The sequence below is a fragment of the Eumetopias jubatus genome, unplaced genomic scaffold (assembly GCF_037043125.1).
Source record: "Eumetopias jubatus isolate StellerSeaLion01/CBP00866 unplaced genomic scaffold, mEumJub1_p1.0 scaffold_9, whole genome shotgun sequence".
NCBI classification, from domain to species: domain Eukaryota; kingdom Metazoa; phylum Chordata; class Mammalia; order Carnivora; family Otariidae; genus Eumetopias; species Eumetopias jubatus.
This window is the reverse complement of record NW_028274815.1, coordinates 52228910-52373088: the sequence shown is the minus strand read 5'-3', so window position 1 is coordinate 52373088 and position 144179 is coordinate 52228910. Positions and strand designations below refer to the sequence as shown.

At 45.0% G+C, this 144179-nt stretch overlaps 1 protein-coding gene across 2 annotated transcripts; it reads right to left on the bottom strand.

Moving 5' to 3' along the window:
* Positions 1-31779: 31779 nt before the first annotated feature.
* Positions 31780-135739, bottom strand: ADD2 (adducin 2). Of its 2 annotated transcripts, XM_028116369.1 has the most exons (17): positions 82735-82790; positions 81511-81620; positions 78283-78400; positions 72079-72295; positions 70178-70316; positions 62657-62808; positions 62155-62235; positions 59269-59418; positions 57764-57907; positions 55552-55650; positions 51009-51185; positions 45875-46132; positions 44648-44767; positions 43646-43735; positions 41553-41700; positions 40091-40216; positions 31780-34863 (listed from the first exon to the last, which is right to left on the bottom strand). In XM_028116369.1, exons 4-17 carry the CDS (start codon positions 72259-72261, stop codon positions 34556-34558), a joined length of 2175 nt encoding a protein of 724 aa, XP_027972170.1. In that variant the 5' UTR covers positions 72262-72295; positions 78283-78400; positions 81511-81620; positions 82735-82790; the 3' UTR covers positions 31780-34555. The 2 variants fall into 2 exon arrangements, with proteins under 2 accessions (XP_027972170.1, XP_027972171.1); XM_028116370.2 differs by lacking the exons at positions 81511-81620; positions 82735-82790 and adding an exon at positions 135510-135739.
* Between the last annotated feature and the right edge of the window lie 8440 nt (positions 135740-144179).

Here is a 144179-nt window from a genome sequence, read left to right as displayed (position 1 = left end):
TTTTATTTATTTATTTGACAGAGACAGACACAGCGAGAGCGGGAACACAAGCAGGGGGAGTGGGAGAGGGAGAAGCAGGCTTCCCGCCGAGCAGGGAGCCGGACGCAGGGCTCGATCCCAGGACCCTGGCTCAATCATGACCTGAGCCGGAGGTAGACGCTTAACGACTGAGCCACCCAGGCGCCCTGCTTATTTACCTTTTGTACATCCTCTTCAATGAAATGTTTCTCCATGTCTTTTGACCATTTTCTAACTGAATTTTTGCTTTTTTTTACTGTTGGGTTTTGAGAGTTCTTTATTTTAGATACTTGTCTTTTGTCAGATATGTGGTTTAAAAATATTTTCTCCCACCCTGTAGCTTGTCTTTTCATCCATTTGACAGGGTCTTTCATAGAGCAAGCATTTTTAATTTTGGTAAAGTCAAATTTATCAACTTTTCCTTTTATGGGTTGTGTTTTTGGGGTCAAATCTAAGAATTTGCCTTGGCCTAGATCTCAAAGATTTTCTCCTGTGTTTTTTTTTCCTAAAAGCTTTACGGTTTTAGATTTTAGATTTAAGTTCATGATCCAGTTTTGAGTTAATTTTTATGTAAGAGGTGAGATTTAGATAAAGGTTCTTTTTGTTTTTCTTATATCCAATTGTTCCAGCACCATTTGTTAAAAAGGCAATTCTTGAATTGCTTTTTTTTCTTTGTCAGAAATGAACTGGGCAAATTCATGTGGATCTATTTCTGTGTCCTCTGTTCTGTTTCATTGATCTATGTGTCTAGCCCTTCATCAGTACCAATACTGTCTTGGTTACTGTAACTACGGAAGTCTCAAAATTGGGTAGACTAATTCCTCCCACTTTCTCTTTTTTTTCTTCCCAAAATTGCTTGCGCTATTCTAGTTCCTTTGCCTTTCCATACAAATTTTAGAGTAATCTTGTCTATATTTTTAAAACTCCTGCTGAGATTTTGATAGGAATCATGTTAAGCTAGTATATCAATTTGGAAAGAATCGACATCTTTACTATGTTGAGTGTTTTAATCCATAAACACATTATGTCCCTCCTACTATTTTAGGTCTTCTTTGATTTCTTTCATCAGTATAGTGCACTGTTCAGCACAGAAGTCTTGTGCATGTTTTGTTTGATTTATATCTAAGTATTTCTTTTCTTTTTAGTGATTCTCAATGGTGGTGCATTTTTAATTTCAGTGTCCGTGTGTTCATTGCTGGTATATAGAAATACAATCCTTATATGTTTTTCTTATACCCTATGATCTTGCTGGATTCACTTATTAGTTCTAGGAAGATTTAACAAAAAAAATTTTTTTTTTTTATATTCCTTGGGATTTTCTATGTGGACAGTCATGTCATCTGCAAACAGGGTCACATTTATTTTCTCTTTTCCAATTTGTATGCTTTTATTTCCTTTTTTAATTCTGTGCACCAGCTGGAACTTTGAGAACATGTTAACCAATAGTGGAACAGACAGACATCCTTGCCCGTTCCCAGTGTTTGTGGGAAGACATTCGGTCTTTAGTTAGGATGTGTCTTGGTCTGGATTTCTTTGGGCTTATCCTGTTCGGGATTCACTTAGTTTCTCGAATCTATAGGTTTATGTGTCACCAAATTTGGGGACTTTTCAGCCTTTATTTCTTCAACTGCTTTTTCAGTCATGCCATCTTCCTTCTCTGCTTCCAAGATTCTAATTCTATGGATGTTACACCTTTCGTTATAGTTCCACAGCTCCCTGAGGTTCTGCTTATTTTTTTTTTTCAATTCATTTTCTTTTATTCACATTTGCCGATTTCTATTGTTTTATGTTCCAGATCACTGATTCTTTCCTTTATCCTTCCATTCTGCTATTAGGACCATCCACTGGGGATTTTATTTCAGTTATTGTATTTTCAGTTCTACAATTTCCACCTGACTCTTTGTATCTTCTATTTCTTTGCTATGTCTTTGTCTTTTTTCATATGTTTGAAGCATATACATCATTGCTTATTGGGACATTTTTTTTTCTTATCACGGGGGCTTTAAAATCTTTGTCAAATAATCCCACCATCTCTGAAGTCTTGATGTTGACATAGATTGTTTTTTTTTTTAAATCAGTTTGAGATCTTCTTCCTGGTTCTTAAAAAAATCAGATGAGTGATTCTCAATTAAAACCTTTTTTATACTGTGTTTTTTATATTTTTATATATTTTATATATATTTTATATTTTTATATTGTGTTTTTTTATATTGTGTTTTGAAACTCTGGGTCTTTTTTAGATCTTCTGTTTTAGCTGATCTTCTCTGACATCACGGTGGAGGTTCCTTGGGTTCAAGGTCCCCAGCTTGTCTACCTTCTTCTCTATACCTTTCAGAGTCTTTTTTACATTGGTTTTCCATATAATATTCAGGGTTTCTAGTTGTACTTAGCAGGAGGAATATGGGAAAATGCATCTACTCTATCTTCCCAGAAGCAGAAGTCAGGCAGGAATTTTAAAACTTTAAATGTAATTTATTTGTTCCTGTCATACATGGAAGCAAAACAATAAGATATTTCTTTTATGCAAACTGTTCTAGAGGCTATGTGGCAGGGGGATTTGAACATGACCCCAGATGGAATCTAATAAATTGAAAAGTTATTGAAAAGAGATAATAGTTGGATGGGTGGAGAGAAAGAACAAATTCTAGGAATATTTAGGAGTTAGCGTTGACATAGGTGATTATTGGAAAGTGGGGAATGAAAGAAAGGAAGGAGTTTAGACTGTTGGGTTTAGAGCTTAGGTTTTGTTTTGTTTTGTTTTGTTTTTGAGAGAGAGAGCGAGAGACAGCACATGCACAAGGTGGGGAAAGGCAGAGAGAGATGGAAAGAGAGAATCTTAAGCAGACCCCATTCCCAACAGGGAGCCTGAAATGGGGCTGGATGCAGGGCTCCATCTCATGACCCTGAGATCATGACCTAGGCCAAAATCAAGAGTCAGATGCTTAACAGACTGAGTCACCCAGGCATCCTTATAGCTTGGGATGTTAAAAAGTGAATATATTATAAGCTTGGGAACATAGGCGGAGGGGCAGGTCTGGGGAAGGGGAGAAGGAAGATGGATTGTAGATGTATTGGGTTTGAGAGGCTTACAGATCCTCCAAGTGGAGATACCTATCAAGCAGTTATACCCACCAGTGTGAGGAAGTCCACAGAGAAGCCAAGGCTGGTGCTATTTGTTTGAGGGGCCTCAGCACAACACGGTAGTGAAATGATGGGAGAGGGAGATCACGTGGTGAGAACAGAGAGGAAAGTGCAACATGCCATGAAGGGAACACTGAGGAGGAGTCGTTAGAGGCAGGAGGAGAGAGGAGCCTTGTCTTGGAAACAACAAGAAGGAAACTTTGAAGACAGAAGTGATCAGTGCATCAAATTCTGCAGAAAAGGGCACAATGACAGAAGGACAGAGCTCCTTGATTTAGCCTTCTAGAAGGCTACTCACCTTTTCCAGAGCAACTGCAGCAAGGTGCATGGCAAGAGCTTGAATGCAGAGAAGTAAATGGAGAGAGCGAGGGAGGAGGGACAGCGAGTGTAGACTCGCTTCTCAAACGGAAGGAGAAGCTAAGAAAGGAGCTAGCTGGTGGTGTCTTGTACTCATTTTCTAAGGTAGTAAAGACTTCAGTATTTCTATAGGATGAAGAGAAAGAGCCAGTAGAGAGGAGGGCCTGAAGATGTGGGAAAGGGAGGAGCAAGCTAGTGGACCAAGGTCCCAAAGGCAAGTGGCAAACAACGAATCAGGAATGTAGGGGAAAGGTTGGTTTTGGGCCCAAGTCCAGACACCTGGTGCTCTGAGTCTGGAGGGATGGAGGTAGAGGTGGTGGGTGGGTTGGGGGTTGGTGGTGGTATTTGAATAAGTTTGTAGGTAGGAAAAAATAAAAGGAAGTTCTTTACTGGTCCCCCCCGCAATTATCCTGGTAAAGTGGGTGGTAGGTCTTCTGCCGGCATAATAGTGAGGGGGTGGATGGAACAGGGAGCTGGGAGACAGTTCTGAGGACTTGGAAAGAGAGAAGATGCTGACCGTGGACATGATGAAGGGTCATCAGCTAGGTCTGAAGACTCAGCTCAGGTTGGACACATGGAAAAAGAAAGAAATGAATAAGACATTTTAGTGATGGTCTCTCAATGCAGAAAAAAAAATGTGAATGTGAAATTTGGTCTGTAGGACATCTATTTGCAAATACCACTGGTGGCAGGCTTGTATAGCTTGTGCTGTGTAATTATTGCAAAAGAAAGAAAGGAATTCCATGAATTGCATGTATTTCACTGTTTGGGCATAGAACCAACTGAGGTCAGGTAATAATAAGCAGTCCTGCTACCAGCCTTATTCATCTCACCATCTCTTCTGCCACCCAGACAATGCTCCTCTTTATGCCACGTGAAGACCCAGCCGCTGTGACTGTAGGAACCCCCGCCAACTCAGCACTTGGCTCGGTGACCCGAGGGTTCGCAGGCCACAGCATCAGAGACCGCTGGTGCCACGGACACATCCGCTGTCTTGCTCCCCACACGATGGCCATTGAAAACCCCAGGGTGGGGACACAGTGCGGAACCCCTATTCAGTCTGTGCAGAGCCCCCAGGAGAACGGGACTGACGTCAGCCCGGGAGGAGAAAGGCCCAGGCCCAGAGAAGGCAGGCTGTGTTCTGGGACATGACCACTTCAGGCAGAGAAGTTGTATGACTCTCTTTCTGCTGTAGCATGGCTAAGGCTGGTGGGGCCATGAAGATAAGCTTTCTGAGGAGGTCATGCATTATTCAGGAGGTTCCCAGGAAAGCCGGAGATGACAGAGGGAGAGGGAAACAAATGGTATATTTTCAAGCTGGAGGCTCCGCTGTGTGACCAAATCCTATTTAGATGAAGTCCTGAGACTGGTCATCCAAATAAACCCAGGAATGAAAGGAGCCCAGGGTGGTCTGCCTTTCCCCAGGCAGCGCGCAGTGTCCTCTATCGATCCTAAACTGGCTTGTCTCATCGCTTCCTTCCACTAACGAAGGAACAAGAACAGGCATTTATTTAACACCTGCTGCGGACGCATTCTTGAACAGGCCTTCCTTAATCTGCACGACACCTGTGAAGCAGATCCGAGCTTCCCTTCCACCGAGGGGCGAGTGGGGAGTCTGATGGGTTAGGGAGACTACCTGTAGCCACACACATCTGAGGGGTGAGGCTGTGATTCCAACAGGCTTTGTGACACGGAATCCCGGGAACACTCTTCCCATTATACACAAAGAAATCCACAAAGTAATGTGTTTGGTGTTTCCTTCTGCTCCGAGTGCCTATTTAGACATCATAAAGATTTGCAGCTCAAGACTGAATGACCTCAGAGAATAAGCGAGTATTTGCCCAGTGGCCTGGGGAGTGGGAGAGATGTTTTCCATTTTGGCAGGTTTGGGACTGGGCACAGCTCAACATCTTTGAACTTATTGTGGTGCTCACCGCCTATAGCACCCCTTTTTACACTTGTTCCTGCCTTGAGTCCAGTCGGACCTAGCAGAAGAGGCCTCAGTCACTACTCAGTCATGTATACAGCCGGGAGGGAAAGGGGTGGTCTTTCCTGAATCAGAAGTCAGCGCGCATGGACTGACCGGGCCTGTTTCTAACTTACACATATGCACAAATCAAAGGAATAATGACTAAGGACAACCCGCTCATGTGCACATTTAATCGATGACTTTTATGGAAGGATTCACAATTCCGGGACATCTGACTGGACACACAGCGCTGAGAATAAGGGTGCACTCGAGACATGTGGGCCGGGAGGAAGCGGTTTTCTTTGAGCTGTGCAATGAAAACCCCGGCACATGGGGAGGCCCCCGCCGGGTTTTCAGATGGACTTCCTGCGCCTGCCGCAGTTGGGAGATGGAAGTCTAAAATCACTTTGTATTAATGACCATGAGTGGGTGGCACGTTGGAAGTTTCTCTTCAGAAATGGTGCTCGTTTTCTCAAAGAGTGAGTCTCTGTGAAGCCACTGGATCTCCTTCCCTCACTTCCAGGGCCACGTGCTGGTCCCTGGGGCACCTGGTCTCCAGCGGCCACTGTGGGGCCCCGGAGTCACCGTGCCCTGCAGCCTGTGTGTGACCCCCACCAAGGCTCCGGGCTGCTGACTGCTGCTTGGGACACCCCACGGCCTGCAAGTTCCTCAACCAGCCTCCTCCCCACCAGGGAAGACTTTCACACCTGCACCTGTCATGGTACTCTGCTTTCTTCCCTGCTTCTTTCCCCTTTGGGTAAAGTCCTTCCCAACTCTTTCCAGTGATGGGAATAATCCCTTAGCATAGTCATCCATTGTAAATCGATGCTCTGAATGCCCATGTCTTCAGGCTCTGCACAGAGCCTTCTTTCCACTTCCTGCCTTGAATAGCTCGCTCTCTGGGAAAGCTGGGGCTTGGTGTCCCCCCCCACACACACCCCCGCCGTGTAGCCTGGGAGGTTGAAAATCCCATCTCCAACATGACACCGGAGAAGTGCTAGGTTCATGGCTCATGAGGCATCTTGGTAGGTGGACCTGAGAACAGTTTCCCAGGGTCATGTGCCCCCAGTGTGGTCCAGGGAGGCAGGCAGGAGGGTCCGCTGACCCAAAGAGGCCCAGGCCTTGGGACAAGGAGGGTACAGGTCAGAGCAGGAGCATGTCAAGACCTCATGGACAAGCTGCCCCGCAGCAAAAGCCAGTGAGGCTAGAGGACGGCCAAGGACCATTCCCACACTTCCTCTTCAAGGGTCACAACCATGTCATCTGCAAATAGAGTCCTACTTCCCATCCAAGATGGATGCATTTTATTGATTTTTTTTCTCATCTTATTGCCCTTACTAGAGCTTCCAGGACACTCTCAAATAGAAATGGGGAGAACAGACATCCTTGCCTTCTTCCTGATCTCAGTGGGAAAACTTTCAGTCTTTCCTCATTAAATATGTTGTTAGCTGTGGAATTTTCGAAGATGCTCTTTACCAGATTGAGGAAGTTCCTGTCTGTTCCTAGATTGTTGAATGTTTTTATCATGAACAGTGTTGGATTTTGTCAAATGCTTTGTCTGCATCTATTGAGACAATCATGTGGGTTCCCCCCTTTATTCTATTAATCTGGTGTATTACATTGATTGGTTTGTTGAACTTACCTTTCATTCCTGGAAAAAATCCACTTTATACACTGCCTGGCTCCCGTGCAGGTGAAATCCCTTATCCCAGTTAGGCCGCCCTTGCTGAGCATCAGCTGGAGGTCAAGATGCCCATGAAACTCCCCCTTCCTTAGTTAACTAAAAGGAGAGGATCCTCCTGCGGGAGGAGCCAGGTATGAGCTATACACGGCTGGCCACATTCTGAGTTCATCCTACTCATCTGGTATGAAACTTCTTTGGGGAATATTCTAGTAACTTGCAGAGTGGCGTAATTAGCTTGCTCTTAGATGCCTGTCCCAGCTGGACACGTCAGGCTGACATCACTTCTGGAAGCCAGGCAGTAAAGCTCGGGCTGTGTTGCAGCCTCCAGGTTTGCAACTACAGCATGTGTCTGGGGAGACAGAACAGAAGTGCTGAGCCCGATACCCTGCAGGGCTCACTCCCAACAGCCAGGCTGGCCTCTGGGCATGGGACGGGGTTCCACTGTTTTCTCTGTGAAACTGGCCCAGCCTGCCTGTGAGCCACTGCCCCCCTCCAGGCAGGGCAGAGCATAAACAGTTTGCCTTGGGCTCACCAACATGGAATGCGTGGCGGCGGGGGGGGGGGGTCCTTGCTTTGGGCCCCCCTGTGCTACTTGTTCTCAGAGAATAGAAGGTCCAGGGAAGGAGCCCTTCCCTCCTCACAGAGCTTGAGCGTTTCCCAGGTTTGTGTCTACCAAATTCTGTGGCCCCGAACCTGTGTCCCGAACCATCATGATAAAAAGACAAGCCCCCCCCCCCCCTTTTCAGACATTGACTGTGGGGAATGGACTTACAGCTCAGGAGTTACCATGAAACGTCCATTTTGTCCGTCCATCAAATGGTGTGAACCACTCCGTTGAATATCACATTTTCTAGAAGAGAAGTTAGAAGACACGGAGGAGGGGCGCCTGGATGGCTCAGTCGTTAAGCGTCTGCCTTCGGCTCAGGTCGTGATCCTGGGGTCCTGGGATCGAGCGCTGCATCGGGCTCCCTGCTCGGCAGGAAGCCTGGTTCTCCTTCTCCCATCTCCCTGCTTGTGTTCCCTCTCTTACTGTGTCTCTCTCTCTCAAATAAATAAATAAAATCTTAAAAAAAAAAAAAAAAAAGACAGGGAGGAGACAGGTTTGTCTGCTGAGAAGTGATGACTTGCCAGAGAGTTCCGGGGAAATGGGTACAGAGCGTCCTGGAACCATTTACAGAATTCTAAATCCAGCTCCAGTGTGGTGCTTACCTTAGGTAAGTCATAGATTGGCTTAGGGCATCTGTTTTTTACATTTTGGAAAAGGGCTTGATGATACCTACTCCTTGGATGTGCACCGAAGTATTTAATTAATGTTTGCAAATCACTTTGAGATGCAGTTGTAGGGCCCAGAGCCAAAGACAAAGCTGGCTTGTTTAGATTGGCAATAAAAAAGTTAAGCACTCTTTACTAATTAACACCCTATTAGTATAACAGCAATATGCATGTAGAGTTACTCAAGATTATGTTTATTTTCATCACTTGGCTTAGGTTGGTTTCCAAGCTAAGTAAACTGGAACTTACCTGATGGTGTGAAGTAATGAATTTACTGAAACCTCCCTTCAAGCCAAGCTCAGCCGACCAAGAAATATGCTAAGATGTGTCGATGCCAGGAAATGCCAGTCAAACAGGTGCCTGTTGGGGAACTGTGATAACCAGAAACCCTGGGCAAATGTTTCCCAAAACAAAGCTCCCCTGGACTCCGGGGTACACTTCCTGGAAAGTGTGGGTACCATGAGACTGCCCTCTGCTGGCATCAAGGAATATTTTCAGCAATTTGCATGCCAACTTGCAGGAGTCTCCGGGAGGAGGATTGGAGAAACTCTGAAGTTCAAGGAACCTTATTAGGCCCGCCTCCATTTTTATAATGGCAATAAAGTCCCACATAACCATTTTGAGAAAGTAAAACACACAAATGCAGGCCCTGTTATAGAGTATACCTGGAGAAGTTTAGAAGGGCTGTTGGAGGCAGAGGGGAAGTTGATGAGGAGGGAGGGGGCCGTGCAGGGGTGACACCTGCAGCAGATGAGAGAGGATGGGACCTGGTCCACAGGTGGTTCTCTGCTGGGATCATGGGCTGTTCACCCTGTAACAGGAGGGAAGGTAGAGTGTAGAGCTGGGTAGGTGGTAGATGTCACAGTGGGAGTTGGTGGAAGGTTTCTTTTGAATTTATCAATGAAATGGGAAGTAAATTCATCAGCTGAGAGTGAGTTTTCAGGAGGAAGAGGGAAAAGTTTGAAATAGTCATCTAGGAGAAGGACAAAATGATTACACCAGGGGTGGGGGACCACAGTAGGACTGTCCAGCTGCAGTAAAGGAAATGCAATCATGAATTTCAAGTGCAATCCATGGAGAGGACACTTCTGCTTAGGATGTAGAAAGTGACAGTTGTCACCCATCCTAACCTATTGCACAATCACAGTTTTTCTAGAAATCATCAGAGAGCTGAGATCACAAGGCAGCAAACTTTTCGGCCCTTTTGCCAAGAGGTCAATTGTAGGAAGCCTAGCATTTTTCTTCAGGTGCCAAACTATAGGCCTCTTCTCTAAATATATTGAACTTACTTCTAGGGGCCAAATAGGACTCCAGGCGGGGTCCCAGTGCCAGTGAGTAAAGCCCTCCATGAGGGCATCTGGGAAGCCCCAGTTTAGGTCTGGCGATCTACATGCTAATCCAAAAGAGCAACACGCCCACAGCTGAGCCTGGTCAGCACTGCCTAGTGCCCAGCCAGCATAGCCACTCTTAGCAGAGACCTAGGGAGAGAAACAGCCACACCCCTACGTGAGCAAGGAAGCCCACAGCGACTTGGCGCAAAAAGCAACACCGTTTCCCATTATTACATGGGAATCGACAATCACCAGATAGAAGACAGACGCCTGAATACGAACAACAAAGATACACAAACAAAATCACTCCAAAAGAAACAGGTTAACTCAGAGAAGAGAAGAAAACACAAAAGCAACCCTCTAATTAATGTCCTCAGTTTTTGAGATGTTGTGTGGATATGAATAAAAACAAGGGCAGGGTGCTATTAAAAAGACACAATCAGAAAATTATTTAGAAAAAAATTAATAGAACAGTTGGAAGATAAAGTCCAACAATTTCCCAGAACAGAAAGTAAAGAGCTGGAAACCTGAGAGAAAAGCTAAAAGGCCTGAAAGTGTTAATCCAGAAAATCAATTACCTGACTCATAGACCTTCCAGAGGAAAAACAGAGAAAGTGGATCAAAAAAATAATATACTTACTTCCCCAAGGCTCAAAAGAAACATAATTTTCAGATTTTAAAAGTTCAAATAGTATTGACTGCCACACACAACTTTAACAAATTTCTACATTCTGAGGATATGGTCTATCATAAAGCAGAGAGAGGGAGTGGGGCAGGGATTGGGGTTGGGGAGAGAGAGGGAGGGACGGAGAGGGGGGGAGGTAAAGAGGGGGAGGCAAAGAGACATTCTTTAAAAATCAGAAATCAAGGGCTCCTGGGTGGCTCAGTTGGTTGAGCGGCTGACTCTTGATTTCAGCTCAGGTCATGATCTTGGGGTCCTGAGATCAAGCCCTGTGTGGGGAATCTACACTCAGCGGGGAGTCTGCTTGAGGATTCTCCCTCTGCCCCTCCTCCTGTTCATGCTCTCTCTCTCTCTCTCAAATAAATAAACAAATCTTTAAAAAAAATCAGAAATCAGATTGTCATCAGGCTTCTCATCAAGAACTGAATTTTAGAAGACAATGAACCCAATTCCTTCAAAGTTCTAAGGAAAAATTATTTTGAATCTAGAATTCTAATCAAATGTGAGGCTGAGGGGCACCTGGGTGGCTCAGTCGGTTAAGTGACAGACTCTTGGTTTCCGCTCAGGTCATGATCTCAGGGTTGTGAGATCAAGCCCCACATTGGGCTCTGTGCTCAGTGTGGAGTCTGCTTCAGATTCTCTCTCCCTTCCCTTCACCTTGCTCTTTCTTTCTCTCTCAAATAAACAAATAAAATCTTTAAAAAAATGTGAGGCTGAAATAAAATGTTTTCAGAAATGCAAAGCAAATGAGGTATGGCTGCCAGGAAAACGCACCCTGTAGATCTCCGATCGAGGGGACTATAATTGAGGTGGGCCCACTTTTGTGCCTCAAATCTGTAACACATTTGTCAGCCAGTGACTGACTGTAGCAGAGACACTGAGGCAAACCTGCTTCTGGGAGACAGGGGACTCTTCAGGGTCTCTGCCAAACCTTTCCTTTGACTCAGTGTCAGTCTAGGACACTTCTACCCCACCTTCTTGTCCTCTGTCCATCACTCAGCATCCCACCTGCATCATGGTCTGATGGCCGTCCAGGCCTTGCCCAGCCCCTTCCCTGTCCCCTCATGCAAGTACATTTAATCCCATCTTGGAACCTACTAACATTTAAAATGTTAACAAGGATTACAGAGAAAATTGGAGATCTGAGATACAGACAAAAGAGATCCAACATGTATGTAATTGAAGAAGAAAACTAAAATAATGAACCGTAAGTATTTTGTTAAATATTTGGACATGTGGAAAGGGAGTGATGGCATATGCTCTGGCCTCTGGTATTGACAAATACGTTCCAAAATTCTGAGCACGACCCAAAGCCTACTTAGGCACTGTAGCCATGTGATCTTGAATTTGAATCTTGTCTCAAATTTCCTTTCAGCAGGTTGCTTAACATCTCTCTGCCCTGGCATTCTATATGGATAGCATGCCCATGAATACCTACCACATAAGAATGCAGGGAAATTTACACGAGAATGGTACACAGGGCCTGATACATAACAGGCAGAGTGAACAAAGATATAATTTAACTAGAAACAAGTTGTTGAATAGAATCAGAGCAGTTCCCTCTTTGTCTTTTGGTAACTAGGTCTTAGAGTAATATAGTAACATTTCTCAAGCAAGACTGTGTACAGATACAGGACCAAATGTAGGGCCTTGAATCCCAGCTTCATCACTTAACTGATTGGGAGGCCTTACATAACAGCTCTGTGCCTCAGTTTCCCCATTTGATAATGATAGTACTTATCTCTTAGGGCTGGTATGAAAATTAAATGAGTTACTACATGTGAGTATTTAGAAGACTGCCAGGATCACAATAAATCATAAATGTCGGCTGTCATTGGGTTTGGATAATTAGCTTTGAGATCCCCTGGGTCCAGGTCCTGATTGAATAGAATATATGTCTAACATTTCTCCCTAGTAAAGAAACTTTAAAACAAAACAAAACATAAACTCAAGATGACAGGGAGAACAAGAGGAGACAAGGGCTACAAAAGTTGTGAAGCTGGAAAGCGGGTAGTGTGCGGGAGCTGAATTAGCAGAGCCGATGAAGCTGAATGCTAAGCCGTCCGCGGAGAACCTGAGCATCCAGCCTGACTCCTCCACAGAACCCTCGAAGGGCTCAGAAATGGGCCGCCTTGGGCACCTTCAGAACAGGAGGTAAGGGAAGGGGCTCAAATTAGAAGCTGGGTGGGGGGGGTGAGGGGGTGGAGAGCGGTCAAGGAGTAATTAGATTTCTTCCATACTCCACACTCCCCGTGACTGCCCTTTCCCCAACCCGGCACAAGACTGAAGGCTTTTCTGCAGAAAGGGAAGCAAAGGCCTGTGTGCTCCACAGAAAACACGCTTCTGGGGCGGGGGACGGGACATATAGGCTCTTCCTTGGGGAATCTGGCCAGCCTGAGAAGAAAGAGACTGAGTTGGAGGTGCCCAGTACACACCCCTTTAGACCACCCAGGACAAGCTCCAATCTGCCAAGGCCTTCACACATTCAGGACTTCCAGTGGCTTTTTTAGAGCCCAATCTTAGTCAAGAGTAGACAACCAAGGCTTGTGAGACATTGAGAAAGTTCTCTGGTGTGGAATAAAGAGGCCCAACAAATAAATAATGAAAGTGAATCTAGGGGCGCCTGGGTGGCTCAGTCGCTTGAGCATCTGACTCTTGATTTTGGCTCAGGTCGTGATCTCAGGGTTGTGAGATCAGGCCCTATGTCGGGCTCCGTGCTGAGTGTGAGGCCTGCTTAAGATTCTCTCTCACCTCTCTCTCTGCCCTGCCCCACCCTCTCCCTCTCTCTAAAACAAATAAAATAAAATAAAATAAAATAAAATAAAATAAAATAAAATAAAATAAAAAAGGAATCTAGAGGAAATGGAATGAATGCAAGTTAGAAGAAAACTTCTTTTGTAAAGCTATCATTAATACTCCTGGAGAACAGGGGAGATGACATCAATGAAGCAAGAATTATGTGTCAAAAACCCCTGAATAATAGCAACCAAAAAAGCTCTTGAAAATTAAAATAAGAGGGCAGAAATGATACACTCAGTAGAAGAACCAGAAGTTAAGTGGGAAGAAATTTCCTGGAAAATGGAGCAAAAGGAACAAAGAAATAGAAATTAAGAGAAGTGACATAAGAAATTAGAGGGTAAGTATAAAAGATCCAAAATCTGACCAAGAAGAATTTCAAAAGAGAACAGAGGAGGCTAAGGGGACTATATCATCAAAAATAGTTTAAGAAAATTCCCCAGAACTGAAGAACATGACTTTCCAGATTCCAAAGGCCCAGTGAGAGCCTGCAAATGGACTAAAAATATATCTACGTGAAGGGGCATCATTGTGAAATTTCAGAACAAAGACAAGATCCTATATGCTTCCAGACAGAAAAACTAGATCACATATAAAATAATTCAAATGGCTTTGTACTTCTCAGTAGCAACACTTGCAATGAGAGGCCAGTGGAGAAATGTGCCCCGACTTATAAAAAAAATTCCAGCCTAAAAAATCATTTCCGACTTAGAATTCTAGAGTCAGTTAACTATTATGGAACTGGGATTGGATCACCCGACGGAAGAACCAAGTGGCACTCGGAGATCTTGGAGGATGGGAGGTTTATCTAACACTGGCGGGCTCAGAGGAGTATGATCTCCAAAGGTCTGAGCCCCAGGCACAAGTAAAGGGGGGTAATTTATACACTTCTACTTCCATATACTTGGCACTTCCGGCACGCGCAGGAAACATTTTGGCACTCGCAGGAAGCGGAGCAGGGAGAAGAATCTGGAAGAGCCCCGGGGGCAGGAACTAGGACTCCCTTGCTGGCTCGGTCGGCCCTCTTAGGACACAGATTTTTCCTCTTCAAACAATCAAGGAAATGTGGGGACAGACATAATAAAGACATCTTTGGGTTCGAAAACTCTACCTCCTGTGCACCCCCTTCTCAGGAGGCCATTGGAAGTAAAGCAAGAAAGAGAAGAACATGGGATAAAGAGGATTAATTTCAACCCAGAGAAGAAATCACTAGAAATAGGTGAGGGGATATCCCAGTGACAGCTGTAGATCAGGTGATAGGGCAGGTTTATTGTCCAGACTGGAGCAGGCTCACTCAAAAAATGGCAGGCGTGATGAGCATGGCCATACCCTTGACCATCTTTTTAACCTGATCAGGCTTCTGGAGCATGTATTCCATTCCAACAAGTTATTAAACTAAAAAGAGGAAGACATGAAGGAAACAGAAAATCCAACCCAAAAAGAAAGGCAAAAATAAGTTCAGGGATGACAGCAAAAAGTAGTCCCAGGAAGACAGCTATGCAGCAGCCTACAGACCAAAAACTGGCCCTGATGGGAGAAAACAGGTCTTCATGAGGGGTGGTTCCAACAGCAAAAGAAAAAGAAAAAAAAAGAAGAAAGAAAGAAAGAATTAAATTGCTTGATGTTTGTTGACCTTGTAGAAAAATGTTCTGAGAGACTTTTGGGAGTTGTAGGGTGAATTGACAATTAAGTACGAAAAATTCAGTAAATTAAAAAGCAAGGCAATTGTGAACTACAGATAAAACAAGAATTAAGAAAGGAAATGTAATCGGAGTGCACTACAATGCTCTGAGGTGAATAATATTTGTCCTAGGCAGACAATGTAAACAGTGACTATTGATCTAAAAACTGTAATCTACACGGGGAGGAGGAGGGACAGGAAACAGAGGGATGCAGATGGGCGTGTCAGAGAACGAGATCCTCATCTACCATAAGAGGAAGTCAGTGGACTGCATCTAGAATTGATAAAGTAAAAGACAACACTGTATACTTGTTATTTAGAAACATGGGGATGAGTAAACCCGGGGAAGCAGCAGTTGATAGCAGTGACCTCCAGGGAGGGGACCGTGTGCGGAGTGTGGAGAGCTGGAATGGGGAATCATATTTTGTTCTAAATATGTTAGTTCAGGAGCGCCTGGGTGGCTCAGTCAGTTAAATGTCTGCCTTCAGCTTAGGTTATGATTTCAGGGTCCTGGGATGGAGCCCCGCATCGGGGTTCCTGCTCAGCAGGGAGTCTGTTTCTCCCTCTACTTCTGTGCTTACACACACACTCTCTCTCTAATAAATAGAATCTTGAAAAAAAATGTTAGTACAGTTTGACATTTGAAACTGTGTGCACTGCTAAATAGTTTTTAAATGGATTAATTTCTCCAAGCACCTTTGCTTGCCAGTCTCTGAACAGTTCTTTCTAACAGGCTCACCTTCCCTTTGAAAGACAAGGACACCCCCTCCCTTAGAGCAGTGTCCTGCTCCCCACCCTGAGCCTGGCATGGAATCTTCTCAGAGATAATTAACGGAATGAATGAACTGCTCTCCTAACCTCAGAACAATCCTTAAAGCGCTGTGGGAGCTGAAGGGGTCCTCGTGTATCTGGTCCCACCACCTCCTGTTGCAGAATCTCTGACAGGAGCCGGCATTTGCTCTCTGGTCACGTAGTCAGTTCAATACTCAAGGAGGTGTGTATAGTCATTTCCCAGGGCTGCCGTCACAAAGGACCACAAGCTGGATGGCATTTAACAACAGAAATGTATTCTCTCACGGTTCTGGAGGCTAGAAGTATGACATCGAGGTGTGGGCACGGCCATGCTCCTTCCAAAGGCTTGAGGGGAGGATCCTTCCCTAGCTCTTCCGGCTTCCGGTAGCCCCAGGAGTTCCTTGGCTTGTGAAAGCCTGGCTCCCATCTCTGCCTCTGTCTTCACGTGGCCAGCTTCCCTCTGGGCTGGGGGTCTTCATGTGGCGTTCTCCCCTCATAGCTTCACATCTGTTTTATAAAAACACAATTATATTGGATAAAAGGCCCAACCCTACTCCAATATGACTTCATCTTAACTAACTGCATCTGCAACAACCCTATTTCCAAATGAGGTCAGACTCTGAGGCGGTTAAGACTTGAACATATCTTTGGGGAAGGGACACGGCACAACTCATAACAGCGTGGAAAACAGAATTTCTGCTTTCTAAAGCTGGCCGGGCATGTTTATCGCTAGGCTGCCTGGTTGCCCCTCTGCCAGAGCTGACGGCCCAGCTCCACCCAGCTGCCACCCCAGAAGGACAGTTCTTCCAGCTTGCTGAGGGGAAATCTTTTAATATTACTTCAGTGTGAGTTTGCATTTTAAGAGAGGCTCTTAAAAACCAAAGATTCCTTTGAGAGCTAAATAAATGGAATAACTGATTAAATGAGAGACAGACTTTCAAACTCGGTGAAAGGCAGTGGGACAGATATTTGAGAAAGTGTCCTTCCTGGAACCCCACCATCACACTTTGTGAGTTTCTACCCTCCACTCATGAGCTCAGACGTGAGGGCAGGCATTTGGGGACGGAAAGACTCGCCCTCATCTGAGAGGGTAGAACTTTCCTTCTGCTTCCCCACACCCTGGGGCTCCAATAGTGCCTGGGTGGGGGGGGGGTGGGGGGTCGGGGAGAGCAGGTGGCAACAGAACGCTCCCCTGAGGCTCACCTTTTCCTGTCATTTGTGGCCTGTTCCTCTCCAGCTGCTGCATTGACCCAACCAGGCCCCTAACAACATGAAGACGAAGACAGGAGCCCAGGGTCACGGGTCTCTTTCTCGCCATGGAAGAGCAAGAGTGATGGTCACACCCTTCAGGATGACACAATCTTTTGGGCTGGAACGTGCTGTCTCTTCTTTTTTAAATTGAGACCAAAGGCCTCTCTGTGGGGATGGACAGGCTGTCAGGTCATGCTAGCCCTGTGGTGTTTATTTTAAAAGCCACAAGAATAAATCTGATTCACGTCTTTAATGATTCAGCCTTCCTCGTAATTGTGAGGGAGGAGAAGTTTTTCTCCACTTCCCCCTCCTCGGTCGCCTTCTCCCCTTAGCTGTCCTAAGTCGCGCCAGTCTTTCTAAAAGCAATAGCCCACGCCTGTGTGTTAACCGGTGTGACCCCAGTTTGCACAATTAGAGAGCAAAGCAGAAAGAGGGACACAGAAGCACCAAGCCTTTTGTACAAAGAAGGCGAGTCTGGAGGGTGGGAGGGCTTCCAGTTAGCCCACCACTCACTCTGCTCAGAACTGATGTGGACAGTGGGCTTTCGTGTCAGGAGCCCCATCTGCTAGACGGGAGGAGGATCTAGAGGCGGAGGCCCGGGAACCGTGGTGAGCCCAGGGCCTGGGGGCTGGCCACATGGACCAGATGGAGGGAAACCATTATGTTCTTCCACCAAAACAAATTTCAAAGGCAGTGATAAGACAAAAATGCTGGGTAATGACATGCCTGAGCGTTCTTTCATCTAAGCATCTGGAATCTCTTGAAAGCATTAATTACATCTTCCTCCCTTCGGATAGAGGAGGAACCATGGGGTTGTCACCGTGGTAGGACATCTCAGCTCACTGGGAAAGCTGAGAGCCCTCGATGGAAGCCTCCAGGAGATGAGGTTCCAGCCTCGGCCCTGTCTACATGCGGTTCTCAGGCAAATTCCTTGACTGGAGTCTTGGTTTCATTATGTGACAAATGGGAGAAACAGTAATGATCATAATAATCGTAATAACCTCTGGTGTGAAACACTTTTGTGAAGCACTTGCTGGTGCCCGGTATTGCATGAGAGCTACACCTGCTTATCTCAGAAGGCTGGTACCACCATGGAGCCCATTTTGTGGATGAGAACATCAAGGCCTGAAGAGAATGACTGGCTTTGGAAGTAAGTAGAGATGTGGGTGCGGGAATACAGGTCAGCTGACTGCAAAGCCAGGGCTGATAGGAGAATAAGAAAGTCTAATGAGACAGTATGTGGCAGAGTGTTCAGGCAAGTTCCACTCTGCACAGAAGTGAAAGGAGTCTCGGGCCTGCCATCCCGCCTCCCATCTCAGGCCACGGGCTATTGTATCACTGGGTTCTTTCTCAGGGTTGGTACTTGTGCAAGACTTAGTCAGATCTCCAGTGGCTTGATTATGTAGGAGGAACAGCATAGAATGTCCTAGATTAAAATGTTACTTTGTTCCTTTCAAAACCCCACAGGGCTTCTGAATCCTTTGGTCCAGAAAAGCCAAAGTGTTCTAGCCTTAATTAGTTCTGCAAAAGTAATCGTCAAAGAGAAGACAATTGAAAATAGCATTTTGGGTGTTGCTTTGTACCCCTTCCCAAAGCTTGAGAAACATTGTTGGATGGAGGGGGAAAAAATTGGGGTGGGATGTGAAGTGTCTCTTCTCCTTTCCGTAATGAAAAGATGGGCTGATTTTGTAATTAATGACGGTGCACTCCAGATCAGTGACATCAGATTCCACAGCACCAGGGCTCCGATTCTCGCCTGAGTGCCTGTCAATAACCAGGCAGGAGAAAACTCCCCAGGACCTGCCACGCCCCCCAAGGGTCTGTTCTGGATTGTTCCTCCCCCGACACAAACTCGCTGGGCACGGTGCCGGGCGCTGCAGTTCCGCGGGGGGCAGGATGGGGAGACCCCCGCGCAGGCAGCGAGCCCCGGAGGTCCGCACTTGGCTCCAGTGCCCGCAGACAGCCCGGGTGAAGAGTAGGCGAGGCAGGCAGAGGAACGAATGCGGGACGGCTGGGACACAGGATGGTGTCCTAGAGGCCAGCAGGTGAGGCTGGCGGCGCGCTTAGGGCCAGATCCGAAAGGTCTCCTACTAAGTCGCGTTAAGTGGTGTGGCCCACGGGGACCGGGCGGCCCTTGAAGATCCGAAGCAAGGATGTGAACAAGGTATGGCCTCGTGTGTGGGCGGGCGCCCCCTGGAGGCCGCGAGGCAGTGCAGCGAGCCGGAGGAGAGGGGGGCCGCTCCCCCGGAACGCCAGCGGGGAACAGACCGCAACCAACTCACTGGAGACAAGACACATGTGTTATTTTTAACCTTTGTCCAACTTTCTGCAAAAGAAACTGCTGCCTGTTGAATCAAGTGTGTCGTTACTGAGAATTTAAGGCACGAAGCAAGATTTCCTCAAAAGCAAGCCGTTTCATGATTGCTGTAAGGGTCCCAGCACAAACTTGAATAGATGAAATCAAACATTCATCAAGGGATTGTTCAATACTTTAAACAAATATTGTTGCTGCTGCCGTACTTCACTTAGGGGTTCACTTGGTGACAGTCATGACCACAGCAAACACTTCCAGAACATTTACTCCATGTCTTGCTGTGCTCGTGTTTACAAGGACCCAGTATCTCCAGATTACTGGTGAGGAGGCTCAGTAACCACACAGCTAGTAGGTGGCGGAGCTGAGACCTGAACCGCAGCAGCCTGGCTCCGGAGCCTTCTCTCCGCCACTGATCTGTCATCTCATCACTCGACATGCCCAACAGAGGCCAGCATTCAGTGGCACGGTCCACGGAGCTGCAGGGGCTCTTCCAGCTGGGGGATACATGCAAGGTTTTGTGTTTGTGTGTACTTTTCTGGAGAGAGGGTCTTTGCTTTTGGCACTTCCTGGGTCTCAGTCACAGAGCAGCAGTGTGACTTGGGGCAAGCCGCATCACCTCTGTCTCCGTTCCCTCATCTGTAGGATGACGAGACGGCAGGAAACCCTGGGACTTCCATGACTTCCTCCAGCTCTGATATCTGCTGCTCTGAGTTAGTTGAGAAATATCTGAGCCCCTACCATAATGCGTGATCCGGCTGCTTTGCTGGGCCTGGGGCTCCGGGGAAAAGTAAGACCAGCCTATGCCTCCAAGAAGCTTGTGTCCCCCCATGGGCAAACAGCCATTAGGTCCAGTCTCCCACGCTGACAGCTGGGGGCCAGGAGAGGAAAATCGGAGGGGCTAGCACCCTGGTCGAACATAAAGGCAGAGCCCCCTCTTGGAACACTGGCGGCCACGGAGCCCGAGAGTGCTGGAGACCTCTGCCCCAGGCTGCTGTGAGTGGAGTCCCGCGTGTGAGGCCAGTGGGCTCCCGACTGGGCCCTCGGGACAAAGATCCCTGCCATCCGTGCCTGACTCCCAGTGGTGATCTGCCACTGAGCACTGGCTCGCTTCCTCCTGTCAGCTTTTCAGTCTTAGTTCTTTCTCCAAAATCTCCTTCTGGGATCCTCTCATCCATCAGCCTGAGCCATCCGCCCCTCAGGGTCACACCCGGGCTCCTCAGGACCCCAGGTCCAGACTCTGCCCTTTGGTGCTCATCCATCAGCCTCCACCAGCCCTTCCTCACCCTCGCAGAGGCCCTCCGCTTCCCTCCCTGTCCTGTCCCTCTGCCCTTCACCTCCCTGGGCTCTCTTGACAACAAACGAGATGCCTCTGACCCCCTGGTCAATTTAGTTCCCTGCCGGGCCAACCACCACGGCAGCTCCCCTGACCATATGGGCCCCAGCAGCTGCGAGCAAGCAGCAAGGGCGCTGCCCAGGACGGGTCTGCAGGGCGGTCACTCAATGCCCACAGCCTCCTGCCAGGTGGGGGTGGGGTTTGCCTAGGGAGCACGCTCCCCCACTTACCCCTCAATGGTCTCTGCTCTCCGCACACCTCTAGCCTCCTCTCCGGCTCCCCCGACTCCCAGCAGATCACTTTGCCTCCTGCTTCAGAAGGAATGAGTAACTGTCATCCCAAAGAAACTCACCCATCTGCACTCACCCTGCATATGTCCCTCCGCAGCAGGGGCTCCCGTGGTTGTTTTTCTTAATACATTTATTTTACATATCTATAACTTGATTAAAAAGATGGCATGCTGTAGGTGTTCTTCTGGAACTTATTTTTTTCACTTAATAGGCATTGCTAGGTCGCATCCGTGTTGTTGCATGGACCTGCAGTTCATTCGTTTTAACTGCTCTGCAATGTTTCATTTGTGAAAATACCACAAAGGCATGATAAAACAGGAATCAGGATGGTGCTTACTTTCAGTGGGGTGAGGCCAAGGGCAGGATGGGGAAGGACTACGTTGTAAGTTATTGTCAATAGGCTAGTTCTTACGTTGGGTGATAGTTTCACAACTGTTTCTTATAATATTAATTTTAATAAATAAATATCTCCAATATATATGTACCTAAAATGAGAATGTGCTATGAACTAAGACATACAATTAATAATATTACATTATTACTGTGACATAATCTTTTATAAGTATATTAATCATAATCCTTATATATGCTATTATGTATATGTACATATACATAATAGTAATATATAATACATAACATGTATGCTATATGCTTATAAATAAAACATGTTCTATATACCATTGTTATGTATTATACAATAAATAACATACTATATTATTTTATAGGACATATTTAATCTTTAGTAACATAAAAACTATATTATCATAAATAATGACAATAAATTAAAACACCCCCCGCCCCTGTCATGTCGCCCCAGCTGTCACCATCTTCCTTTCCTTTTCAGAATCAAAGGTCTGCACAGCGTTGCCATCCTCCCTGTCTGCATTTCCCTGTCTTGAACCTTCCTCCTCATTCCATCCCATTCTGGCTTCTGATCATCCCTCTGAAGCAGGTCTTGCCAAGGTCACCAATGGCCTCCATGTCCCTGAATTCAATGGCACATTCAGGCCTGCCTGTCACCAGCTTCTGTCACTGCTGACGACTCCCACTTTCTCGGCACGTTCTTCCCCTGGAGCCCACGGGCCACGCTCTTTTGCTTCCCTCCTACCACACCAGCTGCTCCTTCTCAGCCTCCTTTACCAGGTCACCCTTCTCCACCATGGCTTGAGGGCTCCTCAAAACCTCATCTAAGGCTCTTTTCTTACTCTGTCTCTTCATCCATTTCCTTGTCCTCGTCTGTCCCCCAAGCTGGGTCCTTGGTCATTGGCGACATCTCCAGCCAGATGTCTCCTTTGAGCTCTAGATTCAAACATCTGGCAACTCTACTTGGATATCTTAGCACTCTGCAACACAGCATGCCAACACGAAGCTCATGCCCTCCTCCAGCCTGATCCTTCTCCAGTTCTCCCTCTCTCAGCACGGGCAAATGACCCAGCCGGGCCAGGGATGGCCACCCCCAGCTCTAGAAAGTGGCCTCAGAATGGGCAGGGGGCCTCAGCCAGGCCAATCAGAGCCCTTCCCCAGGATTTTTCTGTGCATCTCAAGGAGCATACTCCCTTGCCTCTTGGATTATGAAACTGATGGGATATGAGATGGTGGGTCCTGGCGAAAACCTGTCTGCAGCAGAGATAATGATGAGTCTAGGCAAAAGTTGAGTCCCAGGGCTTTAAGGGCTGGTTCCAGTCCCCATGGCTCCTGCCCCTATTCCTGCACTACTTCCTTTGGTTTGTTGAGCACCTCTATATCTATCCAGTAAACCAAACTTTTTGTTTATGCTAGTTTCTGTTAAGATCGAGGGGGCACTTACAGAGGCCAAGACCTTATAAGTTCTCCCTGCGTCTTGATCATTAGGGTAGACTAACCCTTATAACCTAGGTCTATTGGCTGACAAGAATGAGCAGGCTTCTAAGGGAGTGTGGCTCATGTCCCGAGCCCAGCAAAGCCCTAGGAGCTGGGGGGGGCTGAGGTTGGATGCTCCACTGGACCCAGTTCCCCCAGCCTCTGTTCCCTTTTGGGAACAAGTGGCTGCCTCAAAGCTTGATCCCTGCGGGGATTGGGCCAGTGTTGGAGAACCACTCAGCTATAGACAAGCATCCCTCAGACCATGTGGGATCCATTTCCATAGCCATGCAAGCCTTGGTGACAGTCACAATGGCAGAAGTGGGTTCATGTTATTCTCTGGTTATCTTCCTAGTATTTGAATGCCACACTTCAGACCCAATCCCCCCAGCCTGGGTGTTAGGACAATTCCAGAGGCCCTGGGGGAGGCCTCAAGAGAGGAATGCTGGTCTTTCTGCCAAAATGTCCCCATGTAGACTGAACGATGAATGGGAAGAAATTAGGAGACATGATGACATCTGTGCCCAAGGCTGAGCTGTGGGTCATGGGTGATATTTATAGACAGCACAGGGAGGCTGCAGGCCCAAGCCGGTGGCCAGGTCAGCAGATGCCGCTGCAGGGTAGTGGCACCAATAAGCATGGAGATGCAGAGGCTGGGATTAGAGGCCTACAGTGTTCTCCCAGAAGGAGCCTGTGTTTGGGAGATGCCTGAAGGATAAGATGAAGGTGCCTCCCTACGTGTCACCAGGAAGTAATCACCCAAAAATGCAATCTATGGAAAATAAGCTATAATCCTGAGCCGGATCACCCCTGGGTGATCTGATAAAGTCAGGTTTCTGGCCCTACAAAGGGGAGAAGCAGATGGGTAGCGAACTAACCAACAATCCAGCGCTGTTTCCTGTCTGTATTCTCCATGTTTCAGTAGCCGAGAGCAAGAGGGAGAGAAGGGGAGTGCTTTCAACGCCGGGAGAGGGTTCCTGTCTCACTGCATGTGGGAGTCACCGGAGGAACCTCATGCAGTGTTTAGATCCAGGCAAGGCTAAAGACAGCTTGGTTTCTTTCAGCCCTCATTAGCCTGGTAAATCAGGCAGCCACCTTTGGCCAGATCTTGTCAAGTATTTTTTGTCTTCCCTTGTTAAAACAAAACACTTCTCACCCAAGCCCATGGTGAGTATTCATTTTACGGTTAATGGGAATATGGATATTGTATTGCCGTCCTGGCCCTTCACTAGGACTCTGAGCAGTGATACTGGCCTTAGATCTGAACAAGAGGGGCCTGTGCCCCGAGTCCTGCACTACAGAGGGTCCTGCCCTGACACTTTGTCTAGCCGCACCCTCTGTGGGGGTGGAGCCAGCAGGGCCAAGGCGACGAGCCCACCTGGTGCTACCCCATGCTCTGGCTATCCAGGACCCCAGAATGCCCTGCCCTCGTGTCTGCACAGGTTCTTTACAGAGTTCATACCCCCCAAGGACTCACAGTGTGGCCAGAGGGCATCTGTTTGCTTGGGGGGTTATGGACAGAGCCTGGACATGAGGTCCAAGTGTCCACACGTGTGCCCATAAGGCCACCTGTGGCAAGGGATGGGCCCAGCGTTTGGAAGAGAAGGGTAACAGGCCTCAGGCTAATAGTTAGAGACTTGGGGAGTAGCTCTTCCCACACTACTGTTTTCCTCTGAAGAATTCCAATTCTGAGAATTCTAAATTTGAACCTGGCCTTCAACCTCATTATGAATGTACATTTGTAAAGGTAGGAGAATAGAACATATTTAACTTAAAATGTTTAGCTTGATTTAAAACTTTTCAGTGTTTATAGTAGGAGAGTTTCCAAGTATACTCTGGGTCTGCACTTCCCAAGGGTCAGAGTGGTTATGTTGGTCAAGAGTGACCTTTGTTACATGCTGAGGCAGTAGAGGCAAAGATCCACCTCGAGAGAGGAGAGACTCCTGCTTGCTAAGGCAGGATCTTTTGAGCAGATAAAACAATGGAAGCTGAGATAATCAATTTTAAATTTATTTAGAATGAAGCCAAGGGTGAGTAAGAGAGAGAGGGAGAGTCTGTGCATGTGTTTGTGTGTATGTGCAAGCATTAATTATAAGAATAGTAGAAGCTGACCTTTGGAATCCCAAAGGAGTGAAAATTTTATGGTGTCCTTCACTGTACAATTGAAAATTAAAATAATCTTAAATCACCAAAAATCAGTCCCCCAGTTCTGATTTTCCATACTGATTATTTCCTCATTTTGCAGATGAGGGAACAGTAGCTTAGAGATGTTAAGGGACTTATCCAAGGGCACAGGATCAGGATTCAGCCCAAGCACTATCGTTCATGGCCTCTAGGCCACGAGAACAGATCTCAGTGAGCTGGGGCCAGTGGGCAGGCTCCCCCTTAAAAGATGAGCACCCTGGGAACCAGGCAGAGTACTGGATATTAGGTAAGTGTTAAGGGCTGCTCAGAAATCAGGTTCTTAAGTCTTAGATAAGTCGGGAGGCTCACTGCTCATCCTTGACCCTTTTGCTGGTGACAAAGAGGCTGAGCTCTATGACAGAACTGCTAGGGTCTATCTGCCGGAAAATGGGAGTACTGCTCGGCAGGTTGCTGCAAAGTGGAAGCAGAGAAAGGAAATGTCGCCTCCTGGTGATCGTCTTTAGTAGCGGCAGTAAGAGGTGTAGCTGTCTTAGCTTTGGGGTGGGTGGTGAGACAAGGAAGTTTTCTTGTGCCCTCCTGGATGATCATTTTCAGGTGTCTTAAACGTCATTCTTTCATGTATTTTATCCATTTTGGGGGTGCTTTAGGCAGGATGGTAAATATGGTCTCTGTTACTCCATCTTAGCTGGATTCCTATTGATTTTTTTATTGTTATTTTTCTGTTCAGTGATTTGGAAGCTATGTCTTAATGAAAATTATCTTTCCCTTTTTATAAATCATCTCTATGTTTACAACTTTATATGTAAGTGAACCATTATTCCTATAGTAACAATGTGAAAAATGAACTGATCTATTATATTCCTCTCATCAGTAATGGTAAGTGTAGCATCGTCTACCTCTCTGCTGACCCAAATGTGTGTGTGTATACCAGTAACTACTTCTTAAACAATTGCCTTAGGTTTGTTGAATTGATAATGAAAAACTAGACCTAGCTGTAAATTTATGTGCTTTAGTTGCTCACTACCATTTTTTAATTCTCCATTCTTCAGTTATTTACTTATATTGATTTCCCAATCAACCAGATACATGATTGGCTAATTTTTTTCAAGTGGTGGGCTTGGGATTCTTACATATCTAAACATATCTTTATGTTCTCCCCATTCATCAACAATACGGAACCTGCCATTGACAGTCTATGCCTCATTTTAAAATACGGCATTGTTTTTCATCACCAAAAAATGTTTTCTTGATTTGAAGTACTCCCTTTTCATGAGTGGCTGGTGTTTTCTGATAAATGGATATTAACAGAGATTTTCTTAACCTCCCTGTTGCTTCTTGCAGTAACTCTGCTCCATTGAGGAGCAGGTCTTCCAACCTCTCAGATGGGTCTCCTGCTTTTTTTTTCTTTTAAATATTTTATTTACTTATTTGACAGAGAGAGACATACAGCGGGAGACGATGCGGGGCTCGATCCCAGGACCCTGGGATCATGACCTGAGCCGAAGGCAGACGCTTAACCGACTGAGCCACCCAGGCGCCCCATGGATATTAACAGAGATTTTCTTAACCTCCCTGCTGCTTCTTGCAGTAACTCTGCTCCATTGAGGAGCAGGTCTTCCAATCTCTCAGATGGGTCTCCTGCTTTTGAACTATTAAATCAGTACCACAGTATTTTTCTCCGTGCTTATTCTTGACAGAGTGAGCTCTCTCTCAGATTAAATGTGGTTCCTGTCAGAGATGTGTGGATCCATGTCCAAAGACCCAAAGGAAGAGAAAAGGAAAGATTTCTAATGGTTACATTTTGTTAGATTAGAGAACAGTTGTGTGGTAGCAGTGGCATCCACAATAACTTGGCTGAAAGGGCCCTTTGGCATATTTATTAGGGTAGCCAACACGAAGCATCCCCCTCCCTGCCTCCTGACTTAGAGCTTGCGAGCCGGGTTCCACAGCGTGAACTCTGGCACCTCGCTGCCGCTCTCAGCTCAGCCCCAGAGCCCACCGCCTTCCGCCGCTGCCCCGGCCTTTCTGCTTCCTGGCCAGGCGGTGCTCCTTCCACGCGCAGGGAATTGCGGGTCGCGGGGCCCCAGGCCTTCTCTCCCACGAAGCATACTCTGAAGAAAGCCCTCAGCAGTTCTGGAATGTAGAGGGCGTTCTGCTCCCATGTTTGTATGCCTCGGTTGTGCAGCCGACCTTTAGGAGGTGTGGAGGGAGAGCTCCCCTTGAGGGTTTGCAACACCACCTTCAACGGCAGCCAGCTCTGTAAGATGGTGTCAGCATGATGACTGTGCTCCTTGGCCTGAGCCGAGCTCACCGCTGAGAGGTTAGAGCTGTCGTGGTGTGTGTGTGTGTTGGGGGGGGGGGTCTCCGTGGTGATCTCAGGAGAGAAGACACTGATGGCCTTGGGGCAGGGCTGGCCTAGGTCCGCAGAAGCTCGTGGGAGCTTCTGGGTACCTTGGTGTAGAGGCAGCACTGGGGACACAGGCCCACCAGGAAGCAGCGGGCCCAGAGGTAGTGATGGAGACTGTTTTGGGGGGATTTGCTCAGGACAAAAGCAAATTGGGAAGAGCAAGGGCTTACTTAGCTAGAAGACCTCGGTTTGAATTTGGGCTTCAGCACATACTAACTTGTCCCCATGAAAACCTCCTCATTTCAAAGCCAGTTTCCTCATCTATAAAGTGGGTAATAATAGGACCTCCCTTTGGGTTTTATGGGGTTCAAACGAGGTGCTATGTGTGAGACACAATGCCTGACCTATGTGTACAGATGCTCAACAACTCCTGGGCTCCTTATTTGAGTAAAGAGGCGCAGGATATGGTGGAATGGGCTCTTTCCTCTTCTTTCTCTTCCCTACTATCTTCATTCCCCTTTCACACTCTGGGGGGACCTCAGCTCTCCCCAGCCCGCTGACTCTTGCCTGACACCTCCTTCCATTCCAGCCGGTGAATCTGCTTCCCCATGGGGACCATCCACATTTGTTTTTACAATCCCCTCCCCTCTCCCAACCCATCTAAACTGCTCTCCCTCCATGAGCTGTTTGCAAATCCACAGGGCTTTTCCCTTCTCAGAGGTCTACAGTATTGTCACCTCCCTCCCCATCAGAACTCAATTAGTCATATGTTCAGCTTTCCATGTATGAGGAACGGTTTCAAAGGTAAGAGTTTCCTGTGTGGTTGGAGGATTCCATACAAGGACCCCCCCCCCCTCTGGATTCTGCTCCCCTGGGAGCAGGGAGAGCTGGGTGGCCGACAGAGATGGGTCACACACCAGGAAGCCAAGCACGGTAGATTTACTAGGGTAATATCCGCAGGGGAGATAACAGCACATACATACAGAAATCCATGGGCAGAGATACCACCCGGCACCACAAACACCAAAGCAGCAGGGGAGTGGGGGGCCTCAGGAAGTGGCTTTGGAAAGTTCTCTTGAAAATCCAAGGGCAGCTTTGGTGCTCAGAGATTCAAACAGAAAACTATACAAAACCAACCCATAAATATATATATATATATTATATATGTGTGTGTATATATATATATATAAAATTGCAAAATAAAAGCCCAAGAAACTAATCATCAATCTGCACATCAGTGGCTCAAAAAGTGTTAGCGTAGAGAAAGGCAAAACCGTTTGTGGGGATGATGCATGACCCAGGGGGCTGGCATTTCCATAGCAGAAAGAGTATTTACATGGAACCCCTATTTGAGACTTCACAATACTAGGAAAAGCTATACACAGACAATGCATGTACAAGGGAAGACGATTGTCAGACACAGACATTTCACTGAAACCATCCACGGTTTTAGAGGATACGGCACTCTCTATCTAGACCCCTGCATACCCAGCCAGGCGAGCCCAGGCCTTGGACCCTCTCCCCACGCGAGTCTTCCTGGGAGAGGGAGGAACACAGCGCCAGACTCAGCGGCTGGAGCATGGATGGCAGGAATTTAAAGGTGGACTAGACCACAGAGATCAAGCTGTCACCCAGAAGGCAGGCCCAATAGGCACGAGGTGGGGCTGAAGTGTGGGGGCAGGGATCCCCAAAATATAGTCTCATTTTATAAGAGCTTTGATGTATTTAAATTGGCCCCTCTGTCCTTGGCCAAGGGTCGTCCTCCTTCTGATTCATTTAAAAAGGGAAGATCTAAAAGTTATATGAGATGATCTGTTGGAAGGGAGAAGAGTTTGGGGGTTTTCTACAGTTCTTCTCCCACCACCCCAAAACCCCACGTTTTCTCTAAGCTACTTAGAAGTTGGGGACTTGCCACATTGCAAATGGCCTCATCCTGCTCCTCAGGAACCAGTGGGTTGGAAGAGATCTGAGGAGCCACCACACCAGGAAAGCTACTGAGGCTCGGCCTCTGGCCACACCTGCGTCCCCTGTGTCAGTGACTATGACCATTTCTCCTCCATCTTCAGGCCCAATTCCTCATAGCAATGACCCAACTTTTGGGGTCATCTTGAAGGCAAATGGCACCAAACACCGATTTGGCAAAACCCAAGTAGGAACCAATACAAACCATCGCTTCTGTATTTTTAAGAAAACCCTCAACTGGAAATTCTAATTGTTCCTCAAAAGAGAAGCCTATCTACATAAAATGAGGAAAGAAGATTTCTCCACTAAAGAAGGACACCCCACCTGAAATGCCCACATTGATTCCTGGGTGAGGGTGGCTTCTCACAGCAAGAGGCTCAAGAGGGTTGAATGTGCCCTGGTCAGGGGGCTCCACGTGTGCTCTTTTGTTTCTGGCAAAAAGTAAGCCACATCCAAGTGGGTAGGTTGGCTAGACAGGGCATGGGGAAGTCATCACTCTACCGTGTCTGCGTTCTCATACTGAGACACAAGTGAAACTGCAACAAATGAGTAACCGATGAGCATATTTCTTCAGAGTCCGTTCAGGCCTCTGGCTTTTCATATTCAATTGTCCCTTTTGGAAAAGATGGGGAACAATTGTGGGGTGGCTTGTCTTTTCTGTGGGAATGGAGAGCATGGGTTTACCTCCTCCCTAATTTCTTCTCAGATGCTCTCAACGTTATTGTCTTTGAGAGTTTGCTTAGACTCAAGTGGTAAGAGAAGATACAAGACCTCTTTCCTCTATGCTCAGAGAGTCAACAGCAGCTCTAGCAACCACTTCAAGGGCTTCTGCTGACCTGAGTAAGGAAAATGAGTAAGGACTTGTACAAAAGATGGCCTCCACAGGCCAATGGTAGGCTATGTGTCTATCTACCCCTATGCATATGTCCCTCGAAAAATCAAACTTCTTTTTGATCTTTTCGGCTTTCGGAAGGGAATCATGCTGTTGGGGGAATGGTTCTTTCAAATCCATGGTAATCAGAGAAGTGGCCTGTTAGGACAGCAGTAGCCCTGTTATGACGGTGCTGAATGATATCTGAATGTCTGCCTTGCCACATTCAGTGCATCAAACACTGGGAGAAGATTCATGGCTCAGTATACATAAATCCATAGTATGAGAGCAATGCTTTCCAGTGGGGTTCTTACAGACCAGGGTCCTCATCCAAATCCCTGCAAGTCCCTTAAAAAGAACTTTTCTATCTGCAGAGGAAGAACCCCATTTTCATTACAGGACTGTTGAGGGAGACTATTTTTTAAAAGATTTATTTATTTGAGAGAGAGAGAGCATGAGTGGGAGGGGCAGAGGGAGAGGAAGAGAGAATCTCAAGCAGACTCTGCGCTGAGCATGGAACCCAATCCAGAACCCTGAGATCATGACGTGAGCCGAAACCAAGAGTCAGAAGCTTACCCAACTGCACCATCCAGGCGCCCCTTGGGGGAGGTTATTTTTATCTGTGTGTAACCTGGCCGAAGTTGGACAGTTACTTGGGTCACTACAGGCCAGGAAGCTCTAATGGAGCACAGATCTGTGCTAGAGGCTTGCCTCTTGGCAAAGCTTTTTGCAAAGTTTGAGAAAGGTCACATGGTGTGGACGGTTCTCCCACATCACTTCTGGGTGCCAGCCACTAGTGCACGGAAAGTCACTGGAACCAAGTTGTCCCTCTGTAACCGTCTCTCCTTCTGCCTCCCCACCCTGCCCCATGGAAACAGCCTCAAAACGGCCCCCCTGCCCAGCTCAGCCATCCATCACACTGCAGACTGGCTCACATGTTCTCATCCCTTTCTGCGGCATATCCAAGTACAGTGCCTTCACTAGAAATGACCCTCCTACCTACCACTCTGAGCTCTCCATAGAGACATTTTCTCCAGACAGACACTGGTCGAAATTCTCAGCCAACTTTTATCCAGATCCAAAGAAAACGCCCCATCCTCTCCCTAAAAGCCTATGGTTTTGTTTGGACTGCACGTCTCCTGCTACAGCATCCAGTGCACCACCTTGAGCCTGGCGCTAAGCATGCCACTGCTGACACGTGAGGGAGAGCAAGAAATGGGCAGAGGGCCTCAACAGCTCCCGTGGCAGTTCTGCAGCGAGATGAAACAAACCCGGAAACCGCACCAAGCATTAGCTCTTCGAATGTTTCCCTCTCCTTGTTGAAAATCTTTCCTAAGATGCCTTATCCAAAGACCGTTAGGGAAGCAAAATTCTGTGCCAGAAGCATGCTATTTGCTATAAAGGAAAACGTAGTGTAAGGCAGGCCACCAGGCATGTTTCAGTGCTGACGTTTCAGAAGGTCCTCATTAGGAGATCTCCTGGGCTTTCACCGCACTCCTCTCCAAGTCATTCTCCAGCCACCAAATGGATTTTTGTAAAATTCAAGCTTGATCATGACACCCTGATGTAAGCCATCAGCAGCTCCAAACCCCCTTCAGGATAAAATCTAGTTGCACACTTCTGTAGGTTTCTCTCTGACCCAGCCCTGCTCACCTATGAAACAAAGCCCCCGCCCCCCCCCCTTATACCTTACATTCTGGCATTACTGCATGACTCAGTGGGCCTGTCGTGGAGTTTTGTGCTTCCGTGCCTTTGCACATGCTCTTCCCTCGGCACGAATATCCCACCGACACTTTTGTCTTCCTGGAGAATTCTTCTTTGAAAACCTAACTCAATCATCACATCTTTCAGGAAAGTTTCTCTGGTCCAGAAGACAATAAATCATTACTTCCTTATGTCCCCTCTGCCCCCTTGCCCTTTCCGTAACTTGTCTATAAGCCTCCTATACTTAAAAACTTCTGTGGGCAGGGACTATGTTCTGCCTTCAGACTTAACCCATGACCCAAGCTCATGGGGTTTTTTGTTGTTGGTTGTTTTGTTCGAATGCATGAGGATGAACAAATGGATAAATATAAGGTGGACCCATGGCATAAATCCCAAGGATGATCCTCCAGCAAGACTCTGGCATTTTCACCTAAATGAGGCCTCATTGTTGTAAAGGGAATAAAGAGAGTTTGTTGAATGCGAAGAGTCAATCAACATCATCTCTGAGCTACAACCACTCAAGCACGAAAAGCTGCGTCAATGGTAATCCACTCCACTCTTCTCTTAACATTGCTGGCTGCTGATGATCCTAGGCACAATGAGTGGTTTCTCTTAATGATGGCATAATGCCTGGTGCTCTGTGGGTGCTTAACAAATATTGTGAGGGATGAAGGAATGAATGTGAAATCTATTTTTTCAAAGAAGGCATCAAAGGATTGGCTCTTAAAGGCATTTCCCACAACATGGACTTTGTGTGAGGCACTGGATGCCCCTGACCATTGGGTTGCCCATCACAAGGCCCATCAGAAAGTAGAGCAGTGTGGGGGCTGGGGTAGCAGTTAGGACTCTGCTCTAGAGAGATGCAGTACTGGGTTCTCTTTAGCCATGTGTCAACTTCCTTTCTTCTCAAGAAATAGCCCCACCCCCCAAATACTGTGGCCCAACCAGAAGGCTCCTGCCTCTCCTTCATCAGAGGTCCACATTGGCCTCGCCACAATCCACATTTATCAGGAGCTTAACGTGCACTCATGAGGGAGAACACAGGTAGTTTCCTGCCTTCATTTCAAATGCTGACATTACACAGTGGAAACAAATCACAGAAATGGGTCCTGAACTAAATTAGCCCCCGGCCTTGGGGATTTCAAGTTTTCTAATCATCGTAACTGTTAAGAACAAAGGCTCTGGACTCAGACTGACCCAGGGGTCAAATCCAGGCTCTGGATCTTTCTAGCCAAGTCACCTGGAGTAAGTCAATTGTCCTTTTGGGGCTCAGTTTTCTTACTGGTAAAATGGGAATATCTTACCCACATCACAGGATTATCGTGACAGTCAAAGGGTGTAACGCATGGAAAAGCCTGCACAGTGTCTATATATAGAAAGTAAGTGCTCAAAAGTGGAAAACTGTGATTAAGAACTTTCAAAAGTACTTTCACAATAATCAGGACAAAAAGGAAAAATACTCTTTGAAGACACTGTGCTATAAAGAGAATGGATTGTCTATTTTTTAGGAGCTAACAATGCTCATTATTCGATGTCCCGTGGAAGAATATGAAAAGATAGTGCTGGCATTTACAACAGCAGCTGTAGCTCTCACTAGGCCCCAGGATGGACAGATAGTGACAGGGCAAGGACACTCAAGCTGATTTTTCTGATAGCTGATCCAAGGAATGAATCCTCAAGGGCTCATCTCATTCTCCTCTGCTGGACCCAGAGTGACTGAGTCGGAAACCAAAGGAGCCAAGGTCAAGGTGCCAAGAATAAGATGCCAGTTCCAGTCTGTGAGCCAGTGCTTCCAGGTTTGAAGGAAGGTCAGGGGACACCTGACTGCCGGATAGGAGAGAAACGGGTACAGCCACATTGCTCCATGTATCATGCAAAGCTAGAAAGGCATAGCATTTCCTGTGTTGTTTTGATCCTCCTTGTACAACCCAAAGCCAACAGAGGATCTAAATTTCCCCAAATTTCTGCCCTGAGCATGAGACAACTTTTCTCTAAGTTAAATTTGGTTTTAGTTTTGAAGCGCCTGAGATGCACAATTCAAATGGGCCAAGTTCCTGGCTTCTTATATTGATTAAATAATTCCCAATCCTGTGGCTGACTCAGCTTGCCCTTCTGTCTGCCCACTCTTACAATTCTTCATCCATCCATCATTCAGGAGGTTCCATGAAGAAAGCTCAGGGTTAGTGGTTGGGGAAGCACAAGCTAAGCCATCAGACCTTGGGAACAAAGATAAACTTCTGGTGTAGGGGACAGGGCAACTTGTCTGGTTACTGAGAGCAGCAGGGCAGGGACCCTATGGAAAAGAGAGATTTCTAAACTGTGACAGCTCCATTAACAGGAGACTGGATTCCTGCAAGGAAAAGGACCTTGCTCAGGGGAAGTCTCAACCTGTCTGATTTGATCTGAGATTGTGAGGGCTTGCAGCCCACTTGGGCCTTCTGCCCTGGGCTCAGATTGGTGGACAGCATCTTCACAGAGGTGGCCCACAACTAGGCAGTGTTATGTAGTGGAAAGAGCACTGGACTAGGGGCCAGGAGACCCCAATTCTAGTGCAGGCTCTGCCACTAACTAGCTGTGTGACCTTGGGAAAGTCACCTGATTTCTCTGGGGCAATTGTAAAACGAGGGGTTGGTTGGGTAATCTCTAAGTTCCTCCTCAGAGTGTGATCCAGGGTCCTATTCTATCCCTCTTTGGCCCTGTGCTTCCAGGGACAGAGATGGGAGAAGGGAAGGGGTGGAGGGAGAGGGTGCAGATGGGAGCCCAAGGGTGCTACCAATCAGGACTCCACTTTCTCCTTCTTTTTGCTCTTTTTCAGGAAGGATGGGGTTCGGAATTTCTTCTTCTTTTTGGAGGGAGACTTGGAAGGTGAGCCCTCTGGGGACATGGGGCCGCTGGTGACCGACTCGGTTTTGTCCTTAGAGGTATCAACATCCGTGTCGGCATTGGTGGTCATCTGGCTCAAGCCTTTGCTGAGAATTTCCTCTGCGGTCTGCTCGTCCTCCCTCCCGTTGACCACCACTCCTTCTGGCTGTGTTGTTTCAGGCTCTGTGGTGGCTTTGCTTGTTTCTGTCTTCTTAGCACCTTCTAGAAAAAGATCAAGAGATATGACCCATAAGATTTCCATCTGGTGAAAGTTTCCATATGGGGTTAACAGAACCATTTCTAGGCAATTCTATAAAAGAAGTCTAGAGCAACAGGAGGGACAGGCTGACATTGTAGGGGGAAAGGGTTAGGCAGGGTTCTCACCCAAACCCTGTACCCCCTTCCACACAGCCTGCTCTGGGAACAGGCCCTTGGCAAGTCTGTTACTCTGGGGTCTTGTCCACAAATGTAAACAGGGAATGGTGTCCAAACGTGGCAGGGGGCCCAGCTAGGGCCCAGTTGAGAGCTTTTGTAGGACTAAATGAGGGGACAGACCCAGGTGAGGAGAGAGGCTGTAGGAAGGAGGAGACCAGTAACACATACAACTCAGTGGAAGAATCTAAGAACTGTTGTAACCCATTCAGTTTCACCAGTAAAAATACAGAAATTAAAGTTTTTTAAAGCTATTACTTAAATTCCAGTTAGTTAACTTGGAAATTACATGTTTTTATACCCATTTCATTTCCTATACCAGAGAGGAACTTTTGGAAAAATGGGGAATATCTCCCCAGTAGGCAGAGAGGGGAAGGCAGAGGGAGAATGGAATTCCTTGAGTGATATGGACCCCATGTTTCCAAGATAAAAGGATTAACCAAAGGGGAAGATGCCTGGTTGGCCCATTCTAGTGGTCACCTGGAGGGAACCTGTTTGGATTGCTGCCATGTTCAAAGCCACAGCTGCTCAGACCCCCAGAAACTAAGCCCCCCTACTGCCTTTTTTCCTCCTTCCTACTCTCTCCCCACCTTGCTTCCACTCAAGCTTTGAAATGCCTGGATGGGGAGGTAGGAGGGGAAATTATAAAACCACAGACTCTTAAAAGTAGAAAGAAATTTACAGATCATCTAGCTCAACTCCTCCCCATTTTACAGAAATGAAAACTAAGTAGTAAGAGTGAGCAGATCTCAATCTCCTGACATTCAGTTTTTTGTTCTTTTCACTATGTGAAACTGAGAGGAGTGTGTGAATGTATGAGAACATGTTTGTATGTGTGAATTTGTAAGTGTATGAATGTAGAGTGAGCTGTGTGAATAAGCATGGGAGTGTGGTGTATGAGTGTGTGGGTGGAGTGTATGAGTTGTGTTGAGTTTGTGTGTGGCCATATGAGTTTGTGAATGAGTGTGTAGGTGTGCTGTGTGAGTGTTGGTGTGTGTAAGTGAGTTGTGTGTGTGAGTTGTGTGAGATCTCACACCACAAGAAGGTACTGGGCATGCTCCCCTCTATAGGAATGTGAGTAATGGGTGAAGTATGACTGGTCTGACTTACAGATGGAATGGGCAGGAAAGAAGTTTTAGGAAAAAACTAAGGTTCTTGACAGGGGTAAAGACTGGAGAAATTTATGGTTACAGGGAACATGGGACAGAGGGGTGTAAATTTGGGGACAGTTAGAATGGGCTAGTTTGACTATGGGAAAACTCTGGTCTTTCCTAACTTCTGAAATTCTCTGGGCAAGTCAATGTCCTCTTCCAGATGACTCTTGAGGACTGTCTCTCTTTTAGTACCCAACACCTTGACCCCAGCTCCCATCCTCCTACTGTTCGGCCCATGTCCTATCATCACCCAGCTACTAAGTTCTCTAAGGCCCTTTACTCCAATGACCCACATTCCCCTCCTCTCTCAACCTGTGTCCCCATGGTCATCACCTGGCAATAGTCTTGAAATCAATACACTCGTCTAACCACAACCTTCTTTCTGTCCATTCTCCTCTCCTCACATCACCTGCTAGTTGGCCTCATCAACTCTCTGGTATGGCTCAAGCCTCTCCTGACATTTGACAATGATATTGCCCTTCTTTAAATCTATTGCCAATATATCCATTTTACACTTTCATGTGTCATTTAGGAGGACATAGTTGGGTGTGGTCCCCTCCCACAATGAATCTGGTCTGGCTCCTTGGTGCACAGTAACCAACAGAATGATGAGAAAGTGCCACCGAGCCAGCCTTAGGCTGAAGACTTAAGAAGGCCTAGAAGTTCCTGCTTTCAGAATTTGGGGAGCTCTGAGCCACTATGTAATGAAGTCTGATTACCTTGATGGAAACATACGTGGAGAGGCCTACAACCCCATGGACAGAGACAGAGAGACAGAGACCCAGCCATCCCAGTGTCCCAGCTGACCCTAGCCTTCCAGCTGTCCCTGCCAAGGCACCTGACATGAGAACACCATCTTGGAAGTTCCAGTTTAGTCAAGCTCACAGATGACTGCAGCTGCAGCTGACTTGAATGGAACAGAACCATCCAGCTGAGCCTAGTCAACCCACAGGAAAACTAATTTCCATAAAACCAGCTCTTATTATGCACCATGATTTAATAATTATCTACTGCTGCATAACAACCTCCACCCCCAAGTTCAGTGGCTTAAAACAGCAAGCCTATATTCTCTCTCACAATCCCAAAAACATAGTACATAACGAGAACTAATAGATGGAAGCACATTACAAGGCCCTTTTGTGTTCATTTGCTCATTTTATCCCAATAACAATGCAATGACTTAGGATAGGGCAAGGATTCGTGTTAGGCAGCCCCCCATTCTGCAGGGTTTTTAAGTGACTTATTTGAGATGGCGAAATCAGTAAGTGACAGCGATGATCTTCTGATGCTGAATGCAGGGCTATCTCTTGGCAGGCAGAGCTAGTGCTCCTGAGAGGTTACTGGGGGATGGAGTCAGCAGGGGCAGGGATCAGGAGCTGGTCAAAGAGAAGGCGATGACAGAGATGACCAGATGTGAAGAAAGAGGGTTTGAAAGAGTCTTCTTCAGGGAGGCTGATGGGGTAAGAGACAGATGAGGAGGGACACGGAGGTGACCCCACACCAGAGCATTTGAGAGCATGTTGACACAGAGTGAAAAGCCAGCCCTGATTCAGTGGGTGAGCTACATGTGAAAATGTACACGTTGATAGGTGTGCGAGGGTCAGCTCTGCCTGCCCTGAGGAGCTGGGCAAGCCATTGGTAGCATGGCCATGGCCACCCTGCCCTGCTCCACATTGGTCACCCAAGGCAGCTACAACTCTGGCCTCATCATGTAGGCTCAGCTCTGTCTATACTATGAGAAGAGTCTTCAGGGAGGATCTTGATTTTTCTAACAATTCAACCAGGGTGCACCCCTCCATGAGGGCACAGATTTGGACCAGATTGGGCAGAAACCATGCTACCACTGGCAATGATGTCAGGGGTGGGTAAGCAGTTATCCTACCTGTCATACACCCCTCCTTCCACTCTCTGTCCCTCTGAACAGCAGAGGTTGCTCCAAGGGGCTCCCAGGAGCTGAAATGCAATTACTACCCCTTGTCCCACTGCTGCCATAAGCTGCCTCTCCAGCTTGGATTTCCCTCCTGTGGCTGGTGTGCATGCCCTGAGGGATGCTGAAGACATGGTCAGGTCAGGTGCTCTAGGCATCTCTATAAGACAGTTGATCCTAGGGCCATTCAGGCTCTGGGCCTCAGCCCTAGAAGAGGTTATGGGCTCCTTGGAGGGGCCATTAGGAACAGATGTGCAGATGTGTTAGTGAGGGCCATAAGCATTCCCCCACAGGGACTGCCCAGGAGCTGGCCCCACTGTCCTTTCACTGTGCAGACTTGTTGCTTCTGGATGGTATGCCCCATGTGAGGATGAGTGTGTGTGTGTGTGCATGAGTCCATCCTATGTGTGTATATCCTAGAGGGAAGCTTAGCCCATGCATAGAACATGTGGAGTTGGTCATGAACTTTATAGCCAGGAATCCTCCCCAAGTCAGGGTTGCCAAAGAAAAAGCTGGGGAGAAACACATTTCTTTTTGAAGAAGTCCTCCCTTCCCCATTGCAAGTATTGGAGGGAGTTAGTAAACAGCCTCTCTATACTTACTACAGAGACAAGTATTCAGAATCGGAGGAAACTCCTTTGATGAAGGCACAAATGGGAAGAGAAAGGAAGACATTGTGGAGACAGGTTGATAACACCAGGATGAGACACAATGAACACAAACAGTGAGGGGACATCCACTTGCAGCTCTGGCCACAAGCAGATGGGGTTCCTCTGGCAACACTGGGACTGCACGCAAGGCAGCAATTTGCCTACGGAGGGAGCTCAGAGGTTGGGGGATTCTAGCAGCATCCACACATGTGGTCATTCTATCCAGAACAGGGAAAATCTCAGGGCCCCAGGGGAGGAGGGTTCATGCCCTAGGGTGATTCCAGGAGCTCAATAAAGACACTTTTATGATGTAGGTGGTACAGACCATAATAGCAGTATTATCTACCGTATGTATATTATTAATTATAATCACAAACAGATCTTACATTTAAATGTTTTTATTCTTTCTTTTATTTCTTTTATGTTTTGTATTTCATTCTTTATGTTCCCATCTACAGCTTCCCTTCTATGTGTAAGAACCTTAAAAGGGGAAAATATTGGTAGTCCCATTTGACAGACAAGGAAACTGAGGCACAAAGATGATCTGATTTTCTAAAATTAGCAGTTGAGTTATTAATTAGTGGTTGAATTGGGCCTAGACCTTAGTTCTCTAAACTAGTATCTAATGAAGTGGTTCTTAGCCTGGGCTACACATTAGATTTACCTGGAGAGATCTTAAAACTCCAGTGTACTCTTCTCTACCCCATCCCAGACCATTTAACTGAGAACCACTGGGGGTGCTGTGGTGGGACCCAGGCCAGTGTTAGGATTTTTCAAGCTCCCCAGGTAATTCCAATGTACTGAGATTCCAAAGGTTGAGAATAACGTCATCAGCCTTACCTGAGAGTTTGTTGGAAATATACAGTCTCAGGTCCCACCCCAGACCTACTGCATCAGAATCTTCATTTTCACAAGATCCCAGCGATCCCTACACACATTAAAGTCTGAGCACTGGGCTGGTGCACCTAGAAAGACCCATCAGCCAACCTAGTCTGAATGAGAGGTGAGAAGGCTGTGTGTCAATCATTAACTTACTCATTATTGCTTAGACAGGGACTTAAATTGTAAGATGTGTTGTCACAGCTTGTGAATGAAACAAGCTTAAATTTGGAAACCCCTATTTCAGATTCCCTAGAAATGGCAGAACAGAAAGCTTTTTGGGTAGCAGGCAAGACCTGCTGAAAGGCAGGGTCCCTGGAGTGTGCACATCTGCCCTGCCTTCCATGCAGACCCCTTTCTAAGCTGTGGAGGCACCTCCTCCCTTCCAGCTGCTCAGTTCCACTCACCGTCTAAAGACTTGGAGGGAGAGACCGCAGGGCTCTTTGTCTCTGACTTCGCTGGACTCTGCGCTGGAGAAGCTGGTGCAGACCTTACAGGTGAGCCAGGCTCCTCTGCAGTGGTTTCTTTCTCTCCTGAAAATACAGAAAACCACCTCAGGATAGGCGTCAAACAGAGGAAAGGTGGGCAGAGAGAGAACATTAAAAAAAAAAAAAAAAAAGCTTTCTTCCAGCTGGCCCTCGTTTCTCCTAGCTGAAGTTAGCTGCTCCCCCCAAACTTTTTTAAATTTCTGCTACATTCAGGGGGAGGCAAATGGGAGGAGTCAGAGTCATATTCTGTTTCCTCCATCCAGGCACATCTGCCAGTGGAATGTTAGCCCTGATGTGGAGCCCAAGACTGCAGGCGTCCCACCCATGATTTGTTTTCATGTAGCTAATTTATTGTTTATCTAATTTTCATGTTCAGCCCAAATACCTCTAGGGATATAAAGCACCACATTTTCTATCTACTTTTTCAACTGTCCCATTAGAACTCCAAGCAAGCTAGCAAGGGTTTTTCTAGGGCCTGCTTGTGCCCAGGAAGATGGCTGACTCTGGGTGGGGGGAAGGGGGATCGTGGACGACAACCCTGCCCTGAGGGAATGAAAGCCTAGCCTGGTGGACAAAACCAGGAGCTGAATTCTTCAGTGTCTCAGACCCCAAGTGCTTTTGAAACAAAGAGAAGGGCCAGCTCAAAGTGGGGAGGGGGGGTGGAGAGGGACAGAGAGGGCTTTTTTAGCTGAAGGGGGCTTGAGATGGAAGTTCTCGGATCAGCCTAGCCTAGAAGGGAAACCGTGCCAGGAAGGGACAAAGGCATGAATGAGAGCATACAAGCTATCATGAATATGCATATTTGGGAGTCAACATGGAGAGATGGGCTTGACTGAAGATTTCGAAATAAAAAAGGAATAAGGAAAAGACCAGAGGTAGCTGGTGGGAGTTTTCATTGCCAGGCTAAAAGGTTTATACTGGACCTGATAGATTAATAGTAATTATCACTATTATAATTCTCTTATCATAGCTAATGTTTATCTGACCTAAGCCACACTTACAGGCCCTGTTCTAAGTGCTCTACAAGGATTAACTCCTTTAAACCCAGGTGAGAGGCTCAGACAAGGTCATGGCAGCATGGCATCACCGTTAGGCACTGAGCCATGAGGACCATTACATAAGTAACAGCATTATGCTGGTAAGAATGTGACTTGGTTGATGGGGCAGGAAGGGCAAACTGAGAATATGACAGAGGAGAGAGAGAAGTGAAGGCTGACCATGAAGGTGAGGCAAGGCTAGACACAGCCCTGAGGGCCCTGCCAGGCGGGGGCGGGGGGGGTGTCCCAGGGCCACTGGCAGGAGTGAGTCTTGCTGGTTGCTCTGCTGCCCCTCTGGGTGCCCCCAGCTCTCCCTTCACTCTGGGCGACCCGGCGTTATTTACCGTCAAGTTCTAGTTTCTTCCTCTCCACCTCCTTCTTGTATTCCTCCAGCTCCTGGTCAGTGAGTTGGCTGAAGGGGTTGGGCATGGTCTCCTCTGAGTCGTCTTTGGTATCTGCATCGCCCTTGGACATCAGCTGGCTCTCTGTAGACTGAAAGTTAACCACAGAGTGTGTGTTGCTCTCTGAATGCCGCAGCTGGGGCCCAGGCCCGAGTTTCCTTTCAGACTCATGTGGCTGCCAGTGGTCTTGCTAGGGACAGCGTGGCATGCAGCTCCTTGGAAACAGCTCAGGGCCTTGGGGTAGGGGTTGTTCATTCCTTCCCATGGCTACCTCACCCCCAGACCTGGGTTCTTTGCAACTGCCTGGATGAATGCAGGGAGTCCACCCTCTGCCCCAGAAATAAAATCGAAGGATGCTCCCAAGCAGAAGGAAGACACACGTTTATTGCAATCCCTCCTGTGGATGCTTGCAAGCCACCACTAGGCAAATACAGTCGACAGCCCAAAGTCAGTTAGCCAAAAGCCAGCAAGCAAAGCATTGGCTCAAGCCCGCTTCATGCCAGCCATTCCCCACCATGCCCTCCTCCCACCCTCAACAGTTTGCACAAGCCACAGCACACAGCAGGAAGTCAAATGCAAAACACACAATGGCTTCAGCGTTCTTAGTCCAAACTGTTAGTCCTGTTTTGCACAAAGTCATAAATTACAAGGGGCCAAGGTCCTGAATCTCGGATCTTCAACCTGCCTGTACTGCAGGTCCCTGGGGGACATTGGCAAAAATCCCTGGGAGACTTTGTGGAGCCCTTGGCTCTGGGGAGCTCACCAGCTGGACCTTATGTGAGCTTCAGAAATCCTTTGACCCCTCTAGCCCATGACAGGGTCTAAAATTCAGACCCCATAGCCCTTTCTCCTAATGTCGCATCCTCATCTTGACCTTTGAGAATGCACTGCTCTGAAGCTGAGGAGGAGCCAAAGAGCATGAAACTCAGCGGAGGTGAGCCCAGAGCAGTTGGCCCACACCACACACTCTAGGCTGCCTTTCCTGGCCCCCCAGGCCCTCTGATGATGGGCCCATGGGCATCTTCCAAAAGAGAAGCAGCATTGGCCTATCTTAAGGAATCGCAGCATTCAAAAGAGAATCCAAGACCAGGATCCCAAGAAGAGGGACTCCAAGGAGAACACTTGGTATAAATGGCAGAGTTTTTAACATTTTTGCTCACTGTACTGAACTTTCGCCACCCCCACCCCAGTAGCAGGGGGTATTTCTATTCTTGGCCCTGTGGCACTTTTGGCGTTCCTCATCCTGGCTACTGGCGGGTGGGTGACAATGGTGGTACAATGACATAACCTTCATATTTCCCTGCATGGGCACCCACCTTGTGGGCTGCAGCCTGATCTAAATGATCTCAGTTCACTCTGCAGAGAGGAACAGTTCCTGTATCTCTCCCCTTCTTACCGCTAAGGAATATGCCATGCCCATTGCTATTTGCCACGAGTAGCAGTGATTTTCAACACAAGCCAGAATTCTGATTTTCACCCCTTTTGCTAAGCACTAGACAAACACTGTCCTATCTCAGGCATGGAAACAACTTTATACTTTGTAATCTATGTGGGTTTGTGTGGGCAACTAACGGCCCCAAATGGAGCACCAGTCCTTATATACATGCCTCCCCTCTGCGAGCCCATGAGCATCTTCCCAGAGCTACGGCCTGATGATGCCATATCCACACACAGAGGCCATAAACGCTCAGAGCAGGCAGGCCTGGAGCAGCTGGGAGCTGCCTGCTGCACTCCTGTGATGCCCACTTTGCAGGATAGCAATAGAGGGCAGAGTGGAGTTCCATGGGTGAAGCATGGAAGTCAGCATCACTCCTGGGGCAGGCTGGGCTGCTGCACCCCCGCCCGGTACCCACAGGGGGCAATTACACACTGTCCCTGGTCCTCACAGCATCCGTCCTGCAGCAAGAGCACCAGTGCCCAAGATCATAGGGGACGGTGGGCACGAGGACTCAGGGGTCCTCCTGCCTAGCCCCAGGCACTGAAGACCCAGAAGGCAAACACGTTTCCCCTCCAGACAGGGGCAGCTTCTGCTGTACCGGGCTTCGACTCTTCTCAGCGATGACACTCGCCAGGAGCTGGGACTGAGGCCCTGCCGACTTCACGTCTTGTCGGTTTTGTTCTCGAATCTGTGTGGCAAGGGAAGGGGAGAGTGAGCTAGCTGTTGAGCGTCAGGGTGTGGAGTTTTGGAGGGGGCACTTGGAGGGCATCCTGGTGTCTCGTGTGCTCTTGACTAGGGTCTACAAAGGTCCTCCAGTGAGGCGGGGGCCTGTCTCCCCTATTTCTAACATAGTGTGTCCTCTAAGAGACAGTCTCCATGTGTGCTTCAGAGTGAATGAGCAGTTTATGTAAAATACCGGATTCTCATGAACTCTGAGGAGGTAACTGTAAGAGGTGAAGAGTGAAACAACGCATAGTAGATCCTGGAGGGAGGGCCTCACGTTTTACTGAAGCCCCTGAGAAACTTCTTGACTACCACAGATTTCTGGAGCCACCCCACAACCACTGAATCGGAGTCTCTCCTTGGGGAGGAACAAGGGATTTGACCTGGGCATCTGCATTTTAAATCAGCACTGCAGAAGGTCCTTGAACCATACATTAAATCACTGTTCTGTGAGTACATTTGACCTTTTGGAGGTGGTCTACTACAACCTAAGTTTTTAAAGTAACGTGAGAAATGTGAGTGAACTGTAAAGCAAAGGTTGAGAGAGAAATATAAAGGATTTCGAAATTTTGAAAATGAGCTGGAAGGAAAAAAGCATAAAATTCATAAAAACTCAATTTATGGGCAGGTTTCTTAGACATATCTAATGTCATAAGCAAGAACTTCTTTACGTACGAGGGTTATTTAGGACCACATAAGTATAGAGTTAGCACAGTGCTAGAGAATGGCCCGTATATGGTAGTTTCTTTCCCCTAAGAGGAATCAGGGGTTTTGATAAGACAGGTACATCCTGGGAACTCAGCTTATATTTGTGGGACCTGAGACTGCTTCCCGCTTGAGGGAGAAGAGATGGCAAGAGAAGCAGCTCCCACCTTACCTTATTCCGAATGTCCAGCACTTCTTGGGGATCAGTATAGAGAGGCACAAATTGGTTTGGGTTTTCAATCCGTATTGGCATGCCACTGCTGGATTTCTCCACCTCATCAGCCTTCATCCACTGAACAAACACAAGGCCAGGTGGGTAAGGTAAAGGAATAAAGTCACCATGTCCTCCCCTATGGCCCATCCCTGAGATCTGGGCCAAGCGGTCCATGTGCAAGGTCAGCAAGCCTATAGAGAGATGTTCTCTCTTCTTGGGCCTCCTTGAGGTCGGTCTCCCAGAACAGAGACGGGGAACAAATGACCTGCTTGCCAAAGAAGGCCCCCAGGTCAATAGCCATAAAGAGCGCTGGAGAGTAGGGCTCAGAACCTTGACAACCAATTTGACAAACAGGCAGCCACTTGACCTTTAGCATCAGATGACTTACTGATTTTCAATTTTATTTATTTATTTAGAGGGAGAGAGAAAGAGAGAGCAGGGGGAGGGGGAGAGAGATACTCTCAAGCCAACTCCACACCGAGCATGCATAGCCCAACATGGAGCTCAATCTCACAACCCTGAGATCATGACCTGAGCCGAAATCAAGAGTCTGATGTTTAACCAACTGAGCCACCCAGGTGCCCTGACTTATTGATTTTAAATTGCAGGGCTTCATCTTTTTTGTTTGTTTGTTTGTTTAATGAAGAGCTATTCTACTTGCCTTCAGCTACTTTAATGTTAATGAAAAATCAAATTAAGAGTCGTGTGTGTATGCGTACTGCTGTGTGTGTGAGAGAGAGAGAGAGAGAGAGAGAACGAGAAGAGGTGTGGAGAAGGAGAAGACAACTTAATAGAAACTCATATCCCACCCATCTCCTGGGTTTGCATCATACGGACAATCCAAATGTTGGATGCCCATGAACTTCCCAGAAGCCTCCTGTATATGGGGGAGCAAGAAGCAAAAACCAATTGTTCCTGGATTTTGTGCTGCTGGGAGTGAGGTCCAGCCACCCTCTGGAGAAATCTCTTCTTTGGGCCCCAAACCTCAGTGTAGAGGTGCAAGAAACAGGTGATCAGAGGTTCTGCGGGCATGAGCAGCTGCCCCTAGATGCCCAATAGGAAGCTCTAAAGGGAAACTATAATAACCCAGTCCATGGGATATTTGTTCTGTTCCCCTTTTAAATTAAGCTGCTTAACCCACAGATACAGCCATGCATCCTCCCTCCACCCTGATCTCCTCCTTACTGTGGTCTTGGGCCGGGGGCTGCCCATGCTCCTCTGAACTTCATCAGCCACATTGACCCGCAGGTAGGTGTTGGGCGTGTTGAGCCAACGGGTCTTCTCCTTCTGCTGCTTCTGGGCATGCTGCCGCAGGGCGGGCACCGGGGCGCCATCCTCCTCAAACACGAAGGCTGTGACGGTGGCTGGGATTTCCACCTCACTTTTGTGTTTGGTTTTCTCTTGAACAAAGGGGTAGCGGTACGTGTAGCCTGTTCTGTAACCCTAAAAAGGACAGAAACAGAACCACTTACTGTGGGAAACATGGCCTCCACGCACATATCTCACATACCCTTTGCCCCCTTCTTTGTGAAGGACTCAGTTTAACCCAAACTCTCCATAACACAACGCTGCTCCTTTGATGTGTTTCAGAATTGTTCCCTTCTCCTGGTCCCCCAACGCCCTCTTTCCTTCACCCCAACAAGCCCTCTGATCAGAGCTGAGAAAATCCCTAGAACCTTGTGGACCAGACAGGTCTCCTTACCCTAACAGTGTTCCAGTTTTCCATCTGCTCCAGGGGTTCTCAGCCCTGGCTGCATGCTGGGATCCCTTGGGGGCTTTAAAAATGCTGGTACTTGCACCCACCTCAGAGCTGATTTCATTGGACAATGTCTGCGCTGCAGGATTTTTAAAAGCTTGCCAGCTGATTCTAATAGTCAACCCTCATTTTCTTGACTCCAAGGCTTCTAAGCCATTTCTTTCTCAGAACCCTGAAATCTGACTCAGGAACATCCCTGTCTCCTAAGCAAGACCATGTCCCACAGAGGTAGAAACGACTCCTGCTTGGTGAGAACATTCAGTCATCCTGAGAGCTCCCCATGGGATTCTTTTTTGGCTTGGCCTATCTTCTTATTTTTTTTAAATTAAAGAGGCATTAAAATATTTTCCTGATTATAAAGAAAATACAGACCTATCTAGAAAAATCAGGCAATATGGAAAAACATAAGAAAGAAGTGGGTTTTATTAAAAATTCTCATCCCCAGAGATAACCACTAAAAATCTTTCTGGTCAGGGCGCCTGGGTGGCTCAGTTGGTTAAGCGACTGCCTTCGGCTCAGGTCATGATCCTGGAGTCCCGGGATCGAGTCCCACATTGGGCTCCCTGCTCAGCAGGGAGTCTGCTTCTCCCTCTGCCCCTCTTCCCTCTCATGCTCTCTATCTCTCATTCTCTCTCTCTCAAATAAATAAAAAAAATCTTTAAAAAAAAATCTTTCTGGTCATCTCCGTAAGCATATATATATATGTGCATATAAGTATATACATAATATATAACTACAGAATATATGTTAATTATATATGTGTTCTAAATTACATATATAAAACAGTACATAAATGGGACCATACTGCATAAGCAACTTTACAAGCTGCTTTTCTAGTTTATTGATGTGATTTAGAGATTTTTTTCACATTATTGAACCTATAAACACACAGAAACCTTTATTTTTTTATGATTTAGTAAAAAGTAATTGATAGCACTGACACTTTGTCATTTTTAAAATATTATAAACAACCGTGAAATAAGTATATTTATACAGTTCTCTTTAGGCAATTAAAGATTCTCTCCTAAAATAAAAATTACTGGGTCAAGGGGTATACATTAAAAGTTTTCATGTATTTATTATCTTCCCAAAATGTTGAGCCAATTTATACTTCTACCAATTGTACTGGAGTTCTCAGTTCTCACCTCCCTCCCATCTGCTGAATATTGCTGAGGTTTAAAAAAAAAAAAAACAAAACTTTGGCAATCAGAAGGGTTAAAAGTAAAATCCTCCAACTTTTTAAATTCTTTTTTTTTATTACTAGTAAAACTAGATATTTTTATTGGCCGCTTGAATCTCTCCCTTTGTAAACTGCTTGTGTTCTTGGTTTGTTTTTCTATTGAGATGTTTACTGTTTTCACATTGATTCATAATACCGCTTTCTACATTAAGGATATTACTTTTTTGAATGTCACAGATGTTGCAATATTTTCCTCCATAGTTTGCCTTTCAGCTTTATGATGGGAGAGATAGTTTATAAAAATATACACTTTCAATTTTAATATAATCATATCTGTCAATATTTGTTAGACTTTCCCACCATACTTGACAAGTTCTTTCCCAACACAAGAGCATCAAAAATATAAATCTGTTTTTTAATATCTATATGAATTTACTTTTTATGTTCAAATTTTTGATAAATCAGGAATTCATTTTGTTGTTGTTTTTTTAAGATTTATTTATTTGAGATAGAGAGTGAGAGAGCACAAGCAGGGGGAAGGGAGGAGGGAGAGGGAGAACGAGGCTCCCTGCTGAGCACGGAGCCCGATGCGGGGCTCGATCCCAGGCCCCTGAGATCATGACCTGAGCTGAAGGCAGACGCTTAGCTGACTGAGCCACCCAGGAGCCCTGTGGAATTCATCTTGTTGAAAGGAATGATCCACCTTATTTATTTCCCAAAGGGCTAGCACTCAATCTTTCTCCCACTGTTTTATAAGATGCCTAGCTGCCCTGTGTTAAGTTCTCATACATTTAGGGTCTATTTCTGGATTCTCTAAGCTGTCCTACTGATTCACCTGTTCATTCTGCACTGGTGCTCCTCTGTTTAGTTGCTGAAGATTTTTCATGCTTTACCATGTGATGGGAGAAGAATCCCTAATTACTCTTCTTTTTATAGGATTTTCCTAGCCATTCTGAATTTCACTTGGAAAAACATTTTTGCTAAGTCCTTCTGTGCTCCCCTATTATTGAAGGAATTACCCTGAATTTATTAATTTGGAAAAGCAACCTCTTAACCCTATGGGATTTTCTAACCAAGAGGAAATTGTGGCTCTTTATTAAGTTCAGGTTTTCTCTGACGTCTATTGGTAAACAATTATGGTTTTCTTTAAATCAGTTCTGCTTAATGTTTTATGTTCTTTCTGCATTTGCAAATAGGGCTATTTTCTCCCATTACTATATTTTCAAATATATTATTATATGTTAAGATGCAAAAAAAGCTACTAATTTTTAAATATATTTTCATAACTGACTACTTTAAAATGCACTCATTGTTTCTAATATTTTTTCTTAGTTGGCTCTTTGGGATTTTATAGGCATATAACCATACTGTCTATACAGAATAGTAATTTTGTTTCCTTTTCAATATTTATTTTTATGCCTTACCACTTTAGATTGAGTTCCAGTATTATTCCAGAACAATATTAAAAGTGCTGACAGAAAGAATCATTGTTTTGTTTCAAAATTTAATGGAAATACTTCCAGTGTTACTAGTATATTGGCTCTTGTTTTAAGAAAAAAATTACTTTAATCATGTTAAATAAGTGTCCTCCTGTCTTAACAGCTATTATTTTTATAAACTGATACTATATTTTTATCAAATGACTTTGGTATTTATTAAAATGACCAAAAGGTTTTTAATCCTTTGACTCACTAATATCATGAAATATATTTAAAAGATTTATAATAGGGGTGCCTGGGTGGCTCAGTTGTTAAGCATCTGCCTTTGGCTCGGGTCATGATCCCAGGGTCCTGGGATCGAGCCCCGCATTGGGTTCCCTGCTCACTGGGGAGACTGTTTCTCCCTCTCCCTCTGTCTGCCACTTCCCCTGCTTGTGCTAATAAATAAAATCTTTAAAAAAAAGATTTATAATATTAAACCATCCTTGAATACTAGGAGTGAGGTTTTGCTTTGTTATTATGTATTATTATTCTAATGTTATGCTGGATACTACCTGCCAGTTTTCATGCAGCATTTTTTCATCAACTCAAAGCAAGATTGGTCTGAATGTGTTATAACTGTTACAGTTTCATGTTCCACTTTCACTCTCTGAAACAGTTTAAATGGCAGAAGAATTGTCTGTTTCTTGGGGTGCCTGGGTGGCTCAGTCAGTTAAGCATCTGCCTTCAGCTCAGGTCATGATCCCAGGGTCCTGGGATATTGGGGTCCTGGGATCAAGCCCCACATCAGGCTCCTTGCTCAGCGGGGAGTCTGCTTCTCCCTCTCCCTCTGCCTGCCTCTCACCCTGCTTGTGCCCTCTCTCTCTCTCAAATAAATAAACAAAATTAAAAAAAAAAGAATTGTGTGTTTCTTAAAGATTTGAAAGAATTCCTGTATGAAACTGTCTGGCTCTGGTGCTTTATTTAGGCATGGATTACTCGGCATGTGAATGTTAACAGGAACTGTATTTTCAAGGTGGATTGTGTTTTTCATCATTATAAAGTGACCCTCACCGTCAGCCTGGTAATAAGGTTAAGGATGGTTTGGAGGGACTGGAGGCAAGGAGTAAAAGATTAATTATTGCAGTGACCTGGACACAATGGGTGCCTGGGTGGCTCAGTTGGTTGGGCGACTGCCTTCGGCTCAGGTCATGTTCCTGGAGTTCCGGGATCGAGTCCCGCATCGGGCTCCCTGCTCGGTGGGGAGTCTGCTTCTCCCTCTGACCCTCCTCCCTCTCATGCTCTCTGTCTCTCATTCTTTCTCGCAAATAAATAAAAATCTTTAAAAAAAAAATTTTTAAAAAAAAGAGGGTCCAAGGTAGTAGCAGTCAGGAGGGGAACATGAATCAGATATAGAAACCGTCCAAGGATAGGTTTCATCTTTCACTTCTCCGAGCAATCGAAGAAGTTATGTCCTCTTCCTGCAACTAGCTCATCATGCATGCTTTGCTCTTGTTCTCCAACTGTCTCCTATTTATATGTCCTATCATCAACTAGATTGTTAGATTTTGTATCCTTTAAAGCCCACCCCTAGACACATACCAGTTAACTCCTTACATGATTGATTCATTCAATCATTACAACAGGATATTGTTAGAATGCTGCTCACCAGAATAAGGAAATTAGAGTATTACATGGTTTCTACATTAAAGTCATGAGATACCAAGGCAGAACTAACTATAAAAGAGTGAACTGAACCACAATATAAGATGGCATCGACAGCCTTTAGAACTGGGTGGTAAAGGCCATCATTTAAGAAAACTCAACTACGATTAGAATGACCATAAATTCTGAGTCAGTTGCCAATCAATGAGGCTTTAACAGCTTCATGATGCTTCAATTCTCATGTCCACCTACTGCATCCCCCCTGACTGGTTACAGGGGACTGAGTCTCAACCAACTCACCAAGTTGTCCAGCATCCTCATGAGGGCCTCAAACTCGTGCTCCCCCAGCCGGCTCTTCTGCATAGGCCCAAAGGTGCTCCCTGCCCACTGCACGGAGCCCACTTCATGGGGTCGGTGCTTCTCCTGCTCCAGGAGGATGAGGTTCTCCGCTCCCCCAGCACCGGACAGGGCAGAGACCTGCAGGAAAGAGCAGAAAGACCTCAGTGTGCGTGCATGTATGTGTGTGTGTACACATGTCTAGAAATGTGAGCTGTATTTGGCTTTTTACCCCCCAGAAGAAAAGCTACTCCAGTTACTGGGCACGTACCCACTTCCAGGGAAAGAGGTCTTAGCAGTTTCTTTCTTAATGCTAGTTCTTAGAGACTACAGAAGAGGAGGAAGCAGCAAGTGTTAAACCTCAAGAATAAAGCAATACAGAGGACTGAAAAGTTACCTGGGATACAAACCAACCTCAATTTGTGACTATTTCTGGGGAAGGTGGGGGTTAAGGTCAGGAAGGGCTCCAAAGGGGACTTCAGTTCTTGTCTATAATATTTTATTTCTTCAAGAGGAAAAGATCTGAAGTAAAAAGGCTTTTACTTTTTAAATCTGAGTGGTGGGTAGTGGGTGTATATTATTCTTCTGCATCTTTCTGTGTGTTTGAGATATCTCCCCCTGCCTTTTTTTCTTTTTTAAGCGAAAAATCACTTGAAAGAAATAGGCTGGATCCTCGGCCAATAAAACAGGAGAGTAGCCTGATGGTCTGAATGAACAGGTCTAAAGGGAGAACCCATCTTCTACAGTGGTATTAGTCAGTTGAGGAAACACAGAAGAAGGAGACACCTGAAGGGCTGGTAATACACAGCCGGGCCCCGTGGAGGGAGACGTGGCTTCCCCAGTGCACTTGGAGTATTTGCCCCACTGTCCAGGCTCCATGGCAAGGGGACAGAACAAGTGGCTACAGGCAATGGGCTTTGAGTATTAGGGTAAGAGGTGTGTATATACAGCAAGCGATTTTAGAATGATCCTAGAAGACATTTATTAATCTAACCAATCTCATTTTCTAATTCCATATCCATCTAATAGTACCTTCTGTCTACTCCCTGAATCCCGCACTCAGATATAATTGGTTATGATTTGGCTTCCAGGGTGAGGCCAGCAACATTGAGAGAGGGTGGTTTCCCAGTCGTTTCAGTGGGAAGCCAGGTGTTCTGTGCTGCAATCTGATTAATATTTGATATCTCCTGTAAGCCTACTTATTACAGGAGAATGATCCGATTACATAAACTTCCAGTGTTCCAGTTTTTACTGAAAAGGTAAGGATGCAATTTAGCTTGCTGTCCAACATGAGTCTGTGAACCTGTGAGGACCCAGCACACACCCTGGAGTGTGTTGGATTCACCAGTGTAACAAATGGCTCCGATGGGACTTCGTGGAAGTCAGCCAGGCCACCTTTGCAAGGGTGAAGAGGAGGAAGCAAGAACACTCATTTTCCATACCCTCTTCATCCAAGGCATGCATCCAGTTGGAGGCTCCATTTTTATCTGGCAAAGATAAAGACTTTAACTTTCCACCAAAGCTAAGGGTCCTTGTCCAATATCCCTGGAGATAGTCAGCTCTACTATACTGTTGTCCAAATGTTAGAAGGGTTACAGTGAGTTGGTGTAGATTACACAGAATGCAAATCCACCTTTTTGCTATGCTCATTCACCAGTTCCGGTTCTGGCCTCTGTTGCCGTATTTTCTAAGGCTGAAGTCCCTCACACGCACACAGGCTGAGCACGTGGGCATGCACTCTCAAAGGCAGTGAATCCCAGCCGGTAGGTCAATTACCTGGTTCATCCCAGACGCCCATCTGGCCAAGGCAGGGCTCCAGCCCTTGGGACCTTGGAACCCTGACTTGGAGTGCTCTCAGCTGATCTTTCCAACCGACCCTCATTTCCCCCGGAGGCAGTGAAACGTAGTGTTTAAGGACATGGATGCGGACACAGGCTGCCTGGTTTGAATCCTGGCTCTGCCACTTATTCGCTGTGTAATTTGGGGCAGCTATTTACCCTCTCTGTGCCTATTTTCTCATCTGTAAAATGAAAAAAATAGTAGTATCTACCTCGTGAGCATTATTGAAGGTAATATTTGTAAAGCATCTAGAATAGCACCTGGGGCATAGAGTGCCACATCAATGTTTATGATCAAAAAATTCCGAGGTTTTACTATGAAAGAAACAATGTGCCTAGTCATTCATGGAGGAAAGAACTGCCCACATCCTTACAAGAACTGTGCCTCCTCCCACCTCCCCCTTCCCCCATTAGTTTCCATGGCGATGGGTAGCAGATGGAGAAGAATTGCCTGAGCTTCTTCCCATCTGCCTGTAAGCAGAGCAGGGAGCTGCCTCTCTCAGCTGGGGATGACCCAGTTTCCTAGAACCCCAAACCGATAGAGAGCACTGAGAACACTGTCCCCAGGAGAATGGACTAGGCTTTTAGCCTCGAACCACTAAAATGACCACAGCCACGTTCATTTGTTTGCCAAGGTCACTGAGGGAGAAAAGTAGGCCCATGATGAAAACAGAACCTCAGTGCTGGCTGTTCAAGCAGAAATGAGCTGCCCAGGGCCTACCATCACAACAGCATCTGTAGACTGCTGGCCCATGGGGTCGCCCATGCCCTAAACCACCCACACCTCTGGTCTAATCTGGCCTGTTCTGCTTCCACACCCTCCAGCTTCCTTTCTCTCTAGAAGCCTCCCTGCTCCACGAGCTAAAAAAAAAAAAAAAAAAAAAAAGCCACTGGAGCTTTTCTGGAGGTTATTTGCTTCTATCGCCTGATGCACTTTAACAAGGTCACATGGCAGTCCTGACTGAAAAGAAAGTGACAGCAGACAGGGCCGGAAGAAGCCGCTGGGGCTGTCAGGGCCAGTGGCTGGCAGCTCTGTGCTTTCATCTCCCCAGCTGCTAGGCAGCCGTCCTGCCTTTGGTTAAACTGTACAGAGGCCATTTTTCAGTGTGGAGCCTGGGACAGGCCTTCACCAACGTGGTGGGGGACACATGGGCATCTCTCTCCATTCATTTCTAGGCCATGCTGTCTTTGCAAAGTGGTAAGAACTATTTTCTCATGGAAACCTCTTCTTCAGAAGGAAGATGGGGAACTCGTTAGAGCACAGTTATGGGGAAAGAAAGTGGGCGTATCAGAGGCTCTGCCAGGTTCTAACATCAGTTGGGGTCAGAGCTCAGGGCCAGCGTCCCTGGGGTTGCATCAGGAAGGAACTGCCTTGATCCCGGGTCTACCTTCGGGGTCAGAGCTCAGGGCCAGCATCCCTGGTTGGGGCTGCATCAGGAAGGAAGTGCCTTGATCCCGGGTCTACCTTCTCCACCTTCTGTTATGACCACCACCGTCTGGGGGGGTGGGGCAGTCTCATACCACTTCTAACACCTCTTCATCATTGTCTTAACAACTGTCCTCTCAACATATTCATTTAAAAACCCTTGAGAAAGGTGCCGCTTGCAGAACCTCCACTAGCTATGCCTCTGGGATTATCCCATTCTTTCCCCTGTCCCCCAATGCCCAAGACAAAGGCAGGCATTCCACCTGGGGCGCTGCTCTGCCCAGACCAGCCAGAAGAGGGCAGACAGGACACCAAAGAACCTTGCAAAGAGCTGACTCATCCTGGAGCAGTTAGCCTTCCCTTCTGTCAACTGAGTCCTAAAAATACCATCAGCAACACCTCTCCTTATCTGAAAGGACCCATCCTCACAAGGACCCCATAGGCCCCCCTTGTCCAGCTGAGGAAAGCAAGTCCCTGACCCAAAGACACATATCCCAGAGCTGGGAAGGATGGAGTCCATTCAGTTTGCAAGGCCCCCTTACTCACCCCTGACAGCTTGCCACACTGAAAGGAGCATGTGTTTTGCTTATGTAACACCACCTTGTTATCTGGCAAAACTATAGGATTTGTGTTTTCCTATTGCTTTTCCACCAATTCCTTTAGGGGTCCCATGATCACTGACAATCCCCACCTACCCTCCACGCCATCCCCTACTAGTTAGGAGAATCTCACAATGGACTCCCTGGACATTACATTGGGGATTCCCTGGTGTTCAGACTTGCCATGTCTAACTTCACCCCTTTCTGGGCTGGATGGACCATGTTCATGGTCTTTGCAAACTACACCCTCCAGACAAAAAGAGAAAAGACCCACCTACGATGTGGTGTCTATTTGGCATTAGCTAGATGTAACAGTTATACCCCAGGTAATACGTGAGCATGGTAAGAACTTTTACATCCCCTTTTACGGTTTCTCCCACTTTCCATTTGATGGGCCTTGGCAGCTCCCTGTCCTGGGCACTGACCCCCAAGAGGTAGATACCGGTTGTTAGGCAACAATGATAAATATTTTAAAGCTACAAAACTGATTCTAAGTGCGAAACTTTAGAAGGATAAGGTGGTGCCACGGCAGAGAAATAGGGCAAGGCTTTTAGATGGCTGGCTCCCAGGAGTCCTTAAATCACGGCCAGTGGGGCCTCCGTCAGAGCCACGCCAGGGCCCACTCCCCAGAGGAACTTGCTCACCTGTATCTCACACGCAGCCTGCAGGTGGAAGACCTTATAAAACGCCTCCTCCACGGTGTCACCTAGAGCAACCACTCCATGATTTCTTAGCACCAGGATCTGCATAGGAGCAAATGGCCAATTAAAACTTCAAGCCTTTTAAACTTTAGTGAGAAGGAGAGATTTTTCATTTACTCCAGATCAGTTTCCATATCCAATCCCAAAGCATGCCCCCAACTCCTTGTTCATTCTCCCTGTGCAAACACCCCAATGCTACCCCGCATGTGATTTTAACCCTAAGCATCCTCCCTAAAAAATAGAAGATGCTTTTTAAAACGGAGACCAGAGAGCTTGGTGGATTTCTTTGGGCAATACCTGGATTTTTAGGTCTTGGAGGGGTTTGAAGTCTGAAAAACTGGTGTCTGTGTTAAAGTGAATGAAATTACTTTGTGTCCAATAGGAGGGTCTAACCTCAAAAGCAATCTCTTGCTCCTGTGACTTAGTTGACCTGGAAATCAAAACCCAAGGGGGTGGCTCTCTGAGGGGTGGCTCTGCAGAAACAGGTGCATCATGTTACCTCTCTGGACTCAAGTCTCTTCTCCATGAACTCAGTGAGGCCCTGGTAGCTCTAAGACCCTCCACTTCTGTGAAGGAGGCCATAGTGACCTTCTACTCTTAACTCTCTGGTTTTGCAGAAGAGGAAACAGAAGCCTAAAGAAAGTGAAAGCCTCCCAGCTAATCAGGGGCAGAATTGGAACTAGAACCCAGGTGTTCTCACCATTGGTGCAACATTTGTCACTCAGCCAGGGGCAGACAGACAAAAGGAGGGGGTGGGGGAAAGAAACAGAAATGAACTTATACAAAGCCTGATTCCCTAGAGTTCAGATGCAGAAACTGTTTCTTGGTTGGTTTTATCCTCATGAACCAGACGACGCCCACCTAACAGCAGGGACACAGATCCATGTGTTGGATGTGTCCTTGCAGAAGTGGGCTGAGGCCTAGTGGTCTAATCATCACATCCTCTCTTGCTGAAAACAGCTGGAGGTTTTTCTTCTCAAGTGCCAGAGAAATAGAAAGAGATGATGACTCTGGCCTAAAAGATTTTGTAGATAGCAAATCTCTGAAATTCTTGTATTATTTCGTAGATGTGAACATCTCCTCCCTCTCCGCGCACCGCTAATGAGGCTTTAAAGAATGTTGGGAGAGAGTGGCAGGGATTTCTCCTCTGTGTCAGGAATGGGAAGGCAGAGACTCTCCAACTGGAAATGATTCAGGCAGTGAGTGCCTTTCAAGGACGGGAACAAGCATCCATCAATGTAGGCTCAGCTCCAGAACTTCCCGTACTAAGCTGGCGACCCCTAATGATGTACTGTTAAAAAATAAGTCTTTAGATTTAAGCCAAACAATAGTGAGATTCTGTTCTTCTCTATCAAGTTAGCAAAAGAAAAAAAAAGTGGTAATACTCAAGTTTGGGGAGAGCGCAGGGAAGCAGCATTCTCATATACTAGACTATGGGGGAGGAAAGGGCAATGCGCCTGAATGAAGTAAGAGTTCTAAAATGTGTGTCCCTGGGAATTTATCCTAAGGAAATGATCTCAAGTATATACAGAGATTTAGCTAAAAGGATTTTCATCATGTGTTGTTTATATCAAGGAAAAATTCAGGGCGGGGGGGGACTTCCGGTGTCCCAATTTGTTAAGGTAAATGGTGGCACAGCCATTTACACAATGAGGTATAATCTAATAATTTAAAATAGTGACTTAGAGGGGCACCTGGGTGGCTTAGTTGTTAAGCGTCTGCCTTCGGCTCAGGTCATGATCCCAGGGTCCTGGGATCGAGCCCTGCATCGGGGCTCCCTGCTTGGCGGGAAGCCTGCTTCTCCCTCTCCCACTGGCTGCCACCCTGCCTGTTTGTGCTCTCTATTAAATAAATAAAAACATTTAAAAAAATAAAATAGTGATTTAGAAAATATTTAATAACATACAAAGGTGTTTATTGGATATTACTAAGGGAAAAAAGGAGGATATATTTTATGATCCACGTTTTCTAAATATATGTGAATATATTTGTGGAGCATGCACCAAAACCTCAGGATAGTGGGATAAAGAGAATTACATTTCACTTTTTTGTTTATGTGCAACTTCTAAACATTGTCCACTGAACACATGTCACTCATGATGTAGGCTTTGGACAATCCCACCCCAGAGTGTCTTCCCGAAACAGCTGAGCAAACCTTGCAGGTAGGTCCAAGGCACTTCTGCAGGCTGATTCGATCCGCTTCCTGCTCCATCCCACCATTGAAGTCATAATAGGCCATGTCCCCCACCAGCAGGGCATTGTGGGAGACAGGCAGGAGGCCACACTTCATGGCTGACACCTTTAGTGAGACAGTGGAATGGTTAGCACCTGCAGCTCCCCCACCCCAGTCTTTGCCCTTTCCTCAGAGTGGCACAGCCAGGCTCTACTCTGGGGACTAGTGCAGGAGAAAGCAAGCCCCCAAGAAAGGCACTGCCCTTTGACTCTGCTACACCAGGCTGGGCTCTGGCTTGCTGGCTGCTTCCTCTGACGTCTTTCCATCATCATTTTGACAGTAGCCATGTCAATATACCTCTCTCTAAAATTGCTACAAAGAATGCCTTTGAGAAAGCTCGTGCTCCTGCCCACCCCCTTGCTCTTCTCTCATCCTAGGATTCTGGGAAAAGATAAGGGATAGCAGAGTTGGCACTAGGCTGGAGTGAAGCAGGGTCCAGGGTCCTCTGGGGTGAGCTGGTGGAAATCCTCAGCCTTGAGGTCAGGGCAGAAAACAGGGAGGCCCACTGAGAGGCCCCCTTTCACTAGTGATAGGGCAATAAGAGTGCCAGAGAACAGGGTTAAAATCCATGCCTCAAATCCTGCCTTTTATTAAAAGCAAGGAACAGGGAGAGGTTTAGGAGAGCCTCCTGCCTTTGTTCCCTCATTCTGTCCCATATTCTGGAAAATCTGAGTGCTCATAACTGGTGTGCTTCACAGAAAAAACCCAGGCCAATGACAAGTCCGCTCTGCTCCTGTAGGTGTTAAGGTCTGGAAGTCAGTAAGATGGGTTGAAGGTTGAGGGGACACCCAAACCTGCTTGGTTGTGGTCTTTCCAAGTGACACTGGAGTGCCTAAGGTACACATGGAGAAATTACCAGAGCCTCTTAGGGGACAACCTGATCCTTGAGGGTATTCCTTCTACTCTCGCTGAGTTTTCCTTGTTCCTGTCCCCAGCTCACAGCCCACCCTGGGTTATGAAAAGTGGACAAGTCCAGGTTCCCACCATCTTATCTTTTATCACGATCTCTTCTCACCAGAGCCTGGGCTGGGGGTGGGGGTTGGGGCAGGCACCAGCCTTCAGTCCGAGAGGACTGATCTGAGTGGAAACTCAAGAGGTGCCGTCACTTGGGTAAATGGTGCTTATGTGTGTGTGTAGCAGGGTGGGGGACGCAGCAGAGCAAACACTTCATATCTTTGCCTCATGTCCCCAAACCAAGACTTCTGTGCTTGGAAAAATGGAGAGGATTAGGGTTACCCCATGGGGTGTTCCCTCTCCTCACCTTGGCTTGAGTTCAGGAAATTTTTCCAGAACTGTTTTAAATAACGAGATTGCCACTAGCTTGGGGGGCTTATGTCTTTCGTCAGGGAGCACCTCAGAGAAGGGGGTAGCACGGGTTTGCTGCCAGCCTCAGGGACGGAAATGCTGCCCTTAGAGCGGACACTCACGGCTGCTGTGGCCGGCGTGTGCAGGTGGATGATGCAGCGCACATCAGGTCTGGCAGCGTAGATCGCCGAGTGTAGACAGAAGCCTGTGGTATCCACTGGGAAGCAGCTGCTGCCCTTCTCCACCACCTCTCCCAGGATGTTCACCTTGATCTGAGCCGGGGAAGAGAAACTTATGGCCACAAGGCAGGTGGGGGCCCTCAGGACCCTCCTTGCAGGTGGGCCACACCCACCGCCTCCAGGCATTCCCGCACCCCAGGAGCGAGGACTGTGCTTAGTGTTGGGAGAAGAGACCTGGTTCCTGCTTTTGGTGAGGACACAGGCTAACAGGAGACATGACTGATTATAATTCAGCAGGGAAAATGCTAGAGCAGATTTTCTCAAACTTGACTGGGCATAAGAATCCTCTGGAGATCCTGTCAAAATACAGATTCTCTGCAAACTGGTGCAACCACTCGAGAACAGTATGGAGATTCCTCAGAAAGTTAAAACTAGAGCTACCCTATGATCCAGCAATTGCACTGCTAGGCATTTACCCAAAGGATACAAAAATACAGCTTTGAAGGGGCACAACAGCCAAACTATGGAGAGAGCTCAAATGTCCATTGACTGATGAATGGATAAAGATGGGAGGGGGGTGTGTGTGTGTGTGTGTACACACAACTGCTGGTGGCTCTGGCTGGTCCCACATACAGTAAGGCTGTGGTATTCACACACACACACACACACACACACACACACACACACACACACACACACACCCCGGAATACTACTCAGCCATCAAAAAGAATGAAATCTTGCCATTTGCAATGACATGGATAGAGCTAGAGTGTATTAAGCTAAATGAAATAAGTGAGTCAGAGAAAGACAAATACCATATGATCTCACTCATATGTGGAATTTAAGAAAGAAAACAGATGAACATATGGGAAGAGGGAGGAAAAAAAGAGAGAGGGATTCTTAACAATAGAGAATAAACTGCAGGTTGATGGAAGTAGGTGGGTGGGGGAGGGGTATATGGGTGATGGGTATTAGAAAGGCACTTGTGATGAGCACTGGGTGTTGTATGTAAGTGATGAATCACTGAATTCTACTCCTAAAACCAATACTGCACTGTATGAAAAATGTAGATTCTGATTCAGTAGGCCCAGAATGGGACCCAAGAGTCTGCATTTCTGACAAGTTCCCAAGAGATACCCATTCTGCTGGTCCACAGACCACACCTTGTGTAGAGAAGCTAGAAGAGAGTCAGTCACAGAATTCTCTAGAAGCAGATGGGAGGAGTCTTTGATCCCAGTAAAACAGGGGGATCAGAGAAGCCTTCCCAGAGGAAGTAATATCTAACCTGAGCCTTTTTCTTGTTTTTTTTTCTCTTTGTTTTGAATTTTTAAGCAAAATACACAAAGGTAAAGATAATAGTAAAATAAACACCCATTTACCAATCACCCAAAAGCTAGATCTTAAAGGACAGGTAGAAACTAGTTACTGGTCTTATAATCCGCTTTTGATGCCAAGGAGCTAGTAGGTGTCATGGTTAACAATCACACAATGTGTGTGTGTGCGTGTGCGTGTGCATGTGCGTGTGTGTGTGTGTGTGTGTGCGTGCGTGCGTGCGCGCTCTCTCTACATGTCCAGCAGAGTAAAGCCAAAGCACCATAACCATGCTTTTGGTGCCATTTTTTCATCTGGTCCCTATCCCCTCCCCAGCCTCACTTTCAGACACTGAATACGTGAGCCAGACGTCACCCCTCACTGTCCTCCCAAATGCATCAGGATGTGGCATGTGCCCGGCTTTGTCTGAACTGTCCTCCCCCTGCTGAGGACAGAGTTCTCTCTGCCCAGTCTCTCCCTACTGGCCTGGTCTAAATCTGATTATCTTGTGGGCTCCTGGGGACTAAGGTCCTTCACCATCAGGTTAACCCACATGCTCTTCCCTTGCCCCTCCTGCTAGGCCCAAGCACCTTTTCTGGGCTCCCCAAGTTTCCTGCTGTATGGCAGCCTTCTTCACTCTGAGTTGAATCATTGCTTGTCTTGCCTGCTCCCCAACTCGCCACAAATGCCTTAAAGGCAGAGCTTGTGCCTCCTTGTGTCTTTGACCCTAATCTGACTTGGCCATGACCTCCTTAGGTGGCCCTGTGCAAGTCACTTACCTCCCTGGGCACCAGCATCCTCTCCTGCCTATAAAGTGGCCTTGGCAGCCCTCAAGGTCTACCCTGCCCAGATACTCTGTGACTTTGTCAGCTGGCTCTTTTAACTGCATACGTGGAATCAACATGTGAGTGTGTGTCAAGCCTGGCAGAGGCCCTGAGTTGGTACCCTCTGCCCTCAGGAGTACAGCACAGCAGCCCACACATCTAGGAACCACAGGGCCTCTTCTGCTTGTAAGACAGTCCTTTCTACTTCTTTCCTCCTCCTACCCAGGAATCTTTCCTATCAAGACCAATTTCTGGACGTTTCTTCCTACTACACCTAAAAGGAGCAAGAGAACCAAAAGGGGTTCCAGAAAGCTATTGCTAATGGTACCAGCACTAAGCCAGTCTTGCACTGCTTTGAGACAAAGCACTGGCTGTTATTCTAATATATTCCCCAATCTAGGAAGGCCTCCCCATTCCCAGACTTCGGGGTCCAATCCAAGGCACAGAGAACCTCAGGCCCATCTCCTCCCCCTCCTACCTCCTACTGCACTTGCTGCCTGCACCTCATATTTGGTCTCATGGTTGGGTTGTACTATGGGTATTCTGCTTTGGGGCCATGTGTCTTCTCTGCCCCACTAGACTGCAAGCTCCACGAGGGACAGGATGGCAGTGGCTAATCTGAAGATGACCTGTCACTGTAGGCTGCTGTCGTTTCAATAAGCAATGGGCAATGAGATGCCCGACTATACTTACCAGGCTGGATGCAGTGACTTCACTGCAAGAAACTCCCTTAGGGCTAATCAGGAAGTGATCCTGCTCCTTGCTGACTCTCAGCTGGAGGGAAGACACATGTTCTCAGTGGCAAGGAGACAGAAGGGTTATTTCCAAGAACACGCTGCTTGAATCCCCACTTCCCCTGAATCCACTGCACCTAAAACTCACACCCAAAAAACCCTTATCTCCCCCACAGCACACGAAAGATGAAGAGGACCTGGACTTTATTGGAACTGGGGCAATGGACCTACAAGAGGAATCTCTCAATGATCAAGGGTAGCCCTAGAAATAGGATCCAGGAGTTCTTAGCTCCTTATGCAGGGAACTGGCCACAGGGAAGGTTGTCTATTTCAGGTGACCACAGTAGTTAGAAATGTTGGAAGGGCTCAGTGCATGGCCATGCCGACAGGCAGGAGCTCTCTCTTGGGATTTTGTCAGGGCCACATGCAGTACCCACCCCACTCCAAGATGCTCTGCTCACCGTGACATAGGTGTCGCTCAGCTGGGCCCAGCCATAGAGGTCTAGGAGACGGTACACGCTGCTGATCTTGCACCGCATGAGCCGCTCCCCCTTGGCCAGGTTCAAGGGGTCAGCTGTGTGGAGGTCATTGATGGGCGTCATCATGGAGAAGTCTGCAGGGAAACAGGGTGGGGACAGGGCAGCTCTCAGGGTCGGGGCTGCTGTCTGTCCCCCTTCCTTCCTCGCCCTAGTCCTCTCTAAATTCTGACACTACAACTGCACAAGAGACTTCCACAGGCAGGGAATTAAATATTCTTTGGCCCTCATCCAGGGGGAGAAAATCCATAGAATGGATAGTTGTGCCCAAGAAAGTCTTCTGCTTATTCAGATAAAAATGGCATTGCTTTTGGTCAAAAATCATGGCAAGATTCAAACCACAAAATGAAGGGTTTTTGGGATGTCAAGCTCAAAATAAATCCTTAAGATGGACATTGAATAAAAGCAAGAATAAGTTTCTGAGTGGAAATATAGGTATATTTCATCAGTTAGTTTTGGAAGAAGATACTAATCACTAGACCTGCTATTGTTTATTGTTTTAAACTATACCATGTAATATAACTTTTCCTCTGCTTTGGAAACAGAGCAAATCAGGAAGTCAAGTCAGCCAGGAAGTAAATTCCTCAACTTCTTCTGACAAGTCATAAACTTCCAGAAGTCAGTGTGGTTAGCTGAAGGGCTTCAGGCTTCAGTCAGGCCATATCTGCTCCCCTCTGGATGTGCAGTCCCTTGGTTAGTTATGATTCTTTCAGGGAATTTGGGGAGATATGGAAGGGATCTGGAAATGGGCCTAGAGGGCTTGATGGTCTTATCTTCAGGGCACGTAAGGGGTCTAGGAAGTGGTGTCCAGTCTATCCCATTAAAAATGGTGACCGCTCCCTGTGTGCCTCCAGAAGGCATAAGAGGGCATCTGAGCCCCAGCACTTCCAATTAGTCAGTGTCTAGAAACCAATAAAAGAATCAATAGGAAAGCGTTCTGGCTTAAAATGATGTCTGGCTGGGAGCCTCCTGATGCTGCCTCTCCCAGCATCCCACTAAAAACTTTAATGGATTAAACGCCTTTTAGAAGCTTCCACCATCTCAATAAACTCGCTATTACACACTGTGATATCTGTCCTGCATCAGGTTTGCCATTAGCTGAAATGATGAGATGGTCTACAAAGGTGAAGGTGGACCTACAAAGATGCTGTTGGGCCTACATAAAGCAAGCAGAGCAAACCTCGAAACACCCATGTCAGGAATATAAACCCAAAAAGCTTGTGCCCACCAGAGGAGGGATACCTCCAGGGCATGTGCCCAGGAACTGTAGTTGACAGAGAAAGAAGTGGTCCAAAGGCTCAGTAGAACTGGCAGAAAGAACGACGACGAAATTCCAAAGTCCGCAATTTCTCATTGGAATTGACCATTCTGGTATCCCCTCCTCCTCTCTGTTCATTCCCCAGACAAGTAATTACCTCTTTACTTCATCCCTAGCAGCAAGAAGGAAGGCATATCAAGAGCATAAGCCCGACAGACAAAGCTGGGCAGGGGGAGATAATGGGAGAGGGTCTTCAGACCGAGATTTCTTTAATTCCTTCTCTTACAAATAACTAGGGAATCCCAGGGATGGCAAGGAGGCCAGAATAGGTCTAAAAACATGCCATCCCATCTTCTGTGTCCTGTATCAGTGTCCCCCTCCCCCACTCTGTAGAGCTTTGCTGAAAGGATTACCCCACCCGCAGACCCAGAGTGGGAGAAGAGATCAGAAGGCTCCACGAGCACCCCAGAGCCTCTGCTCTCAGGGTTTTAAAAGAAAGAATGCTTATAAGTTAAGGTGACTGAACGCCAAGTTTATGACTCAGATCTAACCAAGCCATTTACTCAAGGGACCTAAGAAAACACAGAAAAAGATGAAAACTCCCCAACCGCCCCCAGGAAAGCTAAGACTGAAGGACACATGATTGCAAAAAAAAGAAACCAAAATAAAAATACAAAACAACCACAAAATTCTAAGGCAAATGGAGCTGGACAAAGAACAACCTGTCTGCTCTTGAACTCATGACTCTTGGAACTTCCCCCCTCCACATTCCCTGACTCAGATACCCTGGACATGCCCGAATCAGATTTTCAGACATCCAACTGTCTTCCTGACAGATGCTGGTTGGTGAGGCAGTGGGAATGCTGGTCAGCTCTATTTCTCTTTCAAAAGAAAAAGTATAAGAACGGAGACATGAAAACGATGAGAAAGAATAGGATAGCTAATGGAGACAAAGACCAGAGAGCTGGCATATAAATAATCAGCACTCACATAACAGAAAACATTTCTGAACTGAAAAACAGACCTGTGTAAATAAATTATAAGGATTTACTACATTCCACAGGAAAAAGTCCATAAAGAGAAAAAGCCTACAGTTATATGCTTCCTGGCACATTTCTGAAATACAAGGATAAGGGGGAAAATGCACAAACATCTACCAAAAAAAAATGTTGGTTACCTACAAAGGAATGAAAAAACCCCGGCTGTTTCAGATTTCTCTGCTATAGCAAGAGATGCCAGGAGACAATGCTATGGGAGGGTTACCAACAAACAACACTAAAATAAAGTGACATGAAACAGGTAAAAAGAAAAGAATCATCAGAAGTATGCCCAGCAAATATAAAGAAAAAAATAAACAGAGGTCATAATATCATCAAAGTAGAAATCAGGGAAAGCCATATTCCTTTGGAATATTCATCCCTGGCAGCAAGAAGGGAGGCAGAGCAAAAGCATACGCCCCCCTAGACAAAGCCAGGCAGCAGGGGCCATGGTTGGGAGGGGCCACTGTGGAGGTCATTTTACATGAATTAAACATATAATCCATCATGAGGCTATAGCTATAAAGAACATTTACGCTTTGAGTAACATTTCCTCAAGATACAAAGCAAATGCTACCAGAAATACGAAGAGAAATGAACACTAATTAAATATACAGTGGAAGACAACACGACTCTCAGTTTCTACAAAATAAAAATAAATGAAGATACAGATTAAATACTATGCGCTGGAGATAGAGTCTCTGCCTACATATCATTCAAAAATGATATTATTAGGCCACAGAGAAAATCTCAATAAATTCTCAACATAGACATTAAATAGGTCACATTTTCCAAACACAATGCAATCAAACTAGATGTTATCAACAAACCCTTAAAACATTACAAATTCAGTCACTTGGAAATGAGAAAACACACTTCCAGATAGTTCTTAGAATAAAAATAAAATCAAAACAGCAACTGCAAACTATGTAGAAATTAGCCATAAAGGAAATATTGTGTCAAAATGCATGGAATAAGATGAAACTTACACTCAGGGAAAAAAATTCATAGTCTAAAATGTCTTTGTTATTCAATTAAATATGAAAATAAAGCATCCATTTTATTCTACTCTAGAAAACATAAAAATAACAAAATAAACCAAAGAAAAGTTATGGAAAAGAATTAGTGAATAGAAAAACAAGATCAATGAATCCGGAAACTAGAAAATTAGTAGAACTAATATAGAAATCCAAGAATTGGCTTATGTGAGAAGATCTATAAATAAACCAACATCTGGATTGGCATAAAAGAAAACAGGAATAATAAAAAACTAATGATGTAATGTATAGTGATTAACATCACATAATAAAAAAAAATATATTGCCAGAAAAGAAAACGGGAATATGCAACATCAGGAATGAGAATGGGATGTCTTCTCATTCACAGCAGAAAGTTGAAATGATAGAAATAATACTGTAAATCACTAATAATTTTGAAAATCTCCATGAAATGTATTATTTATTTAAAACATATGATCAAAATTTACTCAAGAAGCAGCAAAATAAATTTTTTAAAAACCCTAGATGAAACTGAGAAAAATAATGTTATAAAAAATGTTCCAGATCCGGATGGCTTTACAAGTGAGTAATAAACCTCCAAGGAAGAAAGACTTCCTATCTTATTTAAATTCTATCAGGACAAAGAGAAGTATGGAGTTCACCTTGATTTATCTTATGAAATTATAGCCTTAAAACAAATACTAAATGAAGACTGCCCAAAAAGTGAATTTCTGACCAATCTCACGTATGAATATGAAAATCCTGAATAAAAGTCTAGCAAATCAAATCTAGAAGAGTATTTTCAAAAGGATGCAACAAGAGCAGGAATGACTGATTTCACAAATGAAAAAAGAGTTCAATGTTCAGAAATCTATTAATATAATTCATCACAGCAATAGTTCAAAGAAAGAGAAATCAATAAATGCCCAAAATGCATTTTATAAAATTCAACATCCATTTCTGAGAAGAACCCATATTGAACTAGAATAAAAAGATACTTCCTCAACATGATACGAACTCAAATTCTTGTGGTAAAGGATTTCTATTAAAGTCAGAAACAAGACAAGGACGATTACTCTCTAATCTATTATTAAACATTTTTTTCTGAGGGTTCTAATGGATGCAGTGAGAAAACTGGAAAAAGAAACCAAAGGGTAAATGTTGGAATGAAGGATTCAAAATGACCATTATTTGCAGGTTATGTGATTTTTCTATATACAAAACCCAAGAGAATTAACTGAGAAGCTATTAGAATTTAAGAGTTCAATAAGAAGCTGCTTTCCCTGGATGACAGCTATAATCAGAAACAAAATTGAATGGAGGAAAAAAAATCATTTAAAATAACAAAGTTAGGGGCGCCTGGATGGCTCAGTCATTAAGCGTCTGCCTTCGGCTCAGGTCATGATCCCAGAGTCCTGGGATCGAGCACTACATCAGGCTCCTTGCTCCACAGGAAGCCTGCTTCTCCCTCTCCCACTCCCCCTGCTTGTGTTCCCTCTCTCGCTGTGTCTCTCTGTGTCAAATAAATAAATAAAATCTTTTAAAAAATAAAAAATAAAATAAAATAACAAAGTTATATAAAATTTCCAGGATAAACTTAACAAGAAATTAGTAGGGACTATAAGAAAATAACTACTAACCTTCTCTAATGGACATTTTTTTAAAAAAGCAAATAAACAGAAGACATACATCATTTCTGAACAGACTTAAAATTCATTTGTGCGAATATTTTTAAAACACCTACACTGTGCCAGCTACTTTTCTTTTCTTTCTCCACCCAGGTGCCCCATAATGACTGCTTTTTTTTTTTTTGAGATTTTCATTTTCTTAAAATTTTTTAGTTATGTTAATCACCATACATTACATCATTAGTTTTTGATGTAGTGTTCCATGATTCATTGTTTGTGCATAACACCCAGTGCTCCATGCAGTACGTGCCCTCTTTAATACCCATCACCAGGCTAACCCATCCCCCCACCCCCCTCCCCTCTAGAACCCAGCTACTTTTCTAAGTCCAAGACACTATTCTAGGATACAGCAGTGAACAAAACACAAATATTTTTTCCCTCATGAAGCTTATATTCTAATATAAAATTGTAAATTTATAAATTCTCCACCAAATTAATCTATTTATTTAATATAATCCCAATCAAAATCCCAAAAGGGAATTTTTGAGGTATGCAGGGTGGGGGGGAACTTGACAAAATAATTCTTATTTTTAAAAATAATTAAGGGTATTTGTCCCATGAGATGATAAAACATGGGGAAGGTGTTTCTGAGTGTGCAATCAAAAGAGGAACACACAAAGGAAAGTAACAATGGATTCAGTTGCATGGAAATTAAAGAGTTCTACAAGACAAAAACATCATGAACAAAAAAGGCAAAGGAAAAACTGGAAAAAGTTGCAATATATTTGATAGATAAGAGGGAAATAGCCCCATTTTATAAAGATTTGAAAAAATTTTTTAAAGATTTTATTTATTTATTTGAGAGAGAGAACGAGATAGAGAGAGAGAACATGAGGGGGGGAGGGTCAGAGGCAGAAGCAGACTCCCTGCTGAGCAGGGAGCCCGATGTGGGACTCGATCCCGGGACTCCAGGATCATGACCTGAGCTGAAGGCAGTCGCCTAACCAACTGAGCCACCCAGGCACCCCAAGATTTGAAAATTTTTAAGAAAAGGATATGTGAGTAGGAAAATTGGCAAGGAATGTGATAGGCAATTTACTATAAAAAAAAAATCATCCCAACGTGTATATGAAAATACACCCAAAGTCGTTAGTGATCAAACAAATGCACATTAAAACACAAATAAAGTACTATTTATCACCTATCAAATCAGGAGGATGAAATGAATGGTATAATACATACTACAGATCAAGGTGGAGGAAAAGGGCACTCTATTGCATTGCTGGTGGGAATGTAAATTGGTTCCATCTTTCTCCATGGTAATTTGGCATTATGCATTAATGTCTTTAAAACATGCAAATACTTTAATGTAGCAATTCTATTTCCAGTAATTTGTCTTTAGAAAATAGTCATAGACTAAATGAAAGGATTTATGGCACTGTTGTTCATAAGAGCAAAAAGCTGTAAACTAATTAAAAGTCTAAAAATGGGAAACAGTCTAAAAATAAATTATGGCATATTCAGTCATGCCATAGAATAGCATACTTTCACCAAATATATTACAGAATCCTATTTTATTATGTGAAAAATTAGTTAAGATATGTTAAAGCTATCAAACTTGCATGTATAATATGATTCCATTTTTGTTTTCCTAATTTATATATGTTAAGAGAAAAAGGCTGGAAGGATATACACCAAAATATTGAAAATAGTCATTTCTTAGTTGTAAGAACACAGTACATTAATTTTAATTTCCCTTTCTTGATTATTTCCCTAATTTTTATCATAATCCTGTATTTATGTTGTTGAGGGAAAGTATTTTTTGATGTTTATTTCTTCAAGGTTGTGGGCAGAACTTCAGAACCCAGGAAGAGGGTTTCATGCCCAGGCCTGGCTGCTTGTGGTCCTTGTCTATGGAGTCAGGTTGGTCTGTCCAGTGGGATACCAAGATACTGGCTTCAAAACCCTCCTCCCCTCCCTACCACTCCAGCTGCAAGGGAGAGGCTCCACGGGGTTGAGTAAAGAGCAGCCCAAGTCAAGGGCTGCTGCTAGCCCACGAGGATTTTCCTTCAGTTCTGTATCCACAGCTACGGTAACAGGGAGCGGAATCTGCACTCTCCACTCCTGGGTCCTCAAGCAGAGGCCATGTAGAAGACTTGGAGTTGCAAAGCTCCTCCCTTCATGCTAACCCACTTACGAAGGGGGATGGAGGAGTCACATAGAGGTTTCCCTGCCTCTCAGAACAGTGACACTCTGTCATCCTGTCCCTTCCCCCAACAGAATCAGAAAGAGGTTTTCCGGTAGGTCACCATCCCCCTTCTATTTCTGGGCACCAGGAGTAATTCTCCTGTGGGTCTTTAAATCCAGCAGCCTCAGAAGCAGAGCCAGGTACCGCTTTGGCTGCCCGCCTCCCGCGTTGGCTAACTCAGCTGCACCGCTCACTCTGTAGCCTGGCAACCCACCCTCTCTTCCCCACCTCACTTCCTCCACTTCCGTTCCTGGCAGCTCCCCAGCTCCGCACGTACTCATGGAAGATGCTGGGAAGACTGCGTGGGAGGTGCTGGCCATGAAGTCCGCGATCTGCCGCAGGGCCCAGATGTTGGAGGAGTTGTTCCCCTTCTTCATCTGCTCCTGGATGAGGCCTTCCAGTTCTTCCCTGAAAGACTGAAGCAGGCCCCAAGGTGCTGGTCCCCCCAGTGGATCTCATGGGGGGGTCTGAGGACCCCTCTTCCAAGAACCCACCCCAATCCCCTGGGTCAGCTAGGCCAGGGCCACACATGGGATCCCTGGGCCTCAGGGGACATTGGGAATTCTAGTGGGACCTCAGGAGCCTCCCCAAACTACAGTTTGGGAAGCAAAAAGATGTCCCCTGTTGTGTCCCCTTTGTCCAGGTCCTTCCTGAGTCTAAGTGATATTCAAGACGTCCCTCCCACTTCCAACCCCCCCTCACTGCCCCCCACCCCGCCCCAGGCCATCAGACAGGGCAGGGCTTCACTTTAGTAATTAAGAGACATTTTAAAAAGCAGAGCTGGACGAAAATGTGTGCCATCCTCCCTGTCCGTCAGCCATGCCTATGGCCCTTCTGGACCTCAGTTTCCTCAGGTACTGAAGGATTTGCTGTCCTCCCTGTCACTTCCACTTCTAATGTCCTGCTACTCTAAGCCTGGTTTTTCAGACCATAAATAAGGCAGGACGGTCCACCAGGTGGCAGCAGGGAACACTCAGGAGGAAACGGAGCCCCTCAGGTGTTGGTCAATCTATAAAAGGATAGAAGAAACATGAACTCCTTTTGTCCCATTTCTTGCCTGCGAATAGAGTTCTATCCATTCAGGCCCCGAAACTTGGGTTGGTACTAACTCTGCCACTTCTCCTATCACACCTGTCATCTCTCCTAGTCCCACACTGGAGTTTTCCCATCATCCCAAAGCTTTTAGTACCTGCCATATTCCTCCAGGCTTCCTCCACAGCGTCACCTGTCACCAAGACCTCAGGCCCATTACCTCAGTGCTCCTCTGTGAAGCCTGAGCATTCACCGTGTGCTCTCAGCCAGGGTCACACACAGCCCACCTACGTGTTCTGTCTCTCCAAAGCCCAGTGGGGACTGAGGCAGAGCCCCTCCTGGCAGGCACCTGGAGATGCCAGCTCCAGCCTGAGCTTCCCAGCCCCTGGGATCATGCACTGTTTCCTGAGGACCCCCAGCTCTGCCGCCCTCACACTCCTTCCACACCGCTCTTCCTCTCCTCACCCAGGGCCTCTATCACCCTCCTACTTCCGTGGTCCATTAGGCCCATGCTTTGTTCTTCTCAATGCAGCACTTGCTGCAAGGATGAGCTCTGTGTCCATGCCACGCAGGTACCAACTGACCTCAAGTCTGGGGCCATGGTAGGGTGATCATGACTTGCCCTCCCTGCCCTGGCCCATAGTCCTCTGTATCCTTCACTCTGGCCACCTCCTGGGGCTTCCAGACCCTCTTCACCTCTACCCCATGCCTGTCAACCTTATTGCCCCGACAGTGAGTTCTTTGCGGTGCTCAAAAATGGGGGCCCCAAGCCTTCCACGTGGCGCTCCCTGATGGCCTCTGGTTTACAGGACTATCCCTGTTAGTTCATTGTTACAACTTTTGGGGAAGGCTGGAAACTGAGGCAGGGCTCCTGTCTCCCAGACCCACCCCCTCCCCAGTACCAAGCCAAACCGCCTGCACATAAACCAGGTTTTTGCCCACTACCAGTGACCAGGGAGAAAATGAAATACCCACAGGGCCAGGCCCGTCTTGCTCAGGGCGCTTAAAATTGCTACAACACTGAGCAAATGAAAGAGGAGTTATTTATCTTTCAGGTTCAGCCAGATGAATGGGCGGCGCCGCCTCCTCGGCTCCCTTCCCCTCCTCCTCCTCCTCTCCCGCCCGCCTGGGGCGGACCCCACTCACGGGGCTCTCCAGGATCATGGTGACGCGCTTCTTCTGCTCCATCAGGTTGAAGTCCTGCCGCAGGTCCGCCGCGCGGCTGCGGAGGCGCAGGTACTCAGGGTCGTCCTCAGAAAAGCGGTCCAAATACTGCTGCCCCTGCGGGGGCGGCGGCGACGCAGCCTCGGGGACAGTCTCTTCACTCATTGTCCTGGTGGGCTTATAATTCGTTTCTGGAAGCCTACAGAGAAGGAAAGAGGGAGCTCCCAGTCCGAGTACAGTTCCATACGGCAGAGGGGCTGGATTCTTTGGATTCACGAGGGAGGCGGCTATTCCCCGGAGGGTGTAACCTGAGCCGCGGTTTGGAGGGCAGGGCGCCGTCAGCTGCCCATCGATAGGGGGCGCTAATACATCATCGGACCTAGCGAAAATCTGGCACTCGCCTAGGGGTCCACCACCCTTCCCTGACTAACCATCTACACTTAAACTGCCACACCAGGGTGGAAGTGGACAGTTCCTCCGGTGCAAGCATGATCTGCATACTTTTTGGAGCATTTTTGTGATGCATACCTACGTAGTGTAAAGCCACATATTGGGAATTAGTACTTACTAATGTACTATATCTAGACCTGATCCCTGGAATGAGGACTAGGGCAGCCTTTGGAGAGCTGGGCTGGGAACCCTATTTTTTCTACTCAAGCATGGTTTTTTTTTTTTTTTTTTTTTTGCCCACGGCCTGATGGTAAGAAGGAATCTCTTCTCTTACTATACTGGAATCTTCCTGAAGAAGCAAGCTGCAGCTCCAGTCTCCACCTCCCAGCTATGGGGCTTTGACCACACCAGTCTCCCTTTGTGTGTCAGCATCACTAGGCCTTCAAATCTGAGTTATGCCCCTTCAACACCCAGGGCAGCCTTACAGAGCCCCCTAGCCTTCTCCCTACTGTGTGATCCCTTTCTTAGCAAAGGCAAGTGCCTTGACTGAACAAGAATTAGCTTTTGAACACCAGTAGAGAGATGCCAACAAAAGAGCATTACGGGGGATCGGGACAGCTGGCTTTCATCTTTAACCTGCCCTCCCTCACTTTACCTCCATGAGCTCACATTTGCATTCCACAAGGAGGTGGAATGCTCTCTTGTTCTCTTACAGCACTCCTGCCTCCTTGTCCTCATCTGTTCTTCCCCCTTGGCCCATTCTGTTAGCCCAAACCTTGACTTTCCCTACAGCCAGCAGTTCATTATGCAAGAGGCCTTGCTGACAGCCAGTAAAGCATAGTCTTGTTGGTGAGCTGTCTGCAACATCTTCTTCCATCTTCTCTCGAGATTCTACCCTCCACCTTATAGTTCCTCTGAGTGGGGCAGGTGGGTGAAACACTAGGTAATGGGAGAAGTGGGAATCTACCCCATCAGGCCAGAACACTCAGGTGATCTTTCTTCCTTTCCCTCTTCTTTCATTTTTCCTTCCTAACTACCTACCTACCTTCTTTCCTTCCTTCCGCCCTTCCCTGCCCCTCCCTTCCCTTCCCTGTCCTTCCCTTCCCTTCTTCCCTTCCTCCCTCCTCCCACCCTCCCTTTCCTTCCTTCCTTCCCTCCTTCCTCCCTCCCTTCCTTCTTTTTCCCTTTTTGGGAATTAGCAAATTCAAGGGAGGGCACATGTACTACTTCCCTCAGTGGACAGCCTGAACCCTTGGCCTAGAGTAGTGGTCTTAAACTTGGGTGCATATTGGAATCCACTGGGGAACTTTAAAAAATACTGCTATCAGGGATTTTAATGTTATTAGTCTGGGGTGTGATCTGAACATCAGGATTTTTATGTGTTTTTTTTCTTTTATTATGTTATGTTAGTCACCATACAGTACATCATTAGTTTTTGATGTAGTATTCCATGATTCATTATTTGCATATAACACCCTGCGCTCCATGCAATATATGCCCACTTTAATACCCATCACTGGGCTAACCCATCCCCCCACCCCCCTGCCCTCTAAAATCCTCAGTTTGTTTCTTGGAGTCCATAGTCTCTCATGATTCGTCTCCCCCTCCGATCCCCACCCCTCCATTTTTCCCTTCCTTCTCCTAATGTCCTCCATGCTGTTCCTTATGTTCCACAAATAAGTGAAACCATATGATAATTGACTTTCCTGCTTGACTTATTTCACTTAGCGTAATCTCCTCCAGTCCCATCCATGTTGATGTAAAAGTTGGGTATTCATCCTTTCTGATGGCTGAGTAATATTCCCTTGTATGTATGGACCACATCTTCTTTATCCATTCATCTGCTGAAGGGCATCTCGGCTCTTTCCACAGTTTGGCCATTGTGGACATTGCTGCTGTGAACATTGGGGTGCAGATGGCCCTTCTTTTCACTACATCTGTATCTTTGTGGTAAATACTCAGTAGTGTAATTCCTGGGTCATAGGGTAGCTCTATTTTTAACTTTTTGAGGAACCTCCACACTGTTTTCCAAAGTGGCTGTACCAACTTGCATTACCACCAACAGTGTAAGAAGGTCCCCCTTTCTCCACAACCTCTCCAACTTTTGTTGCTTCTTACCTTGTCAATTTTTGCCATTCTAACTGGTGTAAGGTGGTATCTCAGTGTGGTTTTGATTTGAATTTCCCTGATGGCTAATGATGATGAACATTTTTTCATGTGTCTGTTAGCCATTTGTATGTCTTCTTTTGAGAAGTGTCTGTTCATGTCTTCTGCCCATTTTTTGACTTATTTGTTTTTTGGGTGTTGAGTTTGAGAAGTTCTTTATAGATCTTGGAAATCAGCTATGGACATCAGGATTTTTAAACGCTCCCTGGGTGATTCCAATAGGCAGCCAGAGTTGAAATACCACTGGCTAGATGTTAATAGTTGTACCATGTAATAGATGGCATCCATTCCAGATGTTGGCCATTTAGCAAGCCAGCCAAAATGGCACAAACCTCATCTTCTAACACCATTGCCAGGTGTCATTTCCCATGGCTGTCCAAACCCCATCCTCCAACTCCAGTCACCAACTGCCACCATACACCTAACCTGGGACAGCCGGAGGCTCCAAATGCCACCATTGCTGCTTTTGCGAGTTTGCCAAACCACGACACCTCATCTTAATTCTTTCACTAATTAATCATTTCCTTATGAATGCCCTCACCAGATCTCCCCCAACCAGCACCATGCCTGCTGGGCCTATAGATGAAATATTTGCCTGTGAGTGACAGAGTATGGAGGAGGCATCTTCAGGAAGTGGCAGCCAAAAAAAACCCCAAAAGCAAAAAAAAAAAAAAATCTCTAAAGAAAGATCTGAAACAGATTTGGCAGGTTGCTAGAATGGTTGAAATTGTACTTAGTAGCATTCAAGCCAGATTCTTCAACTAAGTGGAGAAAGAGTTATTGAGTCCATCAGGGATGTTTCCAGTGGAATTAGCTCTGGACTAGAGTCAGAGTCTACAGTATCACCCTCACTCTGTCATTCTTTAGCTTCATGGGCTTGGCCAAATAGTAATTTCCCTCTTTGGGTCTCATTTTGTCCATCTCTAAATGAGGGAGAGAACAGAATAAACTCTGGGGCCCCTTCCAGCTCTACACTATATGGAGTGAGACAGATTCATGTAGAAAATGAAGGATGGAGGATCTGAGTTTCCTGGAGCAAGAGACCTTCTTCCTGCATCCTTGTCTCTCCACCCCTGGGGCCTCTCCCTCAAGCCAAATACCAAATGGGCAACTGCAAAGAACACACATGACCTACTGACATTTGCCTTATAGGTTCAAGTTAATCCCACGTGCGTGGAGCGAGTTAAAAATACCTCACCTCCACCATGCTCTCAGACAGCCTCACCCCTGCAATAATAAGCAGTAATAAGGTATTGCAAGGACAAAGACAATGGGAGTGCATCAGAGCTATGCAGACATGAAGTCACCACCCAGACTCTCCAGGGCAGACAGCACTGCAGACATTTTTCCAGAGGCACTGCCCCTCCTGTTTTAATTCTTAGAACTTTGGAAGCCCCAATCTTTGAGGTTATTTTAAAAACAAAACAAGCAACATTCCAATGGGTACCATGGATATGCACATGGAGATGAGCTCCCTGTGTTCCTTATGACTCCAGGTCCCACCAGCTCCAGAGCCACCTGAACCCTCAGCTTCTCTGGGATTAGGATCACTTTGGTCAGCACAGCCCAGTACTGAACCTTCCTAGCCTAAATCCTTTCTATTTAGGTGGAAAAGGCTGACCGTCTTTCCTTCCTCTTGGAATGGCTGCACTCCCAGGAATGGGTCTGTGAAGGCTTGAAGTAGCATTTCCCTCCCTGAAGCACGAGGAACAAAGAAGCTCAGGTCCTGCTGGAGAGGAGCCCAACTACCATGCCCCCCAGGCCTGCCTTCACTTCTCAGAGCCCATCCCCAGAAGGTTACTCCAGAGAAGCTCCGTTGGGAATGGAGTAGAAAATGGAAGCCCTGACTCCCTCATTGTGACAACGGGGGCCAGAGAAAACCACCCTTTGACTTTGTGAACAAGAGGCATCCTTTTGGGCTCCTTTTTTTCCTTCCAAAGTGTTGCACAGGTGACCAAAGTTATGTGCAGTGTGGCTTACTGGTTAAAAGCATGGACTCTGGAACAAGCGGATGATGAGTTCCAGTCTTAACTATGCCACTTATTAGCTGTGTGATCTTGTAGGGCAAGTTACTTAACCTCTCTGTGCCTCAGTTTCCCCATGTATAAAATAGGGATTGAACTATTTACCTCTTTAGGCTGTTGTGAGGATTTAGATGAGTTAATGTATGTGAAGCATTTAAAACAGTGCCTGGCATATATCAAGTGCTATTAAGCATTTGCTCTTATCATGTGTCATTTAGGGGCTAGAATCATTATAGCATCAGGAACTTGAGTAATGAGAGGCTCATGATTCAACTGTAAACAGGTGCATACTCAATAGCTGTAATTATATGTTGTAGTCCAAAGAACTAATCTGATCTTGAGCTATATTAACAAAAAGAACACCCAGAAAAAGACTGACAAGAATGACTAGTTCTCTGACCAATACTGGGAACATGTCAGCTTGGAGATCACAACAAAGAGGATAAGCAGGGTGGTGACCATCAGAGGCCACTGCTTGATGGGCCAGGTGTGACATCATAAAGAATATATCTCGCCTTTTCCCCCCATTCCTGGCACAGAACTTCAAAAAGTCTTGGGATTTCTAAAATATCCAAAAAACATTAGGAGGGTCTTTTGTTATTCATGATGAGCTCATTTCATCAAACCTGAATTTATGCTAATGAGGTGATTTATGGTGGGCCCTTAGATGTTTCCAGGGAGGGACTGGCCACCAAGAAAGACCAAGCACCTGATTAGAGGGTTGGAACTTCAGCCGCACCCCCAACACGTGGAGGACAGGAGGGAGGACTGGAGGCTGAGTTCAGTCAAGCGGCAGATGATTTAAACCACCATGCCTAATAGTAATAAAGCCCCCCACTAAAAATCTCTGAACATCAAGGCTTGGAGGAGCTTCCTGATTGGTATGCTGGGATGGTGATGCACCCAGATTCTAGAAGGAGGGGCACAGAAGCTCTGCACCAATCCCCCACCCTCCCCACACTCTGCCCTATGCATTGCTTCCATTTGGCTGTTCCTGAGTTAAATCCTTTGTCATAAAACTGTAGTCACAGTTACAGTGCCTTCCTTGAGTTCTGTGAGTTGTTATAGTGAATTAGGGATTAAAGGGCAGCATGGGAACCCTCAAATTTATAGCTAAGTGAGTCAGAAGTGCCTGGAGGTGGCTTGTGGCTTCTGAACCGGGGGCAGTTTATTGGTGCCCTTGCCCTTTAACTTGTGGTAGTTAACCTGTGTGTCCTTTAACACGGCAGAGTGTCAGAACTGAGCTGAACTGTAGGACACCCAGTTTGCTAGTTTGCGTCAGAGAATTGGTGACGGAACAGTACTGGGCAACTTCTATTCATGATTTACTTTCATTCCCAGGACCACTCCATAGGGCAGATGTTAATGTCACTATTTTACAGATAAACTGAATCACAGAGAGGTTAGCTAACTTGCCCATGATCACACAGATAACAGTGGAGTCAGGATCTCAACCAGGACTATCTCTGGCTCCAGATCTGCACTCCTCCACTCCACTCCACTCCCACAATTCTGCTGGTGACTGGAAGCTCATCCTGGTGAGACGGACCCAACCAAAAAGCGTGCCTCACCCCCCATCACCACCCAAAAACTGCCAACAAATTACCGGGAGGCTGGACCAGCCTTATCCCAGGCTGCTGCTTCTCAGTGCTCGGCCCGTGCACCCTGCTTTGCTCTCAGGGACGCCGACCTCATCTACAGGATTTCAAACATCTGGATGAAAGCTGAAAAACACAAGCAACAAACATCAGGGTCTTGTCTGCACCACCAGGACTCCTTACCCTGTTTTTGCAGCACCATTAGGCGCTGATTTATTGTAAGGACTGCGGAGAAATTCTTAAAAATGAAGTAGAAATGAAATTTTATTTTAAAAGCAAATTATGTCTATGAAAAGGTAAAGAAAGCTTCATTATCTTTACAAGTGGCACCAAAATTTTTTTCAAAGAGAGGAATTGGAAAATCTCTTCACTGAGTCCTGGCTTTGAGGACCAGAGGAGAGAAGCTGTTCTGCACAGTGGAGGGAGCAGGATGCGGAACTCCTGCGTAAGCCTGGAGGGGTCCTGGCTGCCAGGCTGGAAGGCATTGTGACCCCTTCCTGATACCACCCCCCAATACTTCACTAATAGCTACTCAACTCACAGACACTGGTATGAGAGAATTTTGGATGCTGTCAAAGAAGCAGAAGAAGCCTGAAGAATATCATGCCCCAGGACAGTGGAAGGGTTTGGGAGGTGCACAGGCCATGAATTGGATTCAAGACAATTTCACCAAGCATTAGTATCTTACAAACAAGGATGAGTTACTGCTCTAAAAATCCTGGGGATCAAGGTCTTCAAAGGGTTAATCATCAAAATGTTTAAGCAAACAAACAAAACCCACAAGTGATGGTTTCCCATTTTCACTTGGGCACTCTGTTGCTCAGAGTAAGGATGCTTGTCTTGCCCAGGGCTGGCAGCATCCCCAATACCAACTCCTATTCCCACATGGCTCTGGGGCCAGTCCCTGTCTGTCCTTCCTCACCGGCCAGTTCAGCTCCATCCCTGACCTGGCACTGGCCACAGCGGGGCATCTGGAAAGACTTAACCTACCATTGAGGGGCAGAGAGAATCCATCTTGGTAGGTATGGTATGGCTGAGGGAGGCCAGGACACTGCATGCCTACTAAAGCACAGCTTCCTTCTCAGCCCAGCCAGGGTACTCTGGGCTCAGCATTGCAGTGCTATGATGGCCCCTGAGCCCAATCCTGATGCTCATGGCTCTAGTTAGGGACCCGGCAGTTGCTTCCATAACCTAGTCTTGATGCTCTGCACGTCCAGCTGCCAGCTGGGGTCCTCCTCCCATTAGTCTTATTTTTAGCTAGAACAGGGTCACAGGCACCACCTTATGCTGCTTCTGTCCAACACGAAAGGGAGCCCTGCCTTCCAGAGCTGGCTAGCTCTAGTGCAGGGTTTACTGACATATCTCTGGATGCTGTTCTTCTGAGGGGTGGCCACTGATGTCTCCTAAGGACTAATCCGCAGCCTCGTAAGTTGCCTTACCTGAAGCATAAGCTTCTTCCCCTTCCCCAGCAGCCCGTGCCACAGAGGTATGAGGTTGTCTTGTGGTCATAACCTGCTAAGGTTTGGATTTTCAGAGTCTGAGCTATTTCTTGTTTCCACCAAAAGAACTAATTTTTTGCCTCCAGAAGTGACCTGTGCCATTCACATAAGACGATAGGCATCTGTCCCCCAGATAAGTATACACTGAACACAATAATTCCTATCCCAATCTCTGTTGGTGTTGAAATTCCACTATTAGAGGCTCATTCCTTGGGTTATAGTATTATCCCCTGATTAAAAATGAAAATATGTCTGAGAGGTACCATAGGCAAATGTTGTAAAACATTCCCCTGTGGTACCAAAACTATCAGATCTCTGATTGCACAGTCAGGCAGAGCAGGGCCAGGACAGACACCAGATGAGCAAGTCTTAATGAGAATGAGACATGATGCCAGGGGCACTCAGGAGGATCTAGCAACTGGGGCAGGGTTGCCACCCTGGATGGACCTCAGGGGACCCTGGTGTGACAACTCTCTGAGCCTGTGCCTGCTGCAGTGTTGAGGCCAGCATCACCATTCATTCGGCCTTTGGTTTCCCCAGCATGTGTTTCGAGAGACTGCCTTTCAACCATTCACACCCTGGGGCAAAGCTGAGAAGCAAGGGGTACTCCATATCATAAGAACACCAGCACCCACCCCCAGGGTGCTTGACACCTCCTAGGAGGCACGACATCTCAGAGCCACCTGTTCCTTGTCTCCATGTCCAGTCAAGCTGGGCTGCAAGGTGGGAAGAGTTAGGACACAGGATCCCAGCCCTAGATAGTCGCCCACTAGAGTGTGAATGTGAACAAGTCACAAGAAGCTCAAGGACCTTTGTACATTCAGACGTCCCACAGTCGCTTTAAAACTGACTTGTCAGAACCAAGCAACCCTGAACCAACCACCAGAGCCTCCCTCCCCCAGCCAGCCCTGCCTCCCTGACCTTAACCTAGCCAGCCACCCCACCAAGGATTGCAGAACGTAGCCGCGACTCCTTTTCTCGCCCTGTGCACCTTCTCTGTCACCAAGTTCTCCGGTTTCCTGTCCACTAAATATCTCCCTACCCAGGGCACAAGGCCCTAAATCATGCTGCCATCTCTCCATCCCTTTCATAGTCTATGCACAGTCTTTCCTCTCTCATACCCACCACCCAATCAGTGGCCAGAGTCACTTTCTAAAAGTGCCAATCTGACCCATGCTGTCACCTCCCTGTTAAAACCCACCTGTGGCTCCCATCACCTGGGGCAGTATTCCTGCACTTTTTTTCCTAATTCCTGCTCCTCTAGCCAAAATTCAAGTCAAACTTAGATTATGACAGGTATCCTTCTTACATTTATCACATATAAAGTTTTAACTCTGAATTTGCTTTTTCAAACCAAACATATGCTCCATGCTGGAAATTCAAACCCATCCATCCCCAGTCAGAGAACCGGGGGTGCCTTGCTTTTCTCTTTACCCACCTCCTTCCCCTTGAGGACTGCCACCCAGGTGAATGAGATCCAGGCTCTTAGCTGGCACACAAAGCCCTGAGAGTATCTCAGTGCCTGCCCCCACCTTCCCCGCCCCCTCATGGGTATTCCGGGGCTATTCCCAGGACCTGGAAGGCACCAGGCTGTTCCTACCTCTGTGCCTTTGTCCATGCTGATCTCTGCCTGGAGAACTTTCCTCTTTTCCTTCTCCCTTTCTTTCAGGTTGTCCTCTCCTGGAAGCCTCCCAGCCACACCCCTGTCCCTTTGGCTGTCACACCACCTTCACTCACCTCTTTTGTTCCGCTTACTATCTGACAGCAACAAACTGTTACCATGAGCTCCTAGCAGGCGCGGCATGTGTCTTTGGCACTCCTCTGTTCCTTATGCTCTGCCACAAGACCTGGAGCCAGGTAGAAGCTGAATGAATGGTAGTTGAACTGAAACTCAACTTAACAGTGCATTGCAAGTTGGGCTGGTTTCACAAAGCAGCATTGTCCAGGTCCTGGGGGCCCAAAGCGGGGAGAGAGGCCCTAGGGGAGCTAGGCCCCCATGGAACAGCATGGGGAGACAGTTCCTGGTAATGTGCCGAGTGTTAATGGAGGTGCGCATTGGCAGGTTCCCTAGTGCCCAAATCTCCTTCTTTAAAACAAATTGTTCTTTTGTTGTACAACCCCCAAATAGCTGGACCCCCTCTGGCAGCCATTCTTCTTGCCTATTTGGAAGCAGAATTCCAGCAATTGACTGCAACTCTTAAACTAACAAATTCAACTTCACAACATAACACTAATTATGGGGAGACAGAGGAGAAAACAATAGATCCCACATGCCACTGCAACCCCCTTGGCCCTCCAATATTCAGCCTTGCCCCCTTATCTGTCTCTCTCACCTCTTCCCTCCAGTAGCCCCTCCTCTGCCCCTGCCCCAAGACCCTCGATTCTTTGCTCAGGGGAGCCCTGTGGCTCCCTCTCAGTAGCTCCAGTTTGCATCCTCACACCCTTGACCCCTACTCAGGAAATACTCTAGCTGGGATTCACCCTCCTGGGAGAGCAGCTGGGGATTGCAAATCATAAAAGATGCACTCAGTCACAAGTCATTTTCCTTCCTGTCCCACTGAAGACCAGGTATATGTAATCACTGGAGCATAAAATCATATTTCTATGGGTCATTCCTAGCAGCTATAAAAGGAACAGAAGGTCTAGAAGGAGAGTAACAGATGCTCATGTTGTGTGACTTTTTGTTAGAAGCTGTTTAAGCTCCATGTGCACCTAAGAGAGACAGGTGCCTGTCTCCTGCTCCTTCAGTGGGAGGTGTCCAAACAGGAACAGACAGTCTAAGCACCCTGAGCACCCAAAATGGAAAGACATTGCAAATGGTTGCTCCTGGCTACCCCCACCACCACCAGGGGCATGGCCTCCCCCTGGGGGTAGTGCCAGCTTTGGAAAGCCCCAGGCCCCCAGCCCCTCAGCACAGCATCTGCTCCAAGCCTTAGACTTGAAGTCAGAACCCAAGCTCACCGATCCCTGAGACTTCCAGAAGGGAGGGAGGAGACAGTCATGGGCTTGCGGCTGTTACTTTGCAAAGTAAATGGAGACTGCTGAACAAGGGGTTGGACCACACCCTGCCTGGTGTATTCAGATAAAGAGAAAGCTCGAGCCTCTGCAGGGTGGGATTATGGGTGAAGCCTATCATCACCTTCTTCACATGTTTCTGAATTTCCCAAGTTCTACATTAGGTATCAACTGCTGTGACCATTTAGGACAAAGTTTAAAAGAAGAAAGGGAGAAGGAGGAAGGAGGGAAATGGTCAAGTCTCTCTCTGTCCATCTCTGGAACCCCCTAGGCGGGAAGAATCCTTTAACCCCCTGACTGCTGCAGGTCTAAGAAGTGCTCGTTTCTGAGCATCCCTGATGCATCCTTTCCTAGAAAAGTCCAGTGAATTTTAAAAGCCTTCTACTAAAGGGCCCCAGACCTAATGGTTGGTAGGTACTTTTTTTCCATTCTTTTATTATCCAGAAATTGCACTGCTATGGAATGAATGGACCCAGCACTTTTTTCTCATCACTTAAAATCAGTCCCATTCCCTCTCACTGGACAAGCACAATTATTTGTTGAGTATCTATTGGTACCCAAGAGTAAGCAAGAACTGGAATTGGGTATGAGAGGAAAGATTTCCAAAAGAAGTGAGATTTTGTCCCCACCTGCTAGAGGCCCATAGTCATATTAAGGTGAAAAATATGAATACAAATAAAACTCTGTGTGTGTGTGTATAACAAGCATTGAACACATTCATTTCAGACCACCTCTGAAATGGTGTATATCTGTATCTCTCACACTCTCTCTCTATATATATACAAACACACACACATTTATTTTCAGTTTCATATATATATATATAGAATATATACATTTATTTTCAGTTTCCTACATGTATTCAATGTTTTTGGAACAGGAGACTGGAAACCCTGGGTTCATATTTTTTTTACTTAAATTCAATTACCTAACGTATAGCAAATCATTAGTTTCAGATGTAGAGTTCAGTTAATCATCAGTTGCACATAACACCCAGTGCTTATCACATCATGTGCCCTCCTTAATGCCCATCACCCAGTTACCCCATCCCCCCACCTATGGTCCACATTTATGAGGACCAAAGTTCTGAGTTAGATCTTGAAGGAAGACATTCAATCAACAAAATTCAGGCTGTTAAACCCAAATAGGTAGGGCTGTGCTGGGCCCTTCTCATCAGCGCTGTGGTGCAGGGCTTACCACCCTGGCTTTCAGGTGTAGAACTTGGGGCTCCGGGAAATGGAGTGACCTGGTTGGGGCTACAGAGCTATTCAAAGGCAGAGCCTAGTTTGAACCCATCTGGTGCCAGAGCCTGTTCTCGCTTTTCAGTTCACCATGCGTTCCTCCCCGCCATCACATGAAGGTGAGCAGATGCAAGGGGCCTGGTAGGAAGGCGAGGAATGGAAATCAGCAAATAGCTAAAGCCTGAGGCCCAGGCTTCATATCCTTCAAAGAAGCCTCAAGGATTAAGCCAGCCACTTAAAGGATAATTCTAGTTCCTATTTCTGGCATGGGGACACCGAAGGATCTAATTCACAATCCCTGCTTTCAAAAGGCCCACGATGGAGCTGGGGCAAGGGGGTGGCTCATAGAGAGATCACTACAGTACTAGGGGCACAGTGCTCTAGTAGAGCCTCATGAACCACGGGGTTCCAGGGAGGCCCCAACCTTGAGTCTCCAGCATTAAGCTTTAATCCACTTGTCAGATATCTCTGCCACCAATCACAAAACCATGCCTTCAATGAAGGGGAAAGAAAGGGGGATTCAGGAAGCCCTGGTGAAGCAGAGACAATGCTGAGCTAGCCGGAAGGCTGGGTTCAGCCTTCAAATACTCAGTCCCTTCAGTGAAAAGGTCAGCCAAACTTGCACACTCTGTGGATAAAAGCTCATCTAAAAGACTGTCTAATTGAACTGACATGTCCTCTGATTCACTGTTCCACACCTCAGGATGGCCTAGAATCCAGTCACAGATACTTTTAAGCAGTCATCCTGTCTACCTTTTACTTCTGGCAAGACTGTACCTAAGACCAATGGACCTATATTTTGAAAAGCTTCACCTCCGTCAAGTTCAAACATAAAATAGTTGGTTCTGCTTTTTGACCTAATCTGAGAGCATTTGTTCTTCAGTAGGAAAGTGAACTGTAACCCACTGAATCATGTGGCAGGACTATCCTTGCTCGCCATTCCCACTTCCAGCCAAGAAATCCAGGAAACAGCTACTGGATGACATGTCCTTCTATGTCTAATAGAATAAAGTGCATCCCAGACCACAGAGGTGAAAACAAATGCTCTTTTAGCACATTCAGATCAGAACTGTTTTGTTGGCTTTTTCATTGGTTTTGTTGGGAGGGTTTTCCTTACTAACTGGGCAAAAGAGAAAATTATAAGAACATCTTGAATCTAGGACTAAAAGGGGATCTGACACCATCCTTCCCCTCTCCAGACTGAAGAAGTTGTAAAAATTCACAACCCCAGTGACACCGGGCCATGCTGAGTTAGGGTGTTGGGGAGAAGTCTTCATAGGCCCGGGAAGAAGGGATGGTAAGGAAATGTGTTAAAGGGTGGGAGGGTCTAAAGGCTTACATGGGGAAACTCTGCTGGCCTCTGGATATCCATGCAGAGATATCCCCAAAGCCTGAGAAGGGAGGTTCAGTCTGTCACAGAGTGTCAGGACAAAGATGGAAAAAATAGGAGGCATGCTGTTCGACCTTCTCCTCCTGTGATCCTCCCTATGACTCTATATGGCTTGGATTTTATTGTGAATGTATTAAGGGAGGAACTATTTCAACTTCTCTATATATCTGTTTGTGTGTGTGCATCAGGGACAATGCCATGTGCTCACCAAACCCACTGCTCTTCTTCCTGGATACCCAATTTCGCAGCCCCCACCTTCCTTCTAGCAAGGGCCATATGGAATGTAAATCAACGGGTGATAAGCAGGAGTGATGTGCATCACCTGTAACCCAGGAGATTAGGAGCAGAAGTGCCTTCTCCACACTCTTTCTCTTTTCTTGCCTCTCTGCTGGATGCAGAGGATCCAGTAGAAATTCTGGGGCCCTTGGGGAAAATGTAGCCCCCAAATGGAAGGAACCATGGTGTCCCTGAAGACAGCCCACTGAGCATCTGATTAGAGATGCTGAGGTTGCTGTTACAGGAGACAGCCTACCCTGAACAACATAGTCACACTCTTTTTTTTAAACTCAAGATAGTCTTCTATTAACTTAATCCTGATGTCTCCTTCAGGATCACCAGTTATCCATATGCTGAATCTCTGTTCTCTAATTTTTCATTTTTCCTCTCATTAGTTTTATTATTGACACTTGCCTTGCATTCTGACAGTTTGTCATTATTTCCCACTTCACCGATGTTAATTCAGCACATTAGTATGCTTTTCATGATAGCATGGACCATATTATCTGTGGCATACTTTCCTTTACCTCTCCATGCTAGGCTGTTCTCTACTGTGGTTGTCCTCTCTTATTTCTTAGAAGCCATATCTTTTTGTACTATATTAAGGAAACCAAGTCACGTTCTGACATTTTTCTTGTGATTCCTATAGCAGATTATTACAAGAAGCACATGCTTCTTTTGAGTCTTCCAGATCACCTATCTTCCTCTGAAGTGTCTTTTCTCAAGGCACTTTTAATTGCTTTTTCCTTCCCTTTATTCTGAAATAAGAAGAAATCGAGTCCCCTAAGATACAATACATAGGGAAATTAGTTTCTAGCAAAAGGTGATCAGGAAACCACATGTTTTCTGGAAATAGATGCAGTGTACACACAATTAACAGTGACTTTTAAGACCGTACGGCAATTTCTGTACTAGCCGACCATAGCAATTACCTTAATAATCAGTCCACCTAAGATCAAAGATATAAAAGGATGATTGTCAAGGTAAACAGCCCAATCCTGCATCCAGGTTATAAAATGGGTACTCCTTCAATCAAACTCATTTCTAGGCGATTGGTCTATTAACATCAGACTTGAGGACATAAATACTTAGGTGAATCGACATATCTTAAAATAGGACCTCCCGCTTCATAATTTCCTGAGATCCCATAAAACTACTGATAAGATTTAGGAAGAAGGGAATGAAAGATAAGCATCACGGCAACAATTTGAGGGCTATCAGATACTGGAGACTCAGCTTCACTTCCAGGACATCTCCCGCTTGAAGAAATGACATGGGAGGCTAGTCACACAGGTGAGCACAAGGAAGACTTTAGATTCAGGCCTCAGAAGTGAAGGCAGAAAGATACAAGCCCAGGTACTGATTTGATAGTGAGGGGTAAAAATAAACATTGGCATCATTGCATTTCTTCAAATCAGAGACATCACTGATTGACACGCTATTATTTTAAGGACTACTAGAAAAGGAAAACCACTGCCAGTTATAATTGTAAGTCATCATTAATTGGAAGACACATCCTGATTTCAGAGATGTTGACATGTGGGGAAAATGGGTACCTTAGCATTGATGAAGTATGGAAACCCAACTTAGAAGTTAGGTCACCGACTTTGGGATTGCTGTTCACATGTGGGTGGCAGGTCATCCAGCAGGTCAGGAAGCCAAGCTATGAGACAGGAGAAAGAGGCCATGAGGCTTTAGGAGAGGCCCGTGAACCGTGACTCGGGGTTTATTGGCAGATGAGGTTTATTGGCTGCCTGTCCTGCTTCCACCTGGCAGTGAGCCAATATCAGCAACAGCAAAGCAGACTGATGTGCCCAACTGCCAAACATGTTTCACTCCGTGCACATCCATGTCCTTCTGAGGAAGCAACTTCCTCCTTGGCGAAACAGGAGGATCATATCCTAAGGCTAGACCAGACTAGGATTAGAAGGCCAAAGCTTAAAAGACAAGACGAGACAAAAATGGAGATGGACCCACTACCTGGATTTCTGATTCGCTGAGTGGGTGAAAACCACCCTGGCTGGAAGTGTTCTCCAGAGGGCCTAGAACATAGTAGGTGCTCAACAAATGCTAGTTCCCATCTCCTATATCCTCTTTTTCAGAACTCTCCCAGATCTGCCCTGCATTTTCTCAATATTGGGAGTAGACAGATTTGAGGTAAACAGAGGGAAAATTAACAACTGTTGAGGGTGGGGGAGTGGTAAATAACTCAGTAGAAGCCCAAAGTTGTCTCACTACACCCAGGGAGTTGGCTCCACCATACAGCCTTGTGGCTAAGAACCCAGGCTCTGGAAAACATTAAGGGCCCAGGATCAAATCCGAGTTCTGCACCTGTCTAGCTGTGTGTACTAGGGCAAATTAATTAATTTTTCTAAACCTCAGTTTCTTGATCTGTACAATGGAGAGAGGAATAGAATCTCCTCAGAGGATTATATGAAATAAAATATGAAAGCACAGGGCCTAGTAAATAATAGGGGTTCAATAAATGCTAGGTGCTACTATTAAATCATTCTTCCTGTGGTCTATTGACATTGTAACAATTGAATTTTTAAACTTGCAGTCTGGATTCCATCTTGCCAGCAAGCATACATCTGGGCTCACTGCCCCATCAAATGTTCTCAAGGGAATGTCAGTGCATCTATGAAACTCAGCTTAATAAAATTAGGCAGATTATATTTGCTACTGAATTTCTGTACTAAAGACACAGGTAGATTTTTGGATGATAGGCAGTTTTAAATGGTAGCTTCCACTTCTCCATCCGAGCAGGTAAATCTAGAGATTCCAGTGTTGTTACAATGCTCCTTGCATCACTGATGAAGATGCCTGGACTGGTTACAGGTTCTTCCAGCTAATTCCCTGACCCCCTTGACCTGGCTATTTATTAGGGGCACAGAAAGCTGTGCCCAGCCATCTGACATGCCTTGTGCCTTGGGAAGGAAGGACTTCTGGCCGTTCCTGGCAGTCAAGCTTAGAATGCAAAAGAAAGGGGAGAGGTTTTCAGTCTAGAAAAAATAAAAGGGGCAAAGGATTGCAAACCAAGGCAGAAAATCAGGAGGGTATAAAGAGAGCAAATGAAAGGGAGAGCCCACTCCTCGCCACTCAAAACAAAGGCATTTAAAGCAAATTAAATAAAGTTTCACATATGGTTAGTAAACAAATGGAATGTGTGAGCCCAAGACATAATACATATTGAGAGTGTATGAGGCCATACTAAACATCCACCTAAAGATCTCTTTGATCATAAACACCCATAAGGCATTTAGCCAGGACAAGCTGTCTCATGGGAAAGTGCACCTATACAGTATTAAATGAAAAAGGCTTTGAGGCAGAATGAATAATAGCTGGGGGTCCCCCAACCTCCATACACTATAGGGTGGGGGCAGGACAACTCCCCACACTTCATCTTTGCCTTCTTTCTGCCCAGCCTCTCTGGGAAGTGGGACAAAGGGCCCTGATGCCATCTCTCTCCTACACCTGTGAACCCTCTATAATTTCACAAACATATTATATAATTTCAGAAGCATTATTATAGGGCACCTGGGTGGCTCAGTTGGTTAAGCAACTGCCTTCGGCTCAGGTCATGATCCTGGAGTCCCGGGATCGAGTCCCGCATCGGGCTCCCTGCTCAGCAGGGAGCCTGCTTCTCCCTCTGACCCTCTTCCCTCTCGTGCTCTCTCTCATATAAATAAATAAAATCTTTAAAAAAAAGCATTATTATATGGCAAAGTATGCAGATTCTGGCAAAGACTGCCTGATTTGTATCCTGGGTTCACCTCTACCAGCTGTGAGATTTTAGACGAGTTACTGAACCACCCCATGCCTCATTTTCCTCATCTGTAAAGTGGGGGTGGTAATTATGATAGCAACCCCAAAGGGTTGTTGCAGTCAAATGGATTCATCCATGAAAAACACATAGGACGATATCTGTCACGGAAGATGCATTCAATAATGCTGCTATTATTTGGCAGCTGTCAGCAATATGCGTGAATCCAAACGCTGGACCAGCTGAGGAGGGTGAGCACTGGCACGAAGCTGGGAAGCACGGGAATGTTCCAAGGCAGTCTGTAGTAGGTTGAACTGTGACACCTCAAAAAATATGTCCACATCCTAACTCCCAGAACCTGAGAATGTGACCTTATTTGGGAAATGGATCTTATACGATGAAATTAAGAATCTCAAGATGAAATTGTCCTAAATTATCCAGGTGGGCCCCAAATCCCATCACTTATCCCTTATGAGACACACAGATGAGATGGCCATGTGAAGACAGGCAGATATGGGAGTGATGCAGCCACAAATCAAGGAACACCAGAAGCTACCAGAAACTGGAAGAAGCAAGGAAGGATTCTCCCTTAGAGCCTTTGGAGGGAGCATAGTCCTGCTGACACCTTGATTTTGCACTTCTGGCCTCCAGAACTGTCTTAGGGCTACTCCAACCTTAATATACATACTAATTGCCTGAGGATCTTGCTAATTTACAGGTTCTGATTCAGCAGGTGTGGGATGAGGCCTGAGATTCTGCATTTCTCAAAAGTTCCTAAGTGATTCCATTGCTGATGATGGTCCACAGACCAGGCTTTGAGTAGCGAGGGTTTAAGAGCATATTGTCATGAGCAGCACCATGACGAAGGGGATGCCTGAAACAAAGGGACGGAAGTTGTAGATCCAATCAGCCACCACACTTGGCCACTGTGACAGTAGAGGAGCCCCCCTTTCAGCTGGAGGATAAAGAGCAGAAGCAAGTCACTGAGCTCTGGTGGCACGTCTCCCTAGGCTCGGTCGATGCTTCTGAATTGAAGAGCAGCTCACTGGGGCAGTACTAATGGGTTCTGACGGCTCCTGTTCATCACTCTCTAACAGGGTCAACCAAGAAGTGGTCTCATCCTTTTGGATGGAAAAAAAAAAAAATGAAAACAAAATAAGATTTCCTTAACCCTGGCTTACGGAGGGCCCAGAATAATTCCTAGAAGAGTGGAAACTTTGGTGATAGAATCCCAGTTTCCTAATTTCAGTGAACTTGATGGAGACTTATTTATCAGTACTTTTGCCCTACTGTTTTTTTTTTTTTTTTAAAGATTTTGTTTATTTGAGAGAGAGAGTGGCAGGGAGCAGAGAGAGAGGGACAAGCAGACTCTGTGCTGGGCACGAAGCGAAACACGGGGCTCGATCCATGACCCTGAGATCCTGATCTGAGCTGAAATCAAGAGTCAGATGCTTAAATGACTAAGCCACCAGGCACCCCTGCCCTATGTTTTTATGCAGTGAAAAATGCTTGGTCTGAAAAGGGAATGAGAACTTGCCTCTAATGTAACCTGGGCTCATGTGTGAGTAGATACTGAGATGCTCAGGTTGGTCAACAAGAGAGGAGAGGTCACTGGTATGTCCCAGGATGAGGGTGGGAGTAGAGTAGCTTATCCACTCAAACAGCCTGGGTTTAAAAAAAAAAAAAAAAGCTGGTCCGCCAAGTCCAATGTAGGAATGGCAGAAGATACAGATGTCCCTTGGGTTTGTGTTTTCCTTTTTAACAAGGCAAGAAATCTTGTCAAAAAGAAAAACATAAGCCCAATGGACTCACTTATGCTAGGCCAAGTCACCAAACCAGGGCTTACTACCTAACCAAATTGCAGTTTCAACCTCCCCCCAGAAATGTTATCTTAACTGGCCAGTCAGGAATTTTCTGGTCAGCACCAGTGATGTAATCTGTCACATGGACCCTCTCCTAGTCCCAAAGGAAGATGAGGTCATCCACCTAATAAGACCCCCCTGCTCTGTCCCCTAAGGGAATGTGACCTTGCCTGAAACAATCCTTTCTATTCTTTTGCTAATTGTCCCACCCCTGCACTGCCTATAAAACCCTTCCATTTTGTACAGCTCCTCCAAACTCCTTTCTATTTGCTAAATGGAATGTCGCTTGATTTCATGAATCACTGAATAAAGCCAATTTGATCTTTAAATTTACTCAGATGAATTTTGTTTTTAACAGCCTGAATTCTCACTACTTTCATTTCCCACTGTTCTCTTTCTCCAGAGCCCTTGCTGCAATCCAAACTCCATATACAGTTTTATCTCTAAAAATGCTTCACAAAACCATCCAAGACCCCCCCATTGTCTAGCGCCAAGAGAGCTACGAGACTTTAGATCACGAACTAACTCCAATGGATCGGTGGCACTGACTTAAGAGAGCTTGAGTCCTCCTCTGCATTCAGTCTGAAAGAAGGAGATCAATTTCCAGGGTCAGCCATGGGCTCAGGGCATGGGGACTGGCACTATGCCATTTCTTCCCCAACAACAGGATAAAGCCAAAAAATCTTGGCTCCCAAGCTCCTCAAGCTAGCACTTCCCCCAGTCTTCCTCTTCATGAAATGCCCACCCCAGTCAGACAGGACACCCCTGTGTGCCCATCCCACATCAGTCCCCAGCTCTCCTCTTCCCCTGGTCAAGATCTTTCCATTCTCCAGCGCCTAATTCTCTCCCTCTTCTTAGCCCTGGCACCTCTCATTTGCCACAAAACTGGCATCTTTTCCTATTACTCATCCCTGTATATGAGTCAGGACAAAAATGATTAATGCACGAGTGTTCCCAGCTTCTCCCCTCCCCACAGCCTCTCCTCCCTATACTCCAAGAAGAGCTCATGTTGCCTCATTTTGGGGGGCTTCATGAAGTAGAATCAATAGGGAAGGGAGCCGGGAGAGAGTAAAAGGAGGGACCTTCAAGGAACCAGCTGGGTTTTTAAGGTCTTGTGTTGAGAGAGGAGCAGCAACATGAGGTGTGAGGGCAGCGGACAGCAGAGAAAAGTGGACTTATAGGAGTTGCTGTGGTCTACACACTCCCCATTTCACAGTCAAGAAATGCAAAACCATGAGTTATCACAAAGGGCTTCTGATTATTTAAATCTGTCCTTGAGGTCACAGCGGTGCACTCAGTCTGAACCTCATGGGACATGGCTGCGTAAGTATCCCGTTTATGCCTCCCTGTGCTCTTTTCCCGGATGGCTCAAGGGGCCATTCCTGCGCCTGCTTGCCGGCGTCTGGGGCAGATCCCAGAGTGGCAGAGTCAGGCAGGCCCTGAACGCTCACCTAACATCCTCACTTCACAGATACAGAGCCTGAAGCCCAAGGAAGGGGGTCTGTAGCCCCTCAAATTCCACTGCAGCTAAAAGGCCTGTGTGAGAGGTATGTCCTGAGCTGACAGCACAGTGTGACTGCCAATACCCCTTCCCTTCCTTCCTCCTTCAGGAGGAGGTACCTTAGGTGAGGGGCTATCAAACCAATCCAGTTTGACAGGTATTGATTGAAGACAAGCCATGGAAAAGTGCTTTGTAGGAAAATACATTAACCATTCTAGAAAAGCCTGCTATGGACACTGACCTGTTGTGAATTATTTTATGATGGGAAGCATCATTTTGCACAGACAGTAATCATCCCTGATCATGGATGAGACCCTGACCTCTTTGCCTTTGGGCTCAGCTCTCCACTCACAGGTATGACCCCTCTCCTATCTCTTCTTTCTCATCCTCTCCTACCCTTGTACCTTCCCCTCACCCCCCCAGCCCCGTCCTCCACAAACACCATCCCTGAAGGCTTGCCTCATCGTCCCTGCATAGAGGCAAGTCCAGTGCAGAACATGCTGGGTGCACCTTGGGAATGTTAGTTTCTGATGGTGGGAGTAGGGAAATCTCATTAAAGACTGCTCTGGCCTTATTGGCCTGATGTGCCTATTGACAAACCCTCAAGGACACATTTAACATCTGGCTCTCTTTGAATGTCAGAGTTACAGGGGACTTTGAAAGCAACCTGGCCTGGGTTGCTTGCAGTGAATAATTCCTCAGCCTTCCCTGCTGACCATGGCAGGCTCCATGTCAGCTGGCTTCCTGCTGGGCTGGGGGCAATAGGAGGCACTGACCCAAGATGGAGGGAAGATGCCAGGGCATTTCTTCCCTCCCTCTCTGCTTTACGTGGCATCTCCTCCACGGCCCCAGTTCCCACCTGAGAGGTCCACCACGTTCCAGCTTCCAAAGTGAGTGAGTGACCCTGGCCCCAGGGCTGGGATAACACCACCTCTTCACATTTTCCTTCCAGCCTCCTTCCTGGCGGAAGTGACTTCCTGCTGGGGCTCCTCTCTGAGCTACCTCCCCGGGATCTGTTTCACTTCCTCCATTACCTGTGTAAATGTCCTGCATTAAATGCCCTCTGCTGAGATACTTAGAGAAGTTTCTATTTTCCTTATTAGAGCCTGACTGATACACAGCCCAACTCCCCACCTCCCTTCTTCAAACCTGTGAGAAAACTGAGGCCAAGAGGGTGTGATTTGTCCAAAGAAAGACTCAACGATACTTTGTGGTCAATGCCTGGCCTGGGCTTCCTGGCTCTGCCCTCCTCATCTCTGCAGAAAATGTCCCGGAATGCTTGATTTTCACATTTAAGCTAAAAGAGTTGCAAATCATTGAGATCATCAAGTTTGTAATACGTGACCTCTAAGGCATAACCACAGTCTTTTCACATGTCCTCTGGACATGAGGAGCATTTCAAATCTTTGCTCTGAGAGATGGAGGCACATGAATTAGAGTAGCCCAGGCTGTAACCACAGCCAGTCACCATGGGCTTCCGTGCCTCTGTTTCTACATCTAAGGAAACAAAAGTAACACAAAATTATCCTTTCCAGAAGCATTTAAACAGTTCTCTTAATATTTGCAGCAAAATTCAACTCCTTAGATTTTGGACCAGATGGATTCTCAACTCTGCAAAGTAGGTTTAATTTAATAGTTATTTAAATATGCCACATATTTTAAACACAGTGCTTCTGCTAATTAACACTTCATAATTTCTCAAGAGTCCCATAGGCAATTGCTACTATTTGTAACTGGTGAAAGATTGTGTCCAGAAAATGAATCCTATTCCTTTCCTGAATTGTAGCCCTGGGATAGTGTATGTGAAGGATCTTGTTTCTTCCACCTCATGCAAATGAAGTGGGTAGGAGAAGACGAGGGTGACTTCCCTGGGGTTGGTTGATGGAGACGTGTGAGCAGAGCACTACCTTGGGTGCTTCAAGCACTGATGTTCTTCAAAAGGGCCAATAGCCAAGGTTGGTTACATAGACACACATAAGCTAAACAGTGACTAATAAGAAGACATGTACCTATGCACACATACATATACACACACACGTAGCACCTGTAAAGAAAACCCAGTCAGTAGGGCAAGATGACCCCAGTCTGCATGAATCTGACAGGCAAGGCAAACGAAGCCACAGGTGTAGAGTGGGGGCTGGTGGTACCCGGCCCCCAAATCTCACCAGGCTGCCTAAACATCCTTACCCACTCCTCTGTGCCTTCAGTTCAATCCTTTAGAGGTTTATTAGACTAATGTCTCCTGCCTTTAAAGGCCAACACTCCTGGAAGAGTTGACCAAATATTTGTTAATCCCTTCCTACATCAGTGTGACCTAAAGAGACAGCTGTCTTCCTGGAGCTTTGCAGACATCAGGGGCTGATGGGTCAGGGAACCCAAAGGGAACATGCAGCATTTAGGGTGGTGCACTGCCTTACTTTATTGTAACAGGGACCCTGGCACCTGAGGATTCAAGGAAAGGTGTTTTTAGAGGTGGGGGCACCAACAGGGGAGGGAGGAGAGAATGTCTACTTACCCAGGGTTCTGCCTAGGACGACTCTACCTGCATCTGCACCCACTCTCCACACCCACTACAACCTCAGGATTGCTTCTTCTTTGGGGGAAGAAGGAGACATGAACAAAAGTTTGACAATGAGGCAGAAGAGACTGAGTATGACTGGGGAAGAGCTCATTGTGTAGAACTTATTTTCTGGAAATTCTAAAAATAACAAAGAACTAGAATAGGCTTTCACTTATCACTAAACTGGAAGTCCTAAGAGGGAAGGGCCTTACCTGATTTTGTTCATCGCTGTATCCCCAGTGTCTAGAATAGTGCCTGAAAGATAGGAGGAGCTCAATAGGAACTGGCTGAATGAATGAGGTGGTACAGGCCAACATGCAATGAGGACACCTCCAGGCCCTTCCAGTGGCATTTCTGATGGCCCACTGACCATTGTGGCTGCACAATCTCTTGCTGGAGTTATGGATGGGCCTCTGAGGGAAAGGGAAATCCCTCTGCAGTCCCCTATAGCTATGTATGCTGAGCTCTACAGGCTTTCTCCTCTTACCCCGGGTCACTGCTTTCATTAGGCAGCATCTGCTGAATGGCCAGCCCACATGTCACATCAAGCAACAGGGGCATCTTCCCTTCTGATACCCACAACAGGAGGTAGATGCTGCACCAATCAACCTTAAACTTCTCTCAACCAAACCTTTCTGCCTTTCAACAGGCGGCAGGCTCTGCACTCGGAAAGACTTAAGAGAAACCCTTTGGGGTATTTTCTGCCCTTCACTTTGGAGGCACCACAGGCAAAATGAAACTGCTGATATTCTATTGGACCCAATGGCCCAAGCTGATGTTTATGGCCATCTTTTCAGTCTTCCCTCCCCCTCCCCCTCCCCACCATGTGGTTCAGAGGATTAAGTATTACAGGTAGCAGATAAAAATCTAGCCATGATTCTGTAGGAAGGTAGAACAAAGTAAGTAATTTCTAACCAAACCATGAAGTGGTACAAAAATATATAGTATGAGGCCTACAGATCTTCATAATTTGCAAAACCGTTTGTCAACCAACCAAAAACAGCCCTGGGTTTAGCCAGTGGCACTCCTACCTAAAGCACATCTACAAAAATCCAGCTTCACACGGACCCTCCTTGCACAATTCTAAGTTCACAGTAAGTCTTCAAATTCTATCTGATTGAGAAACATTTGAATGCAATGTATGTCGGGACCAATTGAGGTCATATGTGTACAAAACAAAGCTTTCCTGATCCCTGGATAGACACTTGAACCATACACCATACTGAGAAACCACAGCCCTAAGTGGGCACTCCAGGAGCTGTGTCGTGGGGAAAGAGCCCTGGACAGACTCAAGAGCCAGAGGTCTGGTCCTGGGTCTCTAACTTGCTGTGATCAAAGTAAGCCCCTCAACATCTCTGCACTTCTGGGCATCTGTAAAATAAAGTGGGGGATAAGGCAGCCTCTGAAGTTCCTTCCAATACAGAGATGCTCTTTTACTGAGAGTCTGTGATTTGACTGGCTCCAGGGGTGTCTCTGCTTGGTCCATGTGGGGGAAGGGTTGAGGTGCGCTCTCCCTCTCCCTGGTCATCCTCAGTGGGCCCTCAGAGATGTAAGAAGTGGGGATGGAGAAGAGGATCTGTTGGCATCCACAGAGTAGCAAGGTCTCAGAGGCAGGGAGGTCACCTCTAAACAAAGAACTCAGCCTAGGAATTCTCCTGTCAGGGGAGCCTTTGCCCTGGGGGAGTCAGGGTCTCTGCTGGGGGAGATGAAAGGAACAAAGGAACTTGTAGAGGGCTTTCGAATGCCACAGCTCATCCCTTGATTACTGGGAGAGGGGGGCATGCAGGAGCTAAGTTTGAGCCATAGCACTTTGAACTTCACAAGAGGAAAGAGTCACCAAAACATCTCATGGAAAAGGAACGAGGTTCTGGCCCCCAGCTGTCTGTTCATGCATCTGTCAGAATTGGCCTTCCTCTGCTAATTAATCCCCATCTCAATAGTCACTGTTGGCACGTAAGTCCTGCTCACAATTCCCCACCTAAATTACCTAGCATTCAAGAATGTTGTGCGCTGACACAGACACACAAAAAGTAAGACGACAGATTTGAAAAAATTAGCTGCTTTTATAAGCTCAGAGTCCAAGGGCCATCTTTATCAAATCTACCACAGGCTACAATTTTGCAGATCTTTTTCCTGTGTTTTCTGGCAGCAGATGTTGCTTCTTGCAGGAGACGTGAAATCACTGCTGGCACGTCTTCTCCCCTATGATCTGTAGGCTGCTTTTTAAGGAGTCTTTAATAATGCATAGGAAGGGAAGGGTAGTGCACAAATTCAACACCAAACTGCTACCAAGACATGCTGCCTCGAAATCAGGCCTGGTGGGCAAAGCAAATGGATCAGCTCTTTTGTCTTTTAATTTAAATTCATTAGCCAACATATAGTACATCATTAGTTTCAGATGTAGCGTTCAGTAATTCATCAGTTGCATATAACACCCAGTGCTCATCATATCATGTGCCCTCCTTAATGCCCATCACACAGTTACCCCATCCTCCCACCCACCGCCCCTCCAGCAACCCTCAGTTTGTTTCCCAGAGTCTCTTGAGGTTTGTCTCCTTCTCCGATTTCTTTCCATTCTGTTTTCCCTCCCTTCCCCTATGAGCCTCTTCCCTGTTTCTTGTATTCCACATATGAGTGAAACCGTATGATAATCATCTTTCTCTGATTGACTTATTACGCTCAGCATAACACCCTCCAGTTTCATCCACATTGATGTAAATGCTAAGATTTCATCCTTGCTGATGGCTGGGTAAATATTCAAATGGATCAGCTTTTAGCCTGAATCTTCTGGTTTGCATCAGGAAAAGGTTTGGATCCCAAAGTTTTTCTGAGGATGCCATATGACAAGTGCAGGTTGAGCCAACATCAGCTTGTCTAGTGCTGATTTTCATTACCTCCCAGCTGCCTGGCCACACAAATCACTTCTAGCTAAAGAAGGAAAAAATGCTTTTCATTTAGCCGTCAAGAGTGCTAGGGCTAAATACATATTTGACTGACATCTTAAAACATGTTATCAAAAAGGTGTTTCAGGTCTGGTAAAATATGTCAAGAATCAGAAGCAATGCAGTGGAAAGCAAGGGAAGATTCTATGTTTGGATTGCCAATGTGTAGATTACATAACTGATGTCACTGTGCCACCTGGGAAGTTTATAATATTTTTAAAATACGGTAAGAGTTGGTGAGTTTTCAGAAATGGGTTGCTGCACTGATAAAGAAAGGATCTCCTTTCTTGTCCCCAAGTCCCAGTGCTTTCCACAGACACACAAAGCCCACCCCCAGGAGCAGATGAGCAGACTTCATCTCTGTTGTCAAGGAAACCAGTCTGTTCTTAGCTCTAGAATTAGAAAGCCTGGGCCTGGCCTCAGCAGTGCCTTCTGCTCACTTCTCGACAGGGCCTGCCATCTCTTCCCCACTGGGGACACTGAAGACCATGTCACAAAATCACTAGCCCTGCGGGGTGGGGTGGGGGCTCCTTCCACAGCCCAAACCAACCCAGCAGACGGGTGCCCAGCCCACATGAACAAATCCATGGGGGGAAAATTAGTTCATCCACACAGAAAGGGAGAGGACAATTGACAAGGGACAAGCAATTGACCCATGTTACTGGGAATGGCTTAGAAAAGTAGGATTGACCATCCATCCAATGCCATCCAGAACTTTTCCCTCCAAAACATCCACCCCCACATTTCTCCAAAGGGGAGAGTCAGCCCACTGGCATCCACCAATGGTTCAAACCTGGTGCTCTACCTGAGGCAGGGAATAGGACCGAGGGAAGCTTTTTGGGGTGAAGGGTCTGGGTAAATGTTCCCCTCTTTTGGAGGGGACATTGGAGAGTTGGGGTGGCACAGAGGTCTGGGGAGGAGAGAGGGGAAGCCCAATCTTATTACCACCAGGGAAGTGGGAGTCTGAGATGGAACAGAAACAGGGAAAGACAGAGTGAACTGCTTGTTGGCAGGAGAGGGAAGATGAGGACTGGTCCCTTCAGGGATATGCTCTGTGAAAACCAAGCATGGGGAATAAATTAAAGGGGCCCTAAAGGGATGCATGTTAAGGACAGTCTTGCCTGGAAAACAACCCATGTGCTTGATCCTCTGAACTCCCCGAGCCAACATTGTCAGTACCCACTTCAGAAGTGAGCATCCTTTACCTTGCATTATGCCTATTTGGATACGTGCTTTATCTGTCCTTTTAAACTCAGGGTCCTACAGATCCATTTCTGACCCATCTCTCCATCCTCCACAGTCCTGGAAGAACCACTTATACATACAAGGCCTAATGTGCATCTGCTGAGTTTTCGTGAATGAATGAATTCTTATTCTAGACACTGTGAAATCATCTACAGAAAGTGCTCACAATTTTGAAGTGATTATGAGAAAGAATTTAGTTAGGTTTTCACTTCCTGCAGTGCTTTATCTGACTCTCCCAATTACTGCGACTGTCTTATTATAATTAGTAATACCACCAATGATGATGATGATGATGATGATGATCCTTGTTAGCACAGGGAAGCTACAGTAAGACATCTGAACAGAGAAATGGGGAATTAAGTGCACTCTCTGAATTAAACCCTAAGAGTGCTCATGGTGCTGGGGGCAGATGGATATAATGATTAACTGAAAGAGGAAATAAGTCCTTGTCCAGTAGGACTGGAGTTTAATCTGACAGTGCCATCGCATACCCACATCAGTCCTGGAGGGATAGCACGGTCCTGGGGGCGTGGTTCATGCAACACAAACTTTAATATATCTCTAATCCTTTGCTTGGATTTCTCAAGCACCAGGAAGAATAGAGAATCTCCAGCAGAACTTTTTAAAAATCTCCTTTTCCCTCTCTGATTCACTACACTCACACACACAGCTACCACAGGCCTTTTCCCCCAAGTTTCAACCTCCCCACTGCCCAAAACTACTCTTCTGCCCCAGCCAGCTCAACTCAGCCCTACTTCAGGCTCCCCTCCTTTCCCCTCACTCTTTCCCTGACAACCTCAACTTTATTATGCAAATTAAACCTCATTCAGTTTGTCTTTCTTTTCTCCTACCCTGCCCACCTCTCCTTCCAAGCCCTGTCTCTCTTCCCCCACTTTCCACTCCAGAAACCAGGAGAACAGGCTTAATTAGGCAGTCATGCCTTTCCCCCTCAGAAGGGTCCAACAGGGCAAGGGAAGAAGCTGTGTACACAAACCAGAGTCTTTTTCAACTGTCAAGGGAGCAGAGACGCTGAGAATAATCAGATAGATGGTAATGACTTCTCCCCTAAAGAAAGACTGTGTCCAGAGAAGGGAGAACCGGACAGGCATGAAGGCATAACCGAGGGTCACAGAGCAGCAGCTGAATGCTGGATTAAAGGGTGGGCCGGCTGGGCAGGAGCCTGGAGCACTAATCATCAAGTGGCACCAAAATATCCTTGGCACAAGGTAACACTAGTTTATGTAGAAATATAGTGTCGGTTAACTACTTTTTCATGGAAACAACACGCACTAGCTGAGGTTTCTATACCAGACTCCTCACATTATGGTGAAATTTAAACTTGTTCTGCTCCCACTGAGTAGACAGAAAACTTATGACAGCTCCTTGACTGTGCTGACCTACAATTTTCAAGTATTTTTGCAAAATGCCCCTCTAGGCTTCATGATATAAGCGTAACGGTCCCCTGAGGTCTGTCACCCCATTCAGCTGAAATTTCTAAACAAATAAAATAGAGTGCTATGTACTGAGATAAGTTATTTAGCTTATTATATAAGGTCTAGAACTCTTCATATGCCTTTCAAGCTACCTAATTCAGAAAATCTTATTAAGATTTTCTTTACTTTAGACATGTAAAGATCTATTTCTCCCTACTCTTGCTTTAAAAAAAAGGAGTTGAATGAAATACTTAAATAATATCAGGGGCACCTGGGTGGCTCAGTCCCTTAAATGTCTGCCTTCGGCTCAGGCCGTGATCCCAGGGTCCTGGGATGGAGCCCCACATCCTATGCTCTGATTCCATCTCCCTAAGAATTCTTTTGTGATTCAGCTTCTCACATCCATGCGAGGCCAACAGAGAGCTAGTTCTGGCAAACATACCATAGATTGCCTTCCATCTTCACTACCACTCTTTAGAGTGGAAATTATTATCCCCATTTTACAGAAAAGGAAACTGAGGTCCAGAGCATTTAAATTTCTCAGAAACACACAGCTAATAAGTGGCTGAGCTGAACAGTAGCCCTGGGTTCATCTGATTCCAAAGTCCAGTGTACCGAGAGGCATGCAATTGTTTCTATAGCTTGTTTATTTAAAAAGAAAATCAAACACTACTTGACTTATTTATAAATGAAAACAAAAACCTGGTCATGGATGAACAGAAATGCTTTAAACGTTCACAAACATTATAAGAAATTCCAATTGAGGTTGGTGTCTACATAGTGCTCCATTACTCACTCTCCCCCACCTTTTCACTAAAACTCCATGTTGACTCACACACTAAATCAGATCATAACTCATAAAGACTCCAGAAACAAAGACTGACAATTAGACTAGAGCCAGAACAACAGATGAATGTTTACTCATCACAAGACCTATGAGATTGAAAGGAGAGGCACAAATAGTGACTGACACAGGCACTTGTCTTTGTCATTTGGAGAAGAAGAAGCTCATCAGATAGAAGGTGACACCTTATTCCTCCCCCACTTCCTGCTTCCTGGCTCTGTGCTCTCCAGAAAATTTAGCAACCTTCCCACTGTGATATGGAAGTTGTTCCTTGGGTGGCCAGAGCCATTTTACACATATCACCGTGAGCATCTCTCATGCTACATCTGTCCCAGGACTGCAGTGCTGGGCAAGCAACATGGCCGGGGACACACATGGATTCCAATACTATTCTGCAGCACAGATGAGAAGTGACTGTAAGAGGATATGTGTGGAGTCAGACAAAATCCACCTCTAGGCTACTTATAAAAGTATATATGTATCTCATTCAACATGATTAAAAATTATTAGCTATCCAGGAAAAAAATAAATGTAAACAAACAATGGGTTACAATATTTATATCAAAGACAACAAAATCCAAGGTAAAAACCTCTAGATAAAGCAAAGATTATTTTTATATGTGAAGAGAGTAATTCCCACAATGAAAATATCATATTGAACTGATGTTATGCATTAAATAACATAGTATTGGACTATAAAAATGTATTTTGATATATATGTAGATACATATATATTTGTTATATATATATGTGTGTTATATATACATATACAGGTATATATCAAAAAACAGTTGAGAATTGGTGAGAAAATAACAGGATCCAAATGATAATGGATGACATTAATATACTTCTCAGTTCATAACAAATTAAAGAGGTTAAAAAAGTTGGGGGGAGGGTACAAAAGCCTGAATAGGTTGAATGATTAGACTTAAATGTATCCCTCGATACTCACATTCTCACAATACAAACTCAGGAACCAATAGGTTTGGGTGACAAGATGTATATGGAACATTAATATTATAGAAAGCAATTTCACTGCAAACATCAAGAGCAGGGCAAAATGCCTGTTAAAGCAAACAGTCCAGCAAAACATTTCTTCATTCTAGGAGAAGCATCATTATCCCGAGTGAGACAGTAGGGGTTTTATAGTTTCTTTTGTTTTTTGTGCATGTGTTTTGGGTCTCAGAACTTTTTTTTTTTTTTAAGATTTTATTTATTTATTTGACAGAGACACAGCGAGAGAGGGAACACGAGCAGGGGGAGTGGGAGAGGGAGAAGCAGGCTTCCTACCAAGCAAGGAGCCCGATGCGGGGCTCAATCCCAGGACCCCGGGATCATGACCTGAGCCGGTGGCAGACGCTTAACGACTGAGCCACCCAGGTGCCCCGTGTCTCAGAACTTTTTTGATGGGTCTCTTAAAAAACTGAAAAGTGAGGTGTGCCTGGATGGCTCAGTTGGTTAAGTGTCTGCCTTCAGCTCAAGTAATGATCCCAGAGTCCTGGAATGGAGCCCCACATCTGGCTCCCTGCTGAGCAGGGAGCCTGCTTCTCCCTTTCCCTCTGTAGCTTACCCTGCTTGTGCTCTCTCCTCTCTCTCTCTCAAATAAATAAAATCTTTAAAAAAAAAAGTTCCTGCCTCCCTTGATGTGAAATAAGAAATATATATACTAGTCTCTGCCCCCAGTTCCTGACACAGAGCTCTTAAAACCCTTGTAATCTCCTGAGAATTAGGGGCTCTAGGAGCATCTTTTGTTCTAATATTTGGTCTTTGACCCAGGTTCCTGACACACAGCTCCTAAAACCCTTGGAATTTTCTGAGTGATAGGGATGAAAGGCACATCTATACAGAGTTCTTAAATCCCTTGGAATATTCTGGATTATAGGAGCATCTTTTGTTCTAATGAAGTGACTCTTGGTGGGCTTCAAGATGGGGGTTAGTCACCAGAAAGACCAAGGTATGATTAGAAGCCTAGAACTTCCAGTCCTATCTCCCATCTTCCAGTGCAGGGAGAGGAGCTGGAAATTGAGCTAATAATTGATCATGTCTATGTGATGAAGCTGCATAATAATCTCTAATATACAGGATTTGGAGAGTTTCCAGGTTGGTAAATGAATCCATATGCTAGGAGGGTGGCCTACCCCAACTCCATAGGGACAGAAGCTTCTGTGCTTGAGACCCTTCAGACCTCACTCTATGTACCTCTTCATCTGACTGTTCATCTGTATTCTTTCATTATATAATAAACCAGTGGATATAAGTAATTCCCTAAATTCTGTGAGCTGTTCTAGCAAATTATTAAGCCCAAAGAGGGGTGGGGAACTCCTGATTTATAGCCAATCAGTCAGAAGTATGCAGAGGCCTAGGCTTGCAACTGGCATCTAAAGTGGGTGTAGTCTTGTGGGACTGAGCCCTTAACCTACTGTATCTGATGCTAACTCCAGGTAGGTAGTATCAGAATTGAATTGAACTATTCTGGTATTATAGAATTGGTCAGTATAAAAAAAACACCTACACATTTCATGTCAGAAACCTTGTGGGTAAAGGAAACGTTCCTTTTACTTAACAGCCTTAATGTGGAAGAAGATGGGGAAAAAGAAAAAGGGATAAATTGCCTTGCAGAGAGAGTAACAAAAATATCAGAAGTGGGGGGCTCCTGGGTGGCTCAGTGGGTTAAACGTCTGCCTTAGGCTCAGGTCATGATCCTACAGTCCTGGGATTGAGCCCTGTGTTGGGCTCCCTGCTCAGCTCTCCCTCTGCCCCTCCTCCCCCACTCGTGCTAATAAATAAATAAAATCTTAAAAAAAAAAATCAGAAGTGGTGCACGAACAGCAAATGGGGAAAGATGGGAAATGGAAGAATAGGCAGGGGCACTGGGACAAGAACATGGCAAAGAGCAGGGGCCTACAGAAAGAAACAGACAATGAAAAATTCCCTGTGATGGAGAACGGCCAATAAATCTCAAAAATCACTGATGCTGAATTGAATTTAAAAGTTGTTTCCAGCCCTATACTATAAATACCTTCTGTGTGCCTGATCCTTTGGTTAGAAATCTGACATGCAGAAGAGCCTTGTATTAGTGATGCTCTGGGAGAATAAAGGAGAAAGGACAGTGTTTAGTGAGGGCAAATGTATTAACAAAGAGGGCAGCTCCACTGGGAGGCAAGCTGTCAAGTGTGACGGACAATCCTGTTCACCAGTATTTGTTTCCTCTCTCCTTTCAGGGATAGAAGAAGATGATCATTTCCCACCCACTTCCAGCTCGGCACTGCCTATGTCTTCTTATGATCAATGCAATATGAACAGAAGCTCCTTTGGGAAGAAGCATTTTGGAATCCGCCCTCCTGCTACAGCCACCAGCAATTTTCAGATGGTGACAACTCCATCAGCTTAAGTCTCTAAGTAAGGAAGGCTTAGGACAGGTTCCGCCCCCCTCCCCAAAAAAACAACTCCATAGATGTGCAGCAGGAGCAAGAAATCAATCTCTGTTGTGTCCAGCCACTGAGGTCACGGAGGGGCTTGATACTGCAGCGTAACAGGTCTGTCAAAACAAACGGTCTGAATAAGGTCATGGTCAGAAGCACCAATAATATAGACTAAGAGGTGGACCAAGAAATGCACGTTTCTCCACCCACAATGTCTTGGGGAAGCTGTGAAAGGCATGGACCTTCCCCCAGTTTGTGGAATAGAGGTTTGAGACATTTTTATTACATATTAAAAGAAGGGTAAATTGCGTATCAAAAATGGGCTGGAGGTCTTAGAGACATTTGGGTTACACATTGATGGAATATTTATAAAAATTTATTACAAATCAGGACACAAAGCAATCTCCAGTAAACCCTAAAAATTGAGAAAGACATATTCTCTGACCACAAAACATTAAAACTCGGTAATACATTTTTAACAACAAAAGACCACCACCTAGAAATCTTAAAACTCTCCCCTAAATAATATTTGTTCACAAAGGAAATCTAAACTGCAATTGCATATTATTTAGAAAATGACAAAAAGAACACTATATGTCAACAATTAGTGGCTGAAGCCAGAACCACATTTAGAAACAAATTTCTAGCCAAGAATGAGAATAAAATATCTAAGCATTCAACTTTAAAAGTTAGAGACAGGAGCAAAGCCAGCCCAGCCGATGGGGCTGGGCGGAGGTACTGAGGAGAGGGAGGAATATGTGATATTACTCAGCAATGACCTTGTTTTGGAAAATGGCTGCCTGTTTGTGTTCAGTGTTAACATTTAATCTGGCAACTTCCAGGGAGAGTCATATTTCCAACAAGCTCCATTCATAATGAGCCTATAAGAAGCACAATTCTCAGGGCGCCTGGGTGGCTCAGTCATTAAACATCTTCCTTCGGCTCAGGTCATGGTCCCAGGGTCCTGAGATCGAGCCCCACATCGGGCTCCCTGCTCAGTGGGAAGCCTGCTTCTCCCTCTCCCACTCCCCCTGCTTGTGTTCCCTCTCTCTCTGTGTCTCTCTCTGTCAAATAAATAAATAAAATCTTAAAAAAAAAAAAAAAAAGCACAATTCTCAACATAGAGAACAATCCAATTCTGCTTTGCAGTTGTTGGGAGGGAAGGAACAGATACATCTTCATGACTGGTTCATGGTGCATCATTGCATATTATACTACCCCGGATCTGGACAGTTGCCTCACCCTAGTACTGGCTCACAAAGTACCGCTAGTTATTGGAGAGGTGGGAGGGAGCCATAGTCCACCAGGGGAACAACCTGCACCCAAGATATGGTGCAAGAGGTACTGCTAAACTTCTATAGGTGGTGATGTTCAAGGCCTTCCCTCTCCTTTCAGGGCCAGGTCAAGCCCCTCCTCCAGCTTGAGTGCTTTCTTAAAATCTAACTGGTAAGGATGGGCCCTAATGTAAACTATGGACTTTGGGTGATAATGTGTCAGTGTCGGTTCATCAGTTATAACACCCGCACCATTCTTGTAGCAGATGCTGATAGTGGGGGAGGCTAAGCAAGTGGGCGGACAGGGGGTATATGGAAAACCTCTGTACCTTCAGCTCAGTTTTGCTGTGAACCTAAAAATGGTCTAAAAAAATTCTATTACAAAAATCTAACTATCATTTGCAGCTCTGACTAGGCAACCACCCCTTATTGCCCTCCTTTGGCATTTACTGGCTTTCTCTCTCTCTTTTCTTTTTCTCTTCCCCTTCTTCTCTCACTTCAGACCAGTCTGACTACCCTGGAGTCAGGATGCCAGGATCATAATCCCAGTCCCTCCACCACATGCAAACCCAGCTGTTGACTTGCAGGCAAATCAATTCACTAATTTTGACAACTCTTGAGTCAGCAATAAAATGAGGATGCTGGTCTGTATTATAAGTTTTCAAACTATCCTGAGAATGCTCAAGGTTCTAAAGAAATGCATTAGGCATTCTATAAGCATTTGATTCCATCTGTTCTATTTGAAGGACTATAATAAGCCATGCCTTTAATATCCCTAATATAAATATGTCTGAGACTACCGATACCTTGTGGTAATTCTTCTTTTCCATAACTTCTTTTCCTTCTGCAGATTGGAGAACTGCCTAAAACATATCATGGGACAGGCAAGTTCTATTTCTGAGCTGGTAATTTTTTTTTTTTTTTTGAGAGTAAAGCCTTTTCATGTCTGCTCATATGAAAATGTACCATCAAGTACATCACCAAAGAATATGTGCACTGGGCCCAAAAGACACCAAGAGCAGCTCAGCTCCACCTGTGCTTGGAGCCAGCTCTTGATGTGGCAAAACTAAGTTTTGGGTGTTCCTATCTAACTTTATTTATACACACTGTTTCATTTAGGGGAAGTGAAATAGTTAAACTATTAAAGAGAAATGGACTGCTGGTTGAAGAGAGAATTTTATTTTATTTATTTTTTAAGATTTTATTTATTTATTTGACACAGAGAGAGAGAGAGAGAGAGAGAGCAAGAGCAGGAACACAAGCAGGGGGAGTGGGAGAAGGAGAAGCAGGCTTCCTGCTGAGCAGGGAGCCTGATGTGGGGCTCAATCCCAGGACCCTGGGATCATGACCCAAGACAAAGGCAGATACTTAACTGACTGAGCCACCCAGGTGCCCTAAGAGAGAGAATTTTAAAAGAAAGTATGATGATGACTGTGACCAAAAGTGATCAAGTTCAAGGTGAAACATCAAGCCAGACTCAACTAGTACCTACTGATCCTTCAACTCTTTTTGGCTACAGAACAACAGTGAATGAAATAGGAGGAAGACCACAAAAACTCAAAGGTAAGAAAATGCAGTAGCTATTATCTGTCTTCAGAGCTCACCTTTCAGGACAAGATCTATTCAAGTTCTTGATGTGCTTTGTAGCAAACTCTGACAAAATAGCTTTAGGGTCTCTGCCATAGAACATGCATCTAGTGAGCCTAAAAATGAGGCTCTTGGCTACATTCAGTATAAAACAAACATCCTAATGTGTTTTTTTAAGTTATGTAATATTTAAGTTTGACAGTGCATGTTTAACATTGCCCATGAGGGAAAAACACATGTTCTCTTGTAAAAGCTTATTAAATCTTATGCTATGGACCCTGTTACATATGTGTTAAGTGAAAAGCCTACTTCAAAAATATAGTACTGTCAGCACAGTCCCCACCAAGAATCCAAGACTGTGCATTTAATGACTTCATTAAGTAGGTCAAAATTATCACCACAAAGTCACATCTTATGAATTAGTTTCCAAAGTCCATTAATTAGGCCAAAATTGCTTAAAGTCAAAATCATCCTTGTACATCTCAATGGCCAGAAGAACAGAGCAATAGAGCATGGTTTTCTATGTATCATCCCACACAGGAATGTGCATATAACATGTTCATTTTAACGTCTGACTCACAAAAAAATACATGCAAAATAAAATCTGGTCACATATTTTACTTTTTCTCTGGGAGTTAAATTACTGAGATACATGTGAGCATAAGGAACTTCTGCTCTACAGGAAATGTTCAGTTTCACTGAGAGAAAGGCGGGAACTTGTGGTTCTCTTTATGCTGCTTCTTGGACATTACAATCGCTCAGGTAATTTATAAAGGAGAATATATGCTTTGACACACTTAACATTAATACAAGAAGAGAAGAAAATGTTTTGTAAAATCTCAAATACACTTGTAAAATTTGGAAAGGCTTGTCAGGTTTATTTTTAAATAAACCTGGTGTCTCAAATCTTGCCATTTGCAACGTGGATGGAACTAGAGGGTATTATGCTAAGCGAAATAAGTCAGTCGGAGAAAAACAACTATCACATGATTTCACTCATATGTGGAATATAAGAAACAAAACAGAAGAGCATTGAGGAAGGGAGGGAAAAATAAAACAAGATGAAACCAGAGAGGGAGACAAACCATAAGAGATTCTTAACCATAGGAAACAAACTGAGGGTTGCTGGAGGAGAGGTGGGTGGAGGATGGGGTGATGGACATTAAGGAGGACATGTGATATAATGAGCACTGGGTGTTATGTATAACTGATGAATCACTGAACTCTACCTCTGAAACTAATAATATACTATATGTTAATTGAATTTAAATTAAAAAAATAAGATAAAAATAAAACCTGGTTTTATTTTAAGATTTAATTATTTGAGAGAGAGAACGCCAGAGAGACAATGAGTGGGAGGGGCAGAGGGAGAGGAAGAGAGAATCTCAAGCAGACTCTGCGCTCAGCGCAGAGCCCCCCACAGGGTTCAATCTCTCCACCCTGAGATCATGACCTGAGCCAAAACCAAGAGTCTGACGCATAACTGACTGCACTACTCAGGCACCCCTTAAATAAACCTAGTTTTAAAAACCCAGAAGTAGAGACCTTCCAAAAGTGTGGTTGTAGCTTATTTAAAGCCATTAAAGATAGCACAAGCTATTAAGAAGGAAGCACTACCTTTCAAATCAAGGTTTTAATGTGCTAAGCAAATTAAGATATTGTCTTTAAACACTCTCATCTCAGAATTCCTTGTAATATTTTGGAGAGTGAATTCCAGAATATTAGCTTTTCATCACAAAGTTTATTGCCTGTTCCAAGGCAAGGTGCTGGTATAAATATTTTAAATGAAGCAAGAAATTATTCTGAGTTTATTTTTCTGACAAGAAACTTACTGGATACCTCTGAAACATAACAAGAATACCCTAGCTTGCATATCTTGTTGATATTTTTAATAAATGAAATGAACTTAATTTGGCAATTTAGGGTCACAATATTATCTGCTTACACATCATTCAGCATTGAAAAATGAAAGCTTTTGGACTTAACATTCCAAACAACATGTATTTGACTATTTTAAAACTCTGAGTAAATATCTGATGGAATAGCTAAAGAAAAATTCAATAGCATTGTTGGACATTTTGTAGTATTAAAACCACACTGAGAAGAATTCTCCACCAAACACTAAAGATTTAAATTGGCTGAGTGGCCTGTTCAATCTACTCCATCCAAACTGAACACCTGGAGAAAAGAAATGAACACTGTTGTTAGATGTTGTCAGTGATTCAACTGAGGAAAAAAGCATTTAACATATGCTATGCAGAAGATAGTTTGGTGAGCAAAACCAGGCAATATCCTAGCAAATATGGAAACTACAGTTTGTTGCAAGAAAAGAGGTATTGACCAGTAACACAGAAACAATTGTATGTGTACCTGTGCTTCTTTTTAGGAGAGACACAACCATGACAGGAATACCTATAGTTGGAGATTTAGCCACCTAGTAAAGCAGATTTGAGACAACTTGCCAGAGGAAACGACATTTGAGCTGATACTATAAGGAAGAATAAGAATAAACAATGAAGCAAGAAGAACAGTGTGAACAACAGAGCCCAGGAGCGGGGCACAAGTGGGAAGGGGGACACCAGTTAGAGGTCACTGCAGATGTCCAGATGGGGTGATGGGGATGAGGAGGCTTGGACTCAGGCCAAGGGGAGATGGCGATAAGTGTATGGATTTGGGAATGTTTAGGAGACAAAAAAAAAAAAAAAATCAAACAGGATTTGGTGGTAACCTGGATGTGCCCTCTGGTTTTTTTTCTTTTAAGTTTTGGATCAGTTCATGGAACTGAACCTAAGGATTTCAAGGGGAACTATTAAAGTGCCCCTCCCCTCCCCTTGCTATAGTTTTGGGTTTTGTTTTGCTTTGTTTTGCTTCTTATTCCCACACCCCTTTTCCAGACAGTGCCACAAAGTATAGAACCAGAGACTGAGCAAATATATGCTGTGGGGGGAAGGTCTGCAGAATATGGAAGAGGTGCTTAGATGTAATGGGGGCTGGTCTCCTCCTGAGGCACAGGCCACAGCCCTGAAGGCAGCACAGCATTTCTAACACCCCAGCACAAAGCAGGGAAATGCCATGTGCTGAGGGCCAGGTCCCCATCCACTGCCAGACTATGGCCTCAGAACACATCCCCCCCCCCAGGAAGAGCAGCTGTCTCTGCTTACTGGGAGATTGCCTGCCCCTCTCTCTTGAGAAAGCACAGCAGATGCTTTTTATATAATGTCCAATTACTCCAAGGAATGTCATCATTTTTATGATTAATCAGTTGCACACATTCAGGGACATATGTGAGATGGATATTCAAGGACAACAAAAGACCCTGCAGAGAGGAGATAAATTGAGTCCAGCATCTGTAGCCAATAGAGAAACAAATTAACTGTATATATTGCATAAATATCTCTCCATGTCAATTATTGCCAAAACAAGGACTAGTTTAATCTAAATTCGTTGTGAAGCAAATCTATTTTTTAAATCTACATATTATGCAAATGGTGGGGAAAAGTTGTAAGTAACAAATATCCCCTTGACAGAACTCAAATAATAATGAGCTAGGGAGCCTGCAACTACAATGATCACTTATAAAATAGCACCCAATAAATAGAGGTTTTGTGCTTAAAAGGATTCTTTCAAGAAGGAATCAAATCAAGCAGGAGTATTCCAACTTGCTTTGTAAGGCCCAGCTCAAATGTCAGCCCTTCTGTGACATTTTCTCTGATCTCTTGAGCAGAATTAACCGGCCTCTCTGAGGTCTTACAGCACTTGTCAGTGGGTAGTGGAATTATTTATCATGGTGAGTCTCTCTGGTGGTTCTCTTCAATTTCAGTGCCTAGCATACAACCCAGCTTTCTTCTTATTCCTGGGCCTTAAAGAAGATGCAAATATGAAAAGCACTGATAATAGTAGAGCTGGCAGATGCTAACACTAGGGAAGAGTTCACAGGGCCAGGCGCTAACCCCATGCAATCATTCCTTTCATCCTCACAATGACCCTAATGAAGTAGGTCCCATCAAGATGAGTAAACTGAGCAACAGAGGTGAAAAGATGTGTCCTCAGTCACACACCTAGTAAGTGAAGACAATCAGGTTTCTAATTCAGGCAATCGAACTCTTCCACCCTGCAGCCTGGGGTGAGGTGGGAAATCACTGACCTGGGAGTCCAAATACTTGGGTCAAGGTCTTTTATTTGGTAGTTTACTAGCTATGTCATCCTAGGATACTCACCAAGCTCCCTGGCCTTGAGATTTCCCTGCAAGCCCAGAGTTCCAGGTCTCATCCACACTCATCTCTAAGACAGCAACTGTCCCCTTAGGGGCTCGGCTTCCCACTACTAAGTACAGCCTGTAGCTACTGGATTAGGATCTGAGCCAAAAGTTTTTGCTGAGACAAATGTTTTTGGATGGATTTACTGGGGCATCCTTTCTTTCCTGTGTCCTTACTCATCTCACAGTTTTTGGGCTAAGTGCTGGGAGACAGCAAATGTTTAGCAAGTAGGCTCTGCCTGCAGAAGTGGCAGCCATCCCCTACTCGGCATCACAGTCACCCTCAGACTCTGCTGGAGCCCAAGATTGTTAAAAAGAGGACCAAGAAGTTCATCTGGCACCAGTCAGACCGATATGTCAAAATTAAGCTCAACTGGCAGAAATCCAGAGGCATGAAAATAGGGTGTACAGAAGATTCAAGAGCCAGATCTTGATGCCCAACATCGGTTATGGGAGCAACAAGAAAACAAAGTACAGGCTGCCCAGGGGCTTCTGGAAGTTCCTAGCCCACAATTTCAAGGAGCTTAAAGTGCTGATAATGTGCAACAAATCTCACCGTGCAGAGATTGCTGACAATGTCTCCTCCAAGAACCACAAAGCTACTGTGGAAAGAGCAGCCCAGCTGGCCATCAGAGTTGCCAATCCCAATGCCAGGCTGCACAGTGAAGAAAATGAATAGATAGCTATGTGCACATCGTATTAATATTAATAAAACCAGAAAACTACAAAAAAAAAAAAAGGTTTAGCAAATGGTTCCTGCGCTTCAGAACTAAGAGTCCAACAATAGATTCAAACAAGGAAGCCAAGTCTTGAGATACAATCCAGAGCCGCACGGCACGTGCTCATCCACTCTGCCCCAACACAGCCACTCAGGCAAGAGAAACTCCTCCTGGTTTCTGCTACATTACTCTCCTCCTTACACTTTCTATACACATTTTATATTCTGGAGACAGTATCTATGGGTCAGTAGCTTGGGAACCACTTACAATTTTCAGAGTGACCTTTCTGAGACATTATTCTGTGATAAACAAATCATTTCCTTTGCACTCAGGGGGATTACAAATTGAATTTTTTTTTTCTGAATAGTATGCCATCTACCAAAATAGTAGAAGGGCATGTGTTCCTTTAGCTGCTGCCTTTGGATATGAGACCAGTATAACCTGTGTGTGTGTTGTTTTTTTTTTTTAGTGTATGTGTATATATACATTTTAATGTATAATGGCATAGAGTTTTAATGGTTTTTAAGAAATCTTGATGTGTTTTTGTTGAAAGGAAAAACAGGTGTTTTGATATCCCAGTTTGGCTACCTGCACCCAGAATGAAGGAAAGAGCTTGTATATGTCGCAGAGAATGGAGAATGGCCCAATCTCCATGATTGTTTTCCCCAAGCCACTAGGCCCTCACTTGCAAAGAATATTCCTGTTCTCAGGTTTGATGACCTGATTGCCTTACCCTGTGGGTCCTTTCCTCCTCCTCACCTATCTCCAGAGGTAAGATTAGAAACACCATATATTCAGAAGGGGGGGAAATCGGAGGGGGAGACCAACCATGAGAGATGATGGACTCTGAGAAACAAACTGAGGGTTCTAGAGGGGAGGGCGGTGGGGGGATGGGTTAGCCTGGTGATGGGTATTAAAGAGAGCACGTTCTGCATGGAGCACTGGGTGTTATGCACAAACAGTGAATCATGGAACACTACATCCAAAACTAATGATGTAATGTATGGTGATTAACATAACAATAAAAATTAAAAAAAAGAAACACCATATATTCAAACAGAGATCAAAAGGAAACCTTTTTTAGAATCTGTTGTATGTCTCTGTATCTTTCTCTTTGACATTATGGTCTGCTGTATTCTTCAGGCTAAGCTATGCTATGCTGCACTAACTAGCCCTCTTTCTCCTGGCCTGTGTGCTCTCCCTGACCATACAAAGTAAAAGGGGGAGAACCAAAAAGAGGAGACCCTTTTGGCTCCTCCTGCAATAGGCTTCACATTGCAGGTCCTACCTGGGAATGGAGGCATGCGCTTTGGAGCCCCTGGTGATTAGAATAAGTGACCACAACAGTGATCATTGAGAACCCTGGCACTGACAAAGTCTCCTAAGTCACAAGGCAGCATCCATTGTCTCTGAGAAAGTGGAAGTTTGTCTTTTCACTGCTTTAAATGTTGGACAGAAGAAATGGTGATGCTTCTACAATGCATTCCAAATGTATTACTTTAAACATGGCAGCTATATATTTAAGGGATTTGGGGTCATAGAGAGGGAAGCTCCAAATTCCATTAGAGCACATTGAAGAAAATGAAATTCACTTAGGAGTGCAAGCACACATCAAGCCATTAAATAATTTAAAAGGCATTTAGGGTAACATGGAGACATATAAGTATGGGCACTTCAAACTTCCTGAGTTGAAATGAGCTAAAATGTTTGGTAGGATTAAACTTGAAGGCTGGTGCGAAACACCTAGCACTCTGTAGGAAACACTGTCTTCTGAAGGACAATGTGGACACATCTTTAACAAGGGTGATCTCTTGGTCACTAATGTCATGGGAAATCATGTATGTGGCCGTCACAAACAGCTGCTGAGGCAATATCACCTCTCTTTCTTCCTTCCTAACAGAACTTCAATTTTGTCCAAAGTACAATGTACCCAGCAAAAAGCCCTACACTTCTCAGCCTTCCCTGAAGCAGGAAACAACTATATAATACAATCCTAGTCAATAATGTGCAAGCAAAAATCTGCTGGGAATTTCTGGGAAAGTCGGATTTCTTGATAGAAATGCTCCCCCTTCTCCCTCACCACTTCCTCCTCCTCTCTGACTAGAAGGTAGTTGGGAGATTAGAAATGGAGTACCTGGTTTGAAAACTTTCAAGAGAAAGAATACCACGTGCTGAGCATGGCACAGCAGATAGAAGGAAACTGATATATTGGTACCATAATGAGCCACTGTGTCAATCCCAGACTCTGACCTCTGAACTTTCTAGATGAGGGTAATAAATCCCTACTGGACTAAGCTACTGTGGATGGGTTTTTCATGAGGTGGAGGCAACCCTTAACCAAAATAGAGACACAGACAAAAGTGCTCCCTGTCCAATAAACTTTGGAATTGGTAAGGTATACGCAGGTCCTTGTTACAGGACCTTTCTCAAACTTTTATATCCTAGATACTTCATGATGCTTCAAGAGGAGGGCAGAATACAGTGTCTCCCGAAGTTTCTTGACAATTGAAACTTTTATTTCATGTTACATTTCTTGAGAATAGTGTTCTAACAGATACACTTTGGAAAGCAATGCTTCAGGTGCATATTCTCTCTCTGGACTAAGAAAAAACATGTCTTTCTAGAGCATACAAATATAAATTCTTAGTAAAAGTTAAAATATAAAATCATTATAGCTTTGCCTACTGGATTGAATGGTATCTCCCCAAAATTCATGTCCAACTGGAACTTGTGAATGTGACCTTATTTAGAAATAGGGTGTTTGTAGAAAATTAAGAAGTCATAGTGGATTAGGAAGGGCCCTAAATCCACTGATGGGGGTCCTTATAAGGAGAGGGTGATTTGGATATAAAGAGACACAAAGGACACACAAGCACAGAGGAGAAGTCTATGTGATGATGGAGGCAGTGATTGGAGTGATGTGGCTGTAAGCCAAGGATACCCGAAGGATTGCTGGTAATCACCAGAAGGCAGGAACAGGCAAGGGAGGATTCTTCCCTTACAGCTTCCAGAGGGAGCATGACCCTGCCAATACCTTGATTCCAGAAGTCTACCCTCCAGAACTATGAACATATAAATCTGCTGTGTGAGCCATCCAGTTTACAGTATTTTGTTAAGCCAGCCCTAGGAAACTAATATACTTTGTGACATTGTAATAAAGTTTAAATCACAGTAAATTTTTCTCCATGTCCATGATAAGGATTAAGGATCATCATGGATGGAGGCCTGGCTCAGCCCTGTCTCCTCTACCATATTTAGATTCTTGCAAAGAACTTATATTCCTCCTGTCTCTTTTCCTTGAAACCAAATAGCATCTTGAAAACTCTGACATTAAAAAAGGGAGAAATTGACATTTAGAAAGAAATGTCCTGAAGAACAGCTTTTCAGGAACCCTGGATTTGCCAGTAATTATGGCCTCGTCTTGAAGGGTCAGTGTCTTGTCTTCTCTTGGCTTCGTCTGTCTGCTCTCTATAACTCCAGGGGTGGACTGGAAGGTCAGCATGGTCCCTTCTGCTTTGACATGCTGGAATTCTAGTGAGCATTTCATATATAGGACATCTGACACATGTTCCCCAGAAACATAAAGAATGGCAGGCCCTTGCTAATGGTGGGGGCTCCTTTTGAGCTTTCATTTATATGCAAGAATCTTACTTCCAAGGATATTTGAACTGAACTAGAGAAAGGACTACAGTGTTATGTTTGGTGTACTCTCTGCCTTGGCATACTGGAAGTTCTAAAAGAGAGGAATGGTTCTTTAGAGAAAGGTATAATAGAAATCACTAGGATAATGATGAATGTGTGTCTCCCTCTCCCACCCTTCAGAGAAACTCACACTTATAAAGCCAGGTAAATGACTCACATTACAAAAGATGTCTTTATGGGGCGCCTGGGTGGTTCAGTCAGTTAAGCATCTGACTCTTGGTTTTGACTCAGGTCATGATCTTAGGGTGGTGGGATAGAACCCTGTGTCGGGCTCCATACTCAGCAGGGAGTCTACTTGAAGATTCTGTCCCTCTGCCCATCTCCCCACTCCCTCTCCCCCACATAAAATAAATAAATCTTTAAAAAAGATATATCTTTATGTCTTTATTTTACTAAGTTTACTAAATATTTCCTTTAAAAGGAACAGTATAACAAAGTAGTCGCTCCACCTGTTCTCCAATCTAAACAACCCCAAATCCTTGAGATTTTTCTTCATATGAACTACTTTCTCCCTACTAGATCATGTAGGTTGCTTTTTCCTGAACCCCAGCCACTTCCCATCATAGGTTGTAAGCGTGATAACCAACACAGAGCACCATACTCTTGAAACCGATCAACGCAAATGAAGCTTAGCAAAGGAATCCATCTTGGAGCTTGAAGGTTGTGTTCTCAATGTATCTCATAGGTTACAGGAAATGCAGGAGTGAAAATAAAAGAATCCCTGCTTTGCACAAGGACACTACAAGGCACAGTGTTTTTGTAAGGTTGCATCATAATATTATAATTATCAGACAAATATTTTTAACATTTTAAGTGCATATAGCTCTTGCCAAAAATGATTTGAGAAAGCCAAAGAGACTATAAATTCTGTAACACGCACACCCTTTGGACATTTGCCTATGGATATTTGCTGTGTAATTTGTACTTAGCAAGGACACAGAAACTTAAGATTGTGCCTCCCTAATTCTCTAAGTATATCAGTAGCCCTGTTGACCCCTATGTACCACAAAAGAGACAATAAACCAAAGGAATGAATTGGGTTTTTAAAGTCATAAACTGTTCATTTATACAGCATTACCTAGAAAAAAGTTTTCCTCATCTAAATAATGAGAATAATACCATCTTCCTTATAGTGTTGTTGTGATCATTAGCTTTTTAATATATATAAATACAAATGTACAGTATTGTCTTAGTTCAAGCTGTCATAACAAAATATTATAGACTGGTAGTTAATAAACAACAGAAATCTATTTATTTCAGTTCTGGAGGCTGGGAAGTCCATGATCATGGCACCAGTAGATTTGGTGTCTGGTGAGGGTGTGCTTTCCAGTTCATAGCTGTTTTCTCACTGTCCTTACATAGCAGAAGAGACAAGCGAGCTCTCTGAGGTCTCTTTTATAAGGTCATTAATCTCATTATTGCAGAGCCCTCATGACTTAATCATCTCCAAAGTCCTCTACCTCCAAATACCACAGAATTAGGGATTAGGTTTCAATATATGAATTCTGGGGAGAGACAAACATTCTGTCTATAGCAAATCATTAACACAGCCTGATATGTAGAAAGTGCTCAGTAAAAGTCAGCTACTACTATTATGATTGACCCAAGTGAAATATTTGGGATATGTTTTAGAGGATTAAGCCAATAGAAATGGCTGATAGATTGGATGGGAAAGTGAAGAAAAGAGAGAAAACCAAGGACAATTCCAAGATTTTTTGGTACGAGCAACTGGGAGGATGATGTAACACAGAGAAAAGCGGGTTTGAGGAAAGAAATCAGGACTCTACTAGGATCATGTTAGGCTTGGTCTGAGTTATCTGTAAGACATCCATGTAGAAATGTCAAGGAGGATTCCCAATGGAGGCATTGGGAATGGCACTTAGGAATACAAGTCTGCAGCCTCACTGCTCAACACTACTCAAAGTAAGATCCCAAGACTAGTAGCCTCAGCATCACCTAGGAGCTTGCTGGAAATGCAGAATCTTAGGCCCCACCTCTGAGCAATGGAATCAGAATGTGCATTTTACCAAGATCCCCAGGTGATCCATATGCACAATAAAGTTTGAGTAGCACTAATCTAGAGTTCTGGGAAAAAAGAGACTAGACGCATCAACATACAAACAGAGTCTAAAGCGAAGGCCTGGATGAGCTCCCCTAGGGGCAGTGTATAAGGGAGACTAAGTGGCCCAGGGTAGAGCTATGGGACTCTCCCACATTCAGAGGTCTGGTAGAGGTGAATAGAATCTCACAGAGAAAGAAGAGGAACAGCCAGTGAGGCAAGGGAAAACCAGGAGAGTGAAGGGTCCCAGAAAGCCAGATAATAGAATGTTTTAAGAAGAGGTCCACTGTGTTGAAAGCTGCTGATGGGTCAGTAGGATAAGAACAGAGAAGAGTCCATTAGATTTATTATTTTAAAATATTTTATTTATTTGACAGAGAGAGACACAGCAAGAGAGGGAACACAAGCAGGGGGAGTGGGAGAGGGAGAAGCAGGCTTCCCGCGGAGGAGGGAGCCCAACGTGGGGCTCGATCCCAGGACCCTGGGATCATGACCTGAGCCAAAGGCAGACGCTTAACGACGGAGCCACCCAGGCGCCCCAAGAGTCCATTAGATTTAGCAACAAGAAGGTCATTAATGACCTTGACAAGAACAGTCTCAGTAGCATAGAGAGGACAGAAGCCCACATATAGACAATGGGGAAGAGAAAGTAAGACAGTGAGCAAGGCAATTCTTGCAAGGAGTTTTGCTGAGAACATAAAGAGAGAAATGGGGTAGTAGCTGAGATGCTTAGGTAGGAGATACTAGAGCATGCCTGAATGCCAATGGAAATGTTGCAGTAGAGAGACAGAGAGAGGGAGAGAGAAAGAGAGAAGCCGACGATGCAGAGAAGAGAATGACCAATTGCTGGAGTGGTGGTTTTGAGAAGGTGAGAGATTCCAGAGAAAGGATGGCTCCTGATAAAAGAAGGGCCACTCTGCTCATTGCTTCTTCTCTCAATGAAATTGGAGGCACCCAGCAAGGTGGGTGGGAGTGGAAGGAAAGGAAATTAAAAAAAAAAAAAAAAAAAGAGGAGTGAAATACTTATTTTGGAGAGTGGGAAAGTAAATGCCTCAGGATTGCCACATAGTGCAGGGTGTTTTTCTGAGATTTTTGGCCAGGCATTTAAGAAAACTCACCCTTCCCTGTAACATGCTTCATTCCTCCAAAAATGTCCTGTTCTAATGCATGAGCATGAATTTTGAGGAAGTGCAACTTCTCCGTCAATCCTTATTTTTCCTGTTGCAGTTTATTTTGTTAAAGGTCACCATCAGCAGAGCAAGGCTAGACAAAAGAGTCATCTCAGAGCCACAGCAAGATGGTGATATGGAAGGACAGAAACCTTCTGTCCTTTCTGTGAGATTTATGGCTGGAGGTAATGCATGAATTAATGACACGAAGACACAAGATGCCTCAAGAGAGCAAGTTTTCCTTCTCTTCTCACAATGCACAAGAACTGCTAGGAGATCTCTCATGAGACTAGTACTTTCATAAACAACACCAGATACTGTTAATTGCCTTTAATTGAGTTTTGAACAGCCCAAAGTCAATAACGCCTCCTTGGTTACCCTCCTTTCTGCTTGGAAGCCACTCTCATGAACAATCCTATAACTCTTTGCAGGATTCCCTAAATCTGCTACATAAAGCCCATTTCTGTGATCCAAAAATAAACAATCTAAAGCCTCACTCTCCCCTGAGCTCACTGTTCTCTCACAGCACACATCCCATATATTCAGGGCCTTGGTACCATGTAGATAGCTTCTGTGTGCCTTACAGCCACTTACATCTACTTCCATTGCTTCATTTTTCTTTTTTTTTTTAAGATTTTATTTATTTATTTGAGAGAGAGAGAGCATGAGAGGGAAGAGGGTCAGAGGGAGAAGCAGACTCCCTGCTGAGCAGGGAGCCTGATGTAGGACTCGATCCCAGGACGCCAGGATCATGACCTGAGCCGAAGGCAGTCGCTTAACCAACTGAGCCACCCAGGCGCCCAACTTCCATTGCTTCAAAAACCCCATTGCCCTGGGAGTCCATAGCTCCCAACTAGACAGGCTTGCCATCAGCCCCCTTGTGGCTATCCCCCACCACTCTCCTGGTCATTCCCCTCACTCACTGATGACTTTACCATCTTCCCCTTTCTCATTCCTGATGACTTCAACATTCCCACCCATGCGGTGATCCACCAACACCCAGCCTCACATTTTCTTGGCCTCCCATGCCAATCATCTCTCTTTCCACCCCAGCCTCAGCCACCCAACTCCCATAGTCATATACCCTAGACCTCGTCATCATCAATAAGATTACCACTTCCAACATCTGGATTTCACATCCTCCTCCTTAACCATCCCCTTCCAGCCTACCTACTCTGATTCTCCAATGTCTCCAAGACCTTCTACTTATTTTTTCACTACCTACCCCCAAGGTCCACTCTTCACATCCTTCCTTATCTAGCTTATATTAACTAGTCCAGCTGGGTAGTAATCTCCTTGCAAAGTACCTCTAACTCCTCTGTTCCTCTCTCCTTCACTGTTCTCACCTCAAAGAGCCCCACCTTTGGTCAAACACTACAAGACCTTGCTCCCAGTGTACATCTGAGTAGTTGACCCTTGCACACAGCTGTGCAAATTGGGCTTATTTCAAAATTCTCTTCATACCTTTCAAATGATTTCTAAACAATACCAAACAACCTTCCTTGGTGTAGACTCTTCAAGAGGATCATTTCCCACCTTCTCACTCTCTCCTCAAATCCCCACATCCTCCTCTTTTCCTCACTAGAGTGTGATCTCCTGGTTCACCAAGGCATGCTCAGCACCTGGAAGAGTAGCTACACATAGAGGGTGTTCAGTAAACACTTACTGAGCGGCTGATATTCAAGTCAAACCATAACAAACTTACCTACCACTGTGATAATTCATTGTTGCTAGCATACCTCAATCACATTAAACTTCATTTGCTGTAAAATGCACATAACATAAAATGTCTCATCTTAACCAGTTTTAAGTGTACCATTCACAATGTTGTGCAACCATCACTTGCATCCATCTCCAGAACTCTTTACATCTTGTAAAATTGGGACACTATATCTATTAAACACTAAACCATTAAACAATTTTCCCCACCCCAAACCCTGGCCACCACCATGCTACTTTCTGTCGCTATGATTTTGATGACTCTAAGCACCTCGTATAAATAAAATCATACAGTATTTGTCTTTCTGTGACTGACTTACTTCACTTAGTGTATGTCCTCAAGTTTCATCCATGTTGTGCTATATGTCAGAATTTTCTTCCTTATTTTTTTAAAGATTTTATTCATTTATTTGAGAGAGAACACAAGCAGCAGGGAGGGCCAGAGGGAGAGGGAGAAGCAGACTCTCCACTGAGCAGGGAGCCCAATGTGGGGCTTGATCCCAGGACCCTGAGATGATGACCTGAGCCGAAGGCAGACGCTTAACTGACTGGACCACCTAAGCACCCTGGAATTTTCTTCTTTGTTAAGCCTGAATATTATTCCACTGTTTGTATATACCACATTTTCCTTATCCTTCATCCATCAATGGACACCTGAGTTGCTTCTATGTTTTAGCTATTGTGAATAAAGCTGCTATGAACATGAGTATTCAAATATCTCTTTGAGTCCCTACATCAATAAAATTTAAATATGCATTTTCTTGAATATTTTTTATATAACTCTCCTTTCCCTTCTGCCCAAAATTAACAGAAGGGATTATCTGGGCCAAACATCTATTTTAAAGAGATATTTACTGAACTAAGGATATAAAGACAAGAACTTGGAGTAAGCACATTAAAAAAAATGGAATCAATATTACAGCTGTCTTCTTCCATCCCTCCCTTACTTCCTAAGGGAGTAGCTCCTCATAATACAAACCACAACATCCTCCAAAGAAGAGCTCCAGAAGCAGCCTGGGCAGGAGGGAAGGATGAGATACCCCAGCTCCTGACTTTACCCCCTCCACCCTTCCTATATTACCTTCCTCTTAGGCAACTCTCCCTACATCCCCCTATAGTGCTCCCCCATTATGCTTCTGCTCCCCCTTTGAAACTGAGGAAATATCCCTTCTCCTGTTTGCCTCAGAATGGCAGAAACTTGCAGACATTTAAAAGAAACAACCAAAAAAGAGATACTACGGCATTCAAGCTCATGAAAAGACGCTCAGAGTCATTGACATTAAAGAAATGCAAATTAAAACCACAATGAGATACTACCCCACATCTATCATAATGGCTAGAATTAAAACAAACAAACAAACAACTAGCAATACCTAGTTTAGAGCAACTAGAACTCTAATACATTGCTGGTGGGGATGCAAAATGGGGTACGGTCATTTTGGAAACAGTTTGGCAGTTTCTTGTAAAGTTAAGAATACACTTACAACATCACAATGCAACCCCACTCCTAGGTATTTATTTATCCAAGAGAACTAAAATACACAAAAATTTGTATGTCAATATGTACAGTGGCTTTATTTATAATCATCAAAAACTGGGAACAACCTGAATGTCCTTTAATGGGTGGAGAGCTAAACAAACTATAGCCATCCAAGTAAACATTACTCAGCAATCAAAAGAAATGAACTACTGATATTTGTAGCAACGAGGATTAATCTCAAAAACATTATACAAAGTGAAAGAAGTTGGAGAAAAAAGACTACACTGTATGATCCCATTTATAGGACATTCTGGAAAAGGCACAACCAGATGGGTAGTTGTCAGGGGCTGTGGGTGGATGGGGGAGATTCACTACAAAGGGACACAAGGGAACCTTGTTCTATCTTGATTGTGGTGGTGATTACATGAATATATATATTTGTCAAAATTCATAGAACAATAGACCTAAGAAAGATGAATTTTACTCTATGTATATTATATCTCAATAAGCTTGACTTTAAAAAGCACAAGCAAATAAATTAAGAGGTGACCTTCTTTTGCATAATACAGGGGACACAATATAGTAAATTATACCAGTAACACCAATAGCATCAGAACAAATCATTTTTAGATCTACCCTATGACCCAGCAATTGCACTACTGGGTATTTACCCCAAGATACAAATGTAGTGATCCAAAGGGGCACGTGCACTATTTATAGAAGCAATGTCCACAATAGCCAAACTATGGAAAGAACCTCGATGTCCATCAACAGATGAATGGATAAAGAATATGTGGTATATGTGTGTGTGTGTGTGTGTGTGTGTATATATACACACACACAATGGAATATATATATATATACACAATGTACATATATATACAATGGAATATTATGCAGCCATCAAAAATGAAATCTTGCTATTTGCAACAACGTGGATGGAACTAGAGGGTATTATGCTAAGTGAAATAAGTCAGTCAGAGAAAGACAATTATCATATGATCTCACTGATACATAGAATTTGAGAAACAAGGCAGAGGATCATAGGGGAAGGGAGGGAAAAATGAAACAAGATGAAACCAGAGAGGGAGACAAAAAATAAGAGACTCTTAATCTCAGGAAACAAACTGAGGGTTGCTGGAGTGGAGGGGGGTGGGAGGGATGGGGTGGCTAGGTGATGGACATTGAGGAGGGTATGTGCTATGGTAAACACTGTGAATTGTGTAAGACTGATGAATCACAGACCTGTACCCCTGAAACAAATAATACATTATATATTAATAAAAAGAAAAAAAAGAACAAATCATTTTTAAAGAACTGATTCCTGATTCTATTGAAGCAGCACCCTAGCCTTGAAAGAGCCCACATATGATATAGTACCTTGCCTGGTACTCCCAGACTCCTTTCAAGGTGCCATCTGGCAGCTGGGCATTCATCTCAACCCCTCTCTGAATAGGGCACTAAGAACCTCACTCCAAATCCACAACCACTTGGGCCCTCTGATTGGCAGAAACAAAATAACTGACATCCTGAAAGACAGAGCCCACCCTTGCTGCCTCATCCACGTAAGTCAGCCATACCACCTCACATGCGCAGAAGCAAAAACTTCACTAAACCATGGGATGACATACCATGGTAATTATAGAGCAAGAATGGAGACCTTCTTTCTCAAATTCTGACTAACTTTGAAAGACTATTTCAGCAGGTAAAAGGTAATGGAGAACCTCAAATAGGAGAGACATTAAGATAATTACAGATCAGCATGTGGACTTGCTCTGCAAATCGAAGCCCCGCTTTCTTGGCTCTGCTCATTTCTCAGCAGACTTGACCTTTCTGAGGATGAAACCACCCATCCATAAAATCCTGATGAGCCCAATTCACAGCAATAAAAACAAGGCCCTTTTGCATAACTAAAGCTAGAGATATGCTTTATAACATTGTCGACTTAATTATTGTTTCCTGGGTGTCCCAGTTACAGAATCTATGGACTTTTGTCCCATTATTGTAAATTAACTTTAACAATATTCTCTAGCTATTTTCATATTATGTTTAAAGTTGACTTATGTTTAACATCATGGTTAAGATTAAAGTTTCCAATTTTAACAAAACAGCAGAGGATAAAACAGTAGACATATTTATGGAAAAATTTGCAAATATGCAAAATTAGAGCATAATATATAATGAACCCCAAGTACCCATCATCTAGCTTCAGAGTAGACTGCAATTTTCCTGAAAGGGTCTGGGTCATGTCTCCTATTCCAATGTAATTACTAATAGCACCTCCTTTCACTCTAAAAAGTGCTAGTTTAGATATTATACCCAATCTCAGCAATTATCAACTTGTAATCCATCTCCATTCACCTCAACCCCATTCATCCCCCAATAAAAAAAGATTTTGAGACAAATTATAGACCTTGATCATTTCATCCATAAATATAATAGATTTTGAAAAGCAGATTTTAATTCTTTGACATCCTTAAACCTGACACATCTTCAGTTCAGAACCAAGTATAACAAATACAGGCTCCAAAGCTGGCAAGAGTTTTTACAGCCTGTAACTTTAACAGTTAAGATATATAAAGCAGCATCCCTAAACTGTCTTCTGTCTCAGTGATCATTGCTACGGCTGAAGAATGAAGCAATTCTCTCCAAATTAGATGGAAACATAGAGGGAACTGAAATTTCTTATGCGACATAACTCCAGATTTACTCTCTGAACAAAGCCTTTGGCACCCACAAATCCCTCCTTTTTATCCAGGTTAAAAAAAAAAAAAAAGCCAGCAGCCCCTCTCCCTCTGAGGACACACAGGGTTAGTTCCTTACTTTGTGCATCCAAATCAAGTAGCGGCAACTCTGACAAATGACCTTCCATAGCAACTGGCCAATAACTGCAGCCCAGGTTTCCCGGAGAAGTTTCTGTCTTCTCTTAACCCTCTTATCCGGGGCTCTTTCAGACTATTAGCCAAACTCTTCTAATTTGTCACTTGCACCTTTCTGAAGAGAAACAACTCAGCCTGTTAGAATTGTATGTAAGCTAAAAATCATTCATCTTAGTGTGGGATGGAAGAATGATTCAGTGTTTCTGCACCATACTAGATGGCAGAAGATGCTGGGATTGAGTTGAGAGGTTCCATACATATTCGAAGGTATTTTCATGACAAAGAAGGACAAACTTCACTAGGGTTTAAATTTATATCAGGGCATGCCAATAGCTTATTTTATTGCTATTATGCGTGGCTTGATTCAAAACTAATGTCCTTGGCTTCTAATTCAAGACGGCAGGCCTAATCTCTCCTATCCCTATGTTCCTTTCTCTCTCTCCTTGGACTCCATCAAATTGACCATAAGGGAATAAAAATGCATAATCCCATAACAAAGTGAAAGCAGGTTGTTATCAGAGGAGAGATTTCAGCAAGTTTCTGTAGGACAAAAAGCAGATGGGGCACGGGTAACTAATGTTTGAAGCAAAAGAAACCTCAGCCCAAATTTTAGGCAGAAGATGCTGAAGCCAAGGAGGCAGATGATCTGTGGCAGAGCCCTGAAGATGTCCCAGACTCTGACAGGGCAGGCAAGATACAGGGCAGGAAGAAAAAAGAGACTGGACACTGGAGCACAAATTGCAGGTCTCTGTGGAGCAGCAGACCCCACTCACCTCTTCTCCTGCGTGCATTCAGTGACCCCCACAGCCAGGCACTCAGCTGTAGTTACCTCTGCATCTCAAAATAGTATGCAGACACCGCTGTTTCTCAGTTCATCAACTTGATCACTGGAGGGGTCTCCTTAGAGAAACTGCACACCCTTCAGGGATGAATGAGGACAGCTGTGGTGGTACTGGTGTCCCCCGGGTCATCCTGGGAGCATTTGCTATCTAGGGGCCCAAGGGTTGAGATATGGGAGTCCCTAAGGAGGATATGAAATCCTAGATTATTACTTGTGAACAATACCAACCCAGATAATGAACAATGTGAAAACCTTCAGCTTTTAGAATTACCATAATTATAGACAAATAATAGAAACTAACTATGGCCATGGAACAGAATGAATATTTTATCAACTTTGATAATGCAAAAGTAAAGGGAAGCTAGGGGGAGAGAGGAAGCAGGGCAAAGAGAGGTGGTGGTAGTAGACTTACCTTACACAGAGTAGAGTCAAATGACCCAATTAACAGTCCATGGAATGAGAAATCTGGTTTTAATCAATGCATTGTCTGGAGCCACAGAGATGACCTCAGAGAGAGAGTGAGGAGATGTATGTATGTATGATATAAACTACATCCTTGACTGTCATGGCATGAGGTCACTAGATGATGATCAAAGTTGATAAATTCAGAAGCAGCAATGTATACATATTATTTTGAGATACAGAGGTAACTACAACAGAATGGGAAACAGCTAAAAGCAGTTTGCCTGTCTGTGGATAAGGATTTGGACTGGGGCAGGGATTGTTGCTTTCTGTTATAAGCCCTTCAGTCCTATTTGATTTATTAACTATGCACACACATTGCCTTAAAAACAGTAAAAACGGGGCGGGGGGGCAGGAGAAAAAGAAAAATAATGATAGGTCTTCTGGAAATGCAAGAAAGGAAGTCTCATGCACAGTACAGCAGGAACAAGCATGGAATGGGTTAAGCTGGATACTGCATAACTATGGTAACAGATGTAGCTAATTTGGGACACAAACGAGGGTGTTGGAAGGATCTAAGGGAAATGTGGTGCTAAGAGGGAAGAAGAATCAATTCTAAATAAAGTAATGTTGAGATAATCAGTATGGATGCTCTGCCATCAGACACAGGAAAGGAGGAAGGAATTGAATGCACCCTCACTTTTTGACTATCTTTTCACCATCAATTCTTTTAAGATTTTATTTATTTATTTTAGAGAGTGTGTGTGTGAGAGCGTGAGTTGGGAAAGGGGCAGATGGAGAGGGGGAGAGAATCTCAAGCAGACTCCATGCTGAGCATGGAGCCCTAACTCGGGGCCCAAACTCACCACCCCCGAGATCATGACTTGAGCTGAAATCAAGAATTGGATGCTCAACTGATTGAGCCACCCAGATGCCCTTTTGCCATCAATTTTTTTAAAAGCAGAAGTCAAGAGGGGCGGCTGGGTGGCTCAGTCAGTTAAGTGGCTGTCTTCCGCTCAGGTCATGATCCCAGGGTCCTGGGATCGAACCCCGTGTCAGGCTCCCTGCTCAGCATGGAGCCTGAGAGAAGCCTGCTTCTCCCTCTCCCTCTGCCTGCTGCTCAGCCTACTTGTGCTGTCTCTCTGTCAAATAAATAAAATCTTAAAAAATAAAAAAATAAAAGCAGAAGTCAAGAGATTCTTATATGGGCTCCTTGCTGAATAAAGAAAGTAAATATAATAAAATTCATACTCAATAAAATAATATGGGCTGAAAATCATGTCGACTGTTAAAAGAAATTGTCTTCATAAAGTCTCCATGCATTTCAAAGTTTAATAACTTCATTTGCTCTTCAAGAAAAACAATTTATAAATTACATTCAAATGCACATGTATTGGCTTTCCCTTTAATACAATGATTTGCAGTGGAGTGTATGCAGTTAAGTACCCCTTTTAAAATTCCACAGAAAATGACCAAAGGAAGAGAAAAATAGGAACAAATCTGCATCACTTCTGGTTACCAGGTAGGCTGCCATCTATGTGGCAGAATCTGTGAGGAATCGACATCTTTGCAACAACTACTCTTCCCATCCAGAAACAGGACATTCGATTTCTTGAAATAGTCATAGTTCACATGTTCTGTGAAAATGTCCACTTCATCAAGATTTTCACATATGTTAGCATACAACCTTTCATTTCTTGTATTGTTTTTATCTTAATCAGGCTTGCTAGAAGTTTGTCTATTCAGTTGGCTTTCTAAAAGAAGCAACTTGCCAGACAAAAGTGGGGGGAGGGTATGTAAGTTTGGAGGAAAGAGCCTGAGAAAGGTGTGGAAACTGTGGGGGAGGTGTGTAGAGGGGGCATGTCCAGGAAGATGGTGGGTCAGCCTACCTAGGGGGTGGAGTGTGAAGGAAGAAGATGTCAAGGTAAGGAGTTTGGGTTTTATCCCGAGAGTAGAGGAATGTCAAGATTCAATTTCTGTTTCAGAAAGATCACTCTGGATTGATGGAAGGAGTTCGAGTTCAACGTAGGCAAGAGAAGTGGGAGGCTCTGGAGTAATCCAAGGTTCTAGCCAGGAGCAGTGTGACTGATAAAACACAAGCTCAAGCAAACTAGCCCAGGCAGGATAGAAGGCAAGCTCATCAACACAGGGACCAAGGTCTAGCTGGGCCTCATGGAAGCTACCAGAACTAGAATCACTTGGCCACCTCAGGAAAACCAAGTGGCTTCTTCTTTAAATTGGCTAGGGGAGTAGGGGGACGACTTATCATCACCCTCTTGTCTTGTTTTTTGTTTTGTTTTGTTTTGTTTTGGGCGGTTTTCTTTGCGGAGGGGTTGTTTTTGTTTTGTCTCCTCACCCTGACTCCCTTCCCTGTTTGGCCTAACATGGCTACCAGCCCTGAGATCCAAGTCCTCACAGGCCCGTGCCTGGTTCAATCAGCTGTCTGTGTTGGGGGAGGGCATGGGGTGAAGAGTGTCAATGGTCCTTAAAGCTGCCACTCACAGAAGTCAATGTGCTACTTGGCTTGCTCAGTTTTTTTCAGCCACTTCAAGGCTGGGACCAGGGAAGACCATTCCAGATATCATATGGAGCTCCCGTATTTGCTTTCTGGCAACCACATCCTAAATTCCCTAGCCTCCAGGTCTTGTCCAGGTTGCTTGTGGAGTGAGGTCCTATGTCATACCAAGTACACTAGAGATATTTATGGCTGGACCAAGTGACATTTATGTACTTATCTTTATTTTCAGCTACAACTGTTGGGGGTGATCAGAACTGACCTGGTTTGAAGCTGGCTATGTTAAAGCCCCACGTTACTGGGGGCTCCCTCAGCACACATCAGGATTGGGGTCCAGTTACTCAAGGTGGAAGGTGCTGATAAATTTCCTAGAGCCCTGTGATTAATACCTCACCTTCCCCCTGACCACACCATAGCCCATCCAAGCCTGGTGCATTGAGCCTGAGAATTATTCTAGGACTCACCTGGAAGAATATCCCTGCCTCTTCTAGGGAGGGCCCCTTGTTGAACCATGGGCTGGTTGATGTCGATTGGCACCATCTCTACCATATCTTCTAAAGAGACCTTGAAGAATCTGGGCCCATTGTTATCTCTCTCTTCTCTGCAACTAAAATAGATCTGTCTTCCTTTGCCTAGCATGTCCTGGTTTTAGCACTATATGTCCCCCATCCCAAAAAAGCCATCAGTCCTTGGCAACCAGGGCCCTAAGTAACACAGCATCAAATAAAACCTGTCTGTAATATAAATGCATAAGTCTATGATATGTATATATCAAAAGGAAAGCTATCAAAAATTATAATGGGAGACTGGCATATTTCTTGTAATCTTTGACAGCTCAGTTAAGTACAAAGGAAACTTAAAAACAGATTTGAATAATATAATCAATAAACTCGTTTTAATCTATACAGTCGAACATTGTAGTCCACAGAGAAAAGACTTTCTTTTCACCTCATTCAAGAACATTGACAAACCTCTCATATGTGGTTTATCATGGAAGTTAGGCCAGGACGAATCTTTGCTGGAAGCTTGCCATTCCACAGGTGCTATTTGAATCTGGGGGGACTTTGTTGTTGTTGTAAACAGAGGCAGTTTTGGTATTACTGTCTTAAAATTCTTTCAAGCTAAAACTATGGTACTCAAGTTATATAGAGTAAAATATTAGGACTCCAATCTCTTTTCTAGAGATTCGAAATTCTACTCCAAGCATCTTGGGTATGTCCTTGTACACAGTCCAAAATGCTTAAACTATACAAAAATCTCTTTTGAAGAAAAAAATTTCTCATGGACCCAGGCTGACCTAAGTCGCTTTTATTAAAATGTAACTTAAATATGTACACTCATAAAGACCAGTTATAGGGGTGCTTGGGTGGCTTAGTCATTAAGCATCTGCCTTCAGCTCAGGTTATGATCCCAGGGTCCTGGGATCAAGCCCTGCATCAGGCTCCCTGCTCAGCGGGAAGCCTGCTTCTCCCTCTCCCACTCCCCGTACTGGTGCTCCCTCTCTTGCTATGTATCTGTCTGTCAAATAAATAAATAAAATCTTAAAAAAAAAAAGACCAGTTATAAACATCCAGGCATTATAGCTTTTATATGACCAAAATGCCAAAATCAATTTACAAATAAATGTAACTATAAAACTTTATTTTTTTAAAGATTTATTTATTTATTTGAAAAAGAGAAAGAGAGAGAGAGCACGCACATGAGAGGAGGGAGGGTCAGAGGGAGAAGCAGACTCCCTGCTGAGCAGGGAACCCGATGTGGGACTCGATCCCAGGACTCCAGGATCATGACCTGAGCTGAAGGCAGTCACTTAACCAACTGAGCCACCCAAGAGCCCTGTAACTATAAAACTTTAAAATGCCAAACTAATAAAATTAACTTCCTGCAACAGATAATATTGTTTTGCTGGAATTAAAACACCATTTTGGGTTTAACAACAGAAAGATATAGTCTCAGGTCTAGTTGCTATGTGTTATCACTATCTGATTTTTGGCTTCAACAATACTAATGCAGACAACTTATAAAGCATGTGTGCAAAACAATATTAATAACCTCAAAAATGTGTTTGCTACCTTGAAGAAATCAGGTACCATAATTTAAAATTCTACTAAAACCCATCCTGAGATGCCTGCATAAATGGGTGCCATTTCATAATAATAAAAATCGTAGTAATGACCAACATCTATTGAACTTTACTATATGCTCCAAGTCTTTCACATGTAATTCTAATCCTTGTAATATCATGATGAAATCAATACCACATATTTATCTCCATATTATCAAAAGAAGAAACTGAGGATCAGAGAGGTTGAGTAACTTGCCCAAGTTTCACAGCTAGTAAGTAAAAAAATGAATTTGAAGTCAGACAGTCTGGCTCCACTCAATCATTACACCAAATTACTCGTCTCATTGCTTTGGACATAAGGTAGTTATCGGGGGTTACCAAATCTGCATTAAATGTAGATCTAATTCAATTATTGCTGAAACCAGCAACAGCAACTCTGTCATTGTGTTTTCACTACATCACCTGCTGCTAAGTAAGTTGCTGCAACTCGTGCATATGAAGGTGCAACTAGCATGAGACCATCATTCCTTGCCAATATAGTGCTGATCCCAGGAATTGTTCTTTTGAGTCTGACGAGCCTGTGCCCTGTGTGGACTCACCGTTCTCTCCATGCACCTCTAATTAAACTCCTCTCTGCCTCATAACCTGAGCCACTAGGCCTGCCTTTGGCTCACATGGGAAGATACAGAGGCAAATACAGGCCCCATCATTGGCTTTGGAGTTGCCATCAAGATAATCCAGAACACATTTTTATTATTAATTAAGATTATCACTGAAGTAAAACTGCTAATTTCAGAGAAGACACAGATTCCTCAAAATGTATATATCCCCAGAACCCCAGTGGTCTGAGAGACCCATGAGTGATATGAGCTCACACTGAGGAACACTTTAAAAACAGCAGTATGAAACCCTCCTTGTGTCTGACAAGAACATGATTGAAGACATCATTCCAAACACTGTCATATTTGTGAAGAGTTCCTTTCTGCTCTTAGAATCAAGAATTGTGCTTCACTTAAGAAGTTTTTATTTTTTGTTTTATGTTCTGGACATGTGACATTTTGTGTTTTCATACTTTTTCTGCACAGCTCTCAGCACGATCTGTAATTATACATTCATTTACAGGGTTTCCTTGATGAATGTCAGTTCCTCGCATTCATCTGTAATTGCTGTCAGGACAGAGACCATGTCTGTCCCTGCACCCTTCACAGAACCCGGCACATAGTAGGTCCTCACTGAGTGTTTGTTAAATGAACAAATGGGTGAATGAGTCAATGAATAAATAAAACATATGAGTCATGGGTTGGTCAGTTCTCCTTTTTCCATGAGATGCTGGAAAGTTTAGAGCTGGATTTACCTTCATACCAAGTGTAGAAGGTCTTATGCTTGTATTTTTGTATTAGCTTCATGCTTAATACCATTTTATATCTCTACCCTTAGTCTTTTTTCTTTCTCATTTACTTCTGAGTTAGTCTCCCTTGCTATGTTTTATGAAGCCCGATAAACTGTCTTAAATTCCTTGTAGAACAAGGTAGGTGATAAATATATTTATCAAAGTCTTTTAAACATACATTTAAAACCTTAACACTAAACTCTGTCCCAACAAACATATTTGATCACCTGTAAACTCTTAAAGAATAGCTGTGATTTGCTAATTCTAGCACCATCCTAACACTTAAAGCCAATTCAACGCAAACCCAGAAACCACACCATAAGGTGCGTCATTTCAGGCAGTGTTATACATTTTGTATCTAACAAGCAGATTTCTAATAAGGCTAGGCAATTGGACAAGAAAGAATATATGGCTTCCCACAAAAATGTATGGATTTGGGATCAAAGAATGATTTATCTTTAGTGGTTCCTCAAAATATACTGAAATTACAATAATAAAAGGTTTGCTATTGGGGGTGGGGAGATGAAAAGTGGACGGGGGTGGGGGAAGCAGGGCTGGGCAAAATCCTGGTCCATACACATTGACAAAAGTCTGATCGCTTTACAGAATGAAGGTAGAACACTATAAAGCAAAAATATTAAATGTTCTAAATTCCTCTGTTAAATCCCTAACATATACTATTCATATGCTAGTGGCCAGAGTGACTTGCAAGTCTGAAACTTCAGTTACCTGCTTTTATTCATTTAAAGCACTTTCACTTCAAATGTTGGCCAATTCTCTCTTAAAATGAAACCCAATGTTTAAATCCCTTTAAAGAGGCCACCCCTACTGTACATGTTAAACAAGCATCTCATGTACCTTAACTAGACCCACACACTAGATGTGAAAGGAGGTAGGTCTACCCTCTCCAATCACTTGCTCACACCAGGATGTCATATCAACCCCTCCTTTGGGCTTAGTCAGAAAGAACAAAATGTCCATTTAGCAAACTGAGATTTGATTTCTATTATTAATAAGGCTCATTTCAGCCAGTTGAACCTTAGACAACAAACTGCAAGAGGGAAGAGTGGGTGTAAAGAAACAGATGGGTAATAATCATGTGTCACAGATAAATGACAATTTTTAAAAGAATTTGATAGGGTGTGGGCTGGGGTTTTTTCCCCCCTTTCCTTCTCTTTCTCTCGCTCGCTCTCTCGCTCTCTCTCTCCTGGGGCTTTCAGTCTTTCTTTCTCCCTCTCTTTGGCAAGGGGTGGAGATTACAGACGAAAAGGAAAGGGGAGAAAAAGCAAGACAATAGGCTAGACAGAGAGCCTGATCCGCATCCTAAAGCAGTCTGCCCCGCCCCCACTCCCCCTAACCTAACACCTGGTAGCTCAGTGGTCGTGATTTCAAAACTGGCAGACGCGGCCCACCCCCACCCCACCCAGCCTCCCGGGCCAAGGGTGGCCTCCAACCCGGGGACCGGGGGGGGGTGGGGGGGGGAGGTGGGGAGGGGGGGAGGCGGGGAGGGGGGAAGAAGAGGCAGGAAAAGAGAGGGGAAGGGAGATGAACGCTAAGAGAACACACTGGCAAGACCTCTTGGGGACAGTGGCCTTTTTTCCCTCCAAAGTGGTGGAGTGGCATAAAAATCCAGATCCACTGGGACCCGCTCACGTGCCAGCTCCCCTGCTCCAAACGCAGGCGGCTGCCGATGCCGCACCTGCGGCCCCGCAGCTGCGGCAGAGTGCCCCGCCTCGAGCCTTGACGACGCCCGGGGGAGGCGCCCAGCCCGCCTAGCACCCCGCACCTCCCTCCCCCGGAGGGCGGCGGCCGAGCCGGAAGGGAAGGGAGGGGCAGTCCCCGTGAGGCGATGCTTGCCACCCTCCAGCCCTGACCGAGAAGAAAGCCCCACCTGTCAGGCGTGGCACTCAGAGCGAGGTACGTCCGACCATCCCCTCGCAGAGGCCAGGGCTACTCAACCCCGCTTTCCGAAGAACCTCCAATGCTACGTCGTCAACAGAAAGCTTTAGGCACAAAACACACTGCCGTGGGGAAGGGCTGCATCACAGACACACACACTAGCAGACGCTCGCCAATCGGGACCAACCAGCTCGCGCACAGTGGAGGGATGCTGTAGGGGTCTCAAATTCCATTAAAAGAAACAAAACCAAGGCAAGCCACGATGCCCATTCCCAAGACGGGCTTACCTCCGGCACAGCATCTTATCCATCCCTGGTCTTCCACTGTTGTTTTGCTTTGTTGTCTTTTCCTTTGGGTGTCTGCTTAATAAATGCACCCAGCTAATCTGCAGAGCAATGTTTTCTTCCCATCCTGCAGCCCCACACTTGTCAGAGCTGCCTGGAATTCCACCAGCAATGCAGCTTCTCCGCGTCAGTGGTAATTACAGACAACAGAGGCTGCTACTCCTTGACAAAAGGCTTTCGTTCCCGCTCGCCCCTTACAGCCCTGCCGTCAGAATTAAATCCATTTCCCGCACGAGGCTGGGAGGAAATGAGAGCTCTCTTGGCGGTGCGCGCTGACAAAAGGACGCTTGGCGGCGCCCACAGCGCCCCCTCTAGCGGGCCGCTGCCCGGCTGCCCCAGGGCCGTGGTGCTGCAGTGCCCCCCCACCCGCAGTCCCGCCGCCTGCGCTGCCGCAGTCCCGCCGCCCGGCCTCTGCCCACGTCCACTCCGGCACTACCAACTGCCCACAAGAGCCAAGAGCTAATATGAGGATTTTGTTACTAGGAAGAAAACCTGAAACGCGAGCTTCCTTAAACGGTATATCCTCCCTGGGATTAAAAAAAAAGTCTTACAGATGGATTATTTATTGTCTGGGAAGGACATCTGCCTTTAGAAAATTAACTATTAGGGATTTTAATAGCAATTGTTGGCCACTTGAATTCTGAGTCAAAATTATCCTAATTCTGACTCCATCTTCAACTAGAGCAAAATTTTTGTTGTTGTGCTATGGTCTGGGACTGTAAGCCCAGCTCCCTCCAATTCTCATTACTTCCTCCTCTCATCCCTCTCCTCATCCCAGAGGGAACAGGTGTTTAGTGAATAAGGGAACTGGGTGGAGAACCAGAATCCTTGATTACAGTCTCAGACCTGCCATTAACTAGCTGTGTGACTTTGATGCAGTCACTTAAGCTTTCTGGGCATTATTGTCTTAGTCTGTAAAATGACAATGTACTTAAAGCATCTTCCACTTGTACTTTCTGACAGTGTTTCTCAATATGCCCTCAGAGTAGGAATATGGTAGCTTGGACTTTAGACCCCCATAAGCTCCACCAGCTTCCCCAAATCAGCATCCACTCTACCAGCTTTTTTAAAATGTTGATTACAGGGCAAGTATGGCTTCCAAAAAAGCCCCTGGTCACTTCCCCCAACCAGATCATGGCCCCTCTGCTCCTTCTAGATTCTGGGGCCATCATCACCTTTGACGCTCCCATAAAAATCACCTGACTCCACTACAGTGCTGCTGCAGAATCAGAATCTCTGGAGGTGGGCCTAGGAAGTTTATTTTTTAACATGTATCCCTAGTAATTCCTTTGCACACTGCCATTTAAGAAATGCCACTCCATGTGAACTACTACTGATGTGGAAAAAGAGAAAATGCCCACCACAACCACCCTAGAACTGGCAAATATTCCATCTCAGATGCCAGAGTAAGTTGTGTCTTTCTGCTCTAGCTCTTCCAACCTCTCCATCCCCCAGTCTCTATCCCCTCCTTTCCTACCCAGAGCTTCTCATTCATTCCCATTTCACTTTCAGAATTGCTGAGTCCACAAGCCCTTTCCCCATTCTCCTGTCAAAACCTGCTAGAATTATAAGCAGCTGAGCCACCAGGACCCAAGGTCTGTCTGGCCAGAACCAGGAAGTCATGTGTTTATTGAGTCACTTCAGGTGGCTATGCATTATTGGTGCTGAGTGATGATATCTAGGGAGTCAGAAACATCTTCTCCACAGCCCTGAAATCATAGTTATGGTGGGCCCTTTTCTGAAATAGAACCCAAAAAGGGAATAGAGAATTTTTGTTTAGTCCAGAAATAGCAGGCTTCATAAATCCCCTTAGTCATCTTCATCACTCAAAAATTTCTCTTCCTGAGGTATTATTTAGCTTTCTCAAACTAGTAATTGCAAACTCTTGTTGGCTCCTGCCACTGTTCTGAGGGCTTTACATGCATTTTTATTCATTTAATCCTCACAAGAACTCCATAAGGACAGTACTATTATTACCCCCATTTTACAGTTGAAGAGACTGACACACAGAGAGTTTAGGTAACCTGCCCAAGGTCATACAGCTAGTGGGTGGCTGGGCAAGGATTCAAATTCACACAATATGGCCCCAGAGCTTATAAACCCTAACCACTACCCTGCACAGGGCTTCTGGGAGGAGACAAAAAAAAAAAAAAAATTAACTTTAAAATGCAGAACTAGTATAAGACACTGATAAAGTTGATAAGGCTGATATATTCTTTTCCCCAAAAAGTGATTCTGCTCTTCTAGTCATCACAGTCTTTAAAAAAAAAAATCCTCCAGCTTCTCTTACATGCCATCTGAATGTGACAAGTGCTAGAAAGATTAGTGCCATCCTATGGCTTTAGGAATTGTTTGGATATCAGATAGGAAGCAAAATTTCAATATATAAATTTCCATATTAATAACCTATATGGAATTTTAGTTGAAGTTCCTGAAGTTCTCACTCAATTCCAAATTTAACTTTGAAATCCTACAAAAGGAACAAGAACGGCAGTTGGCTCCATAGGCTATCCTGGGAAGATCACGAGAATTCAGAGTCCCCATCACCGAAAACCCAAGATGCTTAGCCCTTAACTAGGGACAGGAAAACACAGAAGACTCCATGTCAGGCCCAGAAAATCACATCTGACTAGCCCCCAATGACCAGGTAGTTTAAAATTAGATTTTCTGACTGATTTGCAATAAAATTGTTTCTTTTTTATTTATTTATTTGACAGAGAAAGACACAGCGAGAGAGGGAACACAAACAGGGGGAGTGGGAGAGGGAGAAGTATGCTCCCCGCTGAGCAGGGAGCCCGATGTGGGGCTCAATCCCAGGACCCTGGGATCATGACCTGAGCCGAAGGCAGATGCTTAACGACTAAGCCACCCAGGCACCCCTGCAATAAAATTATTTCTGATCCCGATGTCTCTTGATAAAAGATGTTTCTGGTCAGCAATAACTTATGAAGTGAGCAGATGGGAGTGTAACAGACATCCGCAGTGCGTCCACCTCCTGGTAGTCATGTCCTTGTGTAATCCCCTCCCCTTAGGCGTGGCAGGACCTGTGACTTGCTCCTGATCAACAGAATACAACAAAGGGAGGTGGGGCACCTGAGTGGCTCAATTGTTAAGCATCTGCCTTCTGCTCAGGTCTTGATCTCAGGGTCCTGGGATTGAGCCCAAGTCCTGGGATTGAGCCCCGCATCAAGCCCTGCATCGGGCTCCCTGCTCCACAGGAAGCCTGCTTCTCCCTCTCCCACTCCCCCTGCTTGTGTTCCCTGTCAAATAAATAAAATCTTAAAAAAAAAAAAAAAAGAATACAGCAAAGAGGATGGGATGTCACTTCTACGATTGCCTTACATAAGATTCTCCATCTTGCTGACTTTCTTGATTGCCTTCTTGGTTTGTATGCTTTGATTAATTAAGTAGCAACGCTAGGAAGACCTACATAGCAAGGAACTGAAGGTGACACCTGGCCAACATCCAGCTAGAAACTGAGGTCATCAGTCCAAAAGTTCTAGAGGAAATGAACTTGGAAGCAGATCCTTCCCCAGGCAAGCCTTCAACTGAGACCCCAGCCCAGACTAACACTTTGATTTCTGCCTTGAGAGTGAGCTTAAAGCAGAGGACCCAGCTAAGCCATGCCCAGGTGTGACTCCTGATCCACTGAAACGGTGAGATAATGAATGTGTTAAGTTGCTATGTTTGTGGTAATTTGTTACACAGCAATAGATAATACAGTGCCTTAGCACCCTCCAAGCCCAGGCATACTTATCAGTGGCCTTCCCCAGGGCATGTCAGAGGTGCTGGAGGGATTGACACCCCAAAGGATCAGCTCTCAAAGAATGACCATCGGGAGTTGATGAACAACCTAGCTCCCTCATTCCTAGGTGTTGGAAGGACACCTCTGAAGCATGTTGTGCATAGTCTCCCAGAGTGCCTCAGAAGGACTGAGTCCCGGTGGCCCACAGCAGTAACCTGCTCAATCATGCATCTTTCATAGTCTGGCTTTTCTTCCCTATATTACTTCCACATCCCCTATTGGTAATTCCTGGGTTTGTCTCCCATATAAACTACAAATCGTGGCCTACTTTTAGGGAAACCAAATTTAAGACAAGAGAGAGAGGGGAAAGACAGTGCTTTCAAAGCAAGACCAATGATAAATTCTAAGTCAGGTTTCCTGAAGATGGCCCTCTCCGAACAAGCAACAGTTCAGCAAACCCTGTGGCTGAGGCCTGCTGTGAAAAGAAAATGAACTGGGAGTCGAGGGCCTGGGGCTCCAGTCTCAGTCCTAGTGACTGTGTGGACTGAGGAAAAACTGACCCCGGGCCTCACTTCCTAGCTGTAAAGTAAGGGTAAAAGCCTTTGCCCTCTGCTACGGGCTGAACTGTGCTACTCCTACCTCCCCCCTGTCGCCAATTGCTATGTTGAAGTCCTAACCTCCAGAACCTCAGAATGTGACTGTATTTGGGGATGGGGTCTTCAAAGAGATAACTGAGATAAATTAATGAGATAATTAAAAGATTAAAAAATGCAGTGATGTGGATAGGTCCTAATCCAACAGGACAGGTATATTTATAAGAGGAAATGTGGACACAACTGGCACAGAGGGAAGACCATGTGAAGTCAACCACCAACAGCCAAGGAGAGGAAAACCAACTCTGCTGACACCCTGATTTCCTGATCTCAGGTAAACTTCTGTTGTTCAAACCACCCAGTCTATGCTACGTTGTTATGGCAACCCTAGAAAACTAAGTCTCCTACCACCCAGGATTATCGTGCAGACAAAATAGGATACCAAGTGTAGGTACTTACAGTGCAGTTATTACTGATCAGAATGAGAAAACCAGCAGCCATAACCCCGGCCACAGAGGGAAGAGCCAGACAGAGCGGGGTGGTAAAGCAGCACACACAGCTGCGGAAAGGCCCCAGACTCCAGAGGAAATGCAGTCCTTACTATAAAGTGGCAGAGAACTCGCTTAAATGGTGTCCTAGTGTTTTGTAGAAGATAGAACTTACAAGTGATAAAATTAGATATTTAACAGAGGAGAATTCTAAGCAAAATAGTGGAAGTGTAACTAGGGTCCTTCTTACTGCTTATGGTAAAATACAAGATGAGAGATGAATTAAAGGAAGAATTAAACACAAAGGAACCAGAGCTTGAAGACTAGGAAAATTCTCAGCCCACCTATGTTGCAGAAAGTGAAAAAACTTGTTCTGAAGAGAACACTAAGGGTATGGCTGAATAACCATTTGATAAAGAGGTCATGGAGTGTAACTCATGGACCTAATCAGCCATCTTAACAGAGGCTAGGAATAGAGATGGGTTTTTCCAACAAAGACAGTATTGGTTTGAACTAAAGGGGACAGAAAAAGCAAGACAGAATGAAGGAAGGCTGTTGAATTTCTTGGATCCTATAGGATGAGACCACAAAACTATCCAGTTGCAAATGTGCACTGCTCTTCCAGAAAAGGGAGGAATGACCCCAAAGACAATTCAGAGATCATCAGGGCTGCCATTCCAACCACAGGCCCAGGGGTCAAGTTGGTTTCCTCCTGGCTTCAGAGGGCAGGGCCACTGCAGAGTTGTGTGGAGTGATGCTTCCACCACAGTGGGCCTGGAAGGCAGGACACTGAGCCAAAGAGTATATAAGGCTTAAGATATAATGGAATCTGCCTTGCTAGGTTTGGGAATTGCCTGGAACCCATCACTCCTTTCTTTTTTCTGATTTCTTCCCTTTGGAATGGGAATGTCTGTCCTATGTCTGCTCACCATTGTATTTTGGAAGCACATAATTTGTCTGGTTTCACAGGCTCATGGCTGGAAGAGAATTTCACCTCAGAATGAATCATAACTCAACTCTCACCCATACATGTTTAGAGGATATTTAGATGAGACTTTGAACTTCAGACTTTAGAACTCATGCTGGAACAAGTTAAGACTTTGGGGGCTGTTGAGATGAAATAAATGTATTTTGCATGTGTTAAGGGCAATGAACTTTTGGAGTCAGGGGCCAAAATCCATGGACTGAATTCTGTCCCCCTCCCCCCTCCAACCAGATTCATATGTTGAAGCCTAACCCCCAGTGTGACTGTACTTGGAGATAGGGCTTTTAGGTGGTTGTTAGGGTTAAATGAGGTCATGAGGTTGGGTCCCTTAATCCAATAGGACTGGTGTCCTTATAAGAGGAAGGGAGACAAGAGTTTACCCACTCACGCACAAACTGCTCATTCTCTCCACCCACCCCTACCCTACCATGTGAGGCCACAGAGAGAAGTCTGCAAACCAGGAAGAGCAACCTCACCAGAAACCCAAACCTTTTGACCCTGATCTTGGACTTCTCAGCCTCCAGAACTGTTATACTGTTGTTTAAGCCACCCAGTACAGGATTTATATTATGCCAGCCCAAGCAGATATACACTTTCTGTGCCTTGGTTTCTCCACCTGTAAAACAGAGATCCTCAGGTCTACCTCATAGGACTGTTTTGAGAACAAGTAACATATAAGGTATGGGAATAGATACGACACAAATTAAGTGCTAGCTCTTTGTGAGCGATTGTTATAAAGATGAAGACTGTCTCCATGCTCAAGGTGCCTGATGGCCTTAGCTGGGTATTTAGACAGCCTTGAAAACTGTCACTGCCAGTGGCCAATGCCTCCCACTCCATGCTCTTCTAGCTTACCTTTACATTCCTATTAAAGTTTAATTTCCCCAGGAAGGGTAATAGGCACTTCTTCCTCAAGCGATGAAGACAGAATGAAAGATATGAGACGTAAGTCCTGAAAGGATGAGGATGGAAGCTGCACAGGGGCTGAGGGAGAAGCATGAAGGCTCAAGAGTCCGAAGTCTACTTCTTCAAAGCATGAGATTAAGGAAAAAGTTGAATAGATGTGTGACAAGTAAGGCCATTTAAAGGGTAATTGTTAAACTTTGAATTATCACAATTTTTTAAAGAGACTTTAAAACTTTCCCGACTGCATTTATTTGTCTCTAGAAGTTAGCCCTGGGCTGGCCTTTTCACTTTTCATATTTGGGGGAGCCTGTAACAGAGAAGAAAGTCCCTTATAAATGGCTAAACGATAAAAACAGTTCCCAAAAGAGCTATGCAAAAAATGTTTCATTAGTAATCAAAGCTGTTTAAATTGAAAGATACCATTTTTTACCTATTAAAATTTGATCATTTTAATAGATTCCACTGTTAGCCAGGATATAGTGAAATTGGCACTCAAGAGCTGGCGGTATTATAAAGTGGTCCCATGCATCAAGTCATAGATTGAACCTACCTGTGACTCAGGACTTCAACTTCTAGGAATCTATCCTAAAAAAAAAAGAAAGAAAGAAAGAGGTAAACACATCAGGCTATTTGCCATGTTTATGAGAACAAAATACTGAACATAACTTAAATGTCCAAAAATTAGAAAACCATTCCATTCAATGGACCATTAAAACTTGTAATAAAAACTACCTGTCAGTGATAGAATAAGAAGAAACAGAACACACAGTGGTATATACCTGCGATAATTTCTTAATTCAGTTGTATAAGAAAAAATTTTGGAAGAATTTTAGTATGTTTCTATCAGTGGTTTTACTAAGACGGTAAGATCATTTTTGGGTCTTAATATTCTGAAATCTCAACTTGAAGAAAAAAAACCCATGATGAAAAACAAAATCACTCCAATCAATCACTGTGGATAATAAAGTAGTATAGTCACATGTTTTAATTCAGGTTATAAAAACACATTTACTTATTTCCTAGTCCAGTCTTATTTATATTTCAAGGGTGAGTTTTGTTAGAATGAAAGGCAGTGAAGAGTTTAACACTATTACCCACATGCCCTGATTCCAGCCTTCATTGACCCAATGGATATTGGGCAAGTTCCTTAACTTCAGTTTTCTAGTTTCCTGACATGTAAAATGGATATAATTATACAGCACAGGGTGGTCATGAAAATTAAATAACATGTATATGCCACCAGGAGTAGTGCCCAGCACAAAATAAGTATTAATAACTTTTCTGATCTTGATCAAGTCTTTCCACTATATACATGAGTAAGCTAACATTTTGAGTTCCAATTTAGCTTTAAAAGTTTCATTTAAATTTTAAAAAATTTTTCACATATCCAGAGTGTGTTAAACCTAAGAGACAAATTCAGGTATTGCTGGGTTTACCTGAAGAGTTAAAGGATAATTTGATCCTATAGCCTAGAGTCTAGTGTATTATAGATCATTGTCTTAGTTTGGTTTTAAGTATTAGCCAGAAAATTACAGGAATGTAATATTTAAATATCAGAATATGAAAACTTGCTGAAAATTACTGATGTTGCTTTATTCTCACAGTTCATTAAAAAAAAAAAATGCCTGTCGGCCTCATCTGAATAGTTGAGGGTCAGGCGCCTGGGTGGCTCAGTTGGTTAAGCGACTGCCTTCGGCTCAGGTCATGATCCTGGAGTCCCGGGATCGAGTCCCGCGTCAGGCTCCCTGCTCAGCAGGGAGTCTGCTTCTCCCTCTGACCTTCTTCCCTCTCGTGCTCTCTATCTCTCATTCTCTCTCTCTCAAATAAATAAATAAAATCTTTAAAAAAAAATGAATAGTTGAGGGTCCAGGAAGAGAGTAGTCTGAGAAACAGACT

Coding starts and splice junctions, on each gene's coding strand:
- ADD2 (XM_028116370.2), bottom strand. CDS start 72,261: ATGAGTGAAGAGACTGTCCCCGAGGCTGCGTCGCCGCCGCCCCCGCAG. Junction 62,809..70,177: donor CTTCCCAGCATCTTCCATGA/GTACGTGCGGAG, acceptor GTTTCCCTGCAG/ACTTCTCCATGATGACGCCC. Junction 46,133..51,008: donor TGAGGATGCTGGACAACTTG/GTGAGTTGGTTG, acceptor TGTCCTTTTTAG/GGTTACAGAACAGGCTACAC.